Raw genomic sequence first — 119,701 nt, 5'->3', positions numbered from 1 at the left:
AATCTGAGGAAGGAACTGTGAAATGCTCGCCCTGGCGAAACATACTCTGCAGCTCAAGGTCGTTCAACGGGAGTTTGTGCGTCACAAGACTGTAGGGATGAGAGGTGGGGTAGAGGGTGGGTGGAGGACAACGCATGTTTGTGGGACGGTGGGGAAGGGCGTTTGAAGAGTTCGACACTTGTCCGCTAGGGACCACCACAAGTCGATGCCCTAGAGATGGTGGCGATTGCGGCTGTGAATTAACCAACTACCTCAAACCGTATTAGAAATTTTAACCTGGGCTGGCGACTTCTATACAGTATATATATTCAAAGATAATACTAATAAACAATGCAAGAAATGTGAAATCATAAGGAAAATCAAGGGACACAAATAAATTTTATATCCATCATAATTTTATATTTATGCTGCATATACATATATACATGCAAGAACTGTTTTATACTTTTCTGTGTCTTAGAACTGACATTTTCCTAGAGTGCTTTTTAATTTTCTTGGATGAAATTAATTTTCTGTCGACTCTCTTACACCTTCACCTCACTAAAATTTCACAAATACCCTTCAGAAGGGAGTTTTTGATGATATCATGATGTTCCTGACATTTACCGTCCTTCAACCACATAAAGTGACAATTATTTTCAAATTCACTGGATATTGTTTTTAGCAGATAATTGGAGTGAGAAATGCTGGCCATAATTCCTTCAAACAGTAATGCACATTTCCTGACCAATTCAACTGTACACTGTGATGGATAAGTAAATCTGCGAGTGGTATCTTAAAACTCTTTGAAATATATTGCTGTGTTACAAAAGTCTTCTTCACTACCCACTAACAGCCTACTGCACTCTTCACACACAACTTTCTTCAACAACTTTACGGACCATGTAACCAGCCACGTAGGTATCAGGCAGCACAGGTGTGTGTCACACTGAACTGCATTTTCAATGCCTGCACAATGCATTAACATAACTGTCATCACAAGTCTTCATAACTACTTCACCAGATTTAACATTTATGTCCAAGGGTACATGTCCAAAAAGAAAAACATGTAAATCACTCAAAACAGTTGTGTGATCTGCATGACAATAACCAGAGTAACCTTTAAATGCTAAACTGTTGATAACAGCTGTCTTCAATGCCGCCGAGAACTGATATATTGTTGGGTTATAAATGAACCCACAATAAGATCGAACTGCCCCAAACAATATCTCCAAAGCATCCTGGTTAAGGTTCCTAAGCTGCAGGAACCGAAATCCAGCTTCCGACAAAACATGCCATACCTGAATTGCATCGTTCATGGATGTAATCCAACCCCACTGTGAAGGAGGACGTGACACCAAACTACGATGCTTACCAGGCGTTAGTGGTGGAAGCTTTTGTTTCCTTTCTCTGTTTAGTCTACAGTTGGATTGAAGCAAAACTCCCATTTTTGAACTTTGCTTTTGGCTTTGTCTTGCCAAAATTGGCAGACAGCACATACCTGAACGGCATGCCAGACTAAGGGTAGAGTTCTGTTTCATTAAAGCTATCAAAGATAGCATCCACATCTGCCATAAATGAAGCTGCAATAGTAGCTTCAATGGGAAAAATATCTGGAAAACAAATATGGGAAAACTTTAAGAACTGACATGTGCCTCTAAAAAACTAAAATAATTTGCTATCACAAAATAAATTAAAAATACTAGCTCTGGCATTAATGACAACTGACAATAAAAAGTTTACAAAATTTTTAGTATAAATTACACCATTCTTATAAACATAAAAGTATATAAAAATATTCTATTAAACATCAGATGTGTACAGAAAAATAATGTGATACATAAACATAAATACAGATATTTTTACAAACATTAATGTTTTGATAGATGATAGGTCACCCATGCATCGCAAATATGCAAGTACATACCTAATAACACCAAATTGTATATAACAAAAGCTAAAATTTTTTGGAGATTGTTGTGTGTATTACTATTCACATTACTTCTAATACTTTTTTTTATAAAACTTGCAATACTTACGGATCAGCAGATCTTGGAAAACTGTGCACATCATCAGGATTTACGAAATTGGCTATTTTCACATGACTCAACAAAGCATCGGTGAGTGTTTCTGGCCATTTTCAGAACAGTTACATTACTCCGCTTCTGCAAAAAAAAAAAAAAAAACAATCAAAATCAACACCATTACCAAAAAAGGTTTTGTAGATTTATTTTCCATAGTCAAAAAGTTTTTTTATGTGTGTCAAGGGTAATATAGCGAGTCAGCGCAACCAATTAACGTCGGAACGAGACACATGATTAAAGTCATGTCTTTTGAAACCGCCATACTAATTTCGTAGTTCGTACCCCAGCCTAGATAGGTATCAGTACTCTATGTTGCGTAGGGAGTGTGCACCTGCTGCTAACTATTTGGAACTCAGTATCACTCCAGAGCCTCGAACATAGTGGAACTGCTGAGGCCGACGACCCACCCAGCAACTGGCCTAGCCTACAAGCTTGCCCGGCGCCCTCCCGGAGCAACAATAAATTCATAATAATGTTCGCAGGCTTTCACAGCCATTGTCTGAAGTAGCTTGGCTTCTGGGTTGTAGCCGTGTCCTTGGCGAATAATTTACCAACGTTTCGGTCGACATTGCAGTCGCCATCATCAGGGAGCAGTTACCTACTGTAGGTAACTGTAAGTATCAGTAGGTAACTGCTCCCTGAAGATGACGTTTCGGTCGACATTGCAGTCACCATCATCAGGGAACAGTTACCTACTGTAGGTAACTGTAGGTATCAGTAGGTAACTGTTCCCTGATGATGGCGACTGCAATGTCAACCGAAACGTTGGTGAATTATTTGCCAAGAACATGGCTACAACCCAGAAGCCAAGATACTTCAATAAATTCATAGCAAACTGCTACGGTACTAGGTCCACCCCACATTCCAACCAAGGAACGACGGGTGATCGTGGTAGTACTAAATCAATGCCACGAAGCTGAACAGCTCCTGTACACACTGGTTAGTTATAAGATTTTATTGTAGCCTTAAATTGTCAGGTTGTTGATCTGCAGGTACAAAATGCCATTTTGATAACCCCTTAAAATAAAAATGAGAGTAGATCGCCACAAAGCTGACTAGCTACTGTACACACACTGTTTTGTACTTTGATGCACTAGGTCAGTATACAGTACAAATTTGTTTTAATATTTTATTAGGGCCTCAAACATGTCATTTTGTGTGCCTGCAGGTTCAAAATTCCAAGTTGACGACACCTTAAAATAAAAATGACAGAAGATACTTGTGTGTGCTGCAGCTAGTCAGATTCAGGGTGACAAGTTCAAGTTTTTTAGTTACAGAGCCCAAAACATGGTGTCAGTGTCCAAGTCCATCCTTATATACAAAATGCCAGCTGGGGCACACATAAATATACTTTTTTTAAGGTTCACTAATAAAAAAATCCCTTTCGGCACAGCCTACAGGCGCAGATAGATTTCAAAGTACTTATTTCTTCTGGAAATACATTGGAAACTTCTATAAATTCCTGAAACATTTTAAGAACTTAATGTAGCCTACATAACATCATATAAGTTCGCCAATTTTCAAAAAAGACTGATTTAACATTTTCTCATAATCCATGCAGCGAAATTATTTTAATGTTTTTAACTTAATGAAGTTAGGTTGAATGTCTTAACGAATTTCTTGGTATGCCTACTAAGGTAGTTAAGCAATTATTTTTGATTTTTAAACAATAATTTTCATGCCTTGCACCTTGGACAAAGTTTTAAGGTGACAGTATGACGGTTATAAAAGAATTTCGACAATTCTGATACTATGAAAGTTAAAATTTTTTTTTATACCAACCCCTGTTTTTAAGATGATAGTTTTTTTCATCAAAAATTGTTTCAGCCAAACGTTTTAGACAAAGTTTAGGTTTTTTACAATAAATTATAATCAATTTTCTAGTATATCTAATAAAAGTATGTAATGACATTTTGTCTTTTTACCCTTGTTATTTCCATCCCTAGCAGTAATGGGTTGTAATATCAAAAATTGTTTCAGACAAAAGTTTTAGGTAAAAATTACAAGATTTACAAAATATACGAATGAATTTGATGTTGTGCCTACGAAGGGAGTTATAATTTTTTTTTTGTTTTCCGGCCCCTGTTTATTTTACCCCCTGTAGTAATGATTGGTCGTACAAAAAATTATTTCAAACGAAAGTTGTAGATAATAATTTTAAGTTTTACAAGAAAACAGAGCGGATTTAACAGCGTAGATGGTATGTAAATTATTATTTTTTTTAAATTCCACCCCTTTATTTTTTCAACCCCCTACAACAATGGTTTGTCTTATCAAAAATTGTTTCAGACAAAAGTTTTAGATAAAAATTATAAGATTTACAAACAATTAAAATGGATTTGATAGTGTACTTACTAAGGAAGTTATGAATTTTTTTTTTATTGTACCCTCTAGTTTTTCAACCCCTAGCCGCAATAGTTTGTCTAATCAAAAATGGTTTCACACAAAAGTTTTAGATAAAAATTATAAGATTAATACAACATTTGTACGAATTTGATGTTGTGCCTACGAATGAGTTATGTTTTTCTGTCCTCCAACCCTTGATGTTGAACCATGGCAAAAAAAATTACAAAATAAAATTACTTTACGATGCATTTACAAATTTAAAAAAAAATTAACAATATGTGAAAGCACATAAACCTTGGCTGACCTGGTCACAGGCTGGAAACAGTTTATGATGATGGATGATTATGATTATGGATGAAGATGATGATGGATGATAATGGAGATGATGAGATGGTGATGGAGATGATTAAGATGATGATGGAGATCGATGGAAATGATGATGGATGATATGATTGATATGGTGATGATATATGATTGATGAATGATTGATGATTAGGTGTTGATATGATGATGGAGATGATGATTATGGAGGTGGTGTTGATGGAGATGATGATGATGGAGATATTGGAGATGATGGAGATGATGATGATGATGATATAAAATTTAAATGAGACTTTTTCATAATAAAGTAACGAAACCATCCGAAATATTAAAACGTGTCAATTGAATGCTAAACTATTTTCTCTTGGTCAGTCCACAAATACCTGAACATATTGAAGACAACAAAGGAAACCACTCAAAAAGATATTTTAAAAAATGAGAAAAACATTCATTACCATCATTGCAAAAATTTTTAAAATATTAATTATTCCATATTTTCAAATTTATTTAACATTATCTGCGCATCAACCATTAACATCGATAAAACTTTCTCCGATACAAACTGAGATATATTCATGTTTACTTTGACTATTTTTTAACATTGCATTCTCCAGTTCAAGTAATAACATCTTCATTACATCATTACTTAGAAGAGGGAGGGAGGGAGGGAGGGAGGGAGGGAGGGAGGGAGGGAGGGAGGGAGGGAGAGAGAGAGAGAGAGAGAGAGAGAGAGAGAGAGAGTGTGTGTGTGTGTGTGTGCCAAAGGAAAAAAAAAATTGCATTGTGCCATTCGAAACATTAAATATTAAAACCCTTGCCTCTCAGCTACCTCAAATAAAGACCTTTAAACATAGTAACCACTGCTCATCTGGCAGAATACAAACACTTTATCAAAATCCTTTTCAACATGACATATATTTCCTATTGTAGTATCAAGAACTAACGTCTTTGTGTGTTAAAACTGCAGATAACATTATCAATGCTCTCCTTAAAAATAAAACAAAACAATTCTTATTTTTAAACTTCACAGCAGAAAATCTTTTTTAGTTTTCTATTATTGCGTTTGCAACTCAAATTCAAACTTTTTTTTGTTAGTATAGAAAACATATTTAATTCTTACTGTCAGAAAAATTTTAGCAAAGAACTTCTTTTCACTTTATGTATGCAATTTCTCAAGACTTGACATATTAATTTCTCACAAAACTTAGATATGATAATAGCATTCCTTAAAATTTGTTATTTGTGTAACACACAAGTGATATTTAAAAAACCAAATTTTTACTTTAAGTTCTCTCTTACTTATAATACACAAAAAACTATGTTGTTTACAAAACATAAATTCTCAGGTTACACTCAAAATTTATTAAAGAAATCATACTTGTATTGCTAAATACTTAAAACTTAAACTTGACTCTATAGCATACAAAACATCATAGCATAACACATATGTGATTGATTCGGAACAAAATTAACTTAATTAAAAAGAAAAAAGAATTGCAAGTTGAAAAAATGAATTATTCAACCGATAAGTATTTCACTGTTGAAAACAGTTGGGTTGCAGATAAGGCACTGGTGTACACTCCAATAACCAGAGCTGGGCAAAATACTTTGAAAATGTATTTGAAATACAAATTACAAAATACCTGTGTACATTTATTAAAAATACAGTTACAAAATACTCAAAATAAAATGTAGTTTAGATACAAAATACAAAATAGTATTTTAAAATACAGATGAAATTACAAAATACATGCAACATTTTTATGAGCAACGAAGAACGAATTCCCTTTAAGACAAACCAGTCTCTCAAACATTGTGTCACTCAAGCTGTGGCGTTTATGGTTGTGTATTATACCTGCAAATGAAAACAACCTTTCAACAGGACCACTACAGGTTAAACTTGTATTATATCGTAAGAAAAGCTTTCGCACCACTGGATAACCATCTAGCATACTTGTGTGGGTAGCCTTATCTTGTAAGTATTGTAATAACTCAAGTTCAATTTTGTTTGTTTGTGCAACACTTGATGCATTATTTGTATTGACATTGAATGCAAACCAATCATCTTCTGCTGGTGTGTAACTGTTCTTCTTGTCATCTCTCAGTGGGTTTATGTCCTTTGCAGCCACTGTTAGAACCTCTTGGATCCGTTTCCTCGTGCTTTGATTAGTTGCAGTTGCAGATAACCAACACAATTTGAAGTATGGATGTGCACATGTTGCAATAATGGCTTCATTTACCTCTGAAGTTAATTCAAAATATTTCTCAAATCTTTTCAAAACTGATGTCTTCATAGCTTGCAAAAGAGGTGCACCAAATCTGGAATTTTGGAGTTCTAGTTCTTCAAACTTTTTAACCAATGTAAAAAGTGTTGGCAGTAATTGGCCATAATAGCAGCCATCTCCCTGTAGGCGGTCAAGAGCAGCAGCAAGAGGGCTAAATATGTCTATATACTCTCTTAGATATTCAAGCTCAGTTTCTTTAATGGTGCATTTCAATTTTAGTGATTAAAAAACTTCTGGTAATTTTTCTTGAAATTGTATAATCTGGCAGATAGAATAGTACATAGAATTCCATCTGGTAACACAAGGATACCTAACTAAGTTTATGTCCTAGGATAGAAAATATTATTTCAGCCGATTTTGGTCGGCCTGAGTCATTCCATAAAGTAGAACACTTGGCCAGTGTTGGGTGACGAATCCTCGAAATTGATGGATTGCTTTCAATGGCCTTATTGATATCTGTTGCAACGAGATTTAGTGTATGAGATGCGCATCTCAAATGTTGAGAAAGAATCAGTGGATGTTTAGATGTCATAAGACTGACATCGACATAAATGAACATTAACTCAGCTTAATGAACATACGTGATAAGACAGCAATTTGTAAAATCTGTGATACCGTTTCTGTTCAACTAATATGTACCTTTACAATGATATCAATCACTAGTGCCAGATTGCAAATAAATAGCCAATCCTAATTTCCAAAATTAAAATATCTAGCAAATAAATGAGATATTTTATAAATGCAAGTATGCAATGTATTTTGTATTTTATAAAATACAAAATACAGTAAATACACTTCAAAAGTATTTTCGATACAAAATATAAAATACTGAAACATAACTTTCTACTGATACAAAATACAAAATACCCAAAAGTATCGAAAATATGTATTTCAAATACTTGTATTTTCAATACTGCCCAGCTCTGCCAATAACTCATTTCAACCCGCCCCCTAACAATGAAAAGCATTTAAATTGAAGAGATACTTATTAAATATTAGTAAGTAAAATATTAAATTATTTACGTCAACCAAAAAATTATTCATTACCTTGCTCATTAAAATATTGAATTGCCTAGCTCCTGAGCTGTGGAAGGTAGGGACTCTTGACTGAAGTCCCTTTGAGTTGCTGATCGTCTTCAACTAACCATTAGATAATTCAGAGTAAAAAATTATCATCAAAATGTGCAAAAAATGGCAAACTGTAAAAATGAACTGGTCAGTATTCCACAGTGCAAGATGATTGGGTGGCAAAGAAAAATCACTTGGGTGATCACTCTTTAATCAATCAACACATTAAATACTCCCCCCCCCCCCCCCACAGAAATAATGTAAACAAACTGAGCAAATATCGAAAATTGCTTAAATTCAAAAAATTTACTTCATTGCCTATGGCATTCCACTTGTAAACCTCAAGTGAAAATCTCAAATGTCAAGAAAATCTGAAAATATCAAACATATAATTAAGTTACTTTAGTTTATTAATGAAAAATTAAGTTTACTTTACTCCAAAAACTGTATACCTACGAATAACCTTTGCAAAAGAAAAAAATTGTTTGTTTACTATACAACTGACTCAGTCCTTGTTACTATGTCCTGAGCAGACACTACAGCTGATTACATCACCTGCAAAATTTACAATTAACTTTCCTTTTCTTCATTTCTTTGGATACAGTCCCTCTCTAAACTCTGTGCTTCTGCTTACTTTTTGATTTTTTAGAACATTGTCCGCCGTTGTTTACACCTGTGCTCAGACTGTCAACACACTCAGCTTTTGACTCTCACCGGCTGCATCAGCCCATTCACACAACATCACGTCTCGGTGGCCACTGTACTGACAAGATTACACTTCTGTAAACTGTGTTGCCCATTACTAGAGACCTGAAAAATGTGTTGGTTCATTACGTGCTATGCTAAAATTCAAATAATTATACCTTAGTGCTGCTTCTGCCATTGGTCCACTGTTAATCTGGAGGACTGAGGGCCAATCAGAGACTCTCACTCGTAGAAGTGTCGAATCACAGGCCACCCAGTCGTGACGACTCGCAAGTCAGCAGCCAATGAACAGTTGGCATTTGCCCCAGTGTGTAAAGGATATTCATTGAACCCGCGAGTTTTTCCGGTCTCTAGCCATTACTTTAACTCGCATAAAGTCCACATTGTTCCACAAAAAAAAAAAAAAAACCTGCTTGCCCTCGCTCGCCTCGACGCCGGCCCACGTCCCTCGCAAGCACAGGGCGCTCAGGCTGCAGAGGTGAGGGGCCAGCAGGTTGCAGTCCGCCACGACTACCTCCGCTGCGTGCAGCTCTGCTTCAGGGTGCTGCGTTACCCTCTCCTGCACAGACACGCCAACTTTCAAGTAAAGGTTTTTACCAACTTGGTATGTACCAGGGTGTACAAAAATTCCCCTCACTTCTCCATGACCAAAATCACAAATTTCCCTGGCAATTTAAAAAAAAAAAAAATTACCTAGTTTGCAATTTTCTGGGGGTGGAAAAAAAAAACACATTTAAGCCTCCAACCGCCCTATAGATGAACCAGTTCAAACAAAACTTTGCATATGCCATTTAACAGTGTATATGACTAGGCACTTAAATACCATCTGGATTTTTTTTTTTTTTTTTTTTTTTAAAGTTTGGGTGATGGCATACCAGATCATTTCATTTCCCCACAAATTACTATCAACGAGAAATTTGCATAACTTTTCCAATCTCAACTACCCTGACTTTCCATAATGCGGATACCTTGAAAAATCTAACATCATTCAGGGTCCCGTACCATGTACTAACCAAACATTCCCCCTTGGTATGACAAAATAACACCTTTCTTATACTGACCGTGAATTAATCATTTTACCCATTAACAAGAGTAAATTTTAGTAATTGTAAACAACAATAGCAACACCGATTTTAATTATTATTCACAGTTTCAAAATAAGATATGTGTAAGACTTCATTTTCCTTTATTCCGAAATTGCACGATCTTAACACTGGCCATGTGTTACAAAAATATTGATATTATACTAATTGCTAGTTCTATATTGTACAGGTGCTAACAATAACTTTTTTGTTATTATTGTAATATACTTAGTAAACTTTTTCTTAACATAATTGAAATTATTTGTGCTTAACAATGGAATTATATTTATTTTTTAATCAGTCTTTATAATGTAAGTTCAGTTTGGTAGTTCAAATTCATATTTTCACGCCAGTACTATAAAAACTACCATTATGTTATTAATTGTTTACAAGTGTGAAAATAATAAATCTGTTCATAGTGTCTATCCTATTTAGGCAACACATCTACTGTAACCATAAAACCCATTCTATAGTATTCATGCAATTCTATGAGAGTACTAATTTTTTTTTAAATACTAACTTTTTGAGGAAATCTGTACCAATACCATAGGGCCACTAAGATCCCTGGTTATTTTTAAGAGGCAAAGGTGGTCTGTAAACATAATATCCAACACTATCCTTAAATACTATCAAAACATTATTTTCCATATTACGAAAATTTGCACAATTCATGGTTAGGTTAAAAACAAAAATCTATTCATTTTCTTGAAACAAGCAGAAAAACTACAGGTTATCACACAATTAGAAGCAATCAGCACACACAATACGTGTCTCCAATACGCCTGGCGCTAGCAGATCCACTTTCCTTCTTGAAGGCTGTGCCGTTTATCATAATATTTGGGCACAAATGTTGAATTTTAAATTTAATTTTTAATTTTTAAAGTAGGAAACCAAATAATAAATTTGCATTTTTAATTTCATTTTATTTTGTTTCCATTACTGTATACTCCGACGTAATCTTGTGCAACCCAGTGCACCTGCGCTTGTTTGCAGGCTTCAATTAGATACTGTTTGCTGACGATTTGTGATCGCAGCATCTCGGCCGCGGTTCGCATCACGTTTTCTCCCTGTAACAGTATGACTTTTCGTGCTAGCGAACGCTACCCCAAGCCCACTGCTAGCAACTTTCATTTCTCGGAGGCAAGCATAGGTAAGGCTTTTGCCAGCACGTACTGGACTATGTTACAGCCCCCGGCGACGCCTCGGTGCGGTCCACATGACGCCTTTCCCAGGTGACTTAGCAAGTTTAAACCCCCCTGTCCTCATCACCCACCTGTGGCTTCACGAGAACTTTAACCCGGAGCAATAACCTCCCGTGAACCCTCTCAGGGTATATGGTCTCCCCAAGGACATTCGCCCTTGTCAAACAGAGCCCTCAGCGAAGCCTAGCGGCGGGAAAAATCCCTAACCTTGCTCTGTGCGCTGGTCGCGAGCGCGCCCATTGCACTCCAGCGGACGTTTCTGTGACCCTCCAGGCAGGTTCTCACCTTGGCCGCCAGAGCGCACTACTCATCCCTCCCATAAGAGACAGCTTGTCACAATCGACCTTGGCAGCAGTCGCAGTGCGGTTGCGATCTTAGTTCACCTGCGACTCGCGTGAGAGCGCGGCGAGCGTTTTGCAGTCTGCTTCGCCCCTTCGGGCATTTCCGGACACCTTCAAGCAATCACCCCCCCCCCCCTTCTTTGGATGGTGGCAGTTGCTTCCTTTAATTAGGCGCCCCGACGCCATTTCGGAGATTCAGCGGGCAGCATCTGGTCTGTGCGGACCACGCGTCGCGATTCGCGAGTCAATCTCTGTTGTTCGTCCAAGACTCGACACTACGTCATGTAGTCACCAATGTCAAGGCATAGAGGCCTCAATTTTTTTATTTTTAAATTTTGCTGCCCGTAATAGTTTTTTGTTAATCTAAATTATTTCATTATCTCTCATCATGACTACCACGAACTTCCGTGCCGGGAGCTGCCTTCTCTGCTCCTGGAGCCAGCCTACATGACTTCACCCCGCTGTTTTGGGTAAGTGGTCGTCATACCTCCCCTTCCCCCCTTTTTTCGCCTTTCCCTGGGCATAGTCTTGCCCAGGCTTAGCCGCCTGTTAACCAGTCTAAGTAATTTGGGACTTTGGTTGCAGGCGGGGTGCAAGTTTAGCTCCAAGTTTAGCTGCAAAACTAGCTGCAAGATTAGGTGCAAGAATAATGTGCAAGATTAGCATCAAGACCCCAAATTAGAATGGAACTTCACTGCCAAATTAGCAGTCCGTGATTGGGCTCATGCAGTCAGAAGTCGAGATACAACTTTCTACACAAAATGATTTCTTCTGGACTTTAATCTACCGAAACCTCCGGTGCCAGGACACAGGATATAATTAAATTTCATTTGAAAAGAAAATTAAAAAGAAAATGTACTTGTTTCTTTCTTTTGAGCCTGCGAGCTCACTTAAAACCAGAATCAAGTTCAAGATGTATGATTGTTTTACTTTTACATGTATTTTGTTGCCCCGGGGCTCCCTCCTTTTTGTAATTAATATATTTTAATACACGTGTACTTAAAAGATACAAAAAAAAACCTAAGAAAATTATTTTAGTAAAAGGGCAGTTATATAAATCAAACCACCAGTCTTGTTATTTCATTATTATTCATCCTCGATCCACATAGCCTCCTAGAGTTCCTAGTAGGTTATAAATAAAATTCCTTTGTACGACGTCTGGGCACCTCTGTGATTATTGTTGTTGTTGTTTTGTTTTCTGGGCTGACGCTTCCAAGGCCTTAATTTTTACTTATTAATTTGTTGAGTGTTTACCTGCAGCCCAGCGTACGTTACACTGCTGCAACAAGAATGTCATCAAAGTAAACAACAATGCTTTTAATGTCGCCAAATGCGCGTTCATTTAGTTCCTGAAACTTCTCAGGTGCACACGATATTCCAAATGGTAAACGTAAGAATTTTAACATCCCCACGGAGTCGAGAAAGCGCACAGGTCACACGAGGGCACGTCTAATGGTATTTGACACAACCCATCTTTAAGATCAAAGACTGAAAACAACCTTTTTCCTGAAAGTTTTTTTGTTAGTTGCTCCACTGTTGGTATTTGGTAATACTCTCTCTTTATTTCCAAGTTAAGGTCTTGGGGATCAAGGCACACCCTTAAAGTTCCATCAGATTTCTCAACTATGACAAGATGGCTAACCCATGAATTTGTCTCAGTCACTTTCTGTATGATTCCTTTCTTCTCTAACACAGCTAGTGTTTCCTTCAGCTTAACTGCAATAGTTTGAGGAGGACATCGTGGTGGGTACATTTTTGGCACTGCATTGGCTGGCACATTGATCTTACAGTCATAGGGAAATTTTCCAAGCCCTGTAAAAATATTCTCATTATCTTTGATGAAAGTGTTATTACTCTGTATTTCTTCTCAGTTAATGGTAATTTTATAGATGTTTTGATGATGTTCTTCTCCATTGTATGAACCCTTTTAACTAGGGTGAGTTGAGCACATGCCTCTAACCCCAATATAGGAGTTCTGTCTGCATCAGTTATTCTGAAATCCATATACTGAACTGCATGTTTGGTTTCACATCATAGGTTAACAACTCCTATGGGTTTGACTTTGAACCCCCCATAGCACTCAAGAACTTCACTGGTATTTCTTATCTTAAATTGTTTATTGATCTTTCTGAAAATGTTTTCAGGAATGATGTTTACCTCAGAGCCTGAGTCTACCTTAAATTTGACCTTCAAATCTTCAAGTAAAACAACTTCAAACCACATTGTTGTACCTTGTTTACCTACTTCAGCATTTTTTACATTGTCTACATTTCTTAACTCCCGACATCTCTCTATGCCGCTCACAAGATAGCATTCTTCATTTTCATCAGCAGTCATCCCTTCTTGATGATGCCTCACTATGTTTACACCATTAGTTCTACACATATTGGCAAAATGATTCAGTTTGCCACACTTAAAACATTGTTTTTCGAATGCAAAGCATTAATTTTTTTCATGCTGGAAGTTGCATTGTTTACATTTCAAGTTGCTCCCGTGAAAATGTTTACTGGTCTGTGGGGAATACTTTGGCGACTCTTTGTTCCATTTAGCCTTATGTTGCACTGTGTTAACTGCTACAGAAGCACCCCACTCGGGCGGCACAGACGAATTTTGCGTTTCTGTAGACTGAAGGCACTGAAGTTGTTGATAGCTGATTTCTGCTAGCTTCGCTAAATCACATGCTTTCTCTAGGTTAAATCTTTGGTTCGCAGCATTTCCTTCTGCAAAGTCTTGTCCCGCACACCCATTAAAACACAGTCTCTAATTATTTCATCTGTTTGGGACCCAAACTCACAGCTGCGCACCAACTTCTTCAAGTCCGTGATGAATTGCTGAAATGGCTCACCTTCCTTTTGTTTTCGCGAATAGAGCACAAAACGCTCATACGGAACATTTCTTTTCACACTAGAATACGTTTCAAATGCTGCTATCACCGCGTCGAACTGATTTCGATCATCATCACTTAGGTTAAAAGTATTGAAGACTTCCACAGCATCTTCACCGACAAGGTAAGAAGTATTGCAGCTTTTACTTCCGAATGTTTTTCAGACTTCCCCGAAGCCAAGAGATATATATATATATATCAAAGTTCTGCCTGAACTTCCGCCAGTTTTCGCTAACATTGCCTGATAAATCCAACGCACTCAGTTTATTGTGTCCGACATTGTCACTGGAATGCCACGTGTCACACTGGAATGCCACGTGAGCGAATTAGCACTGTATCCTTTACCGATTATGCGGGAAATGTTATGTCCGAGTCACTCGACTGCGCCATGTTTTGTTTATCCTTCATCTTTCCTTTCATGTATTTCTTAAAACTCATTTATTATAACATTTACATGACACATACATAGCTTCCATCCTCCTTCACCAGTGTCCATCTTGAAACTCTGCCTTTCAACTGTCTCGTATTACCAACCTCACAACATACACAAAAAGAGTTACAGGCAGAATGCCATAATTGATGGCATTTGCTCATTTTAACCATGTTGCTGGCATTATCAGACACAGTACAATATATACGTGTGTTATACAGTGTCTTAGCTTTTTCGGATGCCTCTTCTACAATTTCACATAGTTTGTTTCCTGTCTCTGACTCACCTGAAAGATCAAAAGCCTCCAAAAACAAACTTTTTGGTTTTCCAGTACTTGCATTGACATTGTGTAGCATTGTAACAACAATTTTAGTATTATTGGATTCATTTTTACACCCATCAATGAGTAAAACAGAGTCAGGCTCAACATGTATATGTTTAGATTCTTCCTTGTACACGTCATCAAGTAGTCTGTTAGAAATTAATTTCGCCCAGGGGATTGGTAGGCAGGGCGCAATTTCTGCAGCATGTACTTAAAATGCATACTATCCACAACACTAAATGGAATGTTGCAACCAAAAACAAATTTAGCAACAGCTAAGTCAATTTCTTTTTTTTCAGAAGCGTTCATAGTGTCAATATAACTTGTTATTGTATCTCCAGATGTAGAGCTGAGGGAGCGTTTTGTAGGTTGGCTAGCAGAACCAGTAAACTCCTTATCCAAGTCAGTATGTGATGTTGAACTGCCACAACAGCTGGTTTGTAGGTCCTCCTGCTGCAAAGGATTGTCCACCATCTCTTCATCTTCGACTGACATCTCGAGTGTAGAGCAGGGCCGGGAACATTCTGCGAGTGTTGGCTCTTGTGGATTTTTTCTACAACAGATTCTTCTATGAGCTTTGAGACTCTCCCTTGCAGTGTTTTTTACTATCACTTCACAGAAGCAGCATTTAGCACAATTTTTATTTTCAACTTTTATATAAACAAAACTAAGTTCTCCATATATGTTATGAAATGGTCTGCCACCACGATTCATTATTAGAAGTTATAATAAATCTCAGATTCTCACCACAGAAGGACTTGTCTTGCTAACATATCATCTGCTACATCACTGAATCTGTTTCTTTTTATAGTGCGACAACAAGGAAAAGAACCTGCGCAGATCCCACTGCCAGCAGACGGTCACATGATGAGCGCGTCAGGAAGTGGAGGGGGTTAGTAATGGAGCCGTTATCTGGCTGATAACACCTTCGCGCTCGGCTGTCTCGCAGTCCATATTACACGAACCGATCTACGTAATGGCTTCTACGTCAGGATTTAAATTACGTATTAAATCTGGCACGCCAGTGCGGGGACAAGCTCGTGAGATTGTTTACAATGTTGAAACACATCTCAGTAAACAAAAACAGTTGTATAAATTGACGTACAATGTGGCTGAAACAACAAGTGCTGCAACAGGTATCTCAGTATCAACAGTTAGACGAATTCTAGCAGAAGGTAAGGCGAAATTGAAGAGCAAAACCAGTTTAGCTTTTTCGACACAGACGGGTAAGAAATCAGAGCATAGGAAAATAATCGAAGTAACCGATTTTACATGTGGTGCCGTGCTGAGAAAAATTCACGAGTTTTAAACAGTAAGGAAATCGGTTTCGACATTAAATAAGTTGACTAAGGATTTGCAAGAAGACAACATTTTGAACTGTAGCAGGGAATACTTGCAAAAGTTGTTGAATAGGTTAGGGTTTCGCTGGAAAAAGTGTCAATCGAAGAGAAAGATTTTGATTGAAAAGCCAGGAATAGCTGCTTGGAGAGGGCGCTATCTTAAACAAATGCGTGAGTTACGTGAGGTTGGCAGAACCATAGTTCATGTTGACGAAACTTATGTTCATGCTACACACAGCATAAGTTCTTGTTGGCAGTCAGATACGGAAATAGGCATCACAGTATCCATTGGGAAAGGTCCAAGATTAATTATTGTTCATGCGGGTGAAGAAGGCTTTGTTCCGAATGCTTTACTTATTTTTAAGTCAAAACAAAAATCTGGAGACTACCACGACAAAATGAATTTTGAAAACTTTTCAATGTGGGTGAAAAGTAAATTACTGCCAAATTTTTCTGTAAAATGTATGCAGTTCTGGACAATGGCAGTTATGCACAGCTAAACAAAAAACCTACAGCATCATCCTTAAAACAAGACATCCAAAACTGGCTAGCAAAAAACAATATTTCATTCTCTTTAACAATGACCAAAGCGATTTTTCTGCTTTTAGTAAAAAATGTGCCAGTAAAGAAACAATTTAAAATAGATGTGTTAATCACGGAGTGTGGCCATGATATAATTCGCCTGCCTCCATGCCATGCTGATTTGAATCTGATTGAGCTGGTATGGGCAGACATCAAAAACAAAATTCGGGATGGAATCTCTTCATCGCTAGATGATAAAAGAAAATTGTTGTGAGGAATTGTTCAGCAGCTATTCTGTGGACAAATGGAAAGAGTGTTGCAAGCATGTGAAAAATATTGAAGTTGACTATGTTAACAGTGACAGGAGAAATGACATTGAAATTGATAAAATAATAATAAATGTCGGATGTTCAAGTGACACGGACACTGCAAGCCATACAGACAGTGAGGAAAGCAGTTTTTGTGATTCGGAGTAGGTGAGTATGTTAATTGTGGGCTAGCTTTTTTTCCTTGTCTCCGAAGTGGTTATTTTCTATGCCTGTTTCAATTTTTTGAAGCAGTACTTACATTTGAAATGGATTCTAAACCACTTCGGTACAATCTTTGCGCAAATATAATTTTTAACTTCCTATGCAATAAATTAGACTCGGTGAATCTAAGTTTCTTCAACCATGCATTTGAATGAGCCTTTAAGTTTATATATGTGTATGTGTGTATATATCTATATATATCTGTGTGTGTGTGTGTGAATATATATATATATATAAATAAAAAAAATAAGTTTTAAATGTTTGTGACAAGTCGATACATGAATCTTCAATCAAAACACCATCATAAAATTAAACATAAAAATGGGAAAAACAATAACAATAATGCTATGCCATGAGGGACGTAGACTTTAATCTGGAAAACTAATTTAAAAATTCTGAGGCGCAATTTAGTCGCCACTGTGGTCAAATAATGAAATTAAATGCATAAGTACGCCGTTGGTGTTCGTGTAAGACGGGCTCAGGCGTGACGGGTTGGTTTGCCACCCCTCCTTTCCCATCGTGGTAGGGGAAGTTTGTGGATGCGCAGAGGAAAAGTGCATTATAGCCAAATTTGGTCTAGAAGGGGAAGTGTGTCTCACTGTCACTGTAATATGATATGGTTGGGAACTCTGGTGATATGTGAGTGTGACATCCATACTCGCCTCTTGCCTTTCCATGTAGTGATAAGATAACAATGTTCCTAGAATACACATGATACATTACTTGCCTTCCACAATCATATCAATTGCATGCTGACCACAATCATATCAATTGCATGCTGACCACAATCATATCAATTGCATGCTGACATCAAGCTTTGGCCACCACTTGTGTGGAAAGACTTATATTCTATATTAACAGGCTCCAGACCACATTTAATAATATTATTAAAAATATAAAATGGCAACAAAGGTTTATTACGTATTTAACTTTTTTTACATTAATTACGTGTTTTTACGTGTATTTTATATGTCGTGTAGAAAACCATTTTTTACACGTCAAGTCCTAACCCTGCAGGAATTACAAGGAAAAATTAATGTACAGTACAATGTATCCAAAACAAGTCACATTAAGCAACTCAATAGAAAGAGGAAATACAGATCAGCATTGGGGTATACTTAAAAAATAATAATAATAATCCATTCAGGATCTGTACCCACGAAACTGTGCGATGTAACCCGCTAGAAAACAGGAAACGCTGTGCTGAAAAAAAGGGGGCTGTAACTATAAACCATGAGCGAACTGAAAATGTCAGCAGCACAGTGATGCAACCAGGCAGGTTCCACCCGAAAAAAATCTGAACACTAGCGGCTTGACTGGTGCCAGATTATAAAATGTGCTGAACCACAGCATTCCACATTTTTTTAACCTCGGTGGGTTTACTTGGGGTGCTCCCATTTCCCCTTACTCTTCAGTTTCATCAATGCTCCATTAGCATCTCACCACCTATCATTGTCTCTCATGACCTCGATGTCAACAAAAAAAATTAGGCTTAATCAATTTCCATTTCTTGCGTTGAGGCAGAATCTGCAAAAAAATACAGATGTGCGTGACTTTCTGCACGTCTTGCAGTGCAGCCATCATGGATTTATTTCACTCCTATTATTTTGTTTTATTTCAATTCACTCAACGTTTTGGAAATGACACAGCAAAAATTATCTATGTACCTTTGACAGCATGATGAACAGTGTCAGGAAAACTAAATTTTTCAGATAGATGTTTATTGATTTACTCTCAGCTTCACCCTTAATTACTTTGCTATTTGTTCTTGACAGTATCAGTATTTAAGACTAACAAAGTTTTGTATTAGTTTACATTTGTTAGTAGTTTACATTACAATGTTTCTTTTTAATTTTTTGGGGTGATTATTTTATGTCAAGAATGGCCCTAATGGATGGCAGTGTTAACCTTTTCATCAATAAAAATTAATTTTCTACACTGGTATTATGGCCCGGAAGAAAGAAACAGAACTGTGGTCAGAAGTGAGCTGATTGAAATGATTTTGCTTGAAGGCAGGAGTTTGACTTTATTATAATATTAAACTACCAAATAAAATTGTAACGTGTACATCTAAGATCAGGGACGTTTTGGAGATTATTTACAGAAAAACCTGGGGAAATTTTTGGATCCTTGAATCCGGGTCAATACCAGTTTTCTGGTACGTAAGGCAACCCTCTGTATCACGTATTCAAGTTTACCCCTTGATCATGATGGTATGATGATCCTATGGTATACGATGGTTGCTGTTTTAATTTAGTGCGTCAAAAAATCCTGGCCATACAAAGACTTGATTATCACAATACAAACAAGTTATGTCAGGTTTTGTGAATATTTTATTTTGTATTCAAAACCATCATAATTCATTTTTATATCACAATTTTTTGTTATCTAGGATCTTTTAACGTAATAAATTAAAACAGCAATCCTCTTGTACCACAGGAGCCATGAACACAGGATCATGCCATCAGGATAAATGAATTAATTTGTGTATGTGATACGTTTACCTTTACTTAAATTACACTGGATTCTTCGTTCTGTTGTAAACCTGTAAGGACCCCTCTTTTCACCAGAGCACTAGTGAAGCAAACATAGTGTCCAAGTCATACCTGCAGAATTGATGTAGGCCTACTTCTTTATAAAATAACCATGGTGTATTTAAGGCCTAGGTAATACTGTTTTATCAATGTTTGAAAAATGTAAAAAGTTGTTTAAAAACTATGGATGACTGGACAGTTAAGTTCCATTCTGCACTAAAGTAAATTTGGAAAATGATTAAATACACACATTTATTTACCTATACACATAGCCCTAAACTATAATGTCTAAGAATTTAAGAGAAAAAAATTATAACTCTAATAATAACATAACATTTTTGCTAACTTAGTTCTGTTTTATACTACTGTTTTATACTCTAATCACAACACAATAAATAAATTTGGAGAATGAGAGTAATATAATATTAATTTTATAAAATAAATTATTGATAGGTACTACTGAGTTTAAAAGCATGAATAATTATTCATATAAGTTATTTTGATCTTGCATTCTGTATTTAATACCGAGAGCGGCAAAGCCACGTGTCTAAATTGTTATTGGTTTTAATTTCGCTTGTGGGCCAGTTTTTTTTTTTTTTGTTTGTTTCACGAAGACTGTCGCTAGGTGGCTAGTTGCTGGACGGATTGCAGGATGGGCGGACGGATAAATGATGTGTTTATGTATAATGACTAAAACTAAATATATTTCTTCATACGTACCTGCTAGAATGCAAAAGAACTCAAGCTCTGGTAGAGCTAATCGTAAATTCCCCGTCAACTTTGTAACTTCACTTAATACAGCAATATATGCAGGCAGCCGTTTCGTCGCCATCCTCTGTAAATTTCTAGTCAAATTAAAATCCAAACGATTTCCTGAACGTATAAATTCGTTAACGTTATCTCACTCTCTTATATAAACGTTGACCACATCAAAGTAAGCGAAGAGTCTGATATTTATTTAATCTGCACCTCCTTTCACGGCGCAAAAATCTTGCGCTTCCTTCATTTGGCGTGATGTTGGCTCAACCTTCAACATGCGTTAACTCCCGCGCATTGCATGTTGGTGCCCAATTGTATGGATCCGCCATAATGTCTACGAAAACGAGCTGTACATTCATGTTTGTAACAGTTATTTTTATTATTGTGACTGAGTGCGAGTGAACTATTACAATGGGAACGAAGTAAGGATATCGGAAATTTATTTAGTGCAGGGTATTTACCCTTCAGAACCCTGCAAAGGAACGGTACAGTGTTTTATCTTGGTAGTGAATGTGTATAGCCTGTCAACAAAAATGAGCAAGCTCTCGTTTCGGCCTCGGGCGCTGGACGCCTCAAAGCCTATGCCTATTTACATGGCTGAAGAACTTCCAGATTTGCCAGATTATTCGGCAATTAATAGAGCAGTGCCTCAAATTCCAAGTGGGATGGAAAAAGAGGAGGAATGTGTAAGTATTTTCATCGCAGGGATTGTGTTAGCATGATTGGTCCGCCATGCTGAATTGGGTGGTTTGTGGATATTCCCGCCAGATGTCAGACCTATATGATGTCCACTGTTTATGGCATTTAATATATTATATACATGTTAAACGATGTTAAAAATACCGTAAATAGATTTATAATTTTTTGTTTGTTATTTAACTTAAGGTTTTATTGCCTGTCATCGCATTATATTCACATTAACAACAATTGTTGGAACATAACCTAACTTTTGGTCTTGTTTTAAATATTAACAAAATAAATGCATATTTTGCTATACATATTTGTAATTAACTATTAATTGAGTAACAGTATGCCTTCGACACTTACCTGTGTATTTTTATCTTTAATAAACATTTATCCTTGTGAATTGAACTGAAAAGTGTGAACATTATTCCTTGTTATTTACATTTGGTGTGTAGGTTCTTAGTAACACAAATACTTAATACTTGTATATTATGTTCGATGGTTATCACCATAAACACTTTAAGTATGTATATTTACAAAAACATGAATATTTAAGATGTTGGAATATGTGAAAAAGTATACACACTATTTACTTAACTGAAACTCACAGAGTGTGTGTTAACAAGAATTCCTAAAAACTCTTTCATGTTACCTAATGTTACTGACATTTTTGACACTTAAGTCTTTATATTTAAATCAAAATTTAATTCATTTCAAGTTAAAATAATAACCAAAACTTTAAAACATTTATGAATATTTATGAAGTTGACTAGTTTTAGCTAGTTGCCATTCTGTAGTTTTAATTGTTGCTAGCTAGGTGCAGTATTTTGTTTAGCGAATATAATATTTTAACACAACTATTTTTGAACAAGTTGCACAGGTGGCCAATAACTTTATTACATAGAGCTAATTATCAAAATCACGTAATTTGTTTGGCATGCATCAAAGTACATGCTCAACATAGTTTGTTGGTCTACACAGTGATGTTGAAGTCATTTGAAAAAAAATCGCTCCAGATCAGATATACACGATGATTTTGATGGTGATTGTATCATAAGTGGTTGTTGCGGGAGGCAGTGGCAAAATGGCATCTGAGTCTATTGTCAGACTGTGGTTATATTTAGTAGTTTTATTTCTCACCTCCATTAACAGTACATGGTAGCAGCAGTGTTGAGCGAGTCATTCACTCTCAAAGTAAATGTTTCTCCCATCTTTTAGCAACCGGAAGTTATAAAGTATTAATTATCATGGAAGTGAATCACACTGCTGCACAAGGGAAGGGTGTACCTAACCTACGTCCTCCACCTGCGTTGGATTTTGTGGAAAAAAAGATTTTTGCGGTACATATTGTTGCGAGACATGGCAAAAAATCAGAGCAAGAGCAGATAGACATTCTTCTGTGTATCGTGGGAACTCCTGCAGAGGAAGTTTGGACCCAATTTCAACCAGAACCTACAACGTTTGCAACAGCTATTCAGGTTGCTGATTTTATCACAGCTCTCTGTACTTTAGCAGAAAATTGTGACAATGCCGTCCTTAAATAGGAATAGATACATGACAGGATCGTGGTGGGCATGGCAGATATTAAACCCATTGAACAACTAACCAAGCAGAACTGCAAAGCTGTCAGTTAACTTGCTCCACCAGGATCACGCTCAGCACTTAGAGGTTCGTTGAGTACAGAGCAGGAGAAAATCACAGTATCCAACTTTCTTTCGGCACAACTCCGGGTCTCAATCTGATGTCAGTTCAGCAGTGTGGTGTCAGTTTTGTGGGTTAGGTTTGCACGAACGCTCAAAGTGCGCCGCTAGAAGTGCTGAGCGCTTCAGATTGGTAAATTAGGCCGTTGGGCTTCAGTGTGTAAAGCTAGTAAAAGTCATGAACCTAGTAAAGTGCACACTGTTTCGGAAGATACAGTGATAGTAAGTGACAAAATCTTCTTGCGTAGCTTATTTGTCAACTCATTATGTTCATTTAAGTGGACTACTTCAATTTACGTAAAGTATTTACACACATTATTGGAGTTTTTGATTGACACTGGTACTGATATTACCTGTATACCTCCTGAGGTTTTACCGAACAAGTTTATCACTCAAATGAAAAGTTGTCATAAAAGAGTATGTGGGCCAGACTGCAAAGATCTGCCTGTTGGAGGTTGTTTAGAACTAGAACTTAAGGCCAAAGGTAGGATAAGGGTAGCAGAATTGTACATGATATCATGTCTGGAAACACCCATATCAGGGAGAAAGTGCTTGGAAATGCTAGGTACAGTTTGTTTCCAGGGTGATCAGAGCCTATTATCACAAGTAGACAGCCCACACACACAGCTAGGTAGTTAGGAGGCACACTCAAAAGTACAAATACCCTTATAGTCTCCTATGTTAATTGATGGGTTGGGAAAGATGAAATGGTAAATGAAAATTGCATTGAAATAAAACACCAAACCTTATGTGCAATCAGTTCCAAGATGTGTACCCTTTCCGCTAATTAAACTCAAAGCGGAATTGGACAGATTAATTCAGTTGGACATAATTGAACAATTGACTCAACCAACAATGGGTGGTCCATAAGGATGATTCAGTTCGTATTTGTGGAGATTACACTGAGTTTGTAGAAGGATTTCACAGTATGTATCTCTTGTAGTTGAAATGAGTATGTTTACTTGTAAAAAATGTTTTGAATGTACTTTTGTAACTAATTGTTAGTTGTAAGTGTATTTGTGAAGTATACACTTTGAAGTACCTGTGATTGTGTAGAGTAGGTATGGGTAATTGTGAAATGTACTAAGTGAAAACTTCAGAGGAGGGATGTACCATAAGTGGACGTTGCGCGAGGCAGCGGCAAGATGGCGCCCGAGTCTGTTGACTGACTATCCTGTGGTTACGTTTATTAGCTTTATTTCCCACCTCCATTAACAGTACAGTGCAGTTAGTGCACCCAACTTCAATTGATGTGCCCCAGATTCGAAGACAGTGTGTTGGGTGCCACGGACAATGGCGCAGAGAGCACAGACGTCTCGGAGCGTGGCAGATTTAGTTTGTGTATCGTTCCTTACCGGGACGCCAGGAAGGTCCGACGTACATGTGACCGGTAGGCTGCTGCGCCTGCTCGCTGCATCTCGTCAGCCCTTTAAGAGTTATCTTTACTGTGTCTGCCTGATAACAGAGGTGCCTGTCGCTCTGGTGACGGACCACTGGGTAGGGAGATTTACAGGATGCACAATATCTTAGTTATAACAATGCTTGTATATTTATATATGATTTTGAATAAAGATTTTTTTTTTTGTTAATGTGTATACTAAATTATTTACTACATATGATATTAAACATATCCTTATATATGATTTTATGTTTAAATATCTTAATACTCAATTCATTTTCCTACCCTGGATGAAGTTACCAACTATTTCTGGTGTAGGTTCATGTGCTCCATTTCTTACAACACCTTTAAAGAGACTGAGATTAAAATAAACCTATGACAAAGGCTATGTTTGTAATAAGTATATTTTACTCATGAGCAAACTAATACACATGTTTACACTGTCTGGGTTAACATATAACAATTTACACTAATGCTTGTATGTTCTTAGCCTTGAAAATGCTAATAAAACTTAATTGCTATAAATTCTCATATTTTGTGAATCAAATTTTTTTTTTTTTAATCTCTTCTAAGTATTTTTGTTAATGTTGAGTTTTTTTTTTGTTTTAATTTTGGCTTGAAACAATCTTTACTATTAATTTGTAGGTACCTACCAATAGGCTTTCTTATTTTCAGTGACAATGTATTGTTGGCTATGTCTGAAATTTTCAAGGAAGTATATAATACTTTGGCTTATGTGTGAGTAAAGTAAGACTTAAACACCCGATATGGAAATAGCTTTACAATTTTAAAAATTTTTACACTACCTATAAAACTTTATGGGTAAAGTTTTTTGATTGTGTTGTTTTTAGGTTAGGGTACCAGTATATAATCTATATGTATATAAGTCTGTATAAGTCAAATTCTTCAATTATAAATGCCTTAATTTTTTTGCAATTTTTTTGCTTGAATCTGCAACTGCTGCAATTTTATGTGTTTACATGTATGATTGGATATTTTTAAACTTTAGGCATATTTTGAAAGTTTGCCATTCATGAGCTATTATTTGTCACTCATTATGCTTGTTTTTCTTTGTTTAAGAGATAATGTAGGCCTAATTCTGTAGGCCTTTGCAGTGTTTAACAAAATTTAACTGTGTATAGGTTATGTTTGTTTTTAGGTTATTGCTTCACTATTGTACACAGAGTAAATTATATACTTGTCTATTACAAAACTTATGTTAAATAAATATATGTAAATAAGGTTACTATTGATATCAAATGATTTAGATTTTTTTTGTAAGCCTAGTAGTAATTTAGTGTGTTTTATTGGATACATTAGATTTTTTGTATATTATGTGTTTGCACCAAGGTATTGGACAAGTCATATTAAACAAAAATAAAATAACAAATTAAACACCCATACAAAACAATATTTCTTCTGTTATCTGAAACCACAACTAGTTCTGCAGCAAATGTAGTTGTTCAGCAATCTTTACATGTAAAATAAAAGGAGAGAAATATTCTTCAAACACAATTTACAAGTATTATATGAATGTAATTTTTTTTATCAACTATAACACAAATATTCATTGGCATAATAGAAAGAATGTCCTGTTGAGAAGTATTTATGTGCTCAGAAAAGTGCTCCAAATGGTATTCGTTACCTGCTCATGTTTTGGAGTGAAACTTCTTTAGCAGTTGTAGCAAGCTTGCCTGAGAGGCAGATGTTGACCAGGAATTCCATAGGCCCACATATCCTTAGGCCATGCATATTGAATACATACATGAAAATGAATAGGGCATAATTAATCTGTTCATGCATATCTTGTTGAATATATTTATGTTTGCATGTAGGTATTGAAAATATTTGGAACATGCAAATTTAAATTAATTGAAGCAATCACATGATAAAAACATTTTAATAAGAGCAAACTATTTTTTAAAGTCATAATCAAACTTAAAACCAGACATGTTAATTTTTTTTACTATAAAGTATTGTAGGTATTTAATTGGTTTACCATTATAACTATTCACTTTTGCAGACCACAATCTAAGAAAACAGAAACAAAAGTCAGCTTTTTAGTAATATTTTTTAAACATATTTATGAAAATTTTTAAAAGTATTTTACTTATGATTTTGGTGGATCTTTCATGTATTTCAGCTGTGTGTATTTGTCATATTTTCTTATCTATAAATGTGACCAGTATTTCCTACATTAAGAAACTTTAACATGATTCACTATTGAATTAATTATTATTAAGCTTCATTTCTTTGCATTATTAACAGTTGCATCCAAGTTTGTAGATAAACAAAGTTAGAGTTTGTATCTGAGGAAAGGTTGTGTACATGTACATACATAATGAAATGCACAGTCATTTAGCAGTAGATGAAAATTAAAATTAGTTAATGGTTTGTAAGCTGTTATTGGGACAAAGAATTAGTGAATCATTAAAACCCATACTTCACATGTGTAATTAAAACATTGGTTATATGACAATTCCGTTTTGAGTTTAATTTTGGGTACGAAAAATTTGGTACACAGTCTTTATCTAAAATTTTCCACTGTCAAATTATATTGTTACCTCTCAAGGTATCATACGGGCATGTTAACAACACAAAAGAGTGCGTACTAGTTTTATGTGTGTGCACAGAGATGAAGAGGTATGTGACACACCAGACAGTGTCACCCTGGGTGTTCCCAATACTTTTGGAGCTCGTGCACCCAGCCTGGGGCCACCAGAGATTAGGAAAGGATCCACATGGAGCCTGAGGTCCGTTTCTGGGAGAGGGGGAATTCACTTTACTACACATACCAATATGGTGGCCAATTGTTTACAAGTGTATCAGCGGTACTTGCATTTGAGGTTAAAGTGCTGAAGATTTATTTGAAATTGATCGTTCCAAATCATATCAATATTATGAATGTTCATTTCAGACTTCTTATTATATATGAACATATTTAACTGTAATATTTTTGATCTAACTTTCTCCCGAATGGCTGAACTGCTGTCGTTAATCAAAGTAGGCTAGAACAGCTGATACAAATATAAACAAACATCCACCATGTTGGTATGCGAAAAACCAAAGGAAAAAAAAGGGCTTCATGTCTGATGGCTAATGCTCTTTCTGGATCCTTTTCTAATTTCTGGGTGCGACCGGTCTGAAAAGTTGGAGCACTCTGTATGTTCATGATTATGATATGATTGTGCTTTCTTTGGTTGTAGGAACACCATCTTCAGCGGGCTATCGTCACTGGACTTATCATCCCCACGCCTGAAGTTTCAGAAATCCCAGATGAAATCTACAACAGGTTATATCCGCAGGACTACAAGATGCCTCGCCAGTTCATACACATGCAGCGTAAGTTGTTTCCCTTTGCTGCTGCAGAGTGAGTCGACTTTACTTGTGGTGCCACCGAAGGATGATTTCTTGATATGAGTTGGCTTTCTGGAAGCCTTAAGCCACTCTTGACATTACTAAACATAATGAAATTGAAGGTTTGATCACAAAAGTAATTAAAAAGTCTGAAAATAGACATTGAAGTTATGAAACTTTAGTTCCCAGCAACCTTTTCTTAATTTTTTTTTTTTTTTTTTTGCACCTTACTATTGTTTGTAGTTGTACATATAACATAAATACATAGACATTCCACTTAAATAATGTGGAAATTATCTTTGAAGGGGTTTTTGCCTTCTAACACAATTGTTACGTTTCGGCGACTAGATCTATCTCATACTATGTTTAATTTTGTTTTGAACACACACAATGTGATATAAAATATTGGTCAGTAAATGTAAACTGTACTTAAAAAGCTCTGAAATTGTTATTTTAAACGCCCTGCTTTTATGCTGAAATAGTCAATACGGTTTACAACTGTATCGTTATATTGGCTTCAGAAAATTCAAAAAGGTTTGATTGGGGATCCAAGGTTAATTTACTGAAATTTAATTCATCTCTAAAACATTGGCCATCATTGGTTTTAGAACTAGGATAATAACGTATGTTAAATCTGATGGTATAGATGAATGTTTCAAATGTGTTGAAGGTGATAAAGAAACAAACAGAAATTTTCTGGATAGTAAAAAGGTTCAACACACAGAAGAGATAGGCAGGTTCGACAAATCGAACATAGAAACAAAAATAGATATTTTTGGTGAATTATAGATGGTACTTTAGCAGTGAATTTAGCAACAACAATTGTGTACCGGTACCTGTTTAATAAAGTAGACTGTTAATTAAAATATGTGGAAAATAGGTAGGAAATAGATAATGTTAGTGAAACTTTGGACAAGAAATAGGTGTAATGGAACGTCTAAGGAAACACAAACCGTAATACTGAAGAATAATGGTAATTACTGCCAATTTGACTATTTTGCAACAAGTGGAGAGGGAAGTGTGAACATAACTGCAGAGCCAGTAGTTTAGAATGAGAGCCATGTCCTATAAGGCAGCTACTGTTTGTGACATTAGATGGCCAGATGTTTTAGGGTAGTGAAGTGTATCTGAGCACTGTTCACATTCTTCAATAGCGGATTACTGTCTGGAATCCCATCATTCATTTGAGGTTATTACCAAGCTTGTCATCGAAAATTAAGACAAATTCATGGGCACAAAAGCGGAAAACAGTTTAGGAGAACCCCAGAAAGGCATGTAGTTTTTGATAAAAGTGGATAAGTAATAGATTTTTTTAAGGGTCGCGCACAAGTACATAACTTCCCTTGATAGGTGTGGTAGGTGAGAATTCATTGTGCAAGTATGTATCACCTCGGGAGACTCTTGAGACAATTTTAAATTAGTACGTTGTTCTATATATGTATTTGTCTCTGTACACCCGAACCACAGGGGTGGCTCCAGGGCCAAGCAAGCTGGACAATCGCACAGTGCCCCGTGACTAGCAGGGCCCCGCACCGCCTCTTCTATTACTAACGCAATAAACATATTTGTCATTAAACTGTAGAATACTATTTGTTACCTAATGTAAATGTAATTTATTAGAATTTAGTTTTGCAAAACCTGTAGTTATTTCTATACTATAAACTTACAAATAAATGAGCAAAACCGTTGTTGAAATTTGAAGTCCTGGTTGACTTAAATACATTGTTAAGGTGAGATTAATTTTTAAAAAAGAATCACTTTTTCTCTGGGGGCCTCTCTCCAAAATGTCAAGAGCCCCACAAATGCCAATGGTCCAGGGCCAGGGCCAAACAAGTTCTTGGGGCACCACTGCCAAGCCGTCACAAGCATCGGCTACGAAGTTCTGTGTTGTGAGACCTGAATGATAAACAAGTGGTGCTAGCTGCAAATACACTTGGCTCGAACAGTAGTAAAGGTCCATCAAATTAATACTTAGCGACCATGTCTTTTACAGTTTCTGTATTTTAGTCTTTAGCATAGTTGTTCCTGGAGTAAATGGTTTTTCTCACCATGTCTGATCTTTCCTGTTAAGATAAATTAGACCAGGCATTTGTGTGGACTCTAAAGTGCTTATGTTAGAATCTTTCCTCTATGCAATCTCTCTAAACAGTTTTACCCTTCTTTTTCAGCATTTGCTATGGAACAGGATATTCCGGATTATGACATGGATTCCGAGGATGAAAGCTGGGTGAACGCGCAAGCGAAAAAGTTTGATCTGACACCTCGCAAGGCAAGTCATTAATTTATCACATTTATGGTGACAAACTTTTTTTCTTTTTGATAACATTGTAATCTTACTGATTTAATTATTAATAGTGATGCACCGATTATGCCGCCGGTTAATCGGCAACTGCAATTATTGACCCAATGCCGATTAATTGTAATTGGCGATTACCAGGTTAGGTTATAACCGATTGCCGATTATTGTAAAATTTGTTGCTGAAACCCATATGGCTTGAAAGAAAAGAAAGTACATTTAAAGTTTAAACCTTAATAAGTTCTTGAATTGAAACTACAAACGGCTGAAATCTCTTAACGAATATGACCGTGGAAGGTAGGGAATGTCAACGTCTCGGAGTGTACATAGATACTTTCGCCTAATTATATTTGCTTGTTTCATGAATTGTGCTCGCACATACATAACTGCCCCATATTACTATTTACAGTATTTACCCCTTTCAATTCAATTGCTTACTGTACAATTTATCCTGTTAAGTTAATGTCGTGAATGGTATTATTGTCACAATATTTACCATGGCCACAGCCAAATCACACATGTGATTTCTTCACACAAAATATTTAGTTAAGAAAATAAATGCATTTTTAAAGCTGTCACAATTGACAATATGGCATATGTTACTTATATTAGTAAATGTAAGTCTGAAAAAAAAAAATTGGACATGGTATCGTAGAAACGATGCGCCTAACTAATTTTCACTGCGTACCGTATGTCGGCCATGTTTGTTATGTATGATGTGAGGTTGGAACAGACATCACGCACAAATACACAATAGCGCCATCGGTTCACATTCCACTGCCGCTACATAATTCCCTTTCTCAAAGGATTGAGAAAAGTAGGCTCACGTGATGCTAATTACTAATTAATAAACTGAAATTGTGATTATTTGACATTTCTTTAAATTTAGTTCTTTTTAGTTTTTAACGGGAGTTACTAAAATAAAATACCAAATTGCAACCATAATGCTTGCACAAGTGATGATCAGAATTGAAGTTGGCAACACTACAATAGTAAGTCATGAATATTGAATACTGCAGTTTTTTTTTTTTCGTAGACAATGGCCATTAACGTTGACACATTGTAGTTTAGCTTTGTATTTTGATTGTTGATCAACATAATGTCGTCTTCAAGATCGAAAAGTGATATATGGAAATATTTCTCGGTGGATTTAATAAGTGAATCTAAAGCAAAATGCTTAATATGTGGAACACTCATCTCATGAGGCAGTTACGGGAACCGGAAGTTGTACACAAATACAAACATGTGGAACCACGCAAAAAAAATTTCATTCCAGTGAAGTGATTTCAGCAAAAATAAATAAAAGTTGGGAAAGTGAAGTAGATGATCCTGATGTCACTCCTAGACCACCTGAAAAACATGCACTGTCACAAACAACACTACCAGCCATGGTATCAAAAAAAATAAAGTACTTGCCCACTGATCCAAGAGCTCAAGAAATTACTCGAGCTGTTAGAGAAATGATCTGTGTTGACATGCAGCCACTCAATATTGTCAACAACAAAGGGTTTAAGCTACTAATGGAGAAAGCAGTACCAAAGTATGCACTTCCTTCCAGGAATCATTTGAGTACTGTAGTTATACCATCTATGTTTGAAGATGTTAGACGAGTAAAAACAGAACGGCGTTCAAGTAGGAATATTTAGTAAAAGACTTTGTTTTTTATTTCAACTTTACGCAAAAACTGATAATCGGTATTAGTAATCAGTAATTGCAATTATTAGTGTAATAATCGGTAATCGTAATCGGCAAAGTATAATCGGTGCATCACTAATTATTAACAAGACTAAGTTTTAATGTTCTGCGTAAAAGAATTCTTGAAATATTTTGTATCCAGGGTAGCATCTTAAATTACACACTTTTTGCTGATGCTAAATAGTTTGAATTACACAGTATTTTGGAACTTGGTGTGTAAAACATCCTTATGGTAATCTACCAAGAGATGTTAGAAACAACTACCGTAATTTTAAAATTTGTTTCCAGGTACTAATTTTTTTTGTTTTGTTTTCTTTAGTATTGTTACTCGTGTGTTTCAAGGAAGAAGAACAGGCATATATTTTCAGCTTCCCCCCCTCCCCTTTTTTTTCCCTTATATTTGAATTTTAAGAAGTTGTCTAACAATGAATAACCTTTTTGCAAGGGTTTTTTTATGTATGTGAATAGTGAAACAGAGCTTTGATAGACTCATTGAAGGAATCAATTAATTGACTATGTGAACAGTTCACTGGAAAGTGTGATTTGGAAGCTTAAGATTCATAACTATCGAGTCTCTCCCATGCTCAAGTAATCCTGATACATACTGCTTTGCCTTCAGATATTGTGTTATTATTATGAAATACTATCCATTTTACCCTAGGAATTTTTTAGGATACAGTTAGTTTTTGTAGAAATTTTATGGCTTTGTTTAGTTTTAGTTAGGTCAAGTCTTGCCTATTGTCTTTGTATGTATCACAAAAGCATCAGAAAAATTATTACATGCATTTTCGTATTCAAGTAATCAAACATAGTTTTATCTATTTACTTACTTTACTTTACCTTATAATTCTTTAATTTTTTCTCTAGTATGTCTGTAAAATGAGACGTCTTTAGCATTTCACTGAAACATAATTCAGAATTGTGCAGGTCATGGAACTCACCTAAAAGTAATGTAACTCTAGGGCGGTTGAAAATTTCTTGAAAAAGTTACAAAATGAAAATATTAAGACATCATGAAACTTAAATTTTCAGCAACCTTTGATAACTGGTTTTTTGTTTCATGATACCACACTTCAATTTATAGTTACATTTAAATATAAATTTTCGAAAACGGGAATATAAGATACAAGAATAATAGTTGCAAAATTCTTGAAAAAGTTACAAAATGAAAATATAACAGATGCCATGAAACTAAAATTTTAAGCAACCTTTGATAACTTGTTTTTTTTTTTTTTTTTGTTTCATGATGCCACACTTCAATTTATAGTTACACTTAAAATATAAATTTTGGAAAACTAGAATATAAGATTCAAGAATAATGGTAGATCTATTTCTTTTATTGTTTAAATCCACATAATACTAAAAAAATGGCCCTGAGATTTAAAATGTTGTGAGATCATTTTACTAAAAGGTCCTGAAATTTGTTCACCATTTATTTGTGAACACTTTCAATTTATCAGTAGTTTTCATCAACAGTAGGCACTACGAAAATGTACGAGCTAGCAGTGTACGTTTGGAACTGTTTGGGTATGCTACTCGAGACGATGCTGGAATCACAAAAACACGACAGCATTGTGCAAAGATGGCGATGCAACAGCAAAATAGTTTATCCCTGTGAACATGCAGTTTTTACTCGTTTGACAGCCAAAAATAAACAATTGTGTATGAAATGTTTCTTAATGTTACATACTCGCCAAATATACATCAATGCTTGCATGTTTTTTTTCATAGATATATTTGCGAGAGTAATCTGTATTAACTCAAGTTTAACATTTAATTGTAAAACTTACTGACGGACACATTTCAGAGATTTCACGAATATATTTAATAAAAAAAAAAAATACAAGAACAAGTTTAACTATCTTTTGAAACCAGAATTCTGACACTCATTTCAGAAATCCTTTGCCAGCAAGCTGCGTCCGCCATTTTTGTTGCTCGGACATCATAGATGTGGTGAAGGTGATTAGTTGTAAATCGTTGCGTCGCAGTCGTTGCGCTGTTGTGATTCCAGCACAGTGGATCTTTGGGCTTCCAGTGGAATGTACCGGTGATCCAATTTGCAGCTAAGCAACCTGGGCGGGTTGCCGTCAGGTTGCATGCACGTGTGTGTGTGTGTGAGTGGGAGTGGTGAGGGAGAGAGAGACGGTGCGCTGGGAGGCTGAGGTGTGACCGTGCTGTGCAGTTCGAGGAGATGATGGACCGGCTGGAGAAGGGCAGCGGCCAGACCGTGCTGAAGCTCCAGGAGGCCAAGGCACTCCTCAAGGAGGACGACGACCTCATCAGAGCCGTCTACGACTACTGGCTCGACAAGAGGCTGAAGACAGTGAGTGCCTGCGGCGCTGCAGTCAAAAGATATTTACTAAATATTATCTAACAGTGATGAACTAAATACCAATTTTCTCGAATCCGAATTCGAATCTCAAAGAGTACCTCTAGTATACCCCTTGAATCTGAATATAGGTCTCAAGGGTAAAAAATAAAATAATGCACAAGAAATAAAAATTTTAACTATGGTGTTGAAACATTCAACCCTTTGAATGTTTGTTTCACAAACTAATATTCCAGAATCAATAAATATCATAATTTTATTTATATAATAATTTTTTAAAAGTACACTATCTTGGGAAATGGAAACAGGATAGGTATAAAGAAAAAAATTGACCTAGTAAATTTCAGAGATCATCAGAGTTCAATTTTTAATTTACTTTATTAATTTCTGTAATAATTTTCTTCAAATCTTTTTCCTCAAATATTGGGTCCTTCGAATATTAAGTATCTGAGGATTTGATTGGCCCATCCCTAGTAAAAAGTCCTGCAAGTGTTTACAATTTTTATCACTTGCACCACCTTTTGCAGCTTAAATGTAATGTTTAGTAAAATGCAAAAGAACAATGGGAATAAATTTACAGAAAAATCACATAAATAATAGTAATGACAAGAAAATAAAGTAAGCTACTCAGTGTGTGAGACCGAGCATTAAGGTCTCGTCTCGTGAACAGACATGTCGTTAGCGATGTTACGAGGGGTGAAACAGGGACGTGGAGCAGCGGCGGAATGCGTTTGTGAGGATGAGAGTACCCAGAGAAAACCCACGTGGCTTACTGTAACTGAATTAATGAATTAGATCGTTATGCCTCAAAGGCATTGGGGTCATTAGAGATGGCAAGGGGTGATGAAATGAGAGTACTGGAGTACTACGAGGTAACTTACCGGCTTAATTGCCATGAAGAAAGGTTTTCCGACCACTCATTTAGTTTTTTCCCCCTTTGAAATAGAATAGAATGAATGTCCATACATCTGTCAGTGGAAGAAAAAATGATACAGTCTAGAAGGGCTATTATGTAACTTGTTTGCAATTTTTTTTTTCTTTCATTTATTTATTTCTCGTAGCTTCGTGTGAATAAAATTTACTTGATAGTACAAATAACTATTTCCACCTTTAGTGATTACCATATTGAATTTATACCTGATTGAAAATTTTACGCAGTGTAATATTTTGTTTTTAATGCCAGCTGTGATACAAAAATGTTTGTGGTTGTAAAAATAAACCCATTTGAGATTGATATATTGGTTGCTTTTTTTTTTTTTTTTAATATTGTACTAACCCAATGTTTTTTTATTGTAGTTAAAGCTGCTCTTTGAATATTTTTCCAGCAACATCCACTGATTCCTACTGTGAAAACAGAACACAGAATTGGCCTGGCCATAAACAGTCCGTACCTGGCTTTCCGGAGACGCACAGAGAAAATGCAGACCCGGAAAGTAAGAAAAAACGACGAAACATCCTACGAGAAGATGCTGAAACTGAAGCGTGATCTGGGCAGAGCTGTGACGTTGCTGGAGCTGGTGAAGCGGCGGGAGAAAACGAAACGCGAGCTGCTGCACCTCTCCATTGAAATTTTTGAGAAGAGGTGAGTCTTCGACAAAGTGGACCTATTTATGTTAATTGGTACATCACATTTTATACTAACCGTTGATGCATCAGTCCCAGTTTTCAGTTCTTGGTTCTTTCTGCTGGTTCTCTGCTGAAATTCAACTGGAAATGAGGACTGGAAATAATTTAGCCTGGCACCAAAAAAATTTTTAGTTACAGCCAAACCTTTGCAGATGGAAATGCCATAGACAATTCTTCAAGTCCCAAAAAATTTATTAAGGCTTAATAAAAGTTTTAAAAGTGTGTATATATCCAGTGGGAACAAAGCTTGGGTGACACACACACTACTCCTTTTAAATTTCCTTTCAGTGTCCAGTGAATATATATTATCTGCACCCTGTGTGACACATGAAAGTAATGGTGTGCAAATCTTTGAAAATAGCTGGTCGTATTCCCCCTTCTATTTCTTCGTCCCCTCACGCTAGCCCACCCGAATGGAGAGATGTGATGACGTATGCAAAAAAAATAATTATTTTATGTAACAATTTTTTTTTTTTTTGGGCTGACTCAATTTTTCTGCTTATCGCTTGCTGAGTAAATTTTAATTTTACACATCCATGCTTAGCACTGATTCCAATACAGAATGAGCGAACTGGAATAAATAATACCTAATACGTAGGGGCCTGTTCTTTTCGCGATCGCGATTAAACGACGATAAACGCGAAATCACCGTTAAATACAGTTTTTACGCAAAATCGCCATAACACAGCGTTTTTACACGAAATTTTGTATTAAAACGCGAAATCACAGTGTTTTTACGCGAAATTTAAATACTGGTTAAAAGACTTGTCTCATCAATGGTAAACAAACACCGCAACATGGCCGCCAAACAATCATAAATGCACTAAAGCAAACAAAAGCTTATACACGCTCACGTTATAATGTTAAACCCAAAAATATACTGTAAAAATACGCAAAACTACGGCGTTTATTTTCCTTTCCGGCATAATGTTTGGATAGATAAGACAAACAGGCGAAGTTTAAAAGCGTACGCACACCGCTCGGGGCACTGACGTCAGCTTGGAACAGCGACACCGGATAAATACAAAAGCAAGCAGATGATTGGGCGAACGGTGTTTGTAACAGCCTTACGTTAGTGGCCATATCACGTCAGCCGGGAGCGCTGCCATATAGTTGGAACAGCGTCGTAGTATCAAGCAGATTAAATCGCGCCAAAAAGCGGAAAAATGTACACAAACATTAATTTTCGAATGGTGTGACGATGATGATTAGTTGGCCAACAGTTTTTATAGATTTTGTTGGGTCCTTACAACAAGGCGGAAATACCATAACGCTGAATGTCAAAATTGACCACAAAGCCGAAATAACAACTGAATGAATTTGTGTGTGTTTCTTAAATGTACCTTAACGCCCAAATACCACAATCAAACCTAACCTTACCTTACTTACCTTACCTACATTACCTTACCTTACCTAACCTAGCCTAGCCTAGCCTAACCTAACCTAACCTATCCTAACCTAGCCTATCCTAACCTAGCCTATCCTAACCTAGCCTATCCTAACCTATCCTAACCTAGCCTAGCCTAACCTAGTCTAACCTAACCCAACCTTTGTGGCAGCCCTGTAATGACATCTTTTGGCATTGTTGTACACAGCAGTTTTCTAGCTGTCGTCGTTGTGATCAATTTGGCATTTCGGCGTTGTGCGTCCTCGATTTTTTTTTTTTTTTTTAACACCACTTTTGTGTTTTTAAGTGAATTTTAGCACCGCTTTTGTGTTTAAAAGTGAATTTTAACACCGCTTTTGGTAATTTTTAATGACGAAATCTGAAAATTTTATTTACCACTTTCAGGGGGCCCTACTAATACGGTACTAAACATTTGCTGTTCTCAGCGACACAAACTATCTCTTTCTCTCTCCTCCATCCAGATGATGGTCCTAGAATTAACTTGCACCTGTAATAGTACTATAATAGTTAAAACTTTTATCCAGCAGAGGACAAGAGGCCACCTGCGGTGTCGTTTATAATTAGCGCAAAATTTCCATGTGGATGTGACACAAGTGACCAGTTTTATTATTTGTTTTTGTTTTATTTATATGTATATATCAGGGATGGGTCAGTCAAATTCTCGAATCCTCAAATACAATCAGATCTTTAGTACTGTGTTTTATCGCATAATCGTCACACCGTTATTTAAGGCATCAAAATTTGGAGAGAGAAAATTATCACTTAAACATCACTTGATGTTTTTGGTCCCACTTTTAGATTCTGAGCGCTTTGTGTAGGTAGTTTTCCCGTATAAAACAATGTATTTAAAGTTCAAATCTAATATTCATTTGGATATTACCGCTTTGGTAATTTGACCAATTTGCAGTTTATGGTCAACAATTTTCCCTTATTTAGTGTTTGCTAATGTCATAGTTGCTGAAGACACAGCACCTTGTATTTTATTGGAAAGCATGTGTTGTGTGTGGGAAAAAAAAATTAAAGGTTTCAAATTAATACATATTTAAATTTTGTTACGTGCAGCATTCTCACAGTGTGCTCATCGCAGAATGTGTTGGTGTGCAGGTACCAAGCCGGGGACTTCAGTGGTCAGCTCTTGGCTGAGCTTTCTGCGCTGAAGGCTCCTCGTCCAGCGTTTGCTCCCATATTTACCAACCAGAACTGGGTCAACAAAGTTTCTAGCAAGGTAAGGGAACTGCATTACCAAAATTGTAATTAAAAAACAATATTTTTGTATTATCTTTACTGAAGTAATGTTCAGTTACCATGTTTTATCGCATAATTGTCACACTGTTATTTTAGGGTGCCAAAATTTGGATTAATAAACGTTGCATGATGTTTTTGGTCCCGCTATTAGATTCCGAGCGCCTTGTGTAAAGTTTTTTTTTTGTATAAAACGGTGTATTTTAAAGCATAAATCTAATATTTTTTCGGACATTACCACTTACTTATTTTATTAACGGAGGTACAAAGTTGTCTGATGTGTAAATTATTTTTAAAGATGTTTTTAAACGTTATAACCTTTATCTGGTCGTTTGCGTCGCCGCGGTGTACCGCTTATAAAAATGTAGGCAGCGCTAGTTGGCATCATTTATGTTTGGTTATGTTGCTTCCCGTATAGAGAGCGCACACGTAGTCGAATATCAATATCTCGCAAATTGCATGCAACGCGCGCAATCAGTCGAGTGCTGAGTTAACTACATTTGATGGCTCGCACTCTTTGTGGTATGTACTACGTAGTAGTAGTAGTAGTTTAGGCTCGCATTCTCGTCACAGATTATGTTTTTCTATTTAAAGTTGAAGAAAGGTTTTTGTTGCATGACTTATTAATTTAAATAGTTTAGCGTGCTTTTGTATACCCTACTTTTTAAATAAACGTACTTTCCGTGAATGGGTTTTGTTTTTATGAATTACTTTACCTAAAAAAAAAAAAATTTCTTATAAAAATTACACCCCTACTTTTCAAACTTTATATTAGTATAAAATGTACGACGATTATGTGATAAAACACGGTATTAAAATTTTCTTGCTTCAACAAAACTTTGATGCATGTTAATTTTAATGTGTTTAGGTTTTTTATTTAATGAGAATCAACTCTCGGCATTTAGTAGCTGACATTAAATCTAACATTTCTTCAATCATCTTGTGAATCACTTGAAAATCTATTAACTAGGTTCACATCTCATTACGTCATTACTTATTAACTCGCTAACCTACAAATTGCCTTGTTTCCACCCTAAGCTTGTGCTTCAAATCACATGTGGATGATTTGCAAGATTTGCTGGTATATTAGTGAATAACTAAGGATATGCAAGTTTTTTTTAAAAAAATTTGCACAAATAGTTTTATTTTTTATTTAACATTACAAATAAAATACCTAATTTATTTTAATTGTAAATTACCAATAGATACAGCTGGTGAAACCCATTCACTTGTCAGTAGCGGTCATGAGTCAGTGGTCAGTGAACGTGTGTGAGTACGCTCCCTGTATAAGTCACATGTTGGTTCTATTTGTATTAGACATCAGTCATTAATTCATCGTTTTTTAATCAGCGTGATTTTCTGGGTGGAGGTAGTTTTTTTTCTTTTTCCTCAAAATTCTGAAATTATTCGTGAATTAACTCAAGACAATATTCTTTGTAATGTGTTTAAATTATTGCCTAATAAGTCTGGGAAATTTAAGGAAATTGCCTTGGGTACCTTCAGATAACAAAGGATCAACTAGTTTCCCCTTATTCAGATACAGCTGGAATCTAGCAACTTAAAAAGTACTTAAAACAAGCAGCATGTTGATGAGCAATGTTTTACGATTGTGCAATACTCGTGTAAGCCTAATAACTACAGAGATATGTACTAAATCGTATTCCAATGAATATAAGAAAACTCTTTATGCACGTTGGTTTCAGAAAATTTCCACGTTGAAAAAAAAAAACATTAAACCGGTTGATAAAAAAAAATTGGTTGTCCGTAAAGTCTGTTTACGGGCGATAGTTTAACGTTACGTCATAACAAAACATTGTTGAAATGTTTGCATACTTTAAGAATAAAATTTAATCAATTAATTGTAATAATAAAATAATAAATACTTGAAATTATACTAGTAATCATATTTTTAAAATGCAAGAATAATTAATTTATTGCCGAAATTGTTTTTGTAATAAGCAATGAAAACCACATTAACTTTTCACTTCACTTTATAAACAGTCGACGAAACAGTTCACGTGTAGATGTAAGTTGTGTGCTGCCGCTGTCTCTCTTCTCCTCGGACGCATAGGCCAATCGAGTGGAAGAGAGATAGGTGCGGCGCAAGCGTACAATGAGCGTAACGGGACACAGCGTAATGGAACAATGTGTGTAATGGGACACTTTTTCGTGTGTGCAGCTGGCGTTCATCAATTTATTAGACGTCACGTCAAAATCTAAAGCACTCTTCGTAACTTGTTTGGATACATTGGTTCCAGAACAGCAGGTCGTACACTATATTAACAATGAACTTAATCTGTCCCAACTACAATTTGTCAAACTTTGTAAGAAATAAAATACATATGCTTAATTTCATATTTTAGTTCTTGAAATATACTTCAACAGGATTGATAACACTGTTGTTTGGTCTAATGGGGTACCTTATAAACCCTTTCTTTGACTGATATACAGGATCACACACATGAGGTGGACACTGCATGCAGGGTAGTATTTATACGGGTGGCAGGCATGTTACAAACCAATAAAAAAATATAAAAAAATTTAATGCAATATATATGAAACCAAGAAGATTTATTAAGAAAATTGGATTTATTTTTTGCAACATTAGCACCTACATAATTTCATATGTAACAAATAATGTGATTAAATTTTATATATATATTGAATATAAATATATAAATTTATATTAAAATACTTAAATTTTATGTGTATAATTAGTTGGTTTGACAAAAATTTTCATCAAACTGAAAATTTTATATGTTTAATCTTTTCTTTTTATTTAACTGTATATTCTATCAATTTTTTTGGACTCATGTGAAGTGTGAAATAAAGTTTCACTGAACGGTGAAGATTTCATTCATAAGATATTCAATATTGAATTCAGATAAAAATAAAATGAAGGATTGGCAGAAGCCTGCAAATAACATAAGCTGTTTGTGTTATTCAGAAATGTTTAAAACATGTTTGGCCAATTTAAACCACAGTATTTGCTTTAAACCATGTGGCATTATAAAAAAAGTTTTTTTTTTTCTAAATAATAGTTTTTTTATGTAGACTATTCTTTTTTTCTTCTAATTTTGTGCCAAAATTTTGAGATTAAGTTCTGATTTTTATTTTTGTGAATTTTTTAGATATAACTAATATTCTGCACAAATTAAATTTATCTAATCTGGCATGTGTCACATTTTTTATGCATAAAAGCCAGACCCACTGTTATTGAAGATTACTCTCTCTAATTACAACAATAGTTTGATCATTAATGTTTCTGGTGTTTTACAGGAACAAGAAAATTATATTCTAATCAAGAGCTCATCATTTTAATTATATAAATAAGTGAATAAGTTATAAACCATACTCACCCAAGTACTCCCTTGAAATTAAAACTACGTATTAACTACTAGTCAGTTCCCATTCTCTGTGAAAACCCGACTGTATTGTAAATCCCCTTTCTGTAAGGAATTCAGAAGAATGGTGAATCCTTCTTCTGTGGGGAAATACCCTTTCCATGGTTAAGTCCCAGACAGATGTGCAGATTTGCTAGACTTCAGTTCTTTGATGTTATAACTTTTGTGTTAACTTCATAACATATTAGTATATATAAGAAACTTGATTATTCTTAAAATGAGATGTAAATTTATATTTGTTGCTGTCATTTAAGAATGGTGTTTAAAATCTATACTAATATTATAAAGCTGAAGAGTTTGTTTGTTTGTTTGTTTGTTTGTTTGTTTAAACGCGCTAATCTCAGGAACCACTGGTCCGATTTGAAAAATTCTTTCAGTGTTGGATAGTACATTTATCGAGGAAGGCTATAGGCTATATTATATTATCAATAACATTAGGGATCCTTACTAAAAGTCCAATTTAGAATAAAATGTGTTGGAGAGGGTTAGATACAACATGCAGTACACGTACAAAGTGTGTGTTGACAATGCCGCAGGCGCTATTGCCTATTAACATTGTTGCCACGCACTAGATGCCTTATCATACTTAATTTTCCCATACAAGTAAAAAACACCCGTGTGATATTAACAACGAAGCAATCAGTACCCTCATAAGAGTTCAATTAGTATTTAAATACTTTTTATCACTTTAAATCGCAAACCTAAACTATTGTTTTTTTTTCCTCTCTCTGTGTTTAATTTGTTTTTTTATTGCCCTTTTTTGTTTTCAAGTATATATATTTTACAGACTTGAAACTTCACAGTAATGTTCCTTACGTTACACAGGATGACATTTTCCGAAAATTATATCCCATGGGTGGTTAAAACCAGGCAACAGTGGGTACTTTGTCTGCATGAGAACAGGATTTTGCATTGTTCATGCCTTCTGCATCTCCATGGCAACGGGCATTGCGCGGCAGTGGCGTACCCACAAGGAGGGGCATGTATAATGAGCGGCGCAAGAGTGATCTGCCTGTAGACTGCTGTAGCGAAGTACGGGTACATCAGTTGTACGTTGCGTGCACGAGTCGGGAAACCATCGGTGCTATTCATTTTCTCTCCGGTACATTATACAGCATTGTAATAAATTTTCACTGAATTTTTTTTATTTACCATTACTGTAAATGGGAGATGTGGCTTAATTTTTTTCCATTAGTATAGCCGTGCGAAGCCGGGTCGGGCAGCTAGTCATTAATAAATTTGTATCAGATATATTTAGTATGAACGTGGTGAAAACCAATATAACTATTGTAATAAAAATCCCTGGTTTAAACTAAGAAATCAGGTATTTTTTTCCAACCCCGGTAAAAATAACATGTTTAAGTATTATTTCTTAACTTACGCATTTATAAAATCTATAAACTAGAAGAAAATAATAGCTTTGGTTAGTGAGCATCTGAACTGTTGGCCAAATTGCTTGGTTCCAATATCTTAGAAATCTGCATTGTACTTAGTTTTATTTTAGCTATTAAATTATTTAAAAAAATGCTTAGCAAAGAGGCGCAGTACCCGGGTTGGAATTCAGAATGTGTTCCTTATGTATTTCAGATAGATAATGGGATGGTTCTTCCTTTCTCTATATCCCTAATGAGTGTTGTGTTTTTACCTGGGGTGGCGTATTATAATTTTTTTATAAACAAATTTTTTTTTTTTATTATTTATTAAAAAGTTTATTAAAAATTGTTGATGCTGCTGGATTTTTTTTTTTTTTTACTTTGCTATAAAATAGTGTTACAGTTAATTTTAGATGTCCGTGAATTTTTCGTACTGGATGTTGACTTGTGTCGGTCGACTGCGCAGGATGAAGTCGTTCCTAGGAAGAGGTCGTACAAGAAGCGCAAGCACAAATCAAACGCCGGCGTGGGACGGTCATGCGCCGGCTCGGACCTGCTGGGGGGCGACCTCGTCAGCACCGACGAGGAGCCCGACCCCTTGCTGGGGTCGGCGCCAGCCCCGGAGGAGGAGGAGGCGGCTGACCCCGCCGACGGCCCCTTCGGGTTCCGCCGGAACAAGTTCTGCAACTACCACGCGGTACGTCGGCTCCCCAGTTGCGCTCTCTCGCTCGCTTTTTACCCTAGTCTACTGTGTGTGTCTCAAAATAAGTTTCTGCGCCACATTCATCACAGCTAGAGCCAAGATTTTATGGTGTTACAGGTCATAAAAAACCTGATTTTCGTCATTTTAAATAGTGGATTTAGTCTTTATTGTCATTAAAAATAATAATTTGAACTCCTGAAGCGAATTGCATTGAATAACTGCTTCATTATGTAGAGGTGTGAAAGGACTTTTTTTTTTTTAATTCTAATCAAAGTCCTATTTTAAGAAAAATCCTTGGATACAACTTTGAATGATTCCGTGTGTGTTCCTGCATACCGTACACTGAATACGAACAGTGTAGGAAATATTTAGCAAGTAATTAAAAGCCAAACGTGTAAAACAAAAATTAGCTTGTGTATAAAAACAAGAGTAACATTATAAATTACATTTGAAATGTGAATATGTTATGATTATTGCATATTTAGGTGCCTTTAAATTATATTTAAACCATGCATGTGTGTAAATTCTAAATAATAAGTCAAGAATTTTGCTTTTTCTTTTAAATATATATGTTTACAACACCCATTAAACATAAATAGTCTAAAAACATTTTCACAAATAGTTTTGCTCTCCCTCGCATTATTTATAACTTAAATAAACCAATAATTTTTAAAATTTACATGCTTTTAGTAGAATCTTACTGTGCTATACATATATAGTGCTTCTGTAATTTAATGTAAACAAACCCTTTCTAATATAAGCAAAATGTTTTCAATGCAAGGATTTTCTTTCTTCTTCTTTCCTTCAATCACCCTGAAAAGAGGCATATAGTTGGATCTGTGGTTGGAAGAAACACCTATACATTATCATATTTTCCTATTGCCGTGTCACAAAAAAGTAATTCTTTTCTGTAGTTGGTAGAATAAAAAAAAATGAGACTAAAGCTAGTATACATGATGTCACAATATCAAGTTGTGAACAGCTGTGAATAGCCCAGATAATGACTGTTTCAAATAAAAAATAAAATAAGTGTCATGGTTTTTGAGTGGTAGGCAATTTTTTTTACCCCAATTATCAAATACTTTGCAAATTTCTATATTGTACTATTATAATTGTTGTTACGCAATCCTGAATAACTCCTCCAATGATAACAATCCAAAATAAAATTAAACATTCAGCTATTCAACAAATACTGCTCTAAGAAAAAAAATCTTTGGAATCTTCTAAGTTTTTTAAATTTTTTCCTACCCGAAGAGGAAGTCAAGAAAAATTAGTCTTCGATTATACTTCAAATTTCGGAAGCTTCGCACACCCCTATAAGACATTTAAAATGTGTACCTAGAACAATACAGTGCTGCATTGATGATTAGAGTAAACATAAAACTGCCACTAAAACATTCATTATTATTCTTCAGTAATGTTTTTTTCATTCATGATAAAATTATAAATATATTAAAATACGAAGTAAAGGTATTTTATGATAAAATATTTCAAAAATGTATTATGTATTATACTTTTATAATGCTGGAAAAAAACAAAAAGGACTAGTGTGTGACCACGATGATATTTGTTAGTCAAAAATTTTGGTAACAAATATTTACCTGTTTTTTACAAATAGCAGATAATGTGTAGAATATACAGGTTATGTCCGTAAAGTAATGAGACTGGCTGTACATGGAGCTCCAGTCGCCCAGAGGGCGGTCCCCGGCAGGGGGACCCGGTGGCAGTCACGTCCGAGCTCTGGCGCAGTGAGGATCACATGTAGCGCACAAGCTGTATTTGAGTTTTTGTCACAGCAGAAAACGTCCAAAATGAAGCGTTCGCTGGAGCACCACTACGCGATTAAATTCTGCTTTCGCCGGTGCCAAATCGCTTCCGAGACGCTTGCCTTGGTTAAGGAAGCTTACAAAGATGACGCCCGGTCAAGGGCCCAGGTTTTCCGGTGTTTCAGTGATTTCAAGAATGGACGGGAGACAATTAAAGACATGGAGCGATCTGGATGCCCTTCAACGAGTGGTTTGGACGAAAATTTGGCCAAGGTAAAAAATCTCCCGGACTCCGATCGTCGTTGGAATGTAGGATTAATCGCCAAAGACCTAAACGTATGCAAAACAACCGTTCACAAAATTATTTCTTAAAATGTTGAGTCATGAACAAAAATGACGAGTTGATGTTTCCTGTGAGATGTTGGAGCAGTTAGAAAGTAAACTAAACTTTCTAGACAACGTAATAACAGGCAATGAATCTTGGGTGTTCCAGTATGACCCTCAAACCTAGTGCCAAAGTACGAAGTGATATACCTGAACTACCCGCGCCCCAAGAAAGCGAGAATGTCAAAGTCCAAGGTATAGACAATGTTCATTGTCTTTTTTGATAAGCGTGGGATGGTCCACAAAGAATTTCCACCAATGGGACAAACTGTCAATGGCGTTTTCTACAAAGAAGTACTTGTGCACTTCCACAGAGCCGTCAAACCGGAGATGGCAGATTACTGGAAGCTCCAACATGTCAATGCTCCTGCCCACACTGCCTACTTGGCCCGGATAGAGTTCGCAATCTTTCCGCAGCCACCGTATAGCCCAGTTGTGAGCCCGCCAGACTTCTTCCTGTTCCCAAAGCTCAAGCGAATAATGAAAAGTCACAGTTTCGAAGATGTTCCTGTCATCCAACGAGCTGTCACAGAGTCTCTGGAAGAGGTTACGGCAGCTGACTTCCAAGGAGCCTTTGCAGCGTGGGAATCACGTTGGCAATGGTGTATCGATGCCCAAGGAGACTATTTGAAAGAATTTTATTTTAACAGTATGTACCGATCTGATCAATAAATATTTTTACCAGACCTAGTCTCATTACTTTACGGAAAAACCTTTTAGTATATGTAGAGACAAGATTTTATGGTTTTATTTTTACTTCAATTTCTTTTTTAAAACAGGGTTTTGGTGTTATTGTTTTTGATTTTATAAAAGCTATTTTGAAATATTTTTGCCAAAATAATGGTCAAATTAATATGCTGCATTTTTACAATATAATAATTTGTAATAAATTGTTCTAAAACAGATGCATTCAGAACAATAAAAATAAATTAGTGAACATTTGTGGTTCAAACATGATTCAATAAGAGATGTGCAATAAAACAAATTAAATTAATTTTTTATGATCCAGGCACTTTGTTACAATTTTTGGTCAGGAAATAAGTTAATTCCTTGAATTTCAAACATTAAAAGGTTACATTAATGATGCGGATTAAGTTTTGGTTAAATTCTACTTACCCTCTTTTATCGCATAATCGTCGCAGTCGCATAATCGTCGCACCTATATTTTAGGCAGTCAAGATCAGGATAAAAAAACTTCTCGCGTAAACGTCGTATGTTGTTTTGGTTCTGTTATTATATACCGAGCGCTTTGTGTAGGTATATTTTCCGTATAAAACTATGTATTTTAAAGTAGAAATGTAATATTTATTCGGACATTACCACATACTTCTTTAATTAACGGAAATACGAATTTGTCTGACGTGTAAATTTTCTTTTAAAGACTTTTTTAAACTTTATAACTTTTATCTGTTAGTTTGCGTCGTCGCGATGTACCATTTACAATAATGTAGAAAGCGCTAGTTAGCATCATTCGTGTTTGGTTATGTTGCTTCCCGTATAGAGCGCGCATTTGTAGTAGAATATCAATATCTCGTCAATTGCATGCAACGCACGCTCTCTATCATGTGCCGAGTTAACTACATTTGATAGCCCGCACTCTTTCGTGGGAAGTGTGTACAACGACCATAGTTTCGCGTTAGTTCACGTCACAGATTCAAGTGGCTTGCGTTGGCGTCACAATTCTGGTTTTTCTATTTAAAGTTGAAGAAAGATTTTTGTTGCACGACTTATTAATTTAAATTGTTTGGCGTGCTCTTTTAAACTTCACTTTTTAAATAAACGTTCTTTCTATGAATGGGTCTTGTTTTCATAAATAACTTTATCTAACAAATTTTATTTCTCGCATAATTGTCGCACCCCTACTTTTCTAACTTTATTTTAGAGTAAAATGTGCGACGATTATGCGAGAAAACACGGTAGTTCCATGATATAACTTGCATTTCTGTGTTATGATGTATTTCGACATGTGTTTCGGTGTTATTTCAGTTTTATTGCAATTCATACAATCTGGTCTCTAAGTAATATGGTGCAAAATTAACAACTAACTAAAAGTATTATGCAATGTTTAAATAGTGAAACACACGAAGGAATTGCAATGATGCAAAGATAATAGTGTGACAATGCAGTTACTCAACATGGTGGGTGAAACTAAGCCTCAACCAGTATTGTTCGAGTCTGGGGGAACAGCATGCCTAGCGAATGTGTGACTGTAAAGATGTGCGGCGCAGATGGTGTGGATGAATGGCATTTTGTGTTGTCAGCCTCTGCCGAACGGCCTCGGGAACTGGCCGTGGGCAGGCCGGGAGGAAGGCGGGCTGCCAGATACCAGGTACCGCTACTGCCTCACGTCCCTCTCCGTCCCGCAGAAAAGGTGCATTGGCTTCGCCCGGAGGAGGGTCGGGCGAGGTGGAAGGTACTGGCTGTGGCAGCTGCTGACCATTGTTAGGGGCAGGCATTTTTCGCGAAAAGATCTGAGCACTTAGACTGCAACAAGGTACACCCGCAACTGTGGTTACTTCCTTGCGATTGGCGGCCGTCTGCGAGAGATGTCGTTGCCTTATTTGACCGGGCCACTCAGGACGCCTTTACTTCTGCACATTGGTGTTGTTACAATCGACATAAATAGGAAATAAACTACTCAATCACGAAACACAGATGATGCTATAGTGTTTTAACTTTCAACTGGTCTCGGAATCTTTTTGCGAAATATGCATGCCCCTAACCATTGTTCAACTAGGTTCACATGTGTTGTATTCATGAGTTTCCTTTCCAGTGTTCATGACAGTGAAGATGTAACTAGGCTTCATTTCATTTGCTTCATTTCAATAGCATGAAAGTAAAAAAATGTATTTTGGCAGAAAGTAATTGGTAAAATTTATTTTGCAATTATATTTTTGTATTCATTTCAAAAAATTTCATAGTTAATAATAGCATTTAATTGTATGCAGTAAAACCCTGTTGTTACGACCACATTTATTATGACCACAGAGAAAAATTCTAAAGTCAAAAATTTAAGGGAAACATTTTTTGAAGCTCTTTGCGCTGTGTTTCTCTTGGCAAGTGCTGTACTGCATACAGTAGACATCCCCTCCCCCTGGTTCATCCTGTCCACCCTCCTATCACAGATAACTAGGCCTGTGTGGTTCCCCGGTTTTTCGGGGACCAGAAAAAATATTTTTACTGATCTGGACCCAAATTTTGAAATTTTCGGTTCGGGGTATTTTTTGTACCTTTTTATAAGTTCTTCCTTTGCGATCTGTAATATTGACGAAATGAATTTTATGTCAAAAACTGTGTATCGTAAAGAAAACATGCATAGAATAAAACTAGGGGTGTGCGGGAATAGGTTTTATTACTGCGGGAAATTTTCGGGAAAAATAAATTATTCCCGCGGGAAACGGGACGGGATCGGGAAAAATTAAAAAAAAAAAAGCTTATTTTTTTAATTTTAATATGAGAAGATGGCCATTTAAAAGTTTCTTGCAAAGTTAGTTGTTTTTTGCTGTTATTTCTTTTGTCTGCTTCACTTGCCCTTTTTCAGCGGCGACTTCATATTTTTTAGCATCCTCAAATTCTTTTTTTATAGAGGGATGTTTATTGAGATGTCTTAGTAATCCAGACGTGCTATCATGCTCGCATCTCAAGAATTTTCCACATGAGACACACTTTGCCAGGGATTTACTGTCTGTCAGACGTTCAAAATACTTCCAAACACCTTTAGGTTTATAAAGCCTAGTCCACATACCTCGTCCTCGGACCGTAGTCCGCGGACAGCTAACTGCTGATTGGTGCACATGACCCTCTGACGTCACGTCCCCGTGTCCCAATGTCCCAATGTCCCATGTCCCAAGATCATTCGCAATTTTTAACTTTTAGTCCGCGGACGAGTCAGAGATTTGTTTGACTCGCGGGAGTTGAAAGAGTTAGGAGCAATTTGACCTGAAATAAAAAAAGAGTTGGTCGCGAAGAGAACGATTTGAGGTTAATGTTTGTTAACATTTTCTTTGTTTTACACTGTGCTTTTACATGCAGACGTCTTGAAAACTATATGAAGATTCGTCTGAAGTTAAAACTGCTTAGGCAATAATTCACCTAATATTGTGCCACGTATTATAAAAGCTCAATTATATTATGTTGTAATATTTATTTATTTAACATATTGTCAAAATTAATGTACAAAATATAACCTGCAAACTTCAATTTCAAAACATTTGAAACAAATTAAACTATGCATATGTAAATCTAGCAGACGACTTTAAATGAAAACAACTTGAAGTAGACAAAAGCAAATGCCCGCACATATACTGCACTCTGGTGTTACGACTGCTAAGCTTCACTTCGGACCTGCTTCGGACCAGCAGCATGTAGACAGCACAAAATGTGTGCATTCGTCCGCGGACATTGGGCGTCCGCGGACCACTGTCCGAGGACGAGGTATGTGGACTAGCCTTATGTAACAGGCTGATCGGTTGCGACCTCCATTATTTGTAGGCTGCTAGTTTGTTTTAATATACAACGGCATCGGAAATAGGAACAGATACTTTGCACAAGCCTGTAACGTAAGCCGACAAAGCCAGCCAAACTAAACCGTAAACAACTATTTTTTTCTCCCAAAGCAAAATAATAGATGTTTAGATACTCGTGAGCAGTGGTGTAAAACTACGTGATTTCATAATTTTCAAAGTGCCAATACAGTTCTCTACATCGCCACTGCTATCAAGTAATGAGAACGGTTACGCTTCGTTATGTAACGCAAGTCTAGTATTTCTTATATCTTTGGTGAAAAGGTTGGATTGCACATGTGTTTTGTTTGTGTCTAAGGAAACACATAACACAGTGGTTTTAGGTTAAGTATTCGATGATGACGGCAATAACGTTATATAACTGACTATTCACGTATCTTGCAAATTTGTACCTTTGAAGAAATATTTTTATGAACGCATACAATATTTAAGATACTCCATGTACGTTTTTTATATTCCAGTTAGATATTTGTAAACAATTATCATAATTCACTGCACACCACAGCTGTCGCTACGATCGGCATACGTTTAAAAGATGTTTTGCGTTTAAATAGTACGGAAACCCTTCAAAAATGTACGAATCCATAAAAAATATTGTTGTAAAAACAGTTTGAATTGATAGAAAACATTTTCACATGATTAGTAAACATTTGTAAATTTTTAAACAATTTCCCGAAAAATTCGGGAGTAATAAAATTCCTGCCCGGCATTTTGGGAAGCCCTTTTTCCCGACTTTTTTCCCGAAGCGTCGGGATCCCGCACACCCCTAAATAAAACTTGTTGAAATTTTAATGATGAACAAAAAATGTTTTTACTTAATTTTTTGCATCTCTAATGATTTTAATTTTATTGGCAAGTCTCCATATGTCCTGCTGTGGAACTGTTTTGCAGTACTTCTGCTGTAGCTCCAAGCTTAGTTGAAATAACCACATACTCTGCCTCTAAACTAGGTTACTTATGCCAATTTTGACTGCCTCCTGAACCGTAGATGTGACTGATTGTTGAAACGGATGAGACAGATAAACACTTTGGATTGCGCGGGGAAAGGGAGTGGGAGTGGCTGAAAGAGAGTGAGGGAGAGTGTGTGTATGCGCACCCACGTGCTGATGAAGTTTGTTGCAGGGTCCCTCCCATTTCGTTTTTCATTTGTGGTTGTCAGCGACTACAACCGTGCGAGCAATAATGTATTGTCATGGCTGCTTAACTGTCTTGACCTCTGTGGCGATTATTGTTACGGCCTAAGTCTAATAATAAATTAACATTTTAATTAGACGTCTGCAAGCCTAAGAATTTTACTTCGATCCAAGCTCGAGCTTTTGTGGTACAGTTACATTTTTGGGAAATTATTTTTATCTTAAACTTAGTATAATGTTTGAATATAGTATTAAAATTAAGTGGGCTTATTAATTTTGGGTAACTATTTACAGAGGGTGTTTATATTTTGCACTGCTAGAAAAAAAAATTGCTTCATTGAATCTTACCTGTTTCCATTGGTTCATTAGTAACTGATATCATCCAACTAACATAACCACAGTTTACAAGTATGTATATGTTTGTGTAAATGTAACATATCTTTAGAATAATTTCATCCTTGTCAATTTTTCTGGAGTCATTACTGAGCTTCAACAAACTTAGCACCAAAAATCATGTTGTTTGAAAAGTACATTCACAGTGTTTCAACATTTCCACTTTTCAGCACAATAATTCTGAGAGAGATTGTCATAGAGTATTAAATTCTGTTCTTTAATCTATCATGCAGAAAAATAATTTGTTCTGCACGTTCAGGAGTTAAATTAGCTCTACGATTGGAGATAGTGTTTCCAGCTGAAGTGAAGCATCTCTCGCTGGCAACCTGCGTGGCTGGAATGCTTAAGTAAAATTGCTTAACCTCAAAATTAGTGTCATAAATATCTGTAACTGGTCATTAAAGTTTAATCAATTGAAAGTAATAAAAATAGAAGCATTTTACTTAATTCAATTTACACTTGCAAAAAAAAACATAGGCATAATAAACCTACATGGAAATTAAAGTCTTTTTCAATATCCAGAAGTCTGAAATATGTTTATTCATGTCATCAAATGTAGAGCTGTACTGAAGAAGCCGATATTGCCAATATTTAGTTGAATCGGCATTTCTGCCGACTTCCGAAGGCTTGTTAATTTTCGGCCGATATTACTGAAAAACGAAAGAGACTGCCATAACCTAAAAATCCACGACTACCATTTTCACTTTTTGTAGTAGTACTGCATTCTTTCAGATTGCATTATTTCTTAGCAACATGTGCCAACTGTAAATATCAAAATTTAACATTTTTTTTTTATAGTAATGTTTTTTAATTTAATATGTCATAAATAAATAATACATTACCATCACGGTAAATATACATCTCGGTTGTTACGGAAACTATAGTGCAAATGTGGTAGCTATCATGCTTCTGTAGTAATTATGGTATCTACAAAGAATCTTTTTAGTTCTTTTTATGGTAATTATCTTAAAATAACTATTGGGTTTGTACTGTAGTTATGGTACATCATCCATATTTCTTCGTAAGTTGTTTTTCATTTTTCTTTTCTTCATATTTACGTGCGCCATTACTATTTGAGACAGGAACTTTCAGAAAAAATTTTAACGGGACTTTATATCACATTTTTAATGGCGTAAATGATGAGACCCCGGGCAATTTAAACGCTTTATACGGAAAAACCTACCATGCGGGACCTCTTAAGCAAGTTTTACTGTATTTTTCCCTGTAAATAGTAAAACACCGTCACAATGTTTTCCGGCCAAACAACCTGCTGCTTCTGAAGCTCGAAATTTTCGAGCCTAACAATTTTATCGAGCCGAGCTTGAGCTTGAAGTAAGTTTTCGGCTGGAGCTCAATTTTCAAGTACTAGCAGACCTCTAATTTAATCAATATTCCTTTCATTTTTCTTATGAAATCTATGTCAAATTTACTTGGAGCTCATTTAAAGATACAGTTGCATCACATGTTATTACTGTAGGTGGTCAAAATGATTTTCTTGGTTCTTGGGTATATTTTTTTTTTGGAAGGTTTATGCCAGTAAAATAAATTTATATTTAATTTTAAAAATTTTCAGTTACTTCCAGAGATGATTGAACAAAAACCTGGTGTGAATGAGGGCATGTGACTTTCAGATGTTGGGAGTTTGGTCTGTTGGTTCAAAAAATATTTTATTTCCCCCTCCCTCCTATTACAGCAGTACGACTCTATTCCTGGAAACAATGAGGGGTCATAACAAACGGATTTTACTTTTTTACTATACCTACAAACATGAATATTTCATTTCCAGTGCTATATCAAATAGAATCTTGGGTGTCATTTTATTTTTGTTTAGCTAGAATGCTTTTTAATTTTTCAAGTACCATAAATCATAAGAGGCACAATTTTATGGTGAATCGCAATAAAACGAAATAACACCGAAATTTGGTTATACACACGAAATAAAACAAAACATGTCGAAGTCAGCGAAATAATGTGAAATATGCCGAAGTCCGCAACATAACCTTAATTTACGAGATGCGTACTGCCACAAGTTCAGAAGTTCCACCAAACACTACATGGTTGACACGTGAGGGTGAAGTGAACACACGAAACAATTTTCGTATATTTGGATGTTGCGATACCAATTTGACGCATTAGACCGCAACGAAGCGCTAGTGTAGCATGTATTATTTGTGTTGAAATTATTTTTTTTAGTTACGTGAATATCTAAGACTATCCAAAACTAATGTTTTGTTTGTTGTTTAGTTCACGAAACCAGCAAACGGTACTATTTTCAGTTTATATTGTATGATTTCAAGCGGTTTGAAACGTAGGCTTGGTGAATTTTGCTACGGCAAATCAATGTAAATTATTCTAAAACACAAACATTTCATAATGCCGAAGAATAAAGTATCGGCAAATGAGAGGGTTAAGGCGTTTGTTAGTGAAGGTTTTTACATATGTGAAAGTAATTTGATGTATAAATTTTGCAACTGCCGGGTCGAACATGAAAGACACGATACTTTGGTGAAACGTGTCGAGTGAAAAACATAAAAGGTGTAAAAAGAGTGGGATACCCACAAAAAGGCAAGTTTCTATTCCCGAGTCGGTAGTTACAATGAAAAAGGCCAAAAATGATAAAGAATACTTTATCATAAAAACAACTGAAGCCTTTGTTTCAGCAAATATCCCAGTGGAGAAATTGGACAATCCTTCACTTAGAGCATGGTTTCAAGTGTGTGTGAAGGGTGGTGGTGACGTACCAACTGCAGATTGGCTACGAAAGAAGTACATGCCGATAGTAGCAGAAAATAAAAAAGAGACCATAAAATTATTAGTCAGTCACATTCCAATATGTGTTTCGGATGACGAAACTACAGACAGAAATGGATGCTGTGTGTTCAATACTTTTTTCAGGACCCTTCAGCCTGGTGCAACACAATCGTCACATCTTGCTGCATCAGTTGTTTTGGATTCTGCAGATTCTGTATCATGTACTGGTTCAGCTGTTTTAGACACACTAACTAAATATGAAGTGGACCATTCACAAGTGTGTGCATTTGTATCAGATTCTGCTAGGTACATGATTAAATGTGCCAGTACACTTCAAGGTATGTTGGGTGATCGTGTGATACGTGTGCAGAGCTGGGCGCACAAAATTAATTTAGTTTGGAGTTGTTTGGCAGTCTAACCTTGAGCAACTCAACAATGTTATAGTGAAGGTAAAAATTTGTTTCATAACACAAGAAAGCGCAAACATCAGTACTTGGAATTTCTGAACACCAAATACTCTCATGATCCTGCAATGTGCAAGCTCTTTCTACAACCTGTTCTTACCAGATGGAACACATGGTTTGAGTCTGTTGTCTATGTCAGCATACATTTGCAGGATATCTTGGAATTCTTTGAAGAGTTAAGAGAACACAACAGTGCCATTAAATTCCTGAAAGAAATTTCTGCAGAGGAAGTGAATGTTGTGAAAGCTGACGCTCTGTTTGTGGCACAAAACTGCTCTCCTCTAACAGAGTTGATAACTTCCCTAGAGGGCAATACGTACCCAACTGCACATTTGTTGACAACAAAATTGAAAGCTCTGCAGAACAAATTCAGTGTTTTGAGCAATGGTGTTGTTTCAGCTTCAGTAAATGACTTGATCTGTGAACTACGCACCGTGAAGCAGGCAGAATTGAAACAATGTTTGCAATTAACAGGCAAAAATGTGTAACTAAACTTCTAGAATTGATTCAGAATGATCCTTGCAGGGAAACATTTCAGGCAATTGATCACTTCTTTAACCCACAAAATGTAAGTAGGGTGTGCATGAAACCTGAAAACGTACAAAAAAGTAATCCTAAATCTACCTGCAATTTCTCATATTCCCAGTGAAGTTTTTATTGAAGCATATGCCACCTTCAAGTATATTATTACAGAAGAACTTGCAAAACCATAAACAAAGACTATCGATGTTGTACAAGTTCTGTGTTCAATGAAAACAAACTACAGTGAATTTTCAACTGCTGGATTAAGAGCAATATGGTTCCCAAATGCAAATGTTGATTGTGAACGTTCATTTTCGAAGTACTCTCTAGTAGTTTCTGACAGGCGATCTACACTTTCTCCAGAAAATGCAGAGCGTTGAACCATGCTAACATTTTAGTGTTATTAGCCAATATTAGTGTAAATAAAAATGAATGTAATTTAACATACCTTTATAAAGGAGATGTATTTTGACAAAATTAACTGTACCATGTTACAGTTAGAGTTATTTTCAAAGTTTGGAGTTCATTAGTTATGATTCAAATTTCACCATTCTGTATGTGTAACACATGTCATTTTATTTTATTAATATTTTACTATGGGTTTTTATGCACTAAAAATAATTAATCTCTCTCGTGCATGAATATTATTTTTAATACATTAGTTAAGTTATTGGATCGCTTATAAAAGTCTTCCATAATAAAACCGATAACACCGAAATCTGTTTTTTTAAAAACGAAATTTGCCTTATAATAACACCATAAAATCTTGCCTCTAATCATAAGATATCATTTTTATCACTAAATTCGTTACATATATTACTTCTGTAGCCATAATCGTTTTATTGTTTTTTACTAAATTGAATATTACTGCCCATGAAATAAGGTTACACGGAGGGGTTGGTTACAATTTAAAATGTAAAAAAAAAAAAAAAAACTTTTCACATCAACTGTAACTTAAAATTTTATTTCGTTTAGCAATAAAAATGTTGGGAGAACATACAACCATGTTTTTATGCTGGCAGTACAGAATTATTTCAGTTGGGAAAGCTCGTATTGTGCCATTGTGGACATGTTGCCAAATATTTGTTCTGTCGGAATTGTTTTGCAGAGTTTAGTTTTTTGTTGTTGCATTGTAAACTAGCATTTAGATAATTTTCTTATTTGTGGCATTTTTTTGTAAGAAGTTTCCATGTAGAGTTTTATTAATTTATTACAATAGTGGCAAAAAAAAATTTATGTTCCATCGGCTGTGTTTGATATAAATTATTTCATGTAATTTTTTCTATATATTGTCAACTTTTTGTTATAAGATACTTGTGAGATTACATTTTATATAGCACAACTCTGTGTCTTCAGTTCTTTGTAACACAATTACTGCATATCCTACTTAATGACATAATATCTGAAACTGTAAACATCAAAACTTTCAAATATTTTTATCTATTAAACTGAATTCCCAATAATATAAACTTGATGAAAATATATGATGTTAAATATTATATTTTAAAAAAATCCATAGAAGCACATGCGTAAATGTAGTAAAGATTAGCATTACTCCCTGTGTGAGTCACATGCTACGCTAAGGAAACAAGTTATAAGTAGATGTGTGGGTTCTACTTTTGGTCTTATTTGGTTCTGATACTTAAAAAATCAGTTCTTGGTTCTAAGTTAACCTGTCTCGAAGTGATTTGGGGGGGGGGGGGGGGGGGGGAACAAAAAAAAACAAAGTTGGGATCTCTGCACGAACTCTTGTGTTTACTTTCTATCATTCCAACACATTGTACCACATCTCTTTCGATCTAGGTGAGCTAGGCCAAGGATGTGAGGCAAGGGAATGAGAGACTATGACTATGCTGTGATTTTCTATGATTTTAAATCTTTTACTTTCGCATTCGAGAATCAGGACCTTCACAACACTAGTTGTAAGATTGAGTTTCCTCTCTTCCCATGTTTGTGGTGTTAATTAATGAAGTCAGTGAAAGCATTGTAAAAAGCCAGCCACCTAACAAACAAAAACTTCACTCTTAGTAATTACATTTCTAAACTCAACCTTCATCTCATCTTTGATTAAGATATCAAACACATTTTATTTGAACATGCCTCAATTCACTCAAGCAACAATCTCTTTGACTATGGCTCATTTTTATTATGTAGTCAGAGTCATTAAATTGGTTCTGTAGAAATTTTTTTTTGTGCAAGTTAAATAATATTCACAATAGATAAAATCATGTTGTGTCCTCTCTTTTGTTTGGTTTAGATACGTGACAGATGAATTAGTACTATATACTTAGATTATGTAATGAATTGTGATAAGATATATATAACACCGCAAAGCATGGCAATGAAACATTTACAAACTAAATGCAAGTTAAAACACCATTTAGCACCGAAATGTAACTAAAAACATGAAATCAAGCAGCAATTTGACAAAACTTAACTCAAATGTTATCTTTTAATATAAAAAATAAATCAGTCAAATGTAATTTATTATGAATTTGAACCAGCATGTATGAACTAAATAAATTGGGAAAAAAATAATATAATAAGTTATTTGATCTTGAATCTGTTATTATAAAAACTGTATGATTGTTTTTACATTTATGACGTATGCAAATTTTTCAAACACACAAGAATTTGCTCAATTTTTTTTTAACTTTTTTTTTAGTGTGTCAGTGTCATTAAAAATGAGACTATTTTGGGTTAAATATATAAGTATGGTTATAAAAAAAAATTTTCTTATTTTTTGAATAATTCACAGTTTTTTTATGAATAAAGACATGGTATAAAAATAAAAACCATAAAATATTGTTGCTACTAATAACTAAACTACTTAACTTTTAAACAACAATAAAGTGACCAAGCTTAAAATACTAAGGGTCTATGAGTTTTTAAGAAATATTTTATATTCGTGAATATTTTTTTCTTTACGGATATATACAACAAGGTAGAGTCACTAAAAAAATTATTGAAAAAGTGTAAAATTTATGAAGCCAAGGAATTTAGGTTTGTTTTCTAGAAACGTAGTACATATATGCTTTATAAAATTAGTAAATAATCTGTAATTATTATTTAAAATTATTAAAAAATTCTATTTTAATGTATGCAGTCATTTGGAAGAGCAAAGCAATATTGAAAATTTAAAATTATATCTGTTTAAGAAAATGAATTGCCAGTTTTTTATTTCCTTGTATTTTCGACAACTTCATTATAGTTCCATGTATCTATTTCTTTCTTTTTCATTTGACTATATATTACATCATTTTTTCTTGGACTCCTGTAAAATGTGGGGAAAAGTTCACTAAATGTTTAAATTTTATAGGAATAAAAAAATAGGATTCGTTGAAGCTTAATTTATACAGTGCAATCAGTATTACAGCAAACAACCAATTGTGATCAAGTTTTCCTATTTGTTTGTTTTTTATTGTTTCAGAGTTATCTTGGATCGAGCATCTACATCCATAGATGACATACTTGCATCCCATGGATACTCAGTTCTGGATTCAGCGTCTAGCACACCAAACAGTGTGTTACCCCCTGAAACTAGAGATTGGTTAGTATGTGATTTTAACTGCTGAGAGCCTAGAGATATGTACTTTTATGTTTTGTCAGCATGTTTTAAAATTCCAACGTACGTTTCATTGTTTTTCATTTAGTCGTGTTACCCATATTACGTTATTAAGGTGATGACCATTTGGTAATCTCTAGCAATGAATCCTTATTTTTGAGGATGGATTTTTTTTTAAAAATTTCTGCTTAGTGTTTTGTCAACAGCGATGTCATTAGAGATGGTAGCACACCACCACTAAATGTAACTGAATATTTGGAAAGTAATCTTGCCATGAGCTATTGTAAGTAACTATTCCAGCATTTGATTGGAGTGATTATGATGAAACTGTGGAAAACCATAATCAATTAGAATGCCTGGAATGGAATTTGCAACCCTGGTGTTCTGGAATGAGATTCCAGTGTCTTACCATATTCACCCTAATAAGCCTTTCATCTCTAATATTTTGATCATAACCAAAAATCTTTGTTGTTTAGAATTAACCTGGCACCACACTTTTAAGTCAGAACTTGTGACCATATTTTAAGTTTTTATTAAATGTCTATTCAGGACTTCTTTAATAATTCAAAGTTATAATACATACAGTAGAACCCCGATTTTGCGAACACGGAATTAACGAAAACAGCGATTTAACGTAAAGGTTTTCAGGAACCAACAAAAATCACCAATTTATTAAAATAATAATATAGATTTCCAAAAAATGCAAGTAAATAGTAATGGAATCTTATTAAAAAATACACTCTGTGGTGTCAGTAATAGAATGGAGGTACTATATATTAATATGTGCCTTTGCATCATCTGTCCAAATACGAAAAAATTAAAAAAATTGTTCAAATTGCTTAAAAACTCCGGGCGCTGTAACTGAATTGCGTAGGTGCGTGCCATTGCGCGCGCCTGGATAGATAGACTGTCCGCGACACATGACGTCATGAAGGGTTTCTTTGTCCGCATCCCCCTCCCCCTCAGCAATTCCTGGCTTGACTCACCACGTTATCTTCCACTCACGCCCGCATAGTAACAGTGCTAGGCAATAATCTCACGTTTCCAAATATTCCCTTTCCCATCCTCCAGGTTTTTTCAACTTGTGACCACGTCACACCAATACGCCATTATCATTATTCTCTAGATGTGTAAAAGTAACGAAAAAAAGCGTACCCGTATGTATTCGTTACTATAACAATTAGTACTCGTTACTATCGTATCGTTACGTTACTCGTTACTTCTGAAACCGCATTAAAAAGCTATGTTATGTTGCACCAACGAATCGGGTCGTATTGCGTACGCGTACATTATGACGTCGCGTAAATAATAATAAATAGAATATAAACAATTAACAATATTTGATAATTAACAGTTTTTGTTAACCAAGAAACAATTAAATCTCATTAATGCGGCTTTTTTATATTATCTCTTTTAAGATAATAACAAAAAAACGTGAAAATACGCGATAATAAAAAAACAAAAACATACATATTTCTAATTTGTAAACAATACATTCTTACGTTGTTTCTGTTCCAATCTCAAACTTTGTCTACACACACAATACCTTTAATAAACAGTAAAAAACTTTGACGACGAATTTCCAAATTATACTTTACTTAATAAACAAACATCGTTCTTTGTAACGCAAATTCATCGAATATGCGCGCGCATGCGTAAAACATACGAAAAATGCGAGTAACGAGATGCAGCCGTGTGTAACGTTTCGTTACTCGTTACTAGATGGCGCACCCGTTATTCAGTACCGAATACATACGGTTGGCTACAGCTCTATATTCTCAGTAAGAGCTTTGTGCGCGGTGTTTAGTTTTTGGAATACGTTTTTTATAAGTGCTGCGCAGCTGAGCGAACAAAGAGAGTCAGCCGGCGGCCACGCCACGCCGTAACAGCAGCTGACCGAGTACAATGACCTTTCTCCGCGTACGGCGCGCTATGGACGGTAAATTTCCATCAATTTGCGGCCTTTTTTTTTTTTTTTTTTTAATTTTTTACTGTGACGCAATGTGTATGTAGTTCGTTTTTGTTATAAACGCTGCAGGTCGCGACTGTATTTTAATAAACTTTAACGTATTTCTTACACTTTACATATTTTTAAACTTTTTTTATGCCTCATATTTCACGGTTTCTAAAAATCTGTATGTACGACCGAGGTGTACGTACGGACCGGGGGCCGTACGAGCGAGATCAAAAACGTTGAAGATGGAAAGTTGACGAAGTCTGAGATAGCACGGCAGCACAAGATATCAACGTCGACCCTGTCTACGATATGGAAACGTAGGTACGCGATTATGAGTGCGGGGGTCATTGAAAATCGGTAAATCGGATTTAACGAAACATGGATTTAGAGTAAACATTTTCGGTAACCGTAGCACTTCGTTAAATCGGGGTTCTACTGTATAATATAATTGCCTTTAATGTTTCCTGTAAACCTGATAACATTTTTGGTACCGGTGTTGAAGTCTGCCGGTTATTATTTTAAGCACTCTTTATTCTTACCGCAATAGTACTAGTAAATGTATAAATATCCAATCAAAATTTTTTTGCAAATACATGCCTTACAGATATTGGGCAGTAAATATTTTATTTAGTTAAATGATAACATGTTTGCAGTAGTGATGGGTCAATTCGAGTTTTTCTCGGTTCTCGGTCCTCGGTTCTGACTTCAAAAATAAAATAAACATTATTCACACATTATTTATGAAGTGCTTCAAGTAATAAACTATTTATTGTGTCAGCTACAATAAAACACTAAAATGCCTGTATCCAGACTTACATCTTCAATAATTAATTGTTTATAACACTGAAAAATAATAATTTATTTGTATTGTTCGGTCCTCAAAGTTGTTATTGTATGCTTAGAATGCATTGGCATAATGTTTCAGTCTTTAAAGAGGCTATCAAAGCAAATTAAAAGTTTTAGTTTAGTTTTCAAGCTACAGCATACACACCAACCTATTGCAAATGTAATATGTATTAGTGAAAAATAATTCTAAATAATATAGAGAACACTTAATAAAACTAAAATTTACTATGTTAATCTAGCAATTACCTCAAGAAATCTACATACACCCTCCTTTAAAACATAGGAATAAAAATAAAATATTACAATAATGGAAATGAATAAAATGATGGTAAACTTTCAAAGAATTAAAATAATAAATTGTCCATCAAACTTATTGTCTACATCGAATTCAGTTTGTTTCCACAGTCATGCCAATTACTGCCACACTTATACTGCCATTTCTTACACAATTTGCACTATTTTGCCGGAGTAATTATACTTTACAAGTGTCAACAAGCATTTTGTTTGACCAGTCAATAGTAAAATACATCTACCAACCATACACCACTTAGCTTTTTTAAAAAAAAAAATTAAAAAAACTTTAAAGACATTATCTTTTATCGCGTGTCCGCGGGATATTCGTCAATGCTATTACACCACTAAAAACAAAGACGTGCCACTTTGAAAGCAACCCCGTTTGCCTAAAAGAGAAAGTTACTAGCCATTCCACTATATGGCTGCAAATGCAGTGAATTTACACTCCACAGCACTGCACAAATACCATAAAATTTTATGATGCAGAAAATCATTACGGAAATATTTAAAATAATCATCCATTCTATTAAACAAATATACTATGGAATTTGCACTTTTAATTGTTCTTTATACACCAGTCACGCTTACTTACGTGTCAATGACTCAATTAGCTGCCTATTTTTAAAACCAGTGAAACAAATATGGCGTCTTTCTGATCACATCTCTCTGCTGAGACACGTTATAGAGTTGCACACATCGATGAACTACATCTATGGAACCATCAGCTGTTGTTTTGATTGAAAAACGTACTTGGTTTACAGATGTGACGAGAATATTGTATATTTTCACGTGTAATTTATTTTATAGTTAGAGATGAATATTATTCCACAGAAGTCCAAAAAAATAATTCATATGTGAATTGGACATGAGTTGAGCCATTTAATGCTGCAGTTAAGTTGTAGTGAAGGACTATTTTCGTAAAGGGTTTTCCTATACTGCCGGTACTTGTAATGGCAACTACATTTTAGCTGCGGTTCTCGGTGCCGGTTAAAATGCTGAGAACCGTAGGAACCGAGAACCAAGAACCAGTACTGACCCATCCCTAGTTTACAGTGATGCCAGGAAAACAGCTGAATGTAAACCAGCTACGACCACAGCTGTTTTGTTTACTGAAGTGAATCGCCATTAACATTCCAGAATGACCGAAATCAATGTTACAAAGATTACTAGTACAAATCAAATTGGGAAATTTCTGAAGAAGCACGCTCAGTTTTTTCTCACCTTTCAAATAAAAATTTTATCTCCATATACCATCACAAATGTTTTTATTCTCCAGTTACGTACTGTCCGGACCAAACGTTGTGGTAGCTGGACTCCCTAGTGCTGTAGGCGCGTAATGTCGGCACGGCCCGGTCACACGCGGCGCACATTCGGCACGGCCCGGCACGGCTCGGACGTTTTGTCTCTGTTACAAAAACATATGCGTGTATCGCTTTCTCATCGCTCCCCAGGCCACAACGCTTTGGGTTTCACTTGTCCTTATGACACCTGAGGCCCATATAGGCAATAACTTAATAACTGAAGGTATAACATGCTTCACAGTGTAGAACTCGTGTATGACATCTCGTATGACTCGTCTGTCAAAACTGTCGACAACGATCTTACGAATTTTCTTCGGCCTGCAAAAAGTAAAGGGGTACATTTCACTTCACAGTATAGTATTTCTCTTTAGACAAAAAGGCGTAGCATAGAATTGAAAAAGAAACCGTTAGGTTGAACTACCATTTCATTAAACAATAAAGAATATTTGCAATTGTTAAGGTCATTTGTACGAGCATTCCTAAGGTAGACTTAATTTACATGAAAATGCAAACACAAGTGTTCATCTACTTAAATACTATTACTTTCTCACTGGCATAAATTATATTCCCACAAATTCGCCATACAACGGTCGATACGGCCGCTGTATTTTATGCCGAAACAGAATATCTAACGTGCCTGCATGAATTAGTACGCAGTGTTAAGAAAATTATTTGTGTTGTATTTCAAAACACCAATATGGGGTGTGGGGCCGATAGTTGGTGTTTTTACCCTAACAATAAATACTTAACAACACGAAACAAACACAAAACTGAGATTTCAAAACAAGCTTTAAATTACTTAGTGATTGCACAACTTTCACTCAACTATACCTTTACGGCCATTGCATTTCTATCTATGCTGCTTTTGCGATTTGTACTTTTAAATTCTAGTACGGACGCGGATATCGTAAAACCGCATAATAGAAACGTTGAACATCGTTTATACCATGTACACTGGAATTTCACATTATAATTTTATATAATTTAGGTGAAAAATACAATTATTTAAAATGTTTTGCTTTGAAAACAAGTCGGGTACATTGTACAAACGATATTCAATAAACAATTTATTACTAGGCTTGACGATACCAGCTCCCTTTCATTTTATAATTCAACCCGGAAACATTCGAGTTTAAAACATATCACTTTGTCACCAAATGGAGTAAACAACATTGCTCACTGTTTTTTCCCTGGAGTTCTCTGAGGGTCATTTGGATGTTGTCTGCTCCATTTCCTTATCCTCATTATGCTGGACTCACTCACACCGGTATATATCGCTGCTCTTTCTGTTGCCTTCAGAATTATTGGTGCTGCGAGAAATTTATTTTCTGATTCACTATCACAACAACTCACTACTTCAGCAATAATGTCTCTTTCTCGACTATGAATAACTTTATGAGGCCGTCGGCAGCGTCCACGTCCGTCCATTTCCGTACGTCTCGTAACACGCGCTGCGAGTTGGTCACGTAGCAATGTTTTCATGCTGAACGCTACACGTACCGACCTGCGCGCTCATCGCCTGCCCCTCCGCCGCCTTGCCCCTTCACCCCCGCGCTGACAGCTATCACAACGTTTGGTCCGGACAGTATATAATTTTCCATGAAAACATACTTTCTTCCCACAATACCATTTCCCATTTCCTTAGTCATTTTAATTGTTTTAAGTTTTTTTAAACAACCGTAGATCATCGCTACTACAATCAATCTGTAATTATTGCAACATACGTATTTATCACAGATACAAAAACAAACCAGTGAAAGATGTCTGTTATCCATTAAGCAATAGCAAGTTCGCTAACCTTGAAGCTTGACTCAATTTGTGTTCTGCAGAGTTGCCATGCGGCGTTATCAAGTTTCAAATAAGGTGTGCACCATTCTTTTACAAAATATTGGCATGGGTTATTCTGGTGAATGTGTTATCATTGAGTCATTTATAGCTCGTGGTAGGTATGAAACATGGCTCAAATTTTGTTCTTGATTGAAGGTATAAGTGTTTTAGTTCAACTAGGCAGATTACTTTTATTTCTGATGTGTTTGTTTGTACAGAGAATATAAATGTCAATGCTTTCAGCAAAAATGTTTAAAATGACTAAAAATCGTACAAAATTTTCTGGGTCAACAGAACATTTCTGTAGTTAAAACAAAAATTTATTTGAATGAACTATACATATTAATTATTTGTTCCAGGCTCCACTTCCGACCGCGGACACCTTCGACACCTGGAAGCAGCGAGAAGGAGGATGTGGAGGCGGACATGTTCAACACTAGTCGAGAAGTCCAGGCCCTGGATGACGTCACCCTCAGCGTGGGTCTGGAACCTCTGGCCGCCAATGTCTTCAACTTGTCGGACGGCTCGCTGAGCAGTCAGCTCTGCTTGAACCTCCTGCCGCCGGTCCCCGAGGCGGGCGTCGCACCGGAAACGAGGCAGCTCTGCCGCTCCGAGTGGTCTTCGTACGACCAGGAAGATGGCGAGCTGTGGACGGACGATGTTTTCACGATCGGGTGTTCGAGGTTCACCGTGCGACAGAGTTCCGCGACCTGCGAAAGTATTTTTCCGTTTGCTCCCTTCTCGTCCGAAATTTCCCTGTCTGTGATGGAAACTCGAACGAGCGCGACGGTGGTGCAGCATTCCGACGGTCACGCGTCCGCGAGTCAGCTCAGGCTGCAGCAGCCTAGCATTTCGTCGCCGACGACATCGAATTCTCGCGCTGGTTCCCACCCGGTTCCTCAGACTTCTACGGCAAACAGCGGCTTCCCTCCTTCGTTGTCCACTGCTTTCGAGAACAACAGTGTTTCTTTGGCACCCTCGGCAAGCAGTTCTGTGCGCTTTCCCTTGACCGCGAGCTGCAGCGTTGCTGCTGCTGTGGCGTCGACGGTGAACGTCAGTACATTCAATAACGGTGGTGTGGTTGTGAAGCAGGAGCCCATAAACACTGAGTACAATGATGTGAGGGACACGTCACTTGTGGGTGCCACTTCCATTGACCAACACACTCTCAGCAATGGACCACTTTCTGCTGGAGAACGTAAGTACTAACTTTGGAACACATTTCTGAACAGACTAAAAAGTTTTTAAATTTCCATTATGGAAAAAATAATAATAAATAAAAAAATTTGAACTGACAAATTGTTTTTGGGTTCAGTTGGTAGAATTAAAATGATTTTTACCCATACGTAATTAAATAAATAAAATTAAGTTAAAAAAAAACACAAAAAGCATTAAAAGAACCCATTTATAACGAAATAAGTGTACTTTAATAGAAACAAATTTCAATGATTAAATGCATGAATTGTAACTAGAGATGTACGAACCTGCAAATTTTTAAGTCGAGTCGAGTCGAGTCGAATTATACAATAATTAGTTCGAGTCGATTCGAGTCGAGTTTGTAGATCATAAATTCAAGTCGAGTCGATTCGAGTATGAATTTTTATTTGAATCTTTGACACTTAAGTAGAGCTTGAATATTTGCACTTTACTGCTAAGAGTCCTTAGACTGGCCCACGTAATCAAATATATTTAAAATACAAGTATTAATACAAATAATTCATTTAGAATAAATTCTTAACTGATATAATACAATTCAATAATTGAGGTATAGAGCATAGAAAAAAGTATTTTTTGAATTTTTAAATTTTATTTAACAAATATTGCCCAACTATGAAAATTAAAAAAATTTGATATCTCCTAAAGTATTTGGAGTTTCTTATATCTGCCGGCTTTAATGAAAAGAGGAATTTTAAGAGCATATAATTAAAGTATTTTCAGAATTTTTAAATTTTATTTAACAAATATCGCCCAACTATGAAAATTAAAAAATTCGATATCTCATAAAGTATTTGGAATTTCTTATATCTGCCGGCTTTAATGAAAAGAGGAATTTAAAGAGCATATAATTAAAGTATTTTCAGAATTTTTAAATTTTATTTAACAAATATCGCCCAACTATGAAAATTAAAAAATTCGATATCTCATAAAGTATTTGGAATTTCTTATATCTGCCGGCTTTAATGAAAAGAGGAATTTAAAGAGCATATAATTAAAGTATTTTAAGTTTTTAACATTTTTTTTCGCAAATACCGCTCAACTACATATTTACCTTATTTTGGACCGAACGAGTTAGCTGCGGCCTGCAGCATTCACGAGTCAATAAAAAAATGAATATAATTTAGGCTTGTTGGCGCGAAGGTTAGGTTACGTTTCACACAATCATTAGAACATTTTTGAAAACTTTCACTTATGGGAAGTGTAAGGCCGTGCTACAATTAACGCAACATTACAATAAACGTTCCCATAACAAATATAATACATTTAAAGATTATTGCTACAACACTAACGCCGTTACGTTGCCGGCCAATCGCAAGCTGGCACTTCCAACCAATCCATGCTTTTGTATTTGTATTAAATAGTTACACTTTATAAAATACTTTATACTTCATAATTAATTTTAACTTGCCACTTAATTTGGATAGCAAACAATTATACAAAATGCACTCTCGCCGAACGTAATAGTGTAAACAAACACGGAAAAAAAATTCATGTTCGCCACCCTACACTTCCTAAAATTAGTGGAGCACAGTTGTTTTTTTTAACTGCCATTTCGTGATTGGTGGCGTATCAGTCGCAAACATGCGCTCTGTAACACAAATATAACGCTACCGTTAATTTATTATTGTAACGTTGCGCCGATTGTAGCACGGATTTACTAAAAAAAAAGTAATATTTGGGCCGATATTAAGATTATAAAATTTAATTTGTGTTTTGTTTATTAAAAATGTGTTCGTCTTCTTTGCTATGTGGTCACACCTGTTAAGTTGGCAATATGTAAAACTAAAATATAAATAATATGGCCGATTGTCGTCATTGTTTTTAAGTACGTGTTTCGGTCTTACGTACGTATTTTTAGTGTCGGCTGAAGTCACGTAAGGAGATATTAAGAATTGTAATTCAATTTTATTATATTTTATCATCGAGTTTTATCCAATTTCCTTTCGAGTTTCGCCCCGTCGAGTAAAATAAACTCGAATGCCGAGCCGAGCCGAGCTGATGCTACTCGCTCGACTCGACTCGAATTTTCGAGTCTCGGCCCATCACTAATTGTAACGAAATAAATCAAAGGAAAGGTATGAAATGTGTCGAAATGTTATCTTGTTTAACATATTAATATGAAATAACTGAAATAATCTGAAACGATACAAATGGAAATCAAATAAATCCACATATACCGAAATGAGTCGGAAACCTAATATAACAAATAAAATCACTCGATAAATAAGAAACAAAATCATTTATGCAAATATAATTAAATAAATAAAATGAATTAAAAAAACATCAAAACACATCAAAGAACCGATTTATAACGAAATAAGTGTATTTTAATAGAAACGAATTTCAACGATTAAATACACGAATTGTAACGAAAAATAAATTTATCAGGAAAATCTTATAAACTGAAATTTTATTGCATTATTCCACAGTAGTGGTCAGTAGTGTTTTTAATTCATTAGGGAAATTAATTATTGCATTATTTAACATTTAATTAGGTGCCATCAAAAATAATTGTTCATTTACACGTGTATACATTGAACATTTTTAACAATTTTTTTTTACTTAAAAACTTGGGTGGGGTTACACAAAATGAAGATAATTTTATTGTCTATATTTTGCATCTATAACTTACTATTTACAAGTTTATACACTATTCATATAATGTTACTGTAAAATTGGTAACGGTAACCCTAAAAATTTGGGAGATGTTAAAAGTTGTGACATTAAAACAGTTGTTACAACTAGGGCTGTGTGGGCTCCTGAAATTATGGAAACATTTAGGGATCACTTACGGTTTTTTTGGCCTTTAGGCTGGGGAAAAAAATTCCCAAAATTTTCGGGATTATTTAGGGATTAGGCATTGAGCATTGAGCGAGCTATATAAATTTAGAGATATAACTAATAAAGAAAAATACAGATTTATCATTGTATTCAAAGACATAACTAACCATGTCCTGCATTATCTGCTAACCATGTTTTACTGGAAAGAGAGTTTAAAAATATTACAGAACTGTCAGCAAACAGACAAAGATTTATACATACCTTATAAAACAGAGCACAACGCTGTGTGTCTGCCCGGTGGTTAAAATGTGATGAAGGAAAAACTTGTATGGATCTGCTAGAAAACATCCAGCTCTAAATGTAGAAAATAAGGACACAGTTATCCTGGCATGCAGTAAATTGTTTTTCATGTACATAGTAGTGCACAGCTTTTTTGCCCCAGCCCCTCCTAGTGAAGTAATTGCAGCCAGGTGACATCTCAGGCAATTACCTTTCCCCTGTGGGTTGACCAAAAAGGTTGTTTCACAGCACAAATTAAGCAACTTTACCCAAGCAAGCATTCACAGAACATATTTAAAAAAAAGGAACATCTTTAGTTTCTCCAGTTTTCTTACATTATATGTTATATATTACAAAATAATAATTCATAAATTAAAGGTAATTCTAACAAAAAAAAAACTAATCAAATGAAATACCGTATATACCCGATTCTAAGACGACCTCGAATCTAAGACGACCCCCAAACTACAGCCTCATGTTTTCAGGGAAAAAAATTTTATTGTATTAAACACATGCCAACAAATTAGATATAAAATTGAAAATATGAATGTTACAAATGATTTCAACCACCACTTTTGAAATACTGTTAACAGTTTGTGTACAAACAGAAATAAATACCTTAATGGCTGGTACTGTGACTGTTGGAAACTGTTAGTTTCATTATGCTGATACATCATCGTCATTGATGTCATCTTCACTGCTGTCGACTTCAGCTTCAATTGCATCTTCTTGCCACATGACACTATCTTCACTGCCATCCAATGCATTAGAAATTCAACATTTCTTGAAGCAACATTTCTTGTTTTTAAATTTCGTGGAATCGGCCTTGCTTTGGCCCACTGAACGATTTCCTGGTGGATTTACAACTTGCCAATTTTTCTTGTTGTTGTTTCCACCGCTGCACATTAACTTCTGAAATGCTGTATTTCCTTGCAGTAGCGCAATTGTTTGTACTTGCAGCGTACTTTATTACCATCATCTTGAAGTTTTTGTCATAGAATTCTCTTTCCCTTTTAGTAAAACGGCTTGCAGACGTACCTCTAGTTTCCAGCTGGTCGGCCATTTTCGCATAACAATTTGTGTTTAAAATGTAAATAACATAACTGGCGGAACCGTTCCTCCAACTGAAAAAAATAATCACAGCAAGGAAGTACTGTATAACCTACATTAATGTTTTTGTACAAGAAACTAGTGTTATAGGACATTCCAAAAATATCGGTCATAACATGTGCAGCCAGTAACTACTGCACAACCCAAAATAGGTATGTTTAACTAAAAATCTGTGTATCTGAATCTAAGGTGACCCCTTTGTTTTGAATTATAAATTATGGTAAAAAATGTCGTCTTAGATTCGGGTATATACGGTAGTTTAAATAATTCAATTGCAGCCAAAAGATTATCAGTGTAATTCTATTTAAACCCACCCTCCAAAGATTTTACCAGTTTTAAGGAACAGATGTAAATTAATTGTGGCCAACAGCTTATTTCTACAGAAGTTATTTCCTTCACATGTTCGAGCCTGTATCTGCCCCTTAAGTTTTATTTACAAACAGCCTTAATTTTTTACATTCAAGTTTTAAAATTTAGATTTTGCCCCCAACAGTTTGTTCTTAAGGACCTGTAACTACCAGATGGCCTATGATGTATGTTTTTACAAAGGGCATTTAAGACATAACTTTGGTTCTATAGAATTAGTTAGCACTGTTTATTTCACTTTTTTTTTTTAGCCGATCCTGTCCCGATTCCCGCGGGAAAAATTCTTTCTTGCCTGAAAATTTCCTGAATTGAAAATTCCATTCCCACACAACACTAGATACAACCTTATAGTCTGAAATTTAGAAATCTGGAAGCTCCGAAAACCAGTCTTCTGTTATAGTAATTTATGCTGCAGTGCCATTGATGCACATGCGTGAGTGAAATGGTTGATTTTAAGTCATTTTTGTTTTGTGTCCCATTCACTTTAATTTTAGCATTTCAGGAATAAATAGGTTAAAATAAAATTGACGATTTGGTTTTTCGATAGGGATGGGGCGACCGAATCCAATATCCGCCGAATCCGCCGAATCCTAGGGATTCGAAGATTCGGCGGGTCTGATATAGGATTCGTCAAAGGATTCGGTTTTTTACTATTTATGGGGAAAAAATACAGTAAAACTCGCTTACGAGGTTCCGCATGGTAGGTTTTTCCGTATAAAGCGTTTAAATTGCCCGAGGTCATATTTACGCCATTAAATGTGTGATATAAAGTCCGTTAAAATTTTTTCTGAAACTTCCTGTCTCAAATAATGGCGCACGTAAATATGAAGAAAAGACAAATGAACAACAACATACGAAGAAATATGGATGATGTACCATAACTACAGTACAAACCCAATAGTTATTTTAAGATAATTACCATAATAAGAACTAAAGATTCTTTGTAGAATACCATAATTACTACAGAAGCATGATAGCTACCATATTTGCATTTGCACTATAGTTACCGTAACAACCGAGATGTATATTTACCGTGATAGTAATGTATTATTTATTTATGACATATTAAATTAAAGAACATTGTTAAAAAAAAAAAGGATGTTAAACTTTGATATGTACGGTTGGCACATGTTGCTAAGAAATAATGTGATGTGAAAGAATGCAGTACATGTGCAGTACTACTACGAAAAGTGAAAATGGTACTCGTGGATTTTTAGGTTATGGCAGTCTCTTTCGTTTTTCAGTAATATCGGCCAAAAATTAACAAGCGTACTGTATCGGAAGTCGGCAGAAATGCCGATTCAACTAAATATTGACAAAATCGGCTTCTTCAATACAGCTCTACATTTAATGACATGAGTAAACATATTTCAGACTTCAGGATATTGAAAAAGACTTTAATTTCCATGTAGGTTTATGTGTGTATGTTTTTTTTGCAAGTGTAATTTGAATGAAGTAAAATGCTTTTATTTTTATTACTTTCAATTGATTAAACTTTAATGACCAGTTACAGATATTTATGACACTAATTTTGAGGCTAAGCAATTTTACTAAAGCATTCCAGCCAAGCAGGTTGCCAGCGAGAGACGCTTCTCTTCTGCTGGAAACACTATCTCCAATCGTAGAGCTAATTTAACTCCTGAACGTGCAGAACAAATTATTGTTCTGCATGATAGATTAAAGAACAGAATTTAATAAGACTGTGAAAATCTCTCTCAGAATTATTGTGCTGAAAAGTGGAAATGCTGAAACAATGTGAATGTACTTTTCAAACAACATGATTTTTGGTGCTAAGTTTGTTGAAGCTCAGTAAGGACTCCAGAAAAATTGGCAAGGATGAAATTTTCCCAAAGATATGTTACATTTACACAAACATATACTGGGTTATGTTAGTTGGATGATATCAGTTACTAATGAACCAATGGAAACAGGTAAGATTCAATGGAAAAAAATGTTATTTTTTTCTAGCAGTCCAAAATGTAAACACACATTGTAAATAGTTACCCAAAATTAATAAGCCCACTTCATTTTAATACTTTATTCAAACATTATACTAAGTTTAAGATAAAAATAATTTCCCAAAAGTGTAACTGTACCACAAAAGCTCGAGCTCGGCTCAAAGTAAAATTCTTAGGCTCGCAGACCTCTAGCTTATTTATAGAAAAAATCCTAACCGCTAATCTGTACGAAAACTGAAATTTCTCAAAAAAAAAATTTTGTCTTTATATACACTTAGGCTATACCAGAAATGTACCAAACTACATGTGATAAAGTCAAGGGACTTTTAGTGCAAGCAGAATACATCTCACTTAACATTAGATATGTGGACATCATCTGTTAAAAGATTCGGGTTTGGGTTCGAGATTCGGCAATTCCAGTCGAGGATTTGAGTTAGGATTCGGATTCGAGGAAATCAGGATTCGCCCCATCCCTATTTTTCGAGTATGTTGTTCATTTATGAACTTTTGTAACTAACTCTAGTTTCCAAGGATTTTATTGATGCAATTTTCCATAACCCCATTCATAGTGTTTATTTCTCTGTGAATAAGGATGATCCGTTCCAGCTAACCTTAAGATTTTAGAATGAACCTCTGACAGTTATTCCTGCCATAAATGGCACAAAATTCATCAAAACAGAAGTGCCTTGTACCATTCCCAAGTGACAGCCTTTCTATGGTTCAGCACAGTTTGTAATTCGGCACCAATCGATCCGCTTGCTTTTGGATTTTGTCAGATGTATTTTGGGTGTTGACCTTGCCCGTCAGGTACGCATTATTGCGCTGCCAGTGTTTTTAGTTTTCTCTGAGTTTATCGTTACTGTCAGTTTTCTTTTGAGTACAATTTTTCCTGTTTTCTAGCCTGGTACATTTCAAATTTTGCGGGTACATTTTCATTACAATTTATTAATCTCGTCATCTGTATTCTTTCTTCCTGCAGAGTAGCTTATTACAACTTGGTCTAAATACCATTGCACTGTATATCTTTTTTCCTTTGGTATTCCTGCTAAAACTATTAACATTCAGTAATCCGGGAAAATCGCTAATCTGGCATGGCCTTGCTCCAAAACATTTCACATTAAAGCCCTTTCACTGTAGTTTCATATTTTAATGTCTTCTTGACTGAAAGAAATCACTTAGCGAGAGTCGAAAAGTGTACACATTTCCTGTTATGCACTTAAACAAGACATGTGCGTGATGTTTGGGCTCTGAAGTGAGCTACTTATATTAGTATAGTTTGTGGTAAATACATATGTAGTCTGGGCCAGAAGTCTTGCAAGCTGGGTTCCATAGTTCTATGCAGACAAGTTGCTCAGAACAGACCAGCTTTACCAAACAGTGGGTGGAGCATTATATGGCATTTGGCGCTGTTAACTGTTGACGCCTCTGTTGATGCTGACATTGCAAAAAATACACACTGTACTGTCTCCTGCTATGAAAGATATTTTTTATTTACAGTAAAACAGGAAACCTAATCAAGTTCTGAAAATGATAAAAAAACATTCAAGTTATTCATGCCAATATTTTATATGTTATGATGGTAAGGGCCTCCATTGCTACAAGCTCATCATGGTTCTGTGCACTTTTTGATGTTCAAATTTTTGTGTGTTGTCATAGTTTCGATAGTTTTAGTTGCCACTATTCGGTGGTCTCTTGAGTGCAGCCTGTTGATAAATATTAGACTATCACGAAAATATATTATTTATGCCTTTTCATGCTAACTCCAAATTGTACGTCCTGGTGTCGTAGCAGTTAGAGCCTCTGGCTGAAGAGCCAAATGTCCTGGGTTTGATTCCCAGTCAGGTCTTGAATTTTTCGCTTCTGGAATATTTGCTTCCCCTGTTCAGGACTGTGTATTGTGTGTTCGCTTTGCCTCCGTGCTATGGAAAAAAAATGCCAGGCTGTCTACAGGTCACGAAAATCACATAAAACAAATGAAACTGGTCACAAATGGCATGTCAAAATCTCGAAATAACATTAACAATGCTGGAAGAGACAAACATTTTATTTCTAGCACCTTTTTTTTTTTTGCTCACTTGCTGCATATCATTATTTAACACCTCATTTCAGTTTATAGTCTCATATTACAAATAAATATTTTGAGTGTGTTAAATCATGTAGAAAATATCTCTGAAAATTTTTGTTTCTATTTATAAAACCCAACATTCCTGTGAATATGTAGTACATCTATTTTGTATTATGTGTAGTTTTGTTTATTATGTATAAAAACAACCCTGTAATTTAAAAAGATTATCAAGAAATGTTATTAAACGTCTTGAAATTATTTCACTAGTTAATTTTGGACACATTGATGCTGATTTACCACAGTTTAACCTCGCCGGCTAGGCCCAAGTCACGTCAATTGCGTCTTCCCATGTCGATGGCTGGGGTGCAGACCATCCTCTGGGCTGATGACTCATCATCAAGTTCATGATGGTTTCGCCGCCGTATCCCCCTTAAAATACAAGCAATATTGTAGTGCTTGTAATCTCACGTGGTCAGGTGCATGGTGGAAATGAGAGGTGGTTTGTTACCTTCTAGATCCGAACAGCAGTTGGACGAGGCCTGGCTCGAACTACCTGTCGCCGTACCACTCCACGTCGCCTCTGCAGGGTGCCGGTGCTCCGTCCACTCTCCCGCCTCCCGCGTCTACGCTTTCGATGGGCTTCCATCACCGCACCCCCGCGTCCTCGCCGCACCGGCAGTACACGCTCGTGGATGTCGCCAACATCAAAAAAGAACCCAACCCTACTGAAGATACGCTTAATAGGTATGACATTCTTGGCACTCTTACCGAGCGAGGTAGCGTGACGTTCAAATGCTGGACTCGCATTTGAGAAGACGAGGGGTTTGAATTTCGGCCTGTCTATCCTGATTTCTGTTTTTCATGATTATTTGAAATCACTCCAAGCAAATGCAGAGTTAATTCTGTACTTCAGACCGATGGTTCCCAATTTTTTTTCGGGTAGGCAACCCTACGACCAACTTTTCTTTTGGCGGAACCCCAACTCTTTTAAAGAAAGTTATTTGGCAATAATTGTGTCTGCTTTATATGACATTTGTCCTGACTCACGGAACCCCTGTGACCCTGCCACGGAACCCCAGGATTCCGCGGACCACCTTTTGGGAACCACTGCTGTAGACCATACTCCATTCTTTTCTCTAATTTCCTTTAATTAAATCTGCTATATCCGTCTCTAATGACATTGACAAGAAATAAAACCAAAATATTAAGTAAAATACATCTCTACTATCTTGTAAGTAAATAAATTTTCCGTGCCATTTGTGGGTTATAATTTAGTGGAACTCAAGAAATTTCACTTTCTATGTAAAACAGTTGATTCTGTTTTTTGGGTGTTAAAGAAACCAAATTTGCTATGGCTATGGGTAATCTAATCTATGTAAATGAAAATATTCCAAGGATTTATATTTAATTGACTATAATTGTTGTTAGTTATAAATCAAAAAAATGTACGATATTAGGATTTTGTGACAGCATATGTACATTACAAACAACTTGTTGTTAAGATATTAAAAGTAGTTGTAATTGGTCTTTTTACACTCCTTTAAAAGTTAGGTAGTTCACATAAAGTATGAAATCATAAAGTAAGAAGTGAAACCTCTCATTGAAATGCATTTAAACATTGTGCGTTTAAATGTGTGCATTTCCTTATTTCTAATGTTGTAACTAGGGATGGGTCGATTCGATTCTCCGATTCCTCGATACCACCGATTATTAAAAAAAATTTGGTACTCAGTATCGGGTACTAAAAAAGGGCAAGGTAGGTTAGGTATCGGTTAAGTTAAGCAAGTACAGTAGTAATATAATTTCATCTGAGCTTTTCTTCTTTTGCGCATAAAATTCCTAATAATGCTCATTATTATTAAATATTTATTTTATACGAATAAAAATAAATAAAAACAATGTTACCGGGCATGTTTAACCTCTAATTAAAACTCCACGATCGAAGAACATTATTCCTCACTCATGTATTAGACGTAAATAAATTGTAAAAAGACTTATTAATTTTATTTGCAGTTAAGAAAAGTCCATTGTTTTTTGTGAAGAAAGTGACGGTTATGAAACAAGATCACATTACGTGTCATCACCATTTTAGTTGTGATCCATTGAAGGATGATGGCCTCCACAAAACTTCTGGTGGCCATAAAACATAAAGTCAAGTCGAAACGTATCGATTTGTTGCGTACGGGACTAATTGTATAATGAAAGCAACAATCAATTTTAAAGAATTCTCTGGCCATACTGGCAACAGAGGCTCGTGTTTATTTCTTGCCAAGGAAAACAGTAATTCACCGTTGTGCTATTGAGGTTACTGTGAATTGTTTCGCATTTATGCTATTTATTTGGCACAGATATTGTTTTGTTAAAACTATTTTCAAGTGTTTTGCTAGTTTGTTAGTAAAACGAATGTTCGCCGACTGTCGTTTCAAATTACGATGCGAATGGTCTGATATTGTATCAACATGTCTAAAGTTTGGGAACATTTTTGCATCAATAGTGAAAATGACAAATATGCAATTTGTAATCATGGTAGTGCGCAAATTTCACGGGGAGGTACTTCCAAATCTACAACCAATTTAATGAAGCATTTGAAATCCCGGCACACATTACTACCAGAAAAAATAGTCTTTGAAGAAAAACAAACTTTTGTTTACAGCACTGTCACCAACTAAGTCAAAAGGTATCACAGAAAAAAGTAGTGCTACCTTTGAACCCATTTTGAACAAAGATGTTATGTTATCGGCGTTATCACCTGTTAAAGAACCCTGTCTAAATGTTGAACTTCTTTGTGCACAGCCTAGTACTAGCAAACAAACTTTATGTGAAGATGCTTCTTCACTGGTACATAGTTGAAAAAAAAAAACCTGAACATTTAATCCTAAGTTTATAATTATCCTTTATGCAAATTATTATCATTACGTAATGCATTCAATTCTTAAGTAGTTTTAATTATGGGACCGGAATTACCAGGAATCGAAAACTGGAATGACTTGGAATCGAGAATCGAAATTTAGGAATCGGTACCGGTATCGGAATCGATAAAAATGTGTACTCAACCCATCCCTAGTTGTAACGTTTAGAATAGTTAAGAAAATTGCGTTGGATCTAATGGATTAGTTGGTTAGTAGGTTAAGATTCCGAGATTTACCTGCCATATTGTATGTTCTGTTTTTTTGCTAATTCAATATTTTCACAAACTGAAAGAATGTTTCAAAAATGGCATCATAGAAGTAAAGTTGTAGATGATCAGAAAATCATCAACATATAGTGAATAATCATGGTCCATCCTGCAACACGATATAAGATGCAATATTTAAATAGCGGAACATTTGCAGAAATTGCCCTAAAATTTGAAAATGGAATACCAGGACCTAACCTAGTATGGCAAGTGAGGCAGAATCTTAAAATATATTGGTAGATATCATCCAGTGATAAATATTTTCAACTCCTATCACGAATAAGTTTGTAAATTTATCTTTGTGTTTGATAATCTAGACAAGGTAGGCTAGAACTTCATATTTGATATGCTGTGCTAAATTTATTTATGATGACAGCCAAATTTATTTGTATGAGCTATGAAACAATTAAACCACTTTCATCCATTTTTGCATGAATACAATACACAAACACTCAGTATTAAGCTCTGTTTGAACAGTGACTTTGTGCTGAAGTATTAGTCCATTGAAAAAGTTACATTTGGGGTTGCGTTTGTCAGAGGACGCAATTTTATATTTTAGATATGAAGGGGGGGTGTTAGTGTAAAGTTAAATCCCAGTTTGTGGGGTTGCAACCCTTGTCCCACGGCCGCCATCTTGGAAAAATAGGTTCAAATGGTTTTTACGGTTTATCTGCCAAACTATAGGTCTCACAAAAAAATTGGTTGTCTGTAAAGTCGGTTTACGGACGATAGTTTAACGTGACGTCTTAACAACACATTGATGAAATGATTGCCTACTTTTATGAATAAAATTGAATAATTTTTATTGAATTATCACTATTTTGTATGGATGCAAAGGAGGAGTGAAATGAAATCTACAATTTAATTGATAAATTTACTTTTATTTGCACTCATTAATTCAAATATGTTTATTACTTTAACGAAGATATTATTTTAACTATAACTTTTATACATGTTTGCTATTTAACTTCTTCCAATCTGTGTTATTCTGTTAAGGATAGGATGATGATAGGAAAAGTAGGAAACAAATGGGAGTGTTTCAAGTTTAATGTGCCTCGAAAAAGTCAAAACGATGGTTGTTCCAATCGAGTGGAAGAGAGATAGCTGTGGCGCAAGCATACAATGAGCGTAACAGGACAAAGTGTAACGGGATAATGTGTATAACGGGACAATGAGTCATCCTTTTTCGTGCATGCAGCCAGAGTTCATCTATTTATTAGACGTCACGTCAAAAATTATCTACAACTTTTGTCCAGTAACTTTTAGTCGTAGAACCATAAATAAAAAAGTTTTAAGCGAAAATCCATAAAAATTTGAGGGAAAAAAATCTATTGGTCGATATAACCTTTTTTTCTAATCATTTTACAAACAAATATCAGACCTTTTTATTGATGGTGTTTTAAGGAACAATTTTTATTATAAACATTGTTTAATTTATTTATTAGTTAAGGTTTTACAGCGCTGCAAAACGAATACTATTCTTCAGTATTCATAACTATGCATAAATATAAATATTAATGATTTGCCTTAATTTTTAATCATCTTGTTATTTTTTTTTATGATAATCTTTTTAATTATTGATATTGCACGTTTTTTTACGTGGTATCCCCAACTACTATGTCCTCGGTCTTTTTGATGGACCAGGCTGCGGTTCAGCATCTGGTTGGCTTTCTATATTAAATGCTTGAGGGAGAACCGGAGAAGGAAGTGGCGTCAATGTCGGCGGTTCATCTTCAAAATCATTTTCTTCAATTAATTTCGAGAGCTCCATTATGTTGCTGCAAGTCTCCCCAGAACAATGGAAGCACACTGCAGAGCATTTCAGGCCTGCTTTTCGACATCCACACATCGCTCCACAGTTTCCTTTGCATCTGCAGAAAATTAATTTTAGAAGCTCAGGGGGTGCTGGAGGTTTAGAGCTCTGCACTGGCATCAATATTTTTCCACATTTTTTCCAGCCCCAGTCTTCAGGATCGTTATAATTACCAAGCCATAACTGGACCTGATGGTAGACTTGGAAGCTGTGAAAGCGAGCTGTATCTTGTGTTGGAGGAAGTGAAGATGAATTAAATGTACTCTTTGTCACTGACTTGGCGAATTATTTATATCTTAGGCTGTCACCATATAAAGAGATAACACCAATGACAGTGAGCAAAGCAGGGTCAACTCTCTTGTTGAGGAACAACTTCAACAAAATATTATAATAATAATAATAGCAAGCAGATATTCTTTTATTACCAAACGGTCACTTGGGTATTTTCTACCTGCACATTATTCTCAGTAATGACACACTCAATGATTTGAAATTATTTTAAAAATCAATAATTCTAAAGTTTATGATGGAGTGTCAAATCAATAATTAATTAATTAATTACAATATTGCATTATCAATAATTAAAAATATTATCATAAAACAAATAACAAGATGATTAAAAGTTCTGGCAAATCATTAATATTTATATTTATGTATAGTTATGAATACTGAAGAATAGTATTCATTTAGCAGCGCTGTAAAACCTTAACTAATAAATAAATTTAAAAATGTTTAGAATAAAAATTGTTCCTTTAAACGCCATCTATAAAATAGTCTGATATCATTTTATTTTAAAATTATTAGAAAAAAAGTTATATCGACAAATATTTTTTTTCCTCAAATTTTTATGGATTTTCACTTATAACTTTTTTATTTATGGTTCTATGACTAAAGGTTACTGGACAAAAGTTGTAGATAATTTTATTTGCAACAAAAAATGTTAAATATTTTTTTTGTGAGACCTATAGTTTGGCAGATAACCGTAAAAACCATTTGAACCTGTTTTTCCAAGATGGCGGCCGTGGGACAAGGGTTGCAACCCCACAAACTTGGTTTTAACTTAACACTAACCCCCCCTTCATATCTAAAAAATAAAATTGTATCCTCTGACAAATGCACGCTAAGCCCAAAAAAATTTAAAATTTCAATGGACTATATGGTTTTCCTGTGTTATTGATTATTTTTTGTCACTGTAATGCAGAATAAAACCAATGTTGAATCGGGAAGAAACTAGACTACAGATGGTGCCATAAAACAAGTGTCTGATGCAGTGATAAACACAGGATGAGTTCAAGCAGTTAAAATCACAATTCCCTTGCTGCAAGCAGCACAAATTGTCAATGCTTATGTGGATATTATGGAGGAAAAAAAGAAAGAAAAATTGACTTATTGCAATAAAATCCAGCATGAGAGTAGAAATGCCACGCTAAGAGGGATGAAGGAGTTGGGAACAAAAAAGTTGAAACTGCTCAGTGAAGATTTGAAAGAAGTAGAATCAATATATATAAGCACATAAAAGATGTCTAAATGTAGTACAGTGTAGCACCCCTCAACCGGAATCATTGGGGGAAGGTCTATTCCGGTTATGGGAAAATTCCGGGTAAGGGGAGTTGCGGTAGGGCTGGCCTCCGGGCCGGTTGAATGACCTTCATTCAAGCAAGCTGGCAGGCACGTGTTTCTTATCTCTGTGGTTGGGTGCGTGTGTGAGCGAAGAGGATGATGAAGAGGGTTTGGGGGAAGTAGTAGGACTACAGCTGCAGTGTTGTGTTGATTCTGTGTTGACGTGCTAGTGATTCACACTTCCTGGAGAGTGTATAGTCACTGCCACGCACAGTTTACATTTACATACACAAGAATAACACTTCCAAGCATCTCGTTTAAAAACACAGAGATTGAGAAATACAGGTAAATGTAGACTGTTTAACCATAATATATTAACGTATAAATATGTACATAATACATATTTGTACACTAAATTATTGTCTACAAACTGAAAGCATCATACGTTGGAAGTAAATGTTACTCGCTATCACGTGTGTCAGCGTGTGTAGTGGGAGTCGGTGTACATACTCTCGGGCCGGCCGGAATTTTCCGTTGTGCCGTTAATTAGTAAATTCGACACGATATATTTTAAATTTTTATTATGATTTTAAATTTTTTGTGTGGAAATTTTATTTGCTCTACTATAGTGTAATTTTAATTTGTTAGTGTGGTGTACTCCTCTGAGTTAAACTTTGTCTCAGTGCTCTGAAGCCCCTTTCCCATCGGCGTATCGGATATTTTGCTGGCCTAATCTCTGACTGGCAGACAGCTTACCGTTTCCCCCGCCTTCAGTCACGCCTCAAGCCTGTAATATCATTTCTCTTCGTGACCCTAACTGCATAGAGCAGCTTCTGGGCTGCAAGCCGCTACTTCTCAGAGAGCTGCTGAGAGAAGTAAGTCTGGTCACGAATACGTATTAGGTTCTCTCCTCGAAAAGCACGTCATGGACGCTTGTTCTCAGCGTCGATGCACTTCCCCCCCCCCCCCTCTCTTTCGGTTCTAAGAATTCGCCTAAGGCCAATGACAGGTCAGAAACCCCAGCAGACAGCGACCGTCTCCCAGGATGCCTTGCATAAAAAAATGTGTGTGCCAGGATGGACCACCCCACGACACCTAGCGGCAAACTCGCTAACCACCCAGCCAACTTGCCCTGTAGGCCGCCAGAGTGTAGCACTAGACTGCGCCCTTTAACCCTTGGTTTAAGCAGACGCCTTGGGCGAGTCGATTCTTTTTTATTTCAGACAGCCCCCAACAGGTAGCGCTAAAGTCGACGCAATGCTACCAGCTTCGAGACTTCAATCAGAGTTTTTTTATGGCCCTCACTCGGGGAACTTCGGGACCTTTCGGTCCGGACTCCCAGCCCTCCCCTCCACTTTTGATTCAAGTTTTACTTTTAATTACGAGACGCGTTTCTCCGCGGGACACTTCGCGCCGCGACTGCAGACGGACCGTTTGATTATCGGCGAGTCGACGAGACTTTGCAAAACTTCCATCCGGCCGCAACCGACTATGTAGTCGCCTAATTGAGGGATGCTATCCCTATAATCTTTTTCAAGTAGTTTAGTCCGTCTGCAATGTAATAGTTATTTTTTTTTAGCTTTTAATTTTTTTTTTTAAATGAAGAAATCATCCGCGTCCTGCCGCGCAATTCGCGAGCTCCAGACCCTGGCTGACTCCACGATGGCAGCGTGCTGGGCAACTCCCCTGTTTTGGTGAGTGATAATTCGCGACCCCCCCTTTTTGTTTTCCCTTAAATTTTTTTTTGGGCATTTTCTGCCCCATAGACTGCCTGTATACAAGTTCTAATCAGTTTTGATTTGGACTGTTGCAGACAGGGTTCGATGACGGGGAGAGATTGATTGCTCCCATCTCGTGGCCCCCCCCCCCCCCTCCCCTTCTGTTCCGTGGGTCACATTAGAAGAAACGTTTCGACTACCCGACGTGATCGTTTGAAGACCCCAGGTGGTAATGTAAATTCAAAATTTCCCCTTCACCTAGCTACGAACTATCTTAAGCGGATGACCAACCCACCAGCGACCAGTGTTTTTCTCAAGGACATGTAGAACGAATAGAACTAATTTTCAATGTAATCATCGGATCCATCCAATTTTGTGTGTGAAACTTATAATGCAAATGTTTATATGTCAAACTAAGAATGTAAATTGTTTTAAAGATTCGCGGGCCGGCCCCATGTTCGTTTTTCTTTTTGTTAATCTTTGAAACTTGTTAAAACCTTGTGTGTGTAAAATAATGGAAACAAGATAATTCATCAGGGCAAATAAAACAGGGAAACTATAGATCAAGTTAATCGTGTAGTTTTTATTTATTGATTTTAACGATCCACACCAACTTCCTCCTTGCTTGTTACAGGAAGTTTCTAAATTTTGTTTGTTCCCCACCTCGTGTCGCCTCTGGTAAATCAATTTATTTAACTAATTTTTTTTCCAGCAAGTTTCCAAGGCTCCTTTTAATTAATTCAAAATAATTCAATTTTGAGGCACGAGGGGTGTTACACCGTTTACTTGACAAAGTGAAACAATAAAACTACTTATAGCATAAACATCTTTATAGTAATTCACGTCCGACGTGAAAACCAGCGGTGTATTTACGCAATGCACGGGACAGACTGGCTATAATTAGCTCTCTTACAGACGTGCATGCTCGCGCCTACAAGACATGTACAGTCAGGCAAAAGCAAAAACGCCTCGTTCCAGTGCGGAAATGTTTTGGAGATGTTTTGTAATATTTCAATTTTTTTTGGAAAATTAGTTCCGGATATCGGGAGTTCCGTTTGTGGGAATTACGGTTGAGGGGTGCTCTACTGTAGTAGTTTTGCAAACTTGTAATTTACTAGCAAAATATTTTCTTAAAAACTATATATTGTGTATACATAAGTTGTATATAACTGAAGATTCAATTTCTTAGAAGATAGTGACTGATACAGTTTGAAATTTTTTGATGTGAATTTTAAAATGAGAAAACAGAAATATTTGTATGCTTTAAAACTAATTTTTAAAATCATTTTGCAGTAAATTGAGCTCATCAGATGTAAAAGTAGCGCAAGTCCCAAAATATACATTAATATTTTAATTCTTCCATTTATTCAGTTTTTACAAAAGAAAATTAAGTTGCTTGTTTTACTCCTAATGTTTTCTTGGAATATCTCATATGAGTATGCATTTGACAATAATCGTTCCTAACAGATTAAAAACAAGAGATAAATTCTTACATTTTGAATATAATACATGCATGACATTAATCAATTAACTAGCTTGTTAAATTAATTAAATTGTTCAACTTTATTTTTAGTGGTATTTGTTTTTAAATAATGGAAGGCAAAACATGGAATTTTTATATCTAGAGCCTTTAAAACGTGTAAATAACCAGGAACTTGGCCACCCGGATTTGATAAACTAAAATATTTGTAGTAAAGAGTAATTTCAATTTTTAAAAAACCTAAGAATACTGGTATTACAACAATTATAATACATATTTTCCTCGCAATCTTCGGTCAGGCTTCATAGCACGGTTAATAAGCTAAAGATTCATAGTTCCAAACCTGATAGTGTAAAAAAAAAATTTTACTTTTTTAAATTACAGATTACTGAATTATACAAATTATGCTTTTAGCAAATTATATGAATACATTTTATTTGTTTATTGTATTGCTATAATATTATTAAATACATAGCTCAATTCATTGGATTATTTCGTACTAGGTAAACCTAAATCCTCTATTTTCACATATTAAATATATTACTTTTTTTAGGAAATGAATTTCCATTAATTAGCATAGGTAATAAAAATAAAACTTTATAATAGTACAGCTATCCTTTAATACTTATTAATTTATACTCATCTAACGTGTGTGGAATTTAATGATTTTTAACAAGCTGGGTTTGTAAAAAATCAGGTCCAAGCCAGGGTTTAGTATATTTTCAAGTCTTTTCTTTTGGTTTCATCAGAGATGTTTCATTATATAGTTTATCCATTCACTCTGCAAATCGAATGATTTGATAGTCGACATAGCTGCTCCAGTAGCGTATTCTAGCGATGGGTATAGAAGTAAGTGTGAGTCGCATTCTGAAATTTTCAAATTGATATTGAATACTGGTCCATAAAATAAAAACATTTATTTATTCTGAATATTAGTGGTAGAAATTGTGTTTTTGTAAGCTTTTCAAGTATAAAAATAATTAAAATTAATAAATTTATAAACAATCACCATATTTATTGATTTTCATTATTAATAAAAATATATCTCAATTATTTTACTAAACTAAATAGATAATTTTATACACATGGTTATATAAATATTGAATTCTGAGTAATTATTTAATTAAGTTTTGTTACAATAAAATTGAAAATATTCAGTTTCTTAAATCTAAAAGAAGTATGACTTCTAACGCGTATATAAGTACACACTTTTTTTTTGTACTGTGCAATCAATAAATTTTTTTTAATAGCAAAACTGTTTTGTTTTGTTAATCCTACACATCAGTTGGTAGGTTAAAAACTTAGGTCTACTCGTACAGTAGGCTGTATTAAAAGTTTTATTTACGAAGAAATATTTAATTTTTTTAGTTTTATTTGTTGGCATTAGGTGCATTTTAAGGAAAATTCCGTTTCTTACGGACTTTTGGTGATGCAAAAAGGGACCAGTCCCATTTACATGTTTATAACCTTGACTTTTGAAAAAAATTACTAATTTTTCAAAAAACTCGATCCCAGTTTAAATTAAACAGGTCTATCATGTTTTCAATATATCTTCTATGAACTGGAATTTCATTTTTCCAAACCTTCGATGACTTCAAAACCTTTTCAATATAATTCCTAAATTTCTACAAATATTTTGCAATCTCCATAAAATACACTGTTATCTAATCAGTATACATGCTATTGTTTCTAACCTATACTAGTTTAATTTCAAAAATGATTTTAAAAAAAATTAAAATTACTATTCAACCGTGCTGCAAACATGTTTAATAGAACTACAAGCATTTAGGAAAACATTTTATGTGAAAAATTATGTTGTAATGTTGTAAAACATTTGTCACTTTTAACCAAACAGCATTTGAATGAGCTTCAGACCAAACTTCCAAAGCGTTAGCATTCCTTATCCAGTAGTCAACCAATCATTGAAACTGCCAAGCAGTTTTAACTAAAAAATTAAAATCCTTTCTGTGAATGGATAACCATTGAAAAAAGACTCTGAACTTTACCACGAGAGTATCCGTCGCTAATGACCTCGCTGTCTACAAGATTTTTACTCCGAGTTTATGTTAAAAAACTTTGCATGCAGTAATAAAATATTTGGGTGGTATTTTATGAGGAAATTTGAAATGACCACTCATTGTGTGTGTGTTTATGGATATGTATGTTTATACATGTGCCTCCCATCCTTGTTTAGTGTGTGTGCATATTTATACATGTGCCTCCCATCCTTGTTTCCGTTTTACATCTTTGGACTATGTGCAACAGTAACATTAAGAACTACTTGCTGTGCAAACTCCGTGCGACAGCGACATAAGTACCAGCATCCAAGACTTCATAAAACTTTAATAAAATTCTTGTCTACTGTTCCTTGTAGATTTTAGTTTATGTTACAGTTTTGTATAGCAGTGCATTCTATGCTGTGAACTGAAAAAATAATTTCAAGTTGTGGTTGTATGTTTTACGTGTACGATAATATAGCAAGAACTTTTTTTATTGTTTATTTATCTTTTTTTTTTTTTTCAGTGGTGGCATGAGTGTTGCTGGCAACAACAGTGAAAAAGTAAGTAGTGATGACAAGCAGTTGGTCAGGAAGAACAGTTCAGTTCCAATGGAGGTTACGTGATGAATGGGGTGAACTCAGTCTTGTGGGGATGGAGTAGGAATTGTTCACCCTTGTTTTTATTCCCCTCCTGCCTCCCCCCCCCCCCTCTCTCTCTTTCTCTTGATGTCTCGTCATGGACATGATGAAACAGGAGACTTGTGCCGCTCGTAACGAGAGGAAGTGCACGTTTACTTGTGTGATAAAAGTAGCCTATGAAAGGCAGACAATAGGAGATAGACTGTGAAATTGTTGTAACAATATTTTATAACGTTCGGAGCTGTGGTGTTTTTTTTTTTTTTTTTTTTCGTAGGCCTCATGCTCTGCTGACACTTCAAGGAATTGTTCATTCATTAACATTACAATAATTACAATTTTTACAGTCCTACCATGAGTTTTATCTTTTTTTTTTTATGAATGCAACAAGTCACAGTATATTCATTATTTTAAGTGGAATTTTTGGTGTTTTAAGACATTAGCCTTTTCTTTTACAGTGATAAAAAATGGCTTGTCGTTTTAACACGTGTTATTTATTGTGAACTTATAGAAAGTAAAAAAAAAAAGAAAACATTTTTGTATTTAGGCACAATTTATGTTTGTTTTTTTTTAAATTTGGTTTCAGAAATACTCAACACAAAATTTTATAAATGAAGACTTTTGACTTGTGCCATTTGATCTGTACATTTTTTCCCCTTTCATTTTAATAACTTCATAACCAAATATAAATATGTGAACTGAAACACTATAAAAAAAACAATAAAACCTAATGGTGTTTTTTTGTACTTAATATTGAAAAACTATTGCCTATTTTGAGATAACAATAAATATGTATGTTTACATACGTAGTTGTGTAAGAATTTTCAGCAAAAGTATTGTATGTTTTTATCTGTGATTCAGTCATTGTTTGGTTATGTTGATATTGAAATAATGTACAGAATGAGCATAGTCATTCATTTTTGAACCAGACTCTCATTGAGAACAATGTACAGAAATGTAAGCATAAACTTTTTTACTCTTTGTAACAAATTCAGTTCCATTGTATGATTCTACAAAATCTTTATTTTGGTGAACCTAAAAATTTGTTCATGCTATAAGAAATTTTTGTTGTTTACTCAATACATTCCATTGCATTTTCTTCTCATAAATGACAAAAGTATAATTTGATTAGAGCATATGACAATATTAACTTAACAACCAGAAAATAAATTTTATGTAGTGAAGTGCACTGAGTGCTTTCGCATTTAGATGGAGATCAAAAGTATTAGCAGTGACTGGACTTGTTGCATAATCTATCTTTATGAAAGAAACAATACTTACACCTGAATGCTTTTTTATTCTTAGGGCTGCATCTTTTCATTGCCAAGTTAATGCAAAATTGGATAACGTAATTTTCCAGTGATTAATTTATAATGCCAGCTTTTTTTTTCCTCCTAGTTTAATGAAGTAAACAAAAAGTCAATATCCGTCAGATCTTTTACAATTTTTTTTATTTGTTATAATTAAGTTCTGTGATACATAACATGACTGTGTTTTTAATTCAGTATATTTGAAATGAATGCTTTAACTTGTTGTGCAGTGACAAAATTTGACCATTATCTTGCAATGCTATTTTTGAACTGTGTTCCTTGTACATTTCTGCATCATGAAAAGGAGTACACACCTCACAATATTCTGAAAAACTTTTCTCGTATTTGCTATTTGCATTACACGTCAGCCTTATTAACAGTTGGATAATATTGTCTTGTTTTTAATAAGTTGTCGCTATCATATTGAATTTCTGGTGTTCAACATCTTTTTACACTTGTATCTTCAAAGCTAGTTCTACATAAAATGAATGTGAATTGCATTAAATTGATTGTATGTACTCAATTTATTTTCACAATATAATACAATAAGCTTGGCTAATGAATATTACAGTTAAAATTGTATTCAAATTCATAATATCAGGTTTTAGTCAAATAAAACATAAACGTTTGGGAATAATGACTTTTTCCAAGAAAGGATGAGATAGTCACTATACTGTCTCAACAACTACCAAATGCATGTTGCTAACTTTGTGAGTACATGAGAAGTGCATTGCTTGCAGTTTTAACTCTTAAAAAGGCTGACCAATGTAAGTGCACATATCATAACTTTTGCTCTTTGTGCTGAAAGTATATTTTTTAATTCAAATAAACTAGGGGGCAGTTAGTGTCCACAGAAAAAATGATTGTACGGTATTCTGTTGTGTTCTCGTTCTGCTCTGTATTTATAGTCTGTTGGAGTATGTATGTATCGAGTACATCTCATTTCTCCACATCTTCTAGTCTTTTTTTTATTTTATATAATGTTTTAGACTCGTTTAAAATGTGTTGCGCAGAAATGTGAATGTGGAGCCCTGTTTGGGGAGTTGCTCTGTCGTTGCGCGCCCTGTAACTCGTAGTTCGTAGTTTGTTTTTGTTCTGTGTGAAGGGTGTTTTACTGCCCTTGAAATGATTAAAAGAAACGCTTGATAGAATACTACATGTTTTTATAAGCCTCTGCAGGGAAGAGTAGCAAGTCTTTTACTTTATTGATGCGACATGCTGATTTGTTCATATAATGTAGGCTGGTTTAATATTCACAAAGCTTTAATCATTTCCAACCTTATTTTAATACATATCAGTATTTTCATAATCATTGCTGTTAATATGTGGACTTTTTTTATCTGCTCACTTTTGCTGACTGATCATTGAAACAGTTTTCTGCAAAAAGGGAAACTTGTTGTTTTATAGTACTTAACAGTCATTAGTTTCATATTTTCAACACTATAGTCCTTGCCATGCTGTCCCTAAATTTTTTTTAACCATCCTCAATGTGTGTATATTTTCATTGCAGTACATTTGAGTTTTTCCAATGTAATTTTATGCCTGCAGAGATTTATGTGATATATGTACATAATTATGTTTTTAATTTTTAAATTATGATAAATGTCAGTAAATGATAGATTTTATATTCTTGTTACCAATAAAAAATTTTGGGATGAAGTTTTATCTTTTTTCTGTTCAGTTATTTTAACTTCTTGCAATTTTATTTTTTTTTACTAGACGTCTGCATGGTAATGTTATAAGTTTCCCTCACATCATCAATGTATGATCAAACAAATTATAACTAACTGCTTTGCATAATGGATAATTTATAAAATATTCTGCGTGTGAATTGAACTTTTCTTTTAAGTAATATAGGTAGATTTATTGTAGATTTTTTTTTTTTTTTTTTACATCACTGTTGCCGACCATGTTGAACTGTGAAATTGCTACAAAAATGAACATGCTTTATAAATGGCACTAATTTGTATTTAAAAAAATCTTTTAAAAGATATTGCACAATACCTAATCTGCTGTCTTTGACAAAGATCAAAGATTAAGTTTAAGTATAGTATTTATATAAGAAAAAATTATTTTTCAGAGTTTTATTTCATAATTGGTTGTATATTCTATTGATTTACATTAAGAAATATAATTGTAAATTCAATGCTGTGGTTAATACGTGGATTTGTAGGTTTGCTCATTACTCATTAAGTACTATCCCAACCCCCAACATGACTCAATTTATGAGCATCTGTTCGGTTTCAAGTAATTTAGAGCCCACTTTTATCTTTGAGGTCCTATCTTGAACATCTGTACCTAACCATGCATCATGAAACTACACTTTCTATCATCATTAGCACACATGGTCATATTCCAGAACAAGATGATTTTGGTAACTTTGATTGATGACAATTTCAAAGCATAATGCAGCCAACACTCATGTTTACTCCAATAATCAGTGTTACAATGGCTTATTAGTGGAGAAAAGATTTTTATTTTTAGGTCAGTTTTGTTTTTAAAACAAATAGATTTTGGTGTTCCTGTTTTAATTTTTTTATGAAATCTTGTTAATTCATAAAGTTAGCACAATTTTCAACAATACGACACTTACTTGTTCAATAATACTTACTTCACCACAACAGTGTAATTTTGACTGAGACATGCACTTTAACAATATAATAATTTGTAATAAGCATGTATAACTACCGGAAAACAATATAAATCAATCAGCAAGAATATGTGCTTATGAAAAATGTAGCAATAGTGTAATGTAAAAATGAGTTACTAATAACAGTTGCAATATCAAAAAAAAGGCAAAAAAATTGCCAGTCTGTTTAGTGCAAACATTTTGGTACTAACTCCATGCTCAATAATTTACACTCATTGAATTTAATATTGTAAACAATTAATTTTTTTTTAGTCTCAGTTGAGTTTTGATTAAATATGATTGATTATTTATTTCATAATTTTTTGGTTGCATTTCGCTGCTTCATGGTGAATTAACTTGCATTGCGGTGTTATATGGTGTAGGGAATGCTTTTCAATATTATTTTGGCTTTATTGCAATTCACCATATAATCTTGTCCCTTATTATTTGTGCTTGACTTTTTTGTGAATTATTTTAATTTATAAAGGTATATCTGGCAGAAATGAATCATGTCAAGTGAATATACTTTTGTTCGTTTATTGTTGTTTGCAAGATATACGTAGTCTTGAAAGAAAATTTGTTGCATGTGTTTTTAATTGGGGGTTAGTGTCAGATTTACATCCTAGACCTTGAAACTTAACCTACTTTTAAACTTCTTGATGGTGATTTATCATAGTCAAGTAGACGTGTTTTGATGGTAAACACTTTGTCCATGAAGTTATTACACCTCTGATTTTGAAGGTTTGCTGGTTCTGTATGTCACTAAGCATGATTTATTGTTTCAAAACATTAAAAACAGTGGCATGTCAGTTATGAGTAGGAACCTGAAAAAATCGTGTTTTGAATTAAGAACGCGATTTTGTAATTTGTTTTCAGTCTTTTTCACCACTTTATACACAAATAAACTAATGTTACGTTTCCCACTGTGTGTTTTGTACCTTTTCTCTTCAACGCACCAAGAACCATCACCCTATCGTCACATGCCCAGCCGAGGTAAAACCACACGCACAGTACTTAAGCCAGTTATGACCGCTGTTGTTTTTCGTAAGGGCCTTTGAAATGTCTGTGGAGGGCTGGAGGAGCTTAGTTGAAAAACTACACGCTCTGCCTCTAAACTGCGTTGCTTATGCCTGTTTTGACCTATTATTATTATTATTATTATTATTATTATTATTATTATTATTATTATTATTATTATTATATACTGTGGAATGTCTCCACGGGTGACAGATGACATGGGATAACACTTCAAAATTTCTGGGAAATGGGAAGGGGGATAAAGTGCTAATGGAGCTGTCCCAGGATCCTTCACCCTCTCGCTTTCTCTCCACAACAATCTTTGTTCTGTTGTGAAGGCCACCCCCTCATCCCCCCTCATTCGCCCACACATGCCATTTCCCCCCCCCCCCTCCCCCCGCCATGCCGGCTTTTGTGCTGTTTATGCGTTTGCATTCTAAGCGTCTTTAATGCTGCAGTGACCATACTTTTTTTTATTACTGCCTGCTTGCAAATTTAACATACGCTATGTAAAGAACACCACCATTATAAATATTTCCAGTCTTTAATGTTAATTGATTGACATAAAAAATGCCAAAAAATGTGGTTAGTGCAAGGCAACAAGCTGATGAGTTTAAAAATGACTTTGTTTATGCATTGATGCCGCTACACTAATGTATAAATACTGCAACTGCAGAGATGTTTAAAAGGAATCATATCAAAATTCCATTGCGAAGCATGTAAAAAGTGAATGCCAGGCAAAACTAGTCTTAGTGGTAATGATGTTGGACAATGACCCTTCTCCACCAGTATTCAGGACTTTTAAGTGTTTCAACCCAAAGAACATCATCCTTAACAAGTCAGAAGATGTTATTTCACTAACGAAAACTATTCCCGAACTCCATCATTTTGAGATTTTATAGGATTACGAAGCCCTTAAAGAAGATGTGCAAGAGATTTGCATCAGAGAAGAACGTAGATATATTGAAAGTGCTGACTTTTATGAGTATGAATTATAATCAATTAGTACTAGCAGTTTTGCATGCTGTTTGTAGATCTTTAAACAATGTTGACAGCGAACGGTAACTTAGTCACTACAACTTAGTTTTCACAGACAGAATGCAGAACCTTAAAGAAATAAATGTTGGAAGTGTTCATTATGCTGTCTTTTGATGACTAAATTCAACACTTACAGTTAGAAATTTTATGCACATTTTGTTTTAAATTAAATGCCATTGCTTTTTGTTGCAAATTGTGTGAAAAATAACACTACCTTTGGGAATAAATAGCCTTTTTTTCAGGTCTCTAGTTATGGGTCTTTAAACTTGAAGTGATTGGTTGTTTGAAGCACATATGTGCTTGCAGAAGAAGTGTTATCAATTTTAATTCCTCAATCTTCCCAGGAATTAATTAAAGTATATCAGTTATAGCTTTAAAGCACCTTTTTTTTTAGACATTTGGAAGTTTTATGTACATGTTACAGTTCTTTTGGCAACAGTCCTAATTTTTTCCATTAAGTTCAAGTGGATAGTTACCTTTCAAACTTAAAGTGGGTGTGGAAAAAACACACTAGCAATATACACTGTGGTTTTACTATAGTAAAAATGTATTTAAGGGGGGTGACTCATTTCCTTCTGAAATAAAATTTTTTAAAACTCTTGATGGTCCCACATTAAACCAATACAAACAAAAACTCTATTGTGACAATTGTGTATGCTTATAGGTTTAAAATGTTATACGAATAACAAAAAAAGATAAGTATGCGAATAATGAACTTAATCTTTAAGTTTTGAAGTAACCTTCAAAAATTGATGATGTCATTTAGAGTGGGCAGGTAATTTGATTAATAATATTTTTTGAGAAGTAAATAGCTTCTCTAAAAGATGGGTGCTTTCCATCTGAATGAATCCTCAATATGCTACTGAACTAATTCATTAGCTTTACAGCAAGGTCATTTGGCTCAGATTGACCCAAGACACACGTGGTGTATTGTCATGAGTTCATTATCTTAACTGAGCTTTTAACAGCACAACTCTGGTTGAAAAGTTTTTTCAATTATTGAAGAATAAATTGGGCTGTTTTGGCTAAAAGTTCTAGACAGTTTTAAGAATGAAGTGGTGGTGACAGAAACTACTTGTTTTTATGAAAACAAAATTGAAATTTTTTTTTGTATGTATTTCAAAACCAACAGGACTCCCACAGACAGAGAAAGAAAAACTTAAAATTTGTAAAATGTGTGTTATAAACTCGGAAAATTCAAGGAAATGTTAATATCTTAATAACAAAACAGTAATTTTTTTTACTATGTAGTATCTTACTGTATAAGATCTGGTATGTTTCTTTAACATAAATTTGTGCGCCATTAATCATCTGTATCTGACTTTTACTAACATTTACCATGAAGTATACAAACAACTTTATTGATTTGAAGCACAATAAAAAAATTTTTATTCTGATCACAGGTATCATTTAAAAGTTCAATAAAAGAGTTTTTTATTTTTTTTATTTTTTTTCCTGCTGACAGTGTTAGTTTAGTAGGTTTTATGGAAGTTACATCATCGCAAAATATTATTCTTTAGGAAAACATTTTAAAGTCAATTACGTGTGTAATTTATGTTATTTGAAATGTGTTTTTAATCAAATGTATATTTTAATGTATCTGTTATCTGGCCAAATAGCCCGCTCAATCAGGTACAAAGCATTACGTGGGACTAAAGAAACAGAAAACTCAGGAAAATTAACTGAAGTAAGAATGTGCAATAGTGCAAAAAATTTTAAGGGTGTTCAGAATGTTTTGGGAATTATTAAAAACTACCTCCAGTAGCCCCAGAACAGGCAGGCCTCAGTATTGTTCAGTGGCAATTTGTTTGAAAGTTACAGGACTTGGTTTGGGTATTGGGATGGCTTTCTCTGTAATAAACCCCGGCTCTTACATCAGTCTGTGAAGCAACATTGTAACGTGTGTTTCTAGGGCGATGAAAGTCCCTTGGAATAACTCCCGTTAAGGAATGCATAAGGGTACTTGACCCATAATAGAAGTATCCTTTGTGTGAGAAAGCAACATTTTTAATATAAAAATAACAAAAGATTTGGGCAGTTTTCTGCAGTGTTCATAAATTGTTTAGGTTAGACATCAACTTGTAACTGTCAAATGTTTTTTTTTCAAATAAGGATCCCTATCTGGAAGTTTTTATAATAATTAATTTTGTACCTCTGTAGATTTTTGCGAGTGGGAAATGTGGCGGACGTTGCCATGAGTCTGTGCGTTTTCTCTGGGTTTTATCGTCATTGCTCCATTCTCATGAATAATTTTATATTCAGTTCAACATTTCAAATTTTTTTCCCAATGGATATGCCTAAACCGTGTGGGACTTATTCACAAAAAAAAAATTATTTCAAAAAAATGTTACGCGTATAAGGCTAAGATGATTTATTGAGAAATTTAGATTTGTTTTCTGCAACATTATTTACTTACTGTTTTTATACTTAAGAAATCAATAAATGACTGTGGTTTTAAACTTACTAGTTTAAAACTCTATTTCCTGCATATGTTCAGATCAACAAAACAACTTTCAAACTTAAAATTTACTGTTCGAATAAAATTCATTGCCAGGTTTTTTTATTTTTTTTATTTTACTGTATTTTGAATTAATTTTTCTTGGACTCCTGTGAAGTGTGAAAAATAAATTCACAGAATTTTAAAATTAGATTCGAAAAATATTTGATATTCATAAACATTGTATTCTATTTGAACTAAAAAAAAAAATATATTCACAGAAGCCTAACCTATTAAGCCTTAATTAATTTGTTATCTAAAACTTTGTCATATAAATGACTATTTATGTATTAATACAATTACAGTGAAAGGTCTTAAAACTTGCATGTTCGGAACCACGGCCATGCCGAATTGCGATTTTGTTGAATCATTGAATGCCAGAGCCTATGCCTCCGTAATATTAAAAAGTCCTTGATTTGTCATTAATTGAATAAGGGCCATTAAAAGTCCTTAGTTTTCAGTAATATTTATTAAAAATTCCTTAATAAAGAACGATAGTGCATAAGTAATTAATAATTTCAGATATTTGAAAGATTTTGTTTCTGAGATAGCAGCAAATATCACTTCATGCATGCGCAGCACAATTGGCGAATTGCAGGCCACATGACTTTGTTTTATGTATGAAAAACATTTTAATTTGGTTTTCATATATTGTGTCTCATATTTAAACAAAAAGTAATGTTTTGCTGTCTTAATTTTAACTCATAAAGTAAATGTAATTAGAGGTAAAATTAAATTTTTGGGCTAGACACAATGCTTGGGTTAGGTATGTGTTCCAAGAGATAATTCTGGAAAATAGGGGCTTATTAGTAAGAATTGAATAACCAACGAAATATTTTTTTCTTCATTAACTATTTAACATTGTTATTTTCTTGAGGTATTTTGTGATATTGCAAATAGTTTTCCACCTCTTGATAGTGATGGAGGTGATGAAGTTTAGTGGTCCTTAAACACTCCTTAATTTTTGATTGCACAAGGGGGTACGAACCATGAATGGTGTTATGGTGTGTCTATAATTATAATTGATTTTTCTTTAAAAAAAAATAATTAAAAATTATGGAAATGTAACCCATTAGAAAAGTAGAAACTCTGCACTGAAAGTAATGGTAAACTCTGACTGAACTGAAAATGCTGACAGCACATTAGCCAAGGTCATCAGCCAAAATCCACTCAAAAATTCTGAACGTGAGCAGCTCAATGGGATTACAGAACTGACCAAAACACAGAATGCCGGGTTAGAGACATTTTGCTGTGCATGGAAACGAGAGAGGGAAGTTATATGATAACTTCTCCCTAAGGAAATTTAATTTGAATGCATCTTGAGATATTGTATGTGCATAAAAAGGAACTGCTTACAGTCATTGGATTTGTATATGAATTCAATATACGGAGTCAAGTGGTTTGTAGCCACAATTAACTGTGCTGCCCATAGTGCTAAAAATGTTTATTGGTTAGTGCAATGAGACACATCAAATTAACCTGCTGTTTCGTGGTCTATTGAAACATTTTGGACACAATGGAAAGCTCAGTATTAGACGTGAATCCACACGAACACAGAAAACCAAACTTGGTTATGATCATAAAAAAAAACAGTTTTCTGCAGAAAGAATCAATACAGAAGCACAAATAGATAAAGCACGAGAAATGTTCATGCAAATACCAAAGACAGCAATGACAAATGCATGTGTTGACTTCCAAATTAGTGGTTTTTCCTCAGACACCTACCGTAACCCCCCCCCCCCCCCCCCCCCCACTTCAAAATTTTTAGAATACTGTTTATGTTTGTGTCACATAACATAGGTTCTTGTAGAACTGTAACGCAAAATGATAATTATTATTTTTTGAACTCCATAACTTTATTTTTTAATACCTAAATAATAACAGCACAATGTTCTTATAAATTGTAAAAGACTTCATTGACATTGAATAAATGGGGTTTGTAGCTGAACATTTGATGTACTTGAGTAATTAAGAGAGCTTTACATTGGTGAGTCAGAACCCATTTTCTGGTTGCCAATGGAACCACTACTGAAGTTTTAAATAAAGAAGACACCATATTCCCCCCCCCCCCCCTCCTCTTGTGATTCTATAGGCATTCAAGAATTCTTCTTGAATATTTATTTCTATTCTTTCACCTTCAGTGTTTCATAGCATAGACATTTATTTAATAAAACTAACACTGACTGACAGACAGACAACACAGCTTAAACTTGTGGACCTAGAGATTTGAAATTTGGAAGAAATATTCTTTGAGTACCGTAGGGTTGCAGTAAGGAGGGATTTTTTTTTGAAATTCCAGTCCTGAAAGGGTTAAAAGGAGGTAATGTTTGTATGAAGCAAAATACCGCTCAATGACTTATCCATCACAAATTCTCAGGAACTATAAAGAAACTATAATACCTACAGATTTTAAATTTGGCACATGTATTCCCTTTGCTGAGTAGGCATCTGCTTAGAAAGGATTTGTAAATTATAATTAGTTTGTACTTCAAAAAAATCTTGTCAGCTGGCCTTAGTCAGTTTGCATTACTGGATTGCTGTCTGTTTTTTTTTCCTACCCTATAAAATGGTTTCATACCGAATTCTACCAACGTACTTAAACTATCATTTCTATTATCCAAACCAATGATTCCAAATTCAGGGTCATAATCCAAATAAAGGTCGTTGTATTAGTCCTTAAGGCTGCGACTTGGTTGCGGAGGATCGCAATAAAAATACAAATTGGAAAAAAAAATTCTGTGATCTGCGAAAATTAAGTGCAAGTATTAAGATGATAGTGATTGAATTCATAAAAGTGGCAGCCTGATTGTGACACAGGTGTATACTCACACTTAAGTACAAATCTATTTGTGAACATTGGAACTCATTTTACAGGCGAGAAACAACACATTATAATTTCGTAATGTGATGTATGGTTTTATGTGCTTTTAACAAAATGATCTAGTTTTTGTTTTGTAAGAGTGACGATTCCTACGGAGAGTTTTACTGTACAAATATTTTATATTTCCTGTTTTGCTTCACATTATGGACTAATTTGTGGGAAGCTTGACAAGTGCTCATATTCAACAAATTTTTTTTTTACTAATTGTATTTTAGTTACTCTCTAGAAGTTATTTTTCTGTTTTTCACAGCTGAGCAATACATATAATAAAACTTTAGTCACAGTTTCAAAAATACTTCATCATAAAAATCTTAAATGAGCATAATCTTGCTACCGCAATGGGGGTTGAAGTGTCCGTCGAATCCTAGGGCGCCACCACATGTATAATGGGCACGTGGACCCGGCTACTCTGTTCTCAGGGCCGTGACGTAGCCCGTGTGTGGCGAGGCCCGTTTCCCCCTGTATCACTCGAAACCTCAGAGAATGACGACAGGTGCATGAAGCGCCTTCCTCTCGCAGCGCTCACGACTCACTGACCGTTCGTCCTCGCTCGGCAACTCTCGGGAGCGGAGCACTGACGTCACATTGGCGGGCGCGGGCTGACACACGCACGCGCACACACACTTCGGCAGGCGGTCGTAGAGGGTGGTGGTGGTGGAAGGAGGGGGCTCGCAGCGTGCACGGGGAGAGGTGGTGGCACATCGGGCTCAGAAGGGCGCAGCCCGGGACGAAGTCAATCTAAACATCAAAGATAACTAGAGAAGCAGACTCTTAATGTGATGTGAAGGCAACTTGCAACCATGCCACAGCAGTGATGTCTGGCAAGAGAATGTTGTGGTAGCATTGCCCTGGTGACATTCTTTTATCCATTTCTTTCAGGAGTAGCTTCTCGACACCTCGTAATCAAACAGGGTGTCTAAAGGCCACACAAAGTCACAATAAAAGTAACAAAAATCAAGGTCTGTTCACGAAAGTCATGAAAAGATCCTGAAATAAAAAGTAACTATTCTGAAAATCAGGAAACTTTTAACTTTTGCTAAATTGAGTTTTGCTTTTCGACATGTCTAGTAAGTTTAAAGTCACACATTATAAATATTTGGAGACCGTCCACTTCTATCATGTGGAAATTATCACTGTAAAGGTTTTTAGCTTTTTAACACAAAAATCTGCACATTCCTGTGAATAGTTGATCTGTTTTGGATTACATTTGCAGTTTATATTTTTGCTTATGTATAAAAAAAACTGTGATAAAAAAATTTGTAAGAAAATTTTAGTAGTTCCTGAAAAAGTTCAGAAATATGTTTGCAGTATTTTTAGACATCCTGTAAAAGCTTTTATCATGCCATCAGGTTATTACCGGTGCATTAACTGTCGATACCTGTGCACCCTTCATATTAAAATATTTATTATAATAGTTACAAAGATTAACCTTGATCATATACAGTGTTCAATAGTTTGGCCAGCACAAATCTCATTGAAATGTTAATCACTCCATGTCTGTGTATTGATGAAATTATAATACATAATTTTATGCTTCACAAAGAAAGTACTAACTATGTATATGTGTGTGTGTGTATATATATAAATTTTTTGTACCACAAAATTTGTAGCTGCCAAAAAATTTCACAGTTTAAGTGTAACGTTGAAAGGGAAAAAAAATGTAATTGAATATTCATAGACATATTTGAAACAACATGTGCTAGCAGCAGCATATTCTTTTCAAGATAACGGTGAGACTTTTTGACGAGTGTTGCATGGAATGTTCAGACTTAAACGGATGTGTATTGTGACATAATAAACTAAATAAACCCAGAATCATGTAGCCCAATACTATCATTTATCGATAAAAATTTTGTAAGAATATCTAGCTTTTAAAAGTTTGAATGTTCTTTGCAGCCCCTGTCAAAAAAGGTGAACCTCATATTGAACAAAGTGTATGTTTAGCCTACTGACTTGTTACGTAGGTAAGTAGCATCGGCAGAGCAACCATTATTATCGGTACGGGGGTGTGGTGTTTTCATGACTTGTTACTGTGCAATAGCTGACTACTACTTCTAAATTATTTCTCTTTAGTTCTGTGTACTATTCATGTTAACTTTATGTTACATATATTGACAAGTAAAATGATTGTATAGTCTGTGTAAAAATATTTCCAGTTTTTGCTGTAGCAATTATGCTCCTGAAAATTTTAATTGTGGTTTTTTTTGTTCATAACTAGCCACGATACTAACAGTTAATTGAAATTATAACAGATTGTTTTTTTCCCTGTGACTCTTTATGCCAGACTCTGTCTCGTAAAAGCTTTAAACTCGTGAAAAATTAGTATTGAGACAGTTTTAGAATTTATATGGCAGTCTACTAAGTGTTGTCCTATATAATTAAATGTTCATCTAGTGCCTGTTGATAATGTCCTGAATTCTTTCTTACCATGATTTTAGTTTTAATTGGAATACTTTTTTTTCTGACATTTTGGTGTTCTAGTTTCATGTAAAAATTGATGTTTGCTGTATACAGGAAAGTGCTGTCCCCTGTTATGGAGTGTTAGAAATGTTCAGCATAGTTAAAGAGAAGTGACATTTACTACTTACTTGCTTTCTGAAAATCCTTGTATGGGTAATTAATAAATGAAATTAATGTAGTAAGTGGGAATAAGTTATTAAGAATACAATGGTGCTATTAAAACTTGTTGGTTTTCTGTGAAAACATTGTAAATTACGTACATACATGTTGAATGATTAAAAAAAAATTTTCCAGTGGTTTTTTCTCTGTATGTACACAGTATTGCGAAATACTAGTTTTTAACTTATCAGTACATTTATGTTTTATTAATAGAGTTTCATTTATGTACTATGTATTTTTTTGCATAATTGATTTGTGATTTTAATGAGGTTTTTTTTAATTACTATTCTGATGGCCTGTTAGCATGCAGATTTTTTTTTGTATTCAGGGTAGGTTAATAGTAATTCATAGTTAACATTTCTAAAAAAAAAATTACTATAATTGGCTTGTTAGTAGTTGCATCCAGCAAGCCCTAATTGCACTCCCTAGTGAGTACATATTAACATATCTAATACTTATTTTGTCAGTACATCAAGATATATTTTTAATAACACAAGAACGTTAAAACACAGAATTTTTTTTTCTCTTTATAATGAAATATCAGGCTGAAACATTGAAGTTGAAGCTTTTGATGTGCATTGCTCATTGATAAAAATTTAAACCAATGCCTTTATTATGTTAAGTCTATTTAACGCGGGCAACTACAACTATCATGATAATCACACCAGCTCACAATTGTTGAGTTCAACAAGTAGCCAAAGCTAAGTCGTATGCCATGTCAAATCAATAAATTAGCACGGAAGCTTTATTCTAAATGGCATCAAAATATTTGAAATTGCAATATGGCCAGACCTGATCCCCCTTAACTGAATGTTGAAGACTGCAAGTATCGTAAAATCCCAATTTTTTCCACTCAAGTCAAGAGTGTAGTAAAAGGTCTTAAAGTGCAAGGCTGTGGACTGGCACACAGTCTTCTCTATGTGCACAGGGTAACTGAAATAGCATTTTATGGTGGAGAAAAACAGATAAAAGGTGCATTGCTAATTCCTTTAGTGCTTTCAAGAATCTCTACTGGGAGCTTCATGCATGAAAATTATTCTTAAACTAAACATATTTCAGCCATTTTCACGCTTAAAAATGAAATACAAAAACAGAACTACTCATCTGCCCTGAGCGTATCCTTAAATGCTTTTAATAAACATGCACCACTGTGTGGTATTTGTAATTTCTTTAGTACCCAACACTCATGTCCTGGTTTGTGGGAAATCAGCCGTGTGAAACTCATGAATAATGTGTGTATTTATATGTAAACTAGGATTTTATTTTTTCCTGTGCAGCTTTTTTGTGAGCACATAAATTTTACGAGTATCGGTGTGAAGTTGAAACTTTCCCTCCGGCATCACCAAAAATTGCTATACCACCATTATGTGCCAAAGCACACATAGTAAGTTTATAAATTTTGTGAGTATGCTCAAATGAGTATAAAAATATGTATTTAACAAGATAACCAGTTGGTGACAGCTGTTGCAACAAGAAAGTGTGCACTTATTCCCTTCCTTCGTTTTGTGCATTCAAAATGTCTGCCTGGATTGTTGAACATAGAATTAACTGGTAAAGTTATTCAACTCATTCTAAAATATATATTTATAGGTAAATAAGATCACCCGTGTCTAATTTCCTTGAGTTGTTTGGCTGTTTTCACTACATTGAATATTACTATGTATAAGTGTTAGTATGCACTGTTAACTACATGTTTGTATGAAATTCTTATTCCGGCTGTCAGTCGCAGTTTTCCTGGTAAATGAATTGATGCTGGACTGTTTGAGGCAAGAAAGTTTGTTAGTGTAAGGTTTAGGTGATTCTTGATATTGTGGATGTTAGAGTCATCAAAAAAAAATATGTTATCACATATTCAGATTAATACAGTATTTCTACATAATAAAATTTGGTGGTTTCACTTCTGCTATCATCAAACTATCTGAGTGTCTTTATGGGGAAAGAACCAGATTTGAATGCAAGTAAGAAATAACTGCATAATTAATTAATATATTTTGACCACTTTTCTTTTAATTGTGCAATGTCTGTTCTAAGTATTGTGCTCCTTCCCACTGTTTTTTTTTCATAAATAACAATGCAATGGCCTTGATTTGACTAAAGTAAAATTTAAATAATTTTTTACAAAACTACTATATTTTATCAAGAATTTATTACCAAATAACAACTTATCTCTCTATAAAAAGTTCGTGAAAGTTTTATATTTAATAAATGTTATTACTAGGAGATACAGTTTCAAGAAAAAATATTTTTGGTATAGTACTTGCTATTTCAGAATTTTTTTTTTTCTTTTTCATAACTTAATTATATTGTTGGAAAGACAGGTCAATAATTTCATCTTCCCAGTCTTCTGTTAAAATAAAACATTCTGATAGTAGGCTTCAACCAGTATCAGCCTGAAGGAAAGTAGCTGATTATTCTCGGGAGCAACTACCTACAAGTGTCGTAATAGATATGCTTGTTTACGAACTGTGACTTCAGCTGCTACCCAAAGCAGGGTCCACTGCTCTATCTCTGTAGAATGCAATTGAAAATGTATACTTCTGCAAGCCGTGGTGTCTGGTATTTGAATGATTCAAGATGACGTTGGCAGGAAACTCTGTTATAGTGGTTTTCTTTTTACCTTCATTTATGATTTGGCCATTTAAAAATGATTTACCTCTTATCAGCATTCATGCTTTGTATTCTATTCATTTATTTTTTTTGCAGTGAGTCTATATAGCCTAAGGCTACTCAAAAGACGGTAGTGTATGAGTTCTTACACATTCGTTGTATGTACATCAGTTGTGAATTACTTAATCAACAAATTCAAGGTTTGATTTCAGAACTTAAATTTTGAGTTTGGTGTAAACATCAACTACTTCCACTATAGTACTGTTACGTAAAATAAATTAGTAACCTCTGAGCACTTATTTCTTGTTATATAAGTGAAAAGCTTAAAAGAAACAGATTCCTTTGGCTGCAAGTTACTTGTTTCCCAATAAACTATTTTTTAATATGATCTTTGACTCTGAGAATGTCTCCTGATGCCATTAAGAATTGATACCTAAGCATGGTAAATAATTAGGATAATCTTAGGAAGAATTTATTTGAAATTTTAAGTAGCTGTGAATATAACATTGATACGTGAATAGCAGCTAGTCTCTTGACCTTGTCACTACGTCTGGTAATCTATGTACTAGCACATGGATTCCCATGATGTTTCAAGTAAAATTGCTTGTGTGAATGTCCCAGATAAAACCACTCTTAACAGCTGTGATTCTGTGGCTAGCTGAAAATAGCTGAAGTGGAGTTGAAAACTTTTCAGTGGAGACCTTATCATTTGGATCATCAGGAAATTAAATGACCATGTGCATAATTTTAGAACATAAAACCGCTAGAGTATTCTTATTTTATGTTCAGAGTTTAATTTTAGTATAAATTGTCTCTCTTAAATATATTTATCCAGACCTTTTTATTTTATTTGTTAATTCATTCATTTAAATAAATTTTAAGCTGTATGCAAACTGGCCTTGCAGAATGTAATTGAAATTATTTTGTAATTTCACATTTTAAACTTTTTTTTACATTATGCACTATGTGTGTGTGACTGCAATGATTTTTTTAACAAATCGTAAATACCCTTTGTAAACTCGTAGTCAACTGCAGGTTTGTAGTTGAAAGTTGTTACAATAATAAACTATACTTATACATTTAGAAACTGATCAAAACTTTTGTATTGTTATTGTTGAGTCTTGTGGTTTGCTGTGACGTTACGAGTGTGTGTGGTGTACACATTCCTCTGTGTGATCCTTGTAATAGATATTTGATACGTTCTTTTATATGCATGCTGGCTGCCAAGCAATGTGCAGGTCGATTTACGTTGCAGACAACTGTACAGTGTAAAATAAGCTGACAGCATTCTTAAATGCAGTTTTTTTTAAAATCACAGTGATAAAAAACTGTTGCTAGTGCTCATTACTTGTTTGGTTTCATCTAGCATGAAAAAGAATTTATATATGTCCATGTGTTTGTACATACAGAAGTTTACGGGTCATTCAAAACATTGTGTGATATCACGAGTATTGTAAATAACTGAATATAATATTGTGTAGCACGTGAAGGTTTGTCCTTGTGCACAAGGGAAAATTGTGCTAAATTTGTATTTGTGTATATAGCTGTCTTAATGCTGGCATGAAAGAATAAACTTTCGACCAATGATTTGTGTCTTTTCCTTCCAAATAGCCATGTAGTATTGTGCACAGTCCATTCAGCCCGATCATATGAATCGGTACACACTAAATCAAGCATTTAGTAGCATTCTAATGGAAAATGCCACTGTCCAATTCATCAAGCACAGAACTGACACAAGTTCTGGAAGTATGTATTAAGTCAAGGAGTTTAATTGGGTAGGGTGGCATATATTACAATTCATTCTAGGTAAAGAAGCTTAGAAAACATAGTTGTAAAACATAACTAGAACTTTAGAACAAATATCGAGGTCAGTTGATCTTCGTCAGTTTGCATTATTGGATAGCTGTCTGTTTTTTTTCTCCCCTATAAAATGGTTTTACTATGGACTGAATGAACACTAATTGTACATGTAAATATTTTCTGCCTACAACTTTTGTCGTATTCCAGTTTGTATTTTTATTGCATTCCTCCGCAACAAAGTTGCTACTTGCAAGGACTAGTGAAAATAGTAGATTTAGTAAGTTGCTAGAATTCTGTATGAATATCTTGTTCAGAACAATAAAAAAAGTCAATATTTATGAATGGCCAGATGACTCAAGAAAGTAAGAGATATATAAAAATTCAGAAGATGACACAGAAACAGATGTCATCTTGAAGCATTATAGGTATCAAATGTAGGCTGAAGCATTAAAAAAAGTTAAGGAAATTACAGAAAGCTGAAAGATTGAATCTATGTACACTAACAAAATTTATCAAAGGAATTTTTTACGAAAATGTGAAGACGGAACCGAGAGATAATGTACACCCGAGTTTGGTATGTAATTTAATTTTGTTGAGTTTTACGTATAGACACCATTGTCATTGGAAAAGCAGGAACATAGAAATCAGAGATGAAGGGAGAAGTATCTGCCACTGCCTTTGGTGAGAAGCCGTTACTCCAGGCAAGTGGTGGGATACTAATCCCAAAGATGACTTGCATCAATTTAACATCTTGACATTACTGCTCAGAAACATGGTAAAATGTGCACTTTTTTGGGGAGGGGGGGAGGGAAGAAACATTACATGCCATGTCTTTAGAGATTTCATATTGTTACGATCGCCGCGCTCGTTCGGCCTGTCTGCGCCCCCCCCCCCTTCCCCCCGCATCCTCACCCTGGTATCTCGTGTCATACTGTCTCGCAACATCCTGACCGTCGCAGCGCGCACCTGCCTCAGATCGAGTTACTTAAAAGAGGCCGCACTGCGGAATAAAAGGACTTAGACGTGTTTATCGGCGCGTTTTGTGGGAACCCGATGCTTGTTGCGTTTATCGGCGTTCTTTGAGCAGCCGCCGCGTCCTTCGAGGTCTCACAACGCGTTTCTGGGCATTTCGACGGCGAAGGTCGCGCGATATCTCGGAGACATGCCCGATTGTTCTGGACGGGAACCCAAGGGCTATATAAGGAGGTTGGGCCGACCTTCGAGAGGAGTTCAGTGGGGAGTTCTCCCGCAGCGGAGTTTCCGGGAGATAGTGCCGCGGGTGCGGCAGAGTGGCGAAGTCCTTGGACGAAGGTTCCAGGGCAGGGAGCGAGTGAGTTCAGTGGAGTCGAGTGTTTCCGGGCGATAGAGTCGCGGGTGCGGCGGAGTCCCGAGTGAAGTTGCGAGCGAGGAGTCGAGCGGATCCTCGGCGAAGAGGAAGTGCGTCGGCAGCGGCAGAGTGTGGCGACGGAGTCCCGCGGCGGAGACCCACGAGGGGTGCTGCGGCGAGAGTTGCGCCAAAGGTGTGGCCCAGAGAGGTGTGCGGAACGAGTAACTGGGGAATTGACATTTATTTAAGTGTAATTCATTATTTGCCAATTTAGAAGATTATTTGTAAGTGACAAGTAGTGGTAATAAATAAAATTGTGTGTGTGAAATAAAATCTATTAATTGGGCTATCCTTTACGAACCCCCGAGGCAAATCGTAACAATATTTATTTAATTCCCTTAAAATTATTTTCCTACCTATGTCTTATGGTAACTTCAGGTCACTATCAACTCGTCAACTCATGAAGTCTGTGATCCGAGGAGATTATATGTTTCTTATTCCATTTGGGAGCAAGAAGTTCTTGACTAGCTGTTCGACAAACGAGTGTTTCATATAGTAGTATGGTATGGAACTCTAAAACAGGATTTCTAGGAAATGTGTATTTATTTTCGTGCATACAAACTAGGTGTGGGGCAAAGAGTTTTTGATTACTAGGAAATCATAATTTGCTCTATAGAAGAGGGGGACAAGTATTGAATTAACAAACCAAATGCCTATAAATCTGTTAAAGAAAGATTTTGAAGGTTACAAGCCATCAAACTAGTCATTTTTATTTTATTTGGTTTTGAGAACAAATAATTAAAAGCCAGAGTAACAGGCGATTTGCCTAAAGTCATTTCGCCTAAAGGCGTTTTGCCTAACGACGTTTTGCCTAACTCCGGTTTGCCAAACGGCATTTTGCCTAAAATGTTACTATGAAGACAAAACCTTGTTTTGCCTAACGGCAAATTGCCTAACGCCATTTTGCTAATGGCGATTTGCCTAACAGCGTTTTGCCTAACCTAAGCTAACCTAACCTAACGGCGATTTGCCTAATGGTGTTTTGCCTAACGGCATTTTGCCTAACGGCGTTTTGCCTAAACAGCGTTTTGCCTAAAATTAGGCAAAACGACACATGCCCAAAAGCCATTTAAAAATTGAAATAATTTTTTTTAAGAGTGTGAATGGGTAATGTCTGTTGGCCATGGTAGCCAAAAGGGTTTTGGGCAGACCTAACTTTGTGGTTTTGACAAATCCAGGAAGAAGCAGAGTTAATAAATTGACGCCAACCGCCGGTGCTCCCTCTGGTCCGCAAAGGTCGTTATGCCACAACACCACTTGCTCTTAAGTGCGCCGAACACGCCCGAGCGTGATGTCCGCCGAGTGTGTGAAAGTGCGCCGCGACGAACACCAAAGCGACGTTAGCGCCCGGCCGAGTGTGGCAGTGCGCCTAATTAATTATATAATTATTCTGTCAAATTAAAACAACTAAATTAATAACAATTTAAAAGAGGATTCATGTAAGGGAAATTATGTCTAATTGTCTTATAAGCATATATTGTGTAACTTGTCTTTAAGTCCAGAACTGGCCGGGTCGGTTATTCCCGCGTTCCACGTGATTAGGCGCGAGGCCGCAGGGCGGTCTCGAGCGCAGTTACCGTCGGGAGCTCGCAGGGGTCGGACGCTCCGCGAACGTCGAGCCATCAACTTTCGCGCTTCATCCTCATTTCAGCAATAATGTAACTTTAAAATCCTTCTTTCAGCTCGGCGCCGACCCCACCCAGTCGCACGATATTTCGTGCGACTTGTAACTTAATTTTTATCCCACCAGGGAATTTCACATATTTTACGTAATTCCATGTCCAGCTTAAGGACAGCGTAATAGTGGTACGCAGTTTCGACTTCATAGCCAATTAATTGTCATCATCGAAGACTCTTTGTAACGAGTGTTGAATGCTTACTGACTAACTTTCGCCTTTTAATTTTCACCATCTTAAACGTGTAACTCATAACGTGTAATCTAACTGAATAACTTTCAATTCCAAAAGAGACTATAACGTGTGTGTCTCCAGCTTTCCGTATCTACGTATTTTCGAGACATTAATATTTCGCCGCATGTTAGATTGCAAACAATCTTGAACAGAGGTGCTACTCTTCATGTTAACGTGTCTGCCTAAGTTGTTGCAATACAGAAGCTCCGCGACTATCCGCCACATCCTTCATATGGATAAGTAACCACTGTATCAGTTCGTAGATATTACTTTGCAACCTATCCTGGTCGCGCGCACCGTTTACGTTCAGAGTGCCATCACCCGCGGTCTTGGCTTCGAGACCTGGGCGGGGCCTAGTGGGAGTTGGTGGTGTGTGGGTATGTTCCGGTGGGCGCCAGGCTAGCACAGTCGTTAACCAATGGTTTTGGGCGTGGATACTTTCTGCCCCGGCGTGGACCACTAGGCCTTCGGCTGTGATTGAATTTAAGAGGGGGGTTTTCGCAGAGCTAGTTATCCAGTACTCTCCTTACACAATATAGTACACTGATCCCTAGCTGGAGGGGGCAAGCAACACTACGGAAGAACACAATTGATTACGTTACTAGGTTTTATTCGGGGCTGACCCCTTTTGCGCTGTGAGCACTGAGTTACACGTTACAGTTCACACAATTTGAGAGGCACTATACTTTACATTATACACTTGAAAGTTCCGCCCTTACGCCATTTCCACCCATAGCAACGGGGGGAAGGGGGGTGATTGGGGGCGGCCAATCCCGTAAGCTTAGTTCTTAGCAGTGGTCACGGGTTAGTGACTATATTTACCAGCGTTACTTGGTGGTTGGAAAGCGATGCTGGCTTCCCGTGGCACTAAGGACGTCCGGCCCGGTTCGCGAGTAGTTCGATACTGGCGTGCTAGCCTTGGCGCGGGGGAGAGGTAGGCTGATCCCGCGCGCCAAAGTTTGCCGTTTACTGTTATATTTATTTAAAGATAACTTAAAGAGATCATAACCCCTACAATGTTCACACAATAATTACTAAGGCTTAATTCTAATGGCGGAAGGCCTATAATAATCGTAGTTACATTAATTGTATTTAAATGTACTTAAAAGGAAGGAGAGTCAAGTTGGAGACTGTTTGTTAGTTAACCAACTACTCCAGCAGTTACAGACAAGTTATAACGGGGGGGAAAATGATGATGGAAGAGTCATTTAATTAGTTTAGGCGGAAGGCCGCAAAGGGAGCACTTGCTACGTGTGATTTCAAGTTCCCCACGGAAGTAAGTGGCACACTCCTACGACGCACTTTTCTTGAGAAGAGTTTGTAAATATTAGGGTAATTACTGGGCTCCCTTAATTACTCGTCTTTATGCGAGGGGCACTCGAGCCCTCAGTAATTACCGCAGTTTACCTTTGTGGTACGGAGTGGCGGGAAGCTCACTTGACTCCGACCGGGTGGCTAGGGGCGCGCTTCGTTAGCGGGACTAAGTACGGGCGGTCACAAGTCGGGCTTGAAGACGGCCTCCGGCCGGACGACGTCAAGAGATACGCGTGTCTCAGCGGTCAGACAACGGACGCAGCCAGTACCGGGACCAATAAGTGTATCGATACTGAATAAAGTGCAGTGTCCTGTTAATTCGTTTACCAGTTATTTACAAGGCGTCCTGGGTGGCCTGAACAGCCCAGGTAGGTTCCGAACCACGACGCGCTCCTGCCTGCAGCCACGAGGCCGAACCCCCGTTAAAACCCCTGAGATCTTTTCCAACGCTAATATATCATTAAAAACTTAAACAGGCAGCGGGAGTGGCGTCAAAATGGTAGCTCAAATATTATTTTCAATGATTGGTGTTTTGAGTATCATCCCCTCTAAGGCCCATTCTACAATGACGGGGAATTGGAGACGGATCACGTAAATGGAGATGGATCTAAAGATACGGAGTATCTACAATGGCATGAATGCAGACACGGACCCGTACTGATTATCTCGGTAGTATTCAACTCTTCCATTTACGTTACTCCATGCGACCAATAGACGCCGAGTTTTTGGCCGTGGTAGTAGCCATGTTTGTTTACATTTTAAATGCCTTAAAAATGGTTTCAAGTACAAAAATATCTAGTGTTCATCATTAAATTGCAAATTATTTTTCTTATATAACTAACCATCAGTTTGGTTTCATGGTAGGAAAATCAACAGAGCAAGCAATTTTTCGTTTTATTAATAATACTCTAACATCTTGTGATAAAAAATGTTTTACTAATTGCATCTTTGCCGATCTTTCAAAAGCATTTGACTGTGTTAACCATGATCTACTTTTGATTAAGCTAGAAAACTGTGGTATAAGAGGTGTGGTTCATGACTTATTTAAATCATATCTTAATAATAGAAAACAAGTTACGTCAATCATATTTACTGAAAATAATTATACGACAGCATGTTTTTCTGAGCCAAAAAATGTTACACAAGGTGTGCCGCAAGGCTCTATTTTGGGTCCCATCTTATTTAACATTTATGTAAATGATTTCCCAACAAGCTTAAAATTAGGTTATCCAATATTGTTTGCCGACGATACAAGTATATTAATTATGGACCCAAATAGACATACATTATAAACAAAAACCAGGCAAACACTTACTGATACATTGCGATGGTTCTCTACAAATAATCTTACCTTAAACTCTAATAAAACTGTTATTATGCAATTTGCATTGCAGAGAAGCAATTCATTAATACAAAATAACATTAGGATAGGTGATGATATTTTTTACTATGTAAAAAGTAATAAATTCCTTGGTCTTACTATAGATAACACTCTCTCCTGGACTGCACATGTTGATAACATCTGCAAAAAATTAAGTTCAACATGCTTTGGTATATATACATTAACAAAATTGTGCTCCAGTAGTGCTGTCTTATCTTATTATTATTCAAATATACAATCTGTTATTAGCTATGGTATTATATTTTGGGGGAATTCCTCAAATTGGAAAAAAATATTTATTTTACAAAAACGAATTGTGAGAATTATATGTGGTAAGGAATACAGAAGTCACTGTAGACAAATTTTTAAAACAAATAAAATAATGACTGTGGTAAGCATATATATATATATAAAACAATATTGTTTTATAACAATAATATACAATTAGTAAAAAATAGTGATATACATAAATATTTAACAAGAAACGCTGATAAAATACATAATGTACAGCATAGAACCAAAAAATATACACTAAATCCATTTTATATGGGCATGAAATTAATTAACAAACTCCCAAAAAGTATTATGGAAAATAGTAATAACCATACATTTGCATCTCAACTTAAAACCTTTTTACTACAAAAAGCTTACTACTCATTAGAAGAATTCTTTGATAAATAGTATTTTATTTTATTTTTGTATCATGTAAATATGTATTTCTGTATTGTTGTATTTTAGTGATGTTTGCTATATGTAATGTGTTTTTATAAATTGTTTATTTGTCTATGATCATATGTGTAACATATATATATATATATATATATATGTTTCATTGTTGTTTTTTAATGATTTTTGTTATATATATTGTGCTTTTAAACTGACAACTTCTATCTGTTTGAATTTGTTTAAATATGTATTTGTTTTCATATGTAATACTTATGTAGTATTTTATTGCGGTTCTCTAATGATATATGTATGTGAAATGTGGTTCTGCAAATTGACAACTTCTTCCCATCTGCTTGGGTTGTATAGAAGGCCATAATAAATAAATAAATAAATAAATAAATAAATAAATAAATAAATAAATAAATAAATAAATAAATCCTGACAGTATCTTGAATTTTTCTCAAAATAATTTTTCATAAATATCATGTAATCTCATTGGTTACCATTTGTTACGTTTCCAGACATTGTGGAAGCGGTAGGTGGATAATGAAACATAAATATCTTGGGGGTCCGGATCCATAGCCTATATGTTTCTACGTGGCTTTCATGCTTCCATCACAATAATGTGGTGGCGCGACACACAGCATGCAAGGCAATAGAAAAATATTGCTTTTACATGAAATAGCAGTTCTTATCCGCATGACCAACAAAAATTAACGATTAAATATTAAATGTTTTTTGCCATTTCACATATGAAAAACATACGACAGCTTTGAAACTTCCAGGATTTTTTTATTGACATGGTTGAGAGAAATATTTTAAAATAAAATTTAACATTAATTGGGAAATATTAGTGCATCAACACAATTAAAAGATTTTGCAAATAAATTGAATAAAGAAACCAAAAAAAAAAAAAATAAGCAAATAATAATGACAAATTCACCAGTTTAACAATCTTTAAAAAAACAAAACTCTCACATTCATTTCAGTAACGTAATGCCAGTGACATGATTTTGAGTGTGTACCGGTGTTAAGGTTTGAATACTGGTGGAAAATAATGGGCGCCACCACGTGAGTGGGCATGTGGACCCGGCTTGAAACTCTAACTCAGGGCGTTACGTGGCCCGTGTGCGGCGAGATATTAGCCCTCCTGATTTTAAATGCAATACCTGTTCCTAACCAAGCCTGCTCTCAGCGTCGGGCACGCTTCTAATTAACCGCAGTGGGCTCTTAGGGCGTCCCACATGCCGCTGACTGGTTAAGGACCCACGTGGCCCCCCCGAACACAAAGACACATGACTCAATTAAGTTGGTTTTATTTACTCACGTTACACGCCCTTACACAATCTTTCCTTGATACTGTTATAAAACGCCCGAGGCACCAATCGATTTAGGTGAGGAGGCGAACCACGCACGTGGTCGCCTCAAGGCAGAGACATCCGCTCTCGGCCGGCTGAAGAAGGAGACTGGGGTGAGACAAGGGCTTGCGGAAGGCAACATGGCGCCCTTCGGGCCGAACACAATTACCGTTAACATCCTAGATATTGCGTGCCACGGGTTATTATTGAAATAACTTGAACTCTTTATAAAAATTAGCACATCACATCCATGACCAGACCATCTGTAATTATTACTTATGTGGTAGAAAACAGTTTAAATCAAGTTGCATGCTAGTTCCTCCGTCGCCCGCTAGGAAGCGTCCTTGTCCGTGCTTGCACGTATTTTATTACAAAAACATCATAATTTAATTAAACAAAAGACACTCACATACATAGCCATCGTGACACTATTTTGGGGCGAAAAGAAAAGGATTACAATAATTATTAATACATATAGGGGTTCGGCGCACTGCAGCTAAGCGCCCTCTTGCTGGGCTACCAACACACGCACGCACGCGCGGGATGTTTGAACAGAGTTGGTGTTTGGGCGGTGGCATATCGGGCTCAAAGGGGGCTGCAGGCCCGGACGTCGTCAATAGAAATAGAAAATATCTCTTATCGGGCTGTCTTTCGCATTTGTCATTTATGTCACGCTGATGTCATGGATGTGTCGAACGTGATTGGTATGGAAAATATTTGTGTCCCAACGCATTGCGTCATCACAGTATTGTGATTCTAGCATCATCGTAAAATGGACTTATGGGCCATTCTACACTGACACACAAGTAGAACGGGTCACATAAATGGAGACGTATCTCACAGAATGGAGTTTTTACAATGCCACGTATGTAGACATGTACCCGTACGGATTAAATTGGCAATGCTCAGCTCTACCGTTTGCTATTATGTTTTCAGAGCTCAAAAGTTTACCAGTAAAATTAGTTTTCCTTAACCTTGAAATTTATTTTCATTGATTGCCATTTGTTATGTTTCCGTGCATTTTGGAAGCAGATGTATAGTGAAACGTAAATATTTTGCAAGTTCATGGTTCGTTTTGGTTTTTACGTTTCTGCGCTCTTGTGGACCTAAAGTTTCAGACTATTGTGTGTTTACTTCCAACAGACAGTTAACCGTTTAGGGAAATTCTTAAGTCCTGCGAGGTGACTTTTCTGAATAACAGTTTAGAAGAATAAGAAGTTTTGCCGGATGCGTAAATAAATATATATCCATGAATATTTAAATACAAAGTAAATATGTACATACTCGCACACACACACGCACAAAAAAAAAAGCTGCCTGTTTTATTGATTTTGAAAAAGCATTGACTTTAATTTAAAGTCGCAGTGCCAGGCCACCACACGTACCAGCGAAAATGTCACGTCACTCTTCACAAACGGCATTATCTGTGTTCGTGTGGGACACAAAGAGTAGATAGTGGTGCCGGCGCAGGTTGCATTTCGTTACGCGCAGCGCCGTCGCGGGTCTCTAAGAACAGCGGCACTGTCGCGGGTCGCAAGTCGCCAAGAGTAGCGGCACCACTCATCGAATGTCCATTTGGCGTGGGCAAGCAGCCATCGCCTGAGAAGCGACACGCCACCCGTGACCCACCTAGCTCTGCTCGTCCAGCAGTATATGATTTTTTTTCTCAGCAGGACGCGCGAGATGATCGTGGCCAATCTATTTTATTGTACTCAAGTAGGACACTGGCCAGTTTCTGTATGTTAAATCTTATTATATTAATATACAGAACATATTTTAACGAATTCAGGATACATAAGTTATTTTTATCACATAATACAGTTTGCATATTTAGAGAACTGTAAAATTAATCGTGACAATCAAATATTAACTAATTTGGTTTCTCCGAGTATACATCAATTCAATTTTTTTTATATATTGCCATCAGCCAGGGTTTCGGGTGAGATTCCCGCGGCGAGTCTAAGGAGCTGTACGTGAAATTGGGGTGTTTTCCGGGAGGGCGCCCGGCTAACTCAGTCGGTAGAGAATAAGACTCTTAATCTCAGGGTCGTGGGTTTGAGCCCCACGTTGGGCGCCATTTGCCATCAGCCAGGGTTTCGGGTGCGATTCCCGTGGCGAGTCTAAGGAGCTGTACGTGAAATTTGGGGGGTTTTCCGGGAGGGTGCCAGGCTAGCTCTGTCGTCTAACCGTGAGTGGGTCGATCGGCCCCAGCATGTCCCCTAGACTCGGTGGCTTGACTTGGAAGTAGCGACGGCCGGGTTAATCCCTACACTGTAGAAAAAAACCGACCCGGAGTCGCGTGGGGAGTTGCATTGAAAAATATTTTTAGTGATGACTATAGTTACCAGTCGTGAGGAATCAGAGACAAAACTTGAAGGCTCCCCACGGTACGCGCACGTCCGCTCCGGGCTGCAAGCTGATCAGAACAGCCTCAGGGGTTGGCGTGAGGAGGGGGGGGGGACACTCCCTCCATGCGCCAAGATTACGCAACTCGTCTCATTTGGGTGGAGACTTGGCGAGGGGTGCGTTCCGCCAGCAGGAGCCAGTACTGCGGGCTGAGGCCGGGCTAATGGCCTTCGTTCGGTACGACATCAATATATAATTTGACGCCAACCGCCAATGTTCCTCTATGTCGCATAGACCGCTATGACTCATCAACTGTTTAATTAGTGACTGTGATGTGTATGTTTTCATCTAACCGGACCTACGTACTTTTCGGGACTTTTATGTCGTGCAACGAGGCGAACGCCAGGCAACGAGTGCTACGTCGGCGGAAGGATCCGGCCGGGTGTGGAATATCCCTCCGCCGAACTACAACAAATAAAATTATGTATATTTTTCCGCAGGTTTTTATTAGACGTTATTTTCATCAATTAGTATTTCAGTCCTTTCAAAATCATGTTTCACTGTGCGCCTTGTCCCGAACCTGGCCGGTTCAGTTTCCCGCGAAATTCACACGTTTCCATGGGAGGGCTGGCGGGGGGAAGGGGGGTCGCGCGCGGCGACACCGTCAGTGTCCTTCAGGAGCTCGGATAGGCCGGCAGCCTTCGCGCAACTTGGAACCATCAACTCTTGCATTCACCGATATGTACCTTCAACAGTTTTAATCTTTCTTAATCGTTTACGTACAGTTCCGCGGTCGGCTTCAATTTACCATGAGGTATATCACTTAAATAAATCAGTGCTCCAAGATGGGTGTTCAACGTATTACGTCAGTACTATGGGGAAGTCTACGAGACGTTACGACGGCGCTTCACGCGACAACTTAGCTTACCGGCTATTTAGTTTTAGCCCGCACGGGGCAGCCAGAAGGCGACACGTGCCACCAAATGTACTAACGAATCAGTCTCTGGGACACATCTAAGAATCACGTAGAGTCGCCGGAGATACGGGCCTACGTGCCATTAGCCCAGTATAATAAGTATTGTGTAATAGTGAAGTGTTTATTCGTCGAAGTATAATTTGTCATGTTAGAGTTTATTTTGTAATCGCCGCATTGTGTGCAAGAGTACGTCCTTAACGCGCATTTAAATCGTGAGCCGCCACTGAGATAGAGGGCTGCGCATGTGACTAGTCGATTCGGGACAACCGTTATGGCCAGAACGGGCAGCACTATATATAGGGCTGTGCCGTAATAAATTCATCAAATATCCACCAGAAACTTTGTGTTCTTCTTCAGGCGTCCCGAGTGGCCATAACAGCTCGGGGGGCCCTACTGCGTTAACCCCTACCTCTAGCCACAAGGCCAAACCCTCCCTGAGATCTCGAACCCAAGCAAAAATCACGTAAAAATCATAGGAGGTAGCGGAAACGGCGTCAAATTAATACCGATCAATGTCACACAGTAAATACTAATAATGTTTAAGTAGCTAGATAGAAGAATAACATAATAAAACAAACTTTCAATTTAAAAAAATTCTTGGTAGGCTGTATTTTGGACTACAGCTGCCAGGGGTTTGTTTCATGAATTTCCATCGGGCTGAATGGAAATATTGTGTATGAAAAAATAAAATAATTTTGAAAAATTGTTGTTTAATTTTGAAGTGAATGTGACGAACTTCTTACTTGACGGTCGGGCGGCCACCCCAGAAAAAATAGAAACACCAAAAAATTGCGAAACTAAAATGCGACAAAGTCAGGCAATTGTTCACAACCACTGGCTCAGCTGATTCCATATCAATATCAGAATCATCATAGAGCATATCCACGTCCATTACCAAACAATTTTTAGCATTCCCGGTTGCTTCTCGCGAGGTAGATTGTTGAGGCTCGCTCGAACGCAAATTTCGCGCCTCGTTTGGGAGATCGTTTTACCTCACTGGCTATCTCTCTTAGCTATTTTTTGCCTCATTCGATACCTACGACACTTCTCTGCATTTTAAAATGCTTTTGCTCCAGCGATTTCACTTTTTTTCTTTCTTTTTATTTACCGTAAGCTGGGGTAACTTTCGGACTAGGGGTGCAAATTTGGGACAGTGAGTAATTTCTGGCTTTAGGATTTCCTGTCAAGGCCATGTATTTAGAAGTGGTATGCAATCACCGCTTCTATATTCGCTGTTATGTGCTACTATCTCGTGGCATTTGTTTGAAGCTGTAGTCGCATTGGCGGGATAGAAGCAGTGGATTTGTTTTCAACCACATGTTAATATTTTTGTTTTTGTGTAAACTTTCGTACGCACTTTAAAAACGGCAAATACTTCACGAAAAACAGGTATGTATTTTATGAAGTACAAGCCTTGACATCCATTTAATGTGATGCTAATGTTTTTGATACTTGCATTTTATTTTATAACCTCAAAATAGTAAATTTTCATCACTTGGTGGGGTAACTTTGGGACTGTCCCAAAGTTGCCCCAAAGTTGGCGTTGACGCCAACCGCCGGTGCTATCTCTGGTCCGCAAAGGCCGTTATGTCACAACAACACTTACTCTTAAGTGCATCGAACACGCCCGAGCTTGATGTCCGCCGAGTGGGTGAAAGTGCACCGCGACGAACGCCAAGTCGATTACAGCGCCCGGCCGGGTGTGGCAATGCGCTAAACTAAATCAGTAATTATTCTTTTAACTCAAAAACAACCAAATTAATAACAATTAAAAGATAATTAATTCAAGGGAAATTATGTCCAATTGTTCTATAATCATATATTGTGAAATATGTCATTTAAGTCCAAAACTGGTCGGAGCTGTTTTCCCGCGCTTCACGTGTCTCGGCGCGAGGTCGCAGGGCGCCCTCGCGCTCAGTTGCCATCGGGGGCTCGCAGGGGTCGGTCGCTCCGAGAACGCAGAGCCTTCAGATTTCGTGCCTCATCCAAGTCTCAGCAATAGTGTAAGTTCTTCAAATCCTTTAATCAGCTATGCGCCAACCCCACTCAGTCGCACGTCTTGTCGTGCGACTCGTTTACTATTCATTTTAGCCCAACAGGGAGTTTTGCATTTATTACGTAATTTGTATGT

The 119,701-nt window shown here is 35.8% G+C and overlaps 1 protein-coding gene and 1 non-coding gene across 2 annotated transcripts; both read left to right on the top strand.

The window, feature by feature from the left end:
- The first annotated feature begins 20,592 nt into the window (after window positions 1–20,592).
- On the top strand, window positions 20,593–106,019 carry LOC134528182 (enhancer of polycomb homolog 1). Its single transcript, XM_063361571.1, has 12 exons — window positions 20,593–21,420; window positions 27,724–27,859; window positions 30,043–30,143; window positions 34,048–34,188; window positions 35,520–35,776; window positions 38,333–38,453; window positions 43,714–43,944; window positions 48,362–48,513; window positions 59,317–59,436; window positions 66,036–66,874; window positions 75,969–76,197; window positions 87,723–106,019. The coding sequence occupies exons 1-12, from the start codon at window positions 21,268–21,270 to the stop codon at window positions 87,820–87,822; spliced, it is 2,580 nt and encodes an 859-aa protein (XP_063217641.1). The 5' UTR covers window positions 20,593–21,267; the 3' UTR covers window positions 87,823–106,019.
- Window positions 106,020–116,249: 10,230 nt separating this feature from the next.
- Trnak-cuu (transfer RNA lysine (anticodon CUU)) lies at window positions 116,250–116,322 on the top strand. The gene has a single exon. It is a non-coding gene; the product is annotated as a tRNA-Lys (tRNA).
- The last annotated feature ends 3,379 nt before the right edge of the window (window positions 116,323–119,701 follow it).

Source organism: Bacillus rossius, chromosome 1 (genome assembly GCF_032445375.1).
Source record: "Bacillus rossius redtenbacheri isolate Brsri chromosome 1, Brsri_v3, whole genome shotgun sequence".
Taxonomy (NCBI): domain Eukaryota; kingdom Metazoa; phylum Arthropoda; class Insecta; order Phasmatodea; family Bacillidae; genus Bacillus; species Bacillus rossius.
Note: the sequence above shows the minus strand (reverse complement) of the source record. Positions and strands in the feature narration are given on the sequence as shown.

What these genes read in the sequence shown, in the direction of transcription:
- LOC134528182 (XM_063361571.1), top strand. Translation starts at nt 21,268, where the DNA reads ATGAGCAAGCTCTCGTTTCGGCCTCGGGCGCTGGACGCCTCAAAGCCT. An exon ending in TGGAAAAAGAGGAGGAATGT is followed by an intron (nt 21,421 to 27,723) that starts GTAAGTATTTTC and finishes CTTTGGTTGTAG; the next exon opens with GAACACCATCTTCAGCGGGC. An exon ending in TTGATCTGACACCTCGCAAG is followed by an intron (nt 30,144 to 34,047) that starts GCAAGTCATTAA and finishes CGTGCTGTGCAG; the next exon opens with TTCGAGGAGATGATGGACCG.